General features: G+C 40.3%; 1 protein-coding gene and 1 long non-coding RNA gene across 6 annotated transcripts; both read right to left on the reverse strand.

Annotated features, from left to right (window-relative positions):
- Positions 1-8654: 8654 nt before the first annotated feature.
- SP3 (Sp3 transcription factor) lies at positions 8655-65050 on the reverse strand. Of its 5 annotated transcripts, none has more exons than XM_082631293.1 (7): positions 64928-65050; positions 64177-64299; positions 63547-63669; positions 55648-57007; positions 18422-18614; positions 12822-13018; positions 8655-10424 (listed from the first exon to the last, which is right to left on the reverse strand). In XM_082631293.1, the coding sequence occupies exons 2-7, from the start codon at positions 64279-64281 to the stop codon at positions 10108-10110; spliced, it is 2295 nt and encodes a 764-aa protein (XP_082487419.1). In that variant the 5' UTR covers positions 64282-64299; positions 64928-65050; the 3' UTR covers positions 8655-10107. The 5 variants fall into 5 exon arrangements, with proteins under 5 accessions (XP_082487419.1, XP_082487417.1, XP_082487416.1 ...); XM_082631291.1 differs by having other exon boundaries at positions 63547-63660; positions 64177-64310; positions 64928-65042; XM_082631290.1 differs by having other exon boundaries at positions 64177-64310; positions 64928-65041.
- A 5285-nt stretch (positions 65051-70335) lies between these two features.
- LOC309809917 lies at positions 70336-107909 on the reverse strand. The gene is made up of 4 exons (XR_014294919.1): positions 107314-107909; positions 103129-103240; positions 102927-103042; positions 70336-70414 (listed from the first exon to the last, which is right to left on the reverse strand). It is a non-coding gene; the product is annotated as an uncharacterized lncRNA (long non-coding RNA).
- Between the last annotated feature and the right edge of the window lie 36270 nt (positions 107910-144179).

A 144179-nucleotide genomic window follows, 5' to 3' on the forward strand; every position in this document is an offset into this window, starting at 1 on the left:
AAAAAAAAAAAAAAAAAAAAGCTAACCTTCCCCTAACTTTGAAATAGAAGGAATATGTTGCTATAATGGAAAGAGTACATGAAACTAGAGAAACCAGGTAGAATTTTTTTATTTAAGTCAGAAAGGTAATTATAGTCAGAATGTCATCAGCCTCTCTAACTATATCCTTCAGGACAGGAACTATGAATTGATCGTTTTTTTATCCCAAGTGCCGAGTATGTATCAGAAGACTCAAACAGGGTTACGTGTGGGAAAGAAAGGTAAATGGTAGTCAGAAACAGGACAGAGATGTCTGTTACCACCACTTCTAGTTAATATTAAGCTGCCAATGCAGTAAGATACTTTTTTAAAAAATAAAGGTATCAGAATTGGAAATGAAGAGACAACCCTTTTCTTATTTGAGGCCCCTTTGACTGTCTGCATAGAAAATCTTACAGAATCTATAGGCAAACTATTAGAACTAGCAAAAGAATTAAGTAGAATAGACAAAATCGATATATAAAAATCAATAGCATTTATAAAGACCAACACTGATCAATTTACACCTTAACTTAAAAAAAGCCTATTCCCCAGAAAAAAAAATTACATAGGAATAAATGTAAAAATAAGATGTGTTAAGACCTTTCAAAGAGAAAACAATAACTTATAAAAGGACATTAAAGTAGACTTAAATAAGTGGAGATAAAAAAGGTCCGTGGATAGGAGCAGTCAGAACTATTTTGAAGGACAGGTAAGGTGGGGGGCAGAGACCTGCCCTACCAGACATCAAGATGTGAAAGCCATGCTGTGGACACAGGGGGAAGGGGAGGGTGGGACGAGTTGAGAGTAGCACTGACATATATACACTACTATGTGTAAAACAGCTAGCTAGTGGGAAGCTGCTGTATAGCACAGGGAGCTCAGCTCTCTGCTCTGTGATGACCTAGAGGGCTGGGATTGGGCAGGGTGTGGGGTGGGAGGGAAGCTCAAGATGGGGGGATATATGTATACATAGAGCTGATTCACTTTGTTCTACAGCAGAAACACAACACTGTAAAGCGATTATACTCCAATTAAAAAAAAAAAGTGAAACCCATGGTATTGACTGTATGGTCTCAGCACAGGAAAGGCAGAAAGACATCAAGGAATAGACCCACACGCAAATGGAAACTTGATAAATGAGAGGTAGCCATTACAATTAGTGGGGAAAACTTGGGCCATTCAATAAGCTGTGCTGAGACAACTGGTAATCCACATGGAAAGTGTTAGGAACTTCACACCATGAACAAAAATCATTTCAAAGTGGATTAATAAGCCAAACTGAAAGACAAAATAAGAAAATTTTGAGAAAAATACTTTTATGACACCAGAGAATTTGAGACAGAAAAGCTACAATGCATAGATTCAATAAAACTTGTAGAATACTACCACACATACAAAACACCATAAACAAAGTTAAAAGATAAGCCAGACTGGGAAAAGATATTATCTGCCCACATATACCTAAAATAATATGTATCTGGAATATTATTATTAAGAATGCTTAAAAAGCAATGCAAAATAAAAATAACCATAAAAGTAAATGGGCAAAGAATTCAAATAGATAATTCCTTTCAGAGGAAACATGGGTTACCAACGTAACAAAAATATGCTCGACCTCACCAGAATACAGAGAAATCAGAATCAAAATCATGAATTATTTCATACCATTCATGTAGGGATGGAGATATATATATATATATATATATATAATATATATATAAAATATTATATATATAAAATATATATTTAAGTGGCAACACTGGAGTCTCTGCAAGAAAGGATTTACCCAGTTTGAAGTGGGTTTCTGCAGCTGATAGGTTGATCTATGACTACTTGAGCTGGAATATGGGTGGAGATGGGGGGGGAAGAATTGGGAGAAAACAGGGCAAGAGGCCACAGTGCAGACTATACTCCCAGCCCCTGGGAAAAGTGAACATCATGGAAAACAGCTAGCTAGGCCTGAGCCTTCTTTCCAATATTCAATCCAAGAGGGTTGTATACTGTGTGAAGAAACCCCTATGAGAGGCTGTGAGGAGTACTATACCAAGGCATGGGTTGAATGAGAGTTAAACGGTGGAACCAGTAAGAAAAACATGCATTGTTTCTGCTATAGTCAACATTATGTTTGGTTATGCCTACATGTATATATACATGGCTTTGTTTTTCTGATTCCTTGTTAACTTTTTACACCTGCTTCTTTTCTCCCAGATGGATTTTAAAGCACTTTGTCAGACTCCAAAATAAAATTGCATTGGTTTTTTCATTGGAAAGAAATATCTGCCAAGTCCAAGGATTTGGGGAGAGTGTGGGAAAATGTGAACTCCTATGTACTGTTACTAGCAGTGGAATTTGGCACATACACTGTGGAGATCAATTTGGCAATATCTGGTAAATTTGAAGATAAGAATATCTTATTGACCAGTGACTGAAGTTCTAGATACATACCTCAGAGAAACACTCACACACATGCACAAGGAAACATGTCAAGTATTTCATTGCAGCATTGTTTATAATAGACAAAAATTGGAAATAACTGAAATGTGCATCAACAAGAAAATGGATAAACTGTGATATACTCACAGAACTACAGCATTTAAAATGAATAGTTTAGAGGAACATGTGTTAACATGGATACATCTCAAAAACATGAGTGCAGAAACAAGTGCCCAAAGATTATGTACAGTATGATACCATTTATATAAAGTTTCAAAAACATGAAAACAACCCTATATATGCACACATATAGTAAGCATTTAAAACCATTCATGGTATCATTCTGATAAACATCAAATTCAGACCAGCAGTTACCCCTTCGTGTGAAAGGAGAGAAATGGAATGAGACAGGACTATGTAGATTTCAACTATAGCTATAATCGTTTCTGTTTAAAAGAAACAAGCAAATATGTGTAAAATGATTAAGACTGTAAAAGCTGGATGGTGGATACACAGGTATTTGTTATATTGTTTTCAATATTTTTTCTATATATTTGAAATGCTTCATCAAAAAGGCACAATACAAATACTAGCAATTTTGTTAATGTCTCCTGACAGAAAACTAGGTGGATCTAAGTGAATGAACACATTAATACAAGATGGGGATAATTATTTCCAAGTGTAGGAAGATTATTGATTTCTCTAAGGCTAACATTTACTAATACTTAACGATGTGCCAGGCACTGTGGGACGTGGTTTACATGCACTAACCTATTTAATCTCCTCCATCACCCTTATGAAGATGATGCTACTATTACCCCCCATTTTACAGTTTTAAAAACTGAGGCCCAGGGTGGAAAGGTAGAGTCCATGGTCACACAGCTAGTAAGCAGCAGAGCCAGGACATAAACCCACGTATGCCCAAGTCCAAAATCTATGCACTATGTTATACTGTGAAAGTTTTCACCTTTACTAAATGATTCAAGATGAAAAAGCCACACAAAGTTACCAACAGTAAAAATGGGAAAGATACAATTAACTAAGAATTTTTAAATGATCTGGATGGGAGGAAGCTAAGTAATTGGGTACACACAATTAAAAGTGAACCAGGGCTTCCCTGGTGGTGCAGTGGTTGAGAGTACGCCTGCCGATGCAAGGGACACGAGTTCGTGCCTCAGTCTGGGAGGATCCCACATGCCGCGGAGTGGCTGGGCCCGTGAGCCATGGCCATTGAGCCTGCGTGTCCAGAGCCTGTGCTCCGCAACGGGAGAGGCCACAACAGTGAGGCCCGCGTACCGCAAAAAAAAAAAAAAAAAAAACCAAAAAACTAAGGCTTAAAAGTGAACCAAACTGCACCTGAGTCTGAAGACATCATGAAAATATAAAGACCATGTGGTGGGAGATACTAACCATAAAGCTAATGCTGGCAAAAAGTCAGTGCTCCGTTAAGACCAGACACAAACATAGACAGCCCTCTGATTAAGTATCCTCAGACTGTAGATGGACTTCTAGGCCTTTTAATCAGTTCTCCTGGGCACATCTTATTGGCCCTTCAAAGCTCACCCTTTCTGACTCATTCAGGCTCTACGCTGAGTTATCCTTCATCTAAACCTAACTGATCTGGCACTAACCATGACTTTTCGTTGGTATTTTCTACAGCACCAAGTCATCAACCATTTCAACCAGTGTATTTTATTCAAGAAGGAATTGTATCTCAAAAGATGTTTTAGTTGGCACTATTTGGTAGCAAGTGACAGCCTCTCAAACTTAATAAAAACCTGAAGATAGAAATGGGGGAGTCTCTGGAAGGTTTTGAGGGTATCTCATGGAACCCAGGAACAGGAAATGCACAGGCACAAAACATTGGAACAAAACCCAAAGTTATCAGGAATCAAGGCAGCCGTTCTCTTCATCTTTTTCTTCTGGGATTGTATGGTCTCTCATCTTTGATTTATTCTTTCTGCTTCACACGCAGGTTCCAAATGCAACTTCCCAAGACATCAGTTTTCTGACTCCGAACTCCTGGGAGAAATCATCTAATTGGCTCATATTTGACCAGATGTCCACTCCTTGTCCAATCATCTAAACAGCTCGCCCCTGAAGGTGGCAGGAAGTAATATTCAGAAAATGGGACATACGTTGGGCAGATATCCTAAAAAGTATCTACCCTAACATTTCCTGTTATTTCACTGTTGCCTATTAATTGGAGGCTTAGACATTTTTTGGAGAAATAAGCTGCATTTCTTTGATGACCTCTTCCAATCTTAAGGTTGGGACTACTAAACTGTAAATGTTACCTTTCAATCAAAATGAACCTAAAGACTCTTTGGCTGGTTCCTAGAAATGTTAAACTAGAATTCTCTATCAGTGTGTAATTTGTTTCCTTCTTTTTTTCTTATTCCATCCTTTCTGATGAGGCAGTCACTTCAGACACATTGTCCACTATCAATTTAGATTCTATAGCTCTCTTTTCAGATTTCTGCTTTGAAAACTCCCCCTCATTCTGAAGGTGAAAATCAATGCATGAACCGTATTTAAACAATAGACACCCCAAAACACTGGTCCCTTCACTACGGAAAAGTGAAATCTCCAGAGTTAATAAACGTGTAGGGGACAGGGGAAGATATCATTTATTGAGTCCCTACTGTAAGCCAGGAACTATGCTAAATGCTTACATTTTAATCCTTGCAACAATCCTATGAGGGATACTATTGTTAGTTATCCCCTTTTTATGGATGATGAAAATTAGGTTTTAAGAAGATAAGAAACCTACCCAATATCACACCATATAGTATGTAGCTTAATATGGATTTAGGAGAGAAGCAAGGCTGTTAAAAAGCTGGGGGGTGGGGAGAGGAAGGCTAAAGGCTATAGACTCCTTTTTCAACACATCATATATCTTAAATACATAATTTAAAAAACTGATATAAATCATGTTACATGAAAGCAAATCATGCAGCTTTTTCTAAATTTCAACTCCAACTTTGATATGCATTTTCAAAGGAAATAATAGTTATCTCTGAGTAGCTCAGAGGTTAAATTCCTTCATACTCTTATTTTCTTAATATTTATCAATGTAAGTATCACTTATATAATCAGAAAAATTTCCAACAATTTTCTTAATCCTGAGCCACACATCTGCCCATCTTTCTTCTCTTCACCACTTTAGAATATCCTATGCTTCCTGTCTCCATAGCCTCTTTTCCTGTGTCCTGTTTTTGACCCATCGACTGCTAACAAAGATCAGCTGGCAACTCCTTATTGCCAAAATCTTTTCTCTTTTCATCTAACTTGACCTCTCTACTGCATTTGATGTTCATCACCATCTTGACACTCAGTTTCTATGTCAGTCTCCTTGAGGACTCCTCTTTCTCCACCAGTTCCTTTAACGTGGCTATTTTCCAAGGTTCAGGCCTTTGCTCAAATGAATCCCCATGTAGTGTCTGAACAGTTTTAACATTAGACTACAATGAAGACCTATGATCCCAAAAAGATTAGGAACCACTGGTAAAGATTAAAATCTGATCCCCTTCTCAATTTGACAGCCCCTCCTCCAAAACGTCCCCACTCCATCTCACAATTTCCCCTATCATCCATAGCAAAATCGCAGTTCCTTTGCTAGAGCCATCTCCTCTGCCTGAATTTCCCAACTTCTCCATGCAGAATTCTCCCTCTTATAAGTTTCTAGGGTGCTTTTTATCTGCCACTAGCATGTATTTACAATATGTTTGATTATACACAAATCTGCCTGAACAAGGGGCCAAGTCAGTATTATCTTTGTGTCTCCAACACTAAATAAAAAACATGATTTCACTAAAGTATCAAATCTTGTTCCCAAGATATCAACCAATTTTGTTCTGTGCTGATTATCAGACTACAAAAGACTTACTGCTCACTCATGGCAAAAAGTTTTAAAAATACTGTTTAGTAAAACAAATTGTTCTCTTACACTGAAAACAGTTCTTGTCCACCTAACATAATTAAAACTGAAAACTAAATCGTCTACTAGGGGAGCATGACCAACAATATTTTAAAACCAAATGTTATTATTAATAACCCCACATTTCAAACAATATTGAATACAATAAAAATTTTAATAGAACAAAAACTTCGGAATCATGAGTTAAGTCAGTAATAGGATCCTTACTACAATTAAGATACTTAAGGGGATGCTTGCTCTATTTAGAGTGATTCTAGCCGAGGAATGTTTATCAGAGCCACTTGAGGAGCTGTTAAAAATACATACAGTTGACCCCTGAACAACATGGGGGTTAATCCACATATAACTAGGGCCCTCACTATGCCTGATTCATCCACATCTGTGAACTCAACCAACCAGACTGTACAGCACTGCAGTATTTACCCCTAAAAAAACAGCCGCGTTTAAGCAGACACCCCACAGTTCAAACCCACCGCCATTCACGGGTCACATGTGTATATTCTCCATCTCCAGAAATGCAGATTTAGGTCAAGAACGAAACTAGGCCTGTGGACATTTTTAAATGGCCCCAGCGTTTTCTGATGAACAATACTGGCTAAGAACTATTTTCTATGAAGTATGTTTGACATGCCTTCAAATTACATGTACATGTATTTATACTATTTAAGCGTTTTCACTATTCTGAAATAAGCATCGTCATTATTTTGCCCAAAGTTACTTACAGGGCACCTGACCTTTTGCAATAGGTGTATGTCTTTAAAACTTTATTAAAGTAATTTAATAATTACTTTTAATTTAATAAAGTAATTTAATTACTTTTCAACGGCATTAAGTCTCAATCAACAGAAAATAAAATTTTCTTAAGTGTTTATTTTCTTTAAATTGAGGTATGGAGTATAGACACCTAGTCCACTAGATGAGTATGTTCTGATAATCAGGAATTATTTGTATGTAAATATACTGAATATGCACTAACTCTAGCCTTTACAAAAATAAAGCAATTGCCAAAAACACCTTATTGAAGAATATACTTACACTAAGAAATATTATACCCATACACAATACTAATAGATTTTATAACTAGAAAAAAATTACTTCAGGGTAATTCTTCAAATATTAAGTTTCTAGAGTATATTCAACATTTTTTCAATAAAAATCAAGAAGTATTTAAAATCACCTTGGTTAAGGATGAACGCTAACTTTCATTTCTTTGTTAGGTAAAGATCCAAAATTCACAGGTATATTCCAGGTGGGCACTCAAAAAAATCTAAAAACTTATTTAAATAATATTTAAGACTACTTACTAGCTTCATTGCATTCATGTTCTAAGAACTGATAAAATTTGCTTGGAAACTCATGGATCAAAAACTCTCTATAAAGCTTACTATAAATTTTCAATATTAAAAACAGCTCTACTATCACACTAAAATTTTAATCTCCTGACTTAACAGGTGTTTTTGCAATCCTCTTCACACAACCTAAATAATTTTTTAAATTCTAGAAATTATTTACAGGAGTTTGAAGATTCAAATTCTAACCATTAATTTCTATGATTCCAAGTAATACTTCCTATTTCACGTCACAAGCTTAGGTCTCACATGAGAAAAACTTTGTGTTTATATGTGTATCTAGCGTTGTCCTATGTGTTCAAAGATATTACTGACAGTATCAGATTGGGCCTGGAAAACAGACAATGGAGACCTTTAACCCCACTGTATACATGTAGAAAGTAATTGGATTTTTTATTTTAAAATATCTAAAATAGTTATATTAATATCCTGTTAATTTTTCCTTCCCTCTTACCCTGCCTTTATGATTAGACATACATAAATTCAAAAACATAACCCTTTCAAATAACTCTTGCCATGGTTACCAAAGCTTGTCTTATGCTATCATTTTCAAGAATCTTCATGTAAACTCAAGTTTTTGATAAATCAAAATATCCTGCATTGCTTTAACAGGGGAAACAAACAAAGGAAAAACAAGGTTTGCAAAATGGATTGATAAAATTCTAATGAATCAATGTGGGCTAAAAGATTTTTTTCAAAAGTTCTATTTAACAAGTTCATTTTTAGGCAAAAAAAAATAGTAATCTGCTAGAGCCTCTACTCTTCCCTTTTTAAGTAAATATACCTGTTTACAATAATCTCAGCATCTGAAATCAAGAATCTGCAAATAAAATGCTAAGAAAAATAAACCACACTGATTTTCTTACCCCATACCACTGCAATTATTTTAAATGCATAGGAATACAACAAACTCAAAAGAAAAAAAAATAGTGTTTTATTAACTACCACACTGTTATAATACACTTTAAACGTACAATAAGGTAGCCTTTAAATTTGAGGTGGTCTTAAGAATAACAAATGAACAGAATCCCAAATTTTTGAAATAAGTGAACTGCTGCAGTTATAGGCATACATTTTGGAAAATTGTATAGCTCTTACAAGACCAGCAATGAAACTTTATTTTGTACATTTTTTAATAATTGAAAATATAAACAATAATTAAAAAATAAAAAGAAAATACAGCATAATAAAAAACATACATTTCTCAATTAAATGTACTGGATACATATAAATTTTAAGGGAAAAAGCAAAAAAGGAAAATGGTTGATATTTAAGTGCAGACTGACTACCTAGACCAAAAACAAAACAAACAAAAAAGACTTAAAAAAATATCATAAAACCTCTAGTTCTCTATGACTAATATCCATATGGTTGGAGTATCGTCACTATGGAAGTGATTTTGTTATGTTTGCATATGTTATACTTTACTGGTAATTTACATGATGGCTTTTAAGGCCCTGGCAGACATGTGGTTTTTGGAAACAAGATTGGATTCAAAAAAAAAAAAAAAAAAAAAATCACTGCTAAGACGCAATAACACCTTATTTTTTTGGTCCTCCAATACTCAAGAAAAGGGATAATTCACTATAACATTTTCTTACCACCCAAATGCCTCAACCTATACATTTTAAACTTTTTTTAAACATTGGTTATATTGCCCAACTTCATTACTGAAAGAATATTAACAAGACATTATTTTGGCAAATTAAATCTTAAACATGGCTTTTCAACAGGATTTAAAAGGTGACTATCCCTAGAGTTCCATGTTAAAATGTAGTTTTCAAAATCTTACAAGAGTAATGCTTAAAATATTGTACATAGTTAACCTAATTAAAATAATTAGCTTCAAAATGACAAATTGATAAGCTAAGTAAAGCCTACACTATGTAACATTTGCTTGGAAACTTGATTTGTCAGTTATGCATAATAAAAATTCCAGTCATCAAGAAAATTACAAAAATTTTTTTTATCATAACATGATTTCTTTCACCCACCAACTTTTTTTTTTATCTTACAATAGATAAATACCAACATGTTCTCATTTTTACACTAAACCACACAGGATTGATGCATTTGGTTAGACTACCATTCGCATTGTTAAATTCAATTTTCTCTTTATATAACTTGGTAAAATTTCATTTCTTCTAGATTCCAAAAGTACCTACAAAACCCATGCAATTTTACCATTTTTAATATACTATGGAATATCATACAAAGTAAGGCATTTCAGTGTCATGTATAACCAAGTTACTGTCAATCCAAAAATTTTTGCACATCAATAAAAAGATATCTAAGAACTTAGGAACAATGTTCTTCTCACTACTGTATAAAAATAACCACGATGAATAAGTATTTGTGTAATATTTACTCCATTGTCTCATTTCCAGAAACTGTGACAAGCTGTAAAGGTATTTCAGTGTTGGTAAGGATATCTTGATTGCTGGTGGTGGAAGTATTAACAGTTCCTATCCCTGAAACAGAACCTTGTTGAATATTTGCAAGGATAAGTGTTGTTCCTCCTGCAGTAATCAAAGTATCATCTCGTGCAGCTTCCACAGATGCCAGCACTGTACTGCTAGAGTGAATACCTTTTTTATTCTGATGTGTTTTAATATGTTTGGCAAGGTGATCACTTCTCATAAACCGTTTTGAACATTCTGGACAAACAAACTTCTTCTCACCTGTTGAAGAAATTAAGTTACTTAGTCTTTTAAATTTAACATTAATAGACTCATCATTCCCTGAGAAAGAAAATAAGCCAACACTGACAGGGACAGGGAGCAGAATTCAATTAGAACTATATTAGTTTCATGAGCTGTGCCTGCAAGATTTCTCTCATAGAATATTTTTCCTCAAAATAAATCTGTCACATTTCTGGATGAAAAGCAATCTTCAAACTTATTATACACTGATATTCAGATAAGAATTTAATACCTCAACTATGCTAATAGTTTTGAAACATGTTACAAAATACCAGCTTAAAAACGACTATCTGTAGCATACTTCTCTAAAGAAAAATACACTGTTTTAAACTATATTTAAGGTATTATTAACATGTCAGATCCCTGATACTCAACCTTCAACTCTTAAATGCGAATGCAAGTAACTACACAGAGTACTTCTAGATTAAAGCCAAGACACAAGCTTGAAGTCTAATAAAGACTGAGTAGTCCCAAGAATAATGGAGATGGCCAGCTGACCTGATTTCAGCTGGAATAATCAAGAGCAAGCCTAATAAATCATGATGTTAAAAGTTAATAAGACTCTACGATGCCTAAATTTATTTCCCAGCATAAATAAAATACCTTTTTTAAACACAAAAGACAGACAGAACTTCTATTATGTTGAAGACCTACTATGTAAGACAATTAGTAGAAGATAAGGCAAAAGGCCAACCTACAAGGAATCTAAGGAGAACTCAATCAATAAACAAATCCAGTATTTTCTTAATTTATTTTCTTCAAAATGTCTTTCTTACCTATCTCTTGTTCCAGCACCTCTCCTCTCAGTAGGTCCTCATCAGACCTCATGCCTGAACTATATTACAGTGGCACACTAGTCTCTCCCTTTCCAATCCAACAAATCAATGCCAGATAAATCTTCCTTAAATACCAAATTTTATTACAGTACAAAACTTCACCACTGTACTAAGTGGTATGGGAATGCAAGAGTAACCTGCAGATAACTAAACAGTTTAGACTCTCCATTACCTAACTTCCAATGACTTCTATAACATGGTTCAATCCTATGTAACAGAAATGTGTTAAATAAAATCTCACCCTCACTCATGACAAATGATCTCTCACTTCTTCTATTCATATACACTATTCTGTTCTTCTGGGAAGGTATTTCCCAAAGCTTCTCTTGGAACATTAGTCGACATACTCCATGGCAAAATGGGACAATGAGAGGTTGCCACTACCTCCCCCAACTTGGAGATGTACAGTGCTCATTAACATTCTATTGAAGGTCCTAAGGGGCATTCCTTGAAGGTACTTGTATATAGTAACCCTCTTTAACACAGTGTTACCTACACTTATTTGATCACAGACCTTTTTTCCCTTTTACATTATTTCTTTTTATATCCTGCTGATCAAATTCCACTGAGGAAAATTCTATTACAGGGCCATCTTAAGGTCTACCCCAGCCTAATGCTCAAAAATGCCTTACTATCCCAGCAATAATGATCTCTGCCTCCAAGCACACTTTATCTACTTTCTTATATTATCCATTGCAGTTTCAAACAGGTTAAGCTCATCTGTCTACCTACCCGATGAGACAGAAAAACGAGTAGAGCATGTAACATAATACTACATACTTCATGGGTTATTTTATATATTTAGATCTAAGAGACTTCAAAATCCATATCGTCCACCATTTCACCATAGTTTTCTTCTAAGCTCTCTAAACTTTGTAAATGCATTATATATTTTTCAATTCTTCAGTATTGAGCATAGACTGATGAACACCTTGATCATTACATGGCAGTAGAAGAAAAATATCTGTATATGTTATATTAAGTTAGAGTTCAATCTGGGTCATTCCTAGGTCCATTTCATGTAACAACCACACAACGCTATGTGTTGAAAACAATTAAATCAAAGAGTCTTCACATCAACAATGCCTTGGTTATTCCTCAGTGAAATATCTTTTGCTTACCTCACACATATTAAAACAAGAGAAAGGGTGAAATGCCTGAATTTATCAGAGGAAAAGGAATTATTCTTTATTACAGTGTTAAGGAGGAAGAAGATAATGATCAAGAGTAAAAGCACACAACTAATTTAAAACATTAACGTAATTAACAATGATGAGATAAATGTGGCTTAAGACACTGAATAATGTGAAAACAAAAGCTAACCAAAGTCTGCATAAAATAAAACATTAATTTATAAGATAAGCCATACTGGCTTGTTTGGAATTAGTGTTTTTAAATTGGTGTTACTGAAGATAGAAATTTGATGTAATTGGTCGTATTTTAAAAGATTCAGTTCAGTAAGGTATGCTTAAAAAAAAATTTCAAGGTAGTAGGTAGCCTCACAATTAATTTTTGTCTGTTAAAAGTAAATATTAGTAACCTGTATGTGTTCTTCTGTGCCTCTGTAATTCATCACTTCGAGTAAATCTTTTACCACAGAACATCCAGTTACAAATAAAAGGGCGCTCCCCAGAATGCCAACGCAGATGAGCTCTCAGATGTGAGGTCTTCCCATAGACTTTACCACATCCTGGTATATGACAAATGTGTTGCTTCTTTTTCCCAAGATTGGTACCTCTAAAAAACACACACAGAATAATATATACTTATATGAAAATATTCAAATGGACATTAACACTCATATCATACCCCATGTTGAATTTCAAATAGAAGACATTATCACCGTGAGGTCAATCAGAAACCAAGACCATTTAAAATCAAATTAAAGAAAAATTAATAAGTTTTACATATTCATTTTACTCCACAACTAATGTGAGTGTTGTCCAAATGTAAATATGCTCAAGAAATATATAATTTAAAAGAACATTTCATACATAAAGAGTATATAGTAAAGTTATTTATTATTCGGTCAGAACCGTTCCCAAATTCTATGCATAGGCCCAACCAATTAAATTAGTTGTACGGGAAACTAAATGGCCTATTCAGTCATGATGTCAGCTAATTTAAAAAGTAAACAAACCAACAATAAATGCATAACTAATCATAGGTACAATTAAGGCACCTTAAGAAGACTTTAAATTAAGATGATATAAGCGTTATTTATTCACATATTTGTATGGCCGCACCCTGAATATACACTGACTTGGAGAAAATCAGAGAAAAAAAATCTAGACAAAGCTATTGTCTTAGATCCCTAGAACTACATGAAATAAATTAAAATTATCTTTACAGTTAAAATTCCCTATTAACCATGCAAAGATACTCAAAATTATAAATCAGAGAGATAATAAAATGCAGTTTCTCCACATTGCAAAATTTGACATCTGTTATATTTCAGTATTTGATACCAAGAACAGGGTTTAGAAGATATGTGCTTATTAGATGGGTGAACACAGGTATCTTAGCCTAAGCAAGAAGAAAACTTTTTTGATTCCAGAACTGATATTCAAATCATATTAAACACTACAGAAGATGTTATTACTCAACCTCAAAAAAAAAAAAAAAGAAAAAGGCTAGTTACTGAATAAAAACAAATGAGTTTATAAAAAAAACATGACATTTTAGACTCATCAACTGTCAAAATCATATTATATAAACTTTGCAGTTTCTCTGACATTACAAAAAGGTACATTTAAGACCCCCCCAACTTCCCCTCCTCCCACAATCTCACAGTCTAGGTACAGCCTGTAAACCTCCATAAGCCTGCAAATCCTCCTGTATATAATATACCTATCGTTTTTCAAATTTTACTGGAAAAATGCATATTTCCCCACATTTATATTTTAATGTACTCACACTCAGTAGCATGTGAAATTGCCATAGGACAAACAGTGCTAAACGGTGCAGTGCTGGCTGTTAGATGCCATAGGTGTTCTGAACAGGGAGACATCAATGTGGGCTCCAGTAGTTAGAGAAGGCTTCGTGGAGGAGGTGGGTAGGATTTAGATAGAAAGGAGGGAAGGCATTCCAGGCAGAGGAATAGCATAAGTAAAGACAAGGAGGAGTCACGCTGTTGTCTCAAGGGCAAGGACGTCATAACCTAACACAATTCTAGTTTCTGCTCCAGTCCACCCCCAATTTCTACAACTCTCTTCAAAGAGCTGAGTTGAGTGAAACAGGCTTTGCTGGCTCACCTGCAATGCCAAAGTCTTAACCAAAGCCAATAATATTTCCATTTAATTTAGCTTTTTAAATTTGTTTTATTCTTAAATGGCCCTAAGAAAAAGAGCAATGTCTGTGGCTATTGGTGTACAAACCGATTTTACATATTGTGATCACCATAGCAATTTCACAGAGAACCCAATTCAGTTCACTCTACACTCGTAACTTCTTGCCTCTCTTCTAATCCTAACACTCAGGTGAATCAATGTGCTTTTATAAATTCAAAAGTGCTATTTTACTAACTTAGCAAAATTTAGCTTTGAGAGCACGAACAAAGCACAAGACTATAACAAATTACAGCAACAAATATGAGTTCCCAAAGAACCAAAAATCCAGGGAAAGTTGTTTTCATCAATTGAATTATAATGAAACAAGACATACTCGTTGTCTGAAAATGGGACAAGCAACTAAGAAAAAAAAAATGGAGACGGGGCACACAAAAATATACAATATAAGGGAAAAAGTCCAATACTGAGGTCCAACTTTTTATTTAAAAAAAATTTTTTTACTCAAGATAAGATCTAGATATGCCAGATATGGATTTATGGCATGTGATGTGAAGGAAGAGAACTGAAGTGAAATTTATCAACAAACTTCAAGTAGTAAAAGATTACTGTAAGTTTTCCTCTTGATTTATATAGGTACACCACTAATACCTATTACATGATCTTAAAAAACTAACAATTTTAAGTTCATTTTCTTGACTGCTTAAACTTGCTCCCAAAATTTTAATAATGCAAAGACAGAGTGATACAATAAATAAAGCTAAATTCTGAGTAGAGGGATTAAGAAAAGTTAAGTAAATTGAGTCTTTTGTTTGGGACAGGAGAAACGGAACACAAACTGAAAGGCTAACAGGGAAGAAAACAGATTTTACAAATTAACTTAATTTTTTAAAAAATGGATTGAGGTTGTCTAAACCACACAAAACCTATATAAAAATAACACCTTTAGAATTTATTTTACTTTATAAAATTGTCTCTTCCACTAGAGTATAAAATTTCTGAAGTCTGGTTCTGCTTAATAAATATTGGCTAAATGTCCAAATGAATATAGTTTTTAAATATTTAATTATATTTTACACCTTGCTCTAAAAGGTAAAAAAATAAAATTTAGTGCTCTAAAGATGCCACTTTATACATACTATTATTTTTTTAAAAAGAATACTGTTGTGGAAAGAAAGGCTAATATTCTAAAATGTATAAAGTGCCACCTCCCTCACCTTTGCAGAACAGGATTTACTGTATGTTATGCTTCTATTAATTAGATGCAGCAACTGTCAATGATACAATTGTGCCTATCATGAGTATATTAGTTGAATTTTGTTCAAATGAGCTCTAAGAAACAACAGTTGTTTTTCTTAAGAACTTCAATTTTAATTGTTAGAATAAGTTATTAAAAAATGAACTCACAAAAGTTCTGGAAAAATATGAGTATTTTTATAATCCTCAGTTTAAGGAAGACTTTTAATAGCATGATAATAATGCATCTCAACTAAAAATGTTGTACTTAAAAGGTTTGCAAGCTTTAAGTGAGAACTTTCTTTACTTGTGTAAATAAATGCATTTTGCAAACCACTGACAAAGTTGAAAGACAATGTAAAACTGGAAAAAAATATGTGCACATATGACAGACAAATTAACAGATTCACAAAAGAAAAAGAAATAATTCACAAAAGAAATTCTGAAATGGTAAAATAACACAACCAAAAATGTTCAATCTAATAAAGTAACAAAAATATACTGAATAAAACAATAGTGTGGTATTACTTTACATCTCTCAGACTTTAAAAGGTTTTTAAAAATTATAAAATCCATTGTTGGCAAGGGTGTGGGAAAACAGATACTCTCATACACCACTGATGGAGTATAAATTGATACAACCTTTCTAGCAGACAATTCCCTTTGATAAAACAATTCCACCACTGCCAACTTATAATGATGAAATAGTCAGATGTGCAAAGATATATGTGTAAGAATTAGAATTTCAACAATAAACTCCCAAAAAAGTTGTTAAATTCTTACACATCCATACAATAGAATACTATACAGTCATAAAAAATTGATACAAACTCTATGTACACTTGGAAATATGATCACAAAAATTTTCAAAAGAAAAACAGACACGTAAAAACGGTGAGAGTAAAGTCTGGAAGGATATATACAAAAATGTTACAACAGTCATCTTGAAGTAGGGTAGAAGTTTGGTATTCTTTTAAAACTCCTCTATATTTCTGAATTTTTATGAGCATGTATTAATTTAATAAAAATAATTTTAAAAGATTTTCAATTTAAAGAAAAGAATAAGCAAAACACAGGCAAGGCCTTGACCCTCAGTTAGATTTGACTTTCATGAACAATTTATCTTGAAAGTTCCCGTAAAAATGAGAGTAAATTTCAGAAAAGTTGCCTAACCAGAATTCCACACTAACTTATTTAAATTGACCAAAACATTTCAAAGGATAAGTAAAACTTCAAACAAGTGAGTAATTACCAGTAGGAAATACAAATGCCTAAGGATCAGATGGAGAAGAAGCAAATTCACCTGGGAGGCAGTACAGTGCAGTGGTTAAGGCCTTGGTAAGACACTGGGTCCAAATCCCAGCTGTGTATGCTGTAAAGAATCATTCAACCTCTCCATGCCTCACTTATAAGACCATCTCGAACACAGTAAGCTCTCAGTATTAACAGTTACTAGTCATTACTATCATTGTGAATGGGCTGGCCAATGTACAGATCAACTTAAAGGCAGAGAGGCTCTATTAGATCAAGTTCATTAACTGCATTAACAGGGTTTTTTTTTTTTTTTTTTTTTTTTCCTGGTCTACTTAAATAGTTCATTTCTGAGAGAGTTATATTAAGGTCTTTCACTATGACTAGAGGATATGGTTATAATGTCTTCAGAGTTCTATCAGTTTTTGCTCTATATATTTCAAAGTTGTGGTGAAAAGATACCATGGCTATTAAATCTTCTTGGTGAAAACTTCATATTATTAAGAAATATATCCCTATCTATCCATTTGATATTTTCATCTTAATCTTACCATGTCCAAGTTTCCTTTTTGTTAACATTTGCCTAATAAATCGTTCCCATCCCTTTATTTTCAACATTCCTGCACCAATCTGAGATGTTCCTTATAATCAATATAAGGCTGGACTTTATGTCTTTTAAATATGATCTGAGAGTCAATCTCTTGATTATTAAGCTTAATCCATCTACATTTAATATAATTACTGATCTGTTTTGAGTTTATTCCTGTCATGTTATTATTTCTTAATGTTTATTTCTGAAAACACTGAATGGAAATATTACAGTTCCACTTTTTAAAAAATTCCATCATTAAGGCTTATTATTCATTTCTATTGAAAATGGAAAATACTTATGCTTTATTAACAATTTCTGAACTTGTTTTATATTATATAACTGCTATTCTCAAGCTAAGAATCAACTTGTTTTTATATTTATTTTTATTGGAGTACAGTTGCTTTACAATGTTGTGTTAGTTTCTACTGTACAGAAGAATCAACTTTTTAATCAGTATTTAGGCAAATCCATTGCTGGTTTGCAAACAGACTAATATCCAATATGGGCCTGTTAAATGGCACCTTACTATACTTTTTTGTTTTTTTAAGTAAACTAAGTAATTTTAGTTTTTTTTTAAAAAAAGGCATTTAGAACTGAAAATTTGATTTCACACATTTTGTTCTCTTTTTCTGCCACACTCATATAGACAAACACACAAGATGATCATGTAATGAATAATTTCCCTTAGTTAAGTGACATGGCATGCAGCATTTCAAAAATTAGGGTGATGATATTAACAGTCTAAAAAGAAAAGTATGTTTCATGTGTGCATACCTCCCACCACCTTCTTTACAGTTGGGACAGGTGCAAGCTACCCTTCGAAGTCTTTTTCCTTCTTGATGTTGTTGGTCCCCTTCTTCATCTACCACCTGTACTCTTAAATGTGTTAGATCATTGGTATTCAATGTAGAATCACCACTGAGCTGCCACTCTTCAGGATCAGGTTCTTCTTCCTTGATCCTAATATCTAAAGAAGAAAACAAATACAGATGAGAAGCAGCCCACTGGCCCAAAAAGATAGCATGAAATCTGAGCCTAAGGTAAAATGAATAAATACTATGTAAAAGTAAAAAATCATCTCTTTGTGGAGCACAATCATCGCTCCTTGTTGTGGATTATTCTTTTAAAACAACCTATTTTATTCTAAATGTCAGAGATTGAGCAAAAAAGAGAATAAAGCCACCATGAGAGCTTGCTTTTTAAAATTCATTAAGAAAGCCAATTTCTTTTGAGCAAGCTGAGTCATAAAACAATCTGAAACTTCAGTTATAATTGTTCAAATGGTCAATAAATCAATGGTCAACTCAGAATAGAACAAATTCTAATGCCTTAAACCTCTTTTTTACAGCCTGCATCAATTATGCATATTTGTAGGTACTATGGGAGTGCAAAATGTAGGTCCTATGGGAATGAAATTATGCCTATCTGTAGGTACAATGAAATTATTACTCATAAACTTAAGTTTTAAAGTCAATCCTTACTAAAAATCTATAATGGCCACAACCACAATATTTTCAATGAGTTTTATTATAAACCAGACTGGGAAACAAAATGAGCATGGAATGGTGAGGAAGAGTGGATATGGCAGGAAGTTACATCGTTCTGTCAGCATAGCCAATCATCTTTCTTTATATCAATAATGATATAACATCATTTCCTATGTGAAACTAAGAGGTTTTTTCAACTAAGAAAACTAATTAAAAAAAAAAAGAAAGAAAACAATACATGAGTGCTAGCTTTGGCAGCACATATACTAAAATTGGAAGGATAGAGAGAAAATTAGCATGGCCCCTGTGCAAAGATGACAAATTCATGAAGCATTCCACATTTTTACAATTTGTATGGCAACACAAAAGACCCCGAAGAGCCAAAACAATCTTGAGAAAGAAAAACGGAGCTGGAGGAATCAGGCTCCCTGACTTCAGACTATACTACAAAGGTACAGTAATCAAGACAGTATGGTACTGGCACAAAAACAGAAATATAGATCAATGGAACAAGACAGAAAGCCCAGAGATAAACCCACACACCTGTGGTCAACTAATCTATGACACAGAAGGCAAGAATATACAATGGAGAAAAGACAGTCTCTTCAATAAGTGGCACTGGGAAAACTGGACAGCTACCTGTAAAAGAATGAAATTAGAACACGCCCTAACACCACAGACAAAAATAAACTCAAAATGGATTAAAGACCTAAATATAAGACCAGACACTATAAAACTCTTAGAGGAAAACATAGGAAAAACACTCTTTGACACAAATCACAGCAAGATCTTCTTTGGCCCACCTCCTAGAGTACTGAAAATAAAAACAGAAATAAACAAATGGGACCTAATGAAACTTAAAAGCTTTTGCACAGCAAAGAAAACCATAAACAAGATGAAAAGACACCCTTCAGAATGGGAGAAAATGTTTTGCAAATGAAGCAACCAACAAGGGATTAGTCTCCACAATATACAAACAGCTCATGCACTCAATATCAAAAAAACAAACAGCCTAATCAAAAAATGGGCAGAAAACCTAAATAGACATTTCTCCAAAGAAGACATACAGATGGCCAAGAGACACAAGAAAGATGCTCAACATCACTAATTATTAGAGAAATGCAGATCAAAACTGGTCAGAATGGCCATCATCAAAAAATCTACGAACAATAAATGCTGGAGGGGGTGTGGAGAAAAGGGAACTCTCTTGCACTGTCTGGTGGGAATGTAAACTGATACAGCCACTATGGAGAACAGTATGGAGGTTCCTTAAAAAACTAAAAATAGAACTACCATATGACCCAGCAATCCCACTACTGGGCATATACCCAGAGAAAACCATAATTCAAAAAGACACATGCACCCCAGTGTTCACTGCAGCACTATTTACAATAGTCAGGACATGGAAGCAACCTAAATGCCCATCGACAGACAAATGGATAAAGAAGATGCAGCACATATATACAATGGAATGTTACTCAGCCATAAAAAGGAACAAAACGGGGTCATTTGTAGAGGCGTGGATGGACCTAGAGTCTGTCATACAGAATGAAGTAAGTCAGAAAGAGAAAAACAAATACTGTATATTAAAACATATATGTGGAATCTAGAAAAATGGTACAGATGAACCTACCTGCAGGTCAGGAATAGAGATGCAGACATAGAGAACAAACGTGTGGACACGGTGGGTAAGTGGTAAGGGAGGGTGGGATGAACTGGGAGATCGGAACTGACATATACATACACACTACCATGTGTAAAACAGACAGCTAGTGGGAACCGCTGTATAGCACAGGGAGCTCAGCTTGGTGCTCTGTGGTGACCTAGACGGGTGGGATTGGGGGCAAGGGGAGGGAGGTCCAAGAGGGAGGGGATATATGTATACATATAGCTGATTCACTTCATTGTACAGCAGAAACTAACACAACATTGTAAAGCAACTATTCCCCAATAAAAAAAAATAAAAATGAAAACAAAAAAACCCACAATACATGATTTAGAACACTGAATATAATCATCTTTGATAAAACCTAAATTCCTACACATTTTTATTTTGATTTATGTAAACTAAAAATCTTAATGGACATTTATTTTAGATTTATACCAGTCACTAATAATTGGAGCCAAAAATAGCCTAAAAAAATCAAATGTGCCCTAACAGCTCCTGAATTTATACTAATGAAAAGTAGAATGTACAACCAAGAAAAATGCCTCTAACAGTTTAAAATTAATTTATTTTATCAGAAAAACTACAACTAAGAATCAAGGGGGGAAATGGGAAGAGAGGGCACTCTGGCCTGGGCAACAGGGTAGATGGTGGTACCATTCACTGCAATAGGAAACACTGGAGAAGGTTCAGGTGGAGGTAAAGAAGGACAGTTAATGAATTCAAGGTTGTTGGTCACGGAGTCTGAACAGCTTGTGAGAAAAAACAGTAAAAAAGCTGGATCTACACAGATGGAGTGCATCCAAAGTAGTAGGTTAGATCATTCAAGGACTATGAGTAGAATGAGAAGAGAAAGTAGCCTATGAGGAATGCAGACATTTAAGGAACAGGCAGAAGAGGATGAACCTGTGAAGGAAAGGCGTACCCAGAAAAACGTGCTACATTAAAGAAAGGAAAAGTGGTCAACATCAAATACTGCAGAAAAATCAAGAAAGAAACTAAGAAAATGGGCAAGAAGTGAAAAAGTGTTTAATAACAAGTACAGATTTGTTTTTTAAAATGTCTGGCTTGAGAGGGAGTCAGAAACATGACACTACAGGCTAAAGGGGACCAAAAAAGAGAGTCTGGGGGAGGAAGTGTTTTGTTCTATGTTTGAAGACAGGAAAGACTTGAACATGTGTAAATGTTCATGAGAAAGATCCACTATAGAGGGAGAGACTGAAAACACAAGAATAAAGTCCCTAAGAAGTCAGGAGGGGATGATGATCCATAGCACTTACAGGCTTAACTGCTGGAGCACAGCCACCTCTTCCTCTATTACATGAGGGAAGAAAAGATACAGGCACATTCATTCATTCAATAAGTGATTAGCTACTATGTGCCATGAACTGTGCTAGACCCCAGAGGCAGAGAGAATTTGATGCCTAGAAATTAAGGGGAAATGGTTTCTATTTCCTCAGTGAAAGGATGAAGAATTAGATATGTATAAAATTCATCCAAACACACAACATAAATGAGTATTGACCTCTGTTCCTTTATAATCAGGTGTCCACCTGCATCATTATGACATTTAAATATACGCACAAATACTGCATAGTATTAGCTTTTTTACAAGTTAAATAAAAGACAGCATATGGATATCACATATCCAGAGTTGGATAAATTTTAAGTCCATAAAATGAGGAATTTTGTCAGATGTTTTTAAAGCTACTTCATCTTACATTATTTGTGACAAGACAGCAAGGAAAAAGGACAGAATAATATTAAGAGCATATAAAGGAGTCTAGAGAGAGAGAAGATTTAAAGAAATCATAGAGAACAAATAAAGCAACTGATGAGAGAGGGCAAGAATGAAATACAACCTGACTGAGGGGATAACGATGTTACAGGTCATTCCTATTCCTATTGCTAATTCTCTTACTGTAACCTACAAAATATCTTTAAAGAGTGTGTCATGGCCATGGATACTTAACTTAGTTCTCTTTCTTACTGAATTCCAATAAAACAAAGGCACATAGAACATAACATGTCCAAACTAACACATCTTGTCCACTCACCAAACCTTCTCCTGCTTCCCCCTTTATTGATAATTACAAGCCACCTAATTGCTCAAACCATCAATTTCAGGTGAGTCCTGTCAGTCCATTCCCAGCCTCTCATGTCTCTCTTCTGCCAATCCAACTTCTACAGAGCTTCCAGAATCTTCTTCCTAAATACAAAATCTAATAGCATCACTTTCCTGATTCATTACCTGCACTAATTCTCTGTTTTCTACAGTATTAAGTACTAACTTGCTAACTTGGTACTCAAGAACCTTCTCAATCTGGTCGCAACTGCTCTTCCAACTTCACTATTAAAATACTGAAATTCTCATCATTGTCAAAACCCATGTCCTTTCTCAATGTCACACCCGTAAGTATGTACCTCTCTTGCCTGGACTGTTTTCTAGCTCTTTTCCTTTTTCATGTAACTAACCTCTACTTATCCTTCAAGTTAAGTTCAAATGTCATCTCCCTTATACATGCTCATGGTAGAATTAATTCTACTTACTGGCTCATACATCCCTTTAGATAATAAATGCTTCACTCAAAAGTGCTCAGAAAATACAATCTGACTAAACAAACAAACCCTTCCTTAAGGAGGAACTTCCAGTCTAGGTAATAATCTACCTGGAAAACTCTGCCCTCTACTTCTCTATGCTCCTTCTATCTGCAAATAATACGTATAGAGAAGATTTTTAAAATTTAATTTTATCTCAAATGGATACTTAATTTTCCAGCATCACTTACTGAAAACAAAAAAAGAGTCAGTTCATATGGACAGGACCACAAAGTGCTCATTAAAGACAATAAATTATTTGCCCAAAAAGTGTTATACCCAATTTTCAATCATTTTTCTTGCTCATACACATCTGGGGTATTTTAGAATCTTAATCATAAATTTCACCCATCTAGTAAATCTTAAATAATTCCTCTTTGCCAACTTGCATTATCAATTTAATACAGACACCTTAAAAACAGGTCTTCAGTACTAGGCAGTCAAGTTTGTATCTTCCTCTATATCTTAGTGTAGATAATAGCAAAATATTTTTTATCATGCTGTATTAGTGTCCTACATGGTACCTAGTTATTCTTAGAAATCTACTGCTTATAAAGCTCAGGAGAAGGGGAAGTAATACCCATCAAAATGGCCCACAGAAGTATGAAAAGGTACTTAATATTATTAGGTATCAGGAAAATTAAAATTAAAATCATAGTGAAATATCCTACACATCCACCAAGATGGCTAAAACTTTTTAACAGGCCACCTGTTAGCAAAGTAATAGAGCAACTGAAACTCTCCCACACTGCTGGTGGGTGTGGAAATCAGTATAACAACTTTGGAAATCTTTTGACCGTATCTTGTAAAGATGAACCTATGTATACCCTATAACAGAAGCAATTTCACTCCAACGGAAAGGCATATACACATGACACCAAAAGTACAGAAATTCATCCTAAACTGGAAGTAATTCATATATCAACTAGTGTTGGAATAGAAAAATCATAATATATTCATTCATACAGTGGAATATGTTAAAACAATGAAAATTAACAACTTACATGCAACAGGAATATCACAGACATAATTTTAAACAAAAGAAGGCACACACACTCTCTCTTACATATAATACCTATATCTATAGAGAGACAGATATACCATTTAAATAAAGCTCAAAGCAACAGGAAACACTACTATACAGTGACTGCCTACCTTTACGAGGCGTAATGACTGGGTACAGGGAGATTGAGGAACTGCTGGCAATATCTTATTTCTTGATCCAGGTGGTAATTTTTCCTATGTGTTCGTTTTATAAAAATTCATCAAGTTACACACCTATGATTTGTACATTTTTCTGAGTGTATATTGTACTTTGAAAGATCATTCTAAATAAAAAATTTTAAAGTAATCTATAGGAGATTACTTAGGGAATTTGTTAAAGACAGTCAATCACTGTTTGTTGTGGTTTCATCTCTAGTTCCTGTATAACCAACTAGCCCCTTCTCCCACCACTGGAATTAAAAACAAAAACATAAATAAACAAACAAACAAAACCTTAAGATGACTGGGCTCCCAGCAAAGTATTGCACTGGATCTGAACCCAGGCATTTGGATTTCGGAGCCTGCACTCTTAAGCACTAGTCCATACAAAATTAATAAACCCCTCGTTAAGATAACACAGTAGTAAGACTAATAAATTAATCACATTTTATTTCTCATTTGAATTTCCAGTGTCTTAAACGCATGACAATACACTTCCATATTCAGTAAGTAATTATTAAGAATCTACTGGATATCAGGCACTGTGCTATGGGACAAAGAATTAAAGGGAAAAAAAAGAGAAAAGGAAAAAAATGTCTAAGGGATTTTACTGTAAAAGAATAAAGTCATAATCAAAAGAAAAAAAAAGATGACTGTGCTCCAAAAATTAAGTCAATTTGAAGTTTGGGACATAATGTTATTCTCTACAAATATGTGAGTGATTACAATATGCCAGTCACTGTTCTAGGTTCTAAGGATAAAAGTTAACAACAGTTAAGCTCATGTCTTTATCAAGTTTCCTTTTTAGTGGGCAAAGACAGAATAATCGAGTAAATATGGCTGACCCTTGAACAGTGCAGAGTTAGGAGTGCCATTGTGTAACTTGTAGTTCTCCCTCCGTATACATCTGCTGATTCAACCAACTGCAGATCGTGTAATACTGTTGTATTTACTATTGAAAAAACTCTGCGTGTAAATGGATTTGAGCAGTTCAAACCCATGTTCAAGGGTCAACTGTACACAGCATTTTGTGTGGTGGTGAACTGTTATGGGAATAAAGTGAGGTAAGGATAGATAGAAAGTGAAAGGAGAGAAGTACTTGCTGTTTTAAGTAAGTGGCCAGAAAAAGCTTTGCTAATACGGTGACATTTGACCCTAAAGGAGGCAAAGGAGCAAGAAGGTGGGGGAAAGTATTCCAGGTAGAAGGAAGAGCAAGGTGGATGTATGCTTGGTGTGTTCAGAGAAATGCAAGAAGGCCTGTGTGGCTAGAAAGAAATGAATGTGAAAGAAGAATAGTAAGTGACAAGATAACAGAGATAAAAATATAAAGGTGGGATAAGATTATATATGATGTTATACATTGTGTACTACCTTGTAGGCCACTAAAAGTTTCCATTTTATTCAGTGAGTGAAGCCACTGAGAGTAGAGGGGTGATATAGTGGCATAAAACTAGTTGTTAATGAGGAAGTGGTAAGGAATGGTCAGAATCAGGAAATACTTTATACGTAGAGTCAAAGACATTTGCTAACAGATTTGATAACAGGGTTTTATGTGAGGTGTGAGAACAAGGAGTTAAATATAACTCCAAGGTTTTAGTCCTGAGCAACTAAAAAGATGGAGTTGCCATTAACTGAAACAGAGTGGGGGTAGAAAAAATTATGGGAGAGGGGTGCCATTCAGGGGTCCATTTTTGGATATGAAAGTTTTGAAGTACCTATGAAATACCCAAATGATCATGTTGATTAGGCAGCTGACGGATCTGGAGTTCAAACAGAAGTATGGCCCACAGATATAAATTTGGGCATCGTCAACATTTATAGTTGGTTACTGAGAGTCACACCTGGAGTGGAGTATATATATATATATATATATATATATATATATATATATATATATAGAGAGAGAGAGAGAGAGAGAGAGAGAGAGAGAGAGAGAGAGAGAGAGAGAGAGAGAAACCCTAGGCACTTCAAAGCTGACAAGCAGAGATTTAATAATAATAAAAAAAAAAAGCCAGTGAGACAGGAGGAAGCTGGTACCCAAAAGCCAAGTGAAGAAATCATTGCAAGAAGAAAATAATCAAAGATGTCAAATGCTTGTCAGTCAAGTAAAATGAGGATTGAGAAATGACTTTTGGATGTAACAATGTGGTAATATCTTGACAAGAGCTGTTCCAATAGAGAAGTGAGAATACAACCCTGCCCAGAGTACATTCAAGAAAATGGAAGGAAATGAGCAAGAAACAAGTATATACAAGTCTTTCCAAGAGTTCTGCAGGGAAAGCAAGCATTATAAAAAGGGCACTGAAGGTCCTAAACTAGCCCACAAGGGTAGATTTAACACATACACTACCTGAAATAGTATAAACTAACCTTTATTTTCAGTAACACTACCTGTATGATATACACTAGTAATATAAAAATGAATATGCTTAATTAAACTTGACTTTTGGTACTTAAGGAATAACAATTTTTAAACGCAAGAAAAAATGTAAGCAATGGAAACAAATTCTCAAGGACATTTGAGTATACATTTAAGAACTTTATAAACTAACAGCACTGGTTTTTGATTATATCTATTCTCTACCTCAAAATGCTTAAATGTCCACTTCATCTGGCCTGGTATATGACTGACAGTATCTTTGTGCCATAGTTATAGTTGTTTTCAAGGCCTACCCCAATAAAACAAGTTTGTGAAAGGGATACATAAATGAAAATTTTTTCCCCAATTTCCTGCACACCTCGGTAAGAGCTAAAGGAAAAGAGAGAGAAACAGAGACTTTAAATGCTGAAAAAATACACACACAGTATGGTTACAAAGATAAGACTAATTTTCTTGTATAGCCAATGGACAAACACAAAATAATAGAAAGGTATTATTTTAACATGTCATTAATACACTTTAAGTAGAGGAATACCAAAAAAGTAGAGACTGGCGTACGGAAGTGTGGTGGTGCGGGTGTAGATGGATCCAACTTCCCACAGACACCACTATACAGCACTGATGACTTCAAAGAGTTTGGCTGTTTTTGTGGATGAGGAAGAGGATGAAGCCAGTGGTCTCCAAATCTTCTTGATTGCTCGACACTATTAGTAAAGTTGTGAACATGCACCCCGTAAATGTGTTTATTAAGTATACATAAGTAATACTATTCTAACTGATTATTAAACATTATAAAACACAAATAGTTATAGAAGATAAACAAATGTATTGTTAACTGCGATAGCTCAATATTAGATAATGTCACAACAATATTTAGGTAAGATTCAGTGTTATCAATAGCAGATGGAAAGTCTACCATTTTCAGTGATACTTGCATTTCTTTTCTATTCAATCCATGGTTTATTTACATGAATATTAAAGCCACTTGTCCACTCTGAAGAACATTCAGTTAAAACCAAAAATACAATTCCATTTAATCCAAGCATATCCAAGTACATATAAACAGCAATATGCAGCAGCGTGCTAAAAGCAACAAGAAGTGGGCAAGTGAGCAGGCTTATCATATGTAACACAAACACAAATGACATGGAATTAGTGAAGGCACCAATGGCAATCTGTATAATCAATATTAGTTAAGCATTAATAACTCTGGGCATGTTTAGATTTTCTATTAAAAATATTACCAGAAGAAAATGTTAAATGCTTCCTCCTGAGACTATTTGCTACTTATTTGTCAATAGAGCTTATTGAATATTTAAGATAAATTATTTACTGGTTTATCAAGTCTGAAACATGCATATTTAATTTAAATAACACTAGATAAATATGAATTACAGTACTATTGATAAAATGAGACATTCTCCTTTATCAATAGCGTATCATTAGGATTTTGTTGTTCTTATCAAAGGCTTTCATGTTCTCTGCCTTCAATTTTTAAAGTACTGATGAAATTACTTCATTTGATTCTGAAAGTTAATTTTACTTACTTTTCTTTAATCAGTTTCACCTGCTATAAAAATCACCTAAACAGAATTACAGGATAATCCTACAAGATCTCGTATATTATTTAATTACATTTTCACGTTCATAACTATTTAGATTCCTATGGACATTTCAGAGCTACCAAGTCTTTTATTCTAGTTTTTCTTTCAATGGGATAGTTCTAAACTATAGACATGGAATCCTAAAAATATAAGTTCACTAATCTGATCAAAAGAGGTTAACACTTTAGGGGAAGGTTTTAAAACCAAATTTTCTTTCTTTAACAAATACAAACTTTATATATATAAAATCTCTGCTCTAACATGAAGCAATCTCTTTCCCATAAACCCTATCTCTTTAGATTTGGATTACTCTTCTATCACTGCTTCCTTCCCCCTCCCCCACTTAAATTTAATCTTTTATTTCATCTCTACTAATCTTTTTCAAATCCAACCCCCTTCTATTTTTTTTTTACAGCAGTTTCCCAAATTATTTTCAAACCTTTTCTACCCAACTGGAGATTATACATTAATAGGAGTATTCTTCCTAGTAAATCTAAACAATACAAGCTTTTGTAAGATACACACAGATATAAACATAACTGGAAATGACTGCTTTTCTAATATGCCTTACAGAAGACCTCATTTTATAGACATACCACAAATATATGAGAAAGACTATGACCTGCAATTAATACACTGTGAACAGTGAAATACTAACTTCACTTTAATCTGAAGTACTAAATAAGTTACTGTTAAAGAAACAGTGTTCAATACCGTATGCTAACGCATATATATGGAATTTTTAAAAGCTGTACGCGTGAACCTAGTGGCAAGGCAGGAATAAAGACGCAGACATAGAGAACGGACTTGAGGGCACCGTGGGGGTGGGGTGGGGGAGGAAGCTGGGATGAAGTGAGAGAGCAGCACTGACATATATACACTACCAAATGTAAAATGGATGGCTAGTGGGAAGATGCTTCACAGCACAAGGAGATCAACTTGATGCTTTGTGACAACCTAGAGGGATGGGATAGGGAGGCTTAAGAGGGAGGGGATATGGGGATATATGTATACATAGAGCTGATTCACTTTGTTGTACAGCAGCAACTAACACAGCATTGTAAAGCATTTATACTCCAATAAAGATGTTAAAAAAAAAAAAGGAACAGTGTTCTACTCTATGATGACGATAACGTAAGATTTACTACTTGTTGGACACCATTACAAGCACGTAACATACACTGACTTACTTCATACTCCCAACTACCCTAAGGTTTTAGTCATACTTTTCTCCCAACTTTCTAGATGAGAAAACAAAGAGGTTAAGTCATTTGCCTGAAGTCACACAACTAAAAAGTGGTGGAGCCAGGACATAAAACAGAGAATTATGCAAAACTGTATTATAAACATTGCTAAAAATCAGTTCCCTCGCTTTTGAAAATGTCCGTACCTAGCACCACCCCTCCATCCAAATACTGGCAACCCTACGGTGGTCACTATAATAATTTGGGGAAAACTGGGATGGGAAACATTACCTGTGTGTAACTTTGCAAAGTCTGAGACCTCTGAGGTAGAGCACAATGTAGGGCAGATGTCAAGGGCCCGACAACATCTTATTCAAAGAATCCATGTCCTTAGAGAACAGACTTGTGGTGGCCAAGAGGGAGGGGGTATGGGGGAGGGATGGATTGGGAGTCTGGGGTTAGCAGATGCAAACCATTATATACAGAATGGATAAACAACAAGGTCCTACTGTATAGCACAGGGAACGGTATTCAATATCCTGTAATACACCATAATGGAAAATAATTTTTAAAAGAATGTATATATATATATATAAATGAATCACTTTGCTGTACAGCAGAAATTAACACAACACTGTGAATCAACTATACTTCAATAAAAAAACAAAACAAAACAAAAAAAAATCAGTTCCCTCCCAGGGCTAGTTCCCAGGAATAGCAGTCTAGCCTCCTTACATATGAATATGTGGTTTTAATTGTAGTTTGTTCAAATCAGTACGACCTAAAAAATCTGGGGACGATAAAGAAAATGTATATACATACAATGAAATATTGTGCAGCCTTAAAAAGGAAATCTTGTCATGTGCTACAACATGGATGAACTTTGAGAACATTACACTAAGTGAAATAAGCCAATCACAAAAGGACAAATGCTGTATGAGTCTACTAATATGAAGTATCTAAAGTAGACAAAATCATAAAACAGAATGTAGAATGGTGGTGCCAAGGGCTAGAAAGAGGAAAGAAGGGGAATGGATACAGATTTTCAGTTTTTCAATATGTAAAGTTCTACAGCCTGTTGCACAACAGTGTGAATATATTTAACACTACTGAACTATACACTTAAAATGGTTAAAATGGTAAATTTAATGTTATGTTTTTTACTATAATTTTTAAAAATCTGGGAAAATCTCCCGTTACTTCCCACTCCCAGAGATGACTTCTGTTAGGAATCTTACAGATAAAATCTTCAGTGTCACAGATAAGAAGTTCAAATTAACTATGAAGGATACACATCAATATAAGATATTACTGCAAACAGTACTCTTCTTTGCTAAGATTCATCCCTTCCTCTATTAGCTGCAGAGACTAGTTTTCCTCTCTAATTTCAGGTTTATAAAGACTACTTTAAAACTATTCCAAAGTTTTTTAAAAAGTAAAAGCTGTTTTCCTCCAACACTCCCCCAGGTTAAAATAATACCAAAAAGATAGTTCTCAAAAAGCCCTGATTGCCCTCTAAGAAACAATAAGAAAGTGATTTGTTACAGCTCTCACAACTCTCACTATTCAAATCCTAACAGTACCAAACATTCATCCTAAGAGTAGATTCAATTTTTAGAGACAAGATGATAACCAGAAGTCACATGTTATGAATAATACTAGTATTTAAACTGGAAGATATAATTTTGCTCTTCATTCAAAACAAACCGTGACCACAATATAAATTGGATCCCTACAGTACCTTACCTCCCTAGCACCTAATCATCATTGGAATAAGCAAAGCACCTCCTTAGCCTAAGCAATTCAGGACCAATTTTTTTTTTAAGTCTTCTTAGGAAGGCCAAGAGGGGAAATATACAAAAACGTAGGAAGTTATACATGATATTTTTTTTTAAACCTCACCTCTCACAATCCTATTCTCAGTTTTCATATCATCCATCCGGTAGATAAATATATCTTCTCCCATGTTCACAAATCTATGTTTATGTTACTCACCAAGGGTGCAAAATATAGCTCTACATTAATTCTACTACTAATCCATGCTAATTTCATGTTGCAAGAAAATTCTCTTCCAAACTGGTTTGCAGTCAGGAATTCCCTGGAGGGTCAGTGGTTAGGATTCGGCGCTTTCACTGCCAGGGGCCCAAGTTCAGTCCCTGGTTGGGGAAATAAGATCCTGCAAGCCTCGCAGCACAGTCAAAAAAAAAAATTGGTTTGCAGTCATCTGTTATAACACTCTCTTAAAAAATAGCTATGGAAGAACAGATAGTTGTTTGAATACTATATATTATCATAATTTGTTGAAATACAATGGCAATAGCATATAGTATGCTATATGTTCATCTTCTCAAATTTATATAACCTGGGTTTCTTTTGTAAGTTTTAATTATTAAAAACTCTTTAAAAGGGCTTCCCTGGTGGCACAGTGGTTGAGAATCAACCTGCTAATGCAGGGTTTGAGCCCTGGTCCGGGAAGATCCCACATGCCGCAGAGCAACAAAGCCCGTGCACCACAACTACTGAGCCTGCACTCTAGAGCCTGCGAGCCACAACTACTGAAGCCCGTGCGCCTAGAGCCCGTGCTCCGCAACGAGAAGCCACCACAATGAGAAGTCTGCGCACCGCAATGAAGAGTAGCCCCTGCTCACCACAACTAGAGAAAGCCCGTGCAGCAACAAAGACCCAACCCAACGCAGCCCAAACAAACAAATAAATAAATAAATTTATTTTTTTTAAATGTTAAAAAAAAAAAAGGAGATGGCCACAGTGGCTATACCTGCTCCAGCACAGGGATTTTCAAACTATAGTTCCTTAAAAGACACTACAGGTGTCAGCAGAAAAGATAACTTATGTATAAAGTCTCAGACCCTCATATAAATCAGAGTAACCCCGTAAGATCAGTGTTATACACTGGAGTTCTACCTAAGGCTTCATTTGAGGTTAGGTTCTACTCTAGCACTGAACTAAAACTGATGTTGCTGCCACTGACACTAGGGTTAGGAAAAAAATAATGGTTTGGGGGTTTTCCCCTACCCACCTCATTTAAAAAAATATTCCCTTTAAACAAAAGAGTCCTTTGATTTCCTCAATCCTGTGTTTAAAATGCATATTACTTTTTCTAAGGATTATTCACTACACTTTCTATAGATTCAACAATCTTAATTTGAGTTTCTACCACCAGAAATAGGAAACAATGCTTTAAATGATCCAGTAAACCATAATGATGCTACGTATAGCTTTGAACAATTATTTCTAGTTAAAATGTTACAAGTTTCATTGTTCTCTAATTTTTCCTGGGTCTTCTACAATCTCTCTGCCATATTACCTATACATAAAAGAGGGCACTTAGTCCATGTGTGGGCTTGGCTTTTATAAGGAATATAAGCCAAAAAGCTGTATTTTGGCAGTTTCAGAATTTGTACATTTTCTTCTGCCCTCAAATTTCAATGTATTCAATTCAAACATTTATTGAGCACCTACTGTGACTAAAATTATAACCTAACACCACATCAATCGGAACTAGTGAGGTGGTGGTACAGCAACAGACAATCCCAAAATCTCAGTGGCTTGACATAACAGAAGTTTATTTCTCATTAATTTTACATGTCCAACTCTGGTTGGCAGGAGAGATCTGCTTATCACAGTCCCTCCACTTGACACATGCTTCCAAGACTGTTTTGCCAAGAAAGGTAAAAGATAATGTGGTAAATCACATCCTGCTCTTAAACTTTCATTCACATTTTATTGGTCACAGTAAGTCAGACAGCCATGCCTGATTTCAATAATGACATGAAAGGGCAATCCTATCACGTGCTTAGAAGAGAAGTGGTCTATTTATGAAGAAGCATGATTGCCAAGTCCCTGTGCTGATCAAATATTCAATTTACTTTTCCTCCCACATTTGGATACACCTGTCCCCTTTCATGCAGAAGATAACCCCAAAATCCCACCTAGTTATAGCACCAAGCTCAAAGCTCTCAGGTCCAGACATGGCCCTTGTTCACAAAGACCTGTTTACTAAATCAAGTTACCTACCTTCCTTCACAGACACAATACACAATGACAGAAAAAGCTAAGTATAACCATAAAAAACACTCCTGTTCAAGAGGAGGAACAGGAGATAAAATAGTCAATAGTTCATAGCAATTCACATACCCCGCTGAAAAGACAGTGTAAGTGCTCTCTGCTCCGGGGGAGAGAATTCTCTGACTGATCACTGGGAGGAGTTTCTCAGTCTAGTATTCTCTGAGCCTTTTGGCTCTACCTTCCAGGAGATGTCTTTTTCTTGCCTGCTATCCTCCTCCACCACAAGTGAAGTGAACACAGGGAGTGTGCACCCTTAGCTAAGAGGAATTTTCAGCCTGCTGGTAGAAGGTTAGGGGGCGGTGACCAACTCATGCAATTACACTTTCTTCACACTTCCCATGCTGGTTTCTTGGGCTGTACAACTCCCTGAAAAACTTAGAGGCTTCTTATCTGTTCTAGCCATTTCCAAGTGCCAATGTCTAGAACCATAGCTTTTTTTCTAGATATGTCTTTTAGACTTTCTACATTTTTTTGCTTTCTTGCCCCATGAGACTGTGTGCTATCTATTTCTACTTAATTGTGGGTGCCTTGGAACTACCTGGCTTTAGTAGGGAATCCATACCTTTTAAAAAAGTCTCTTTTCCCTAACCCAATAGAAAGGCACCACCCCCTTAAGTAGACCTTTACTCTGAATCACCTTAATCCATTCAGACTTTTTAACAATGAGAGTGATGGTCATAACCCTGATTGCCAGAAAAGTTTTAATTATCTGCTCAAAAGGCTTCTTAGTTTCATCTCTCACTGACAGTGAGAAACAATTGCTTCTTCCAATCCTACAATTCCCCAAATTTCTGGACTCTCTTTATTGCTCTTCATTCCCACTTGCAAACTAGCCAATCATGTTCTAGCTCATTTTTTTCTTCCATCTTGTCAAATGGAGCCAACAGCAGCTAAAATACAATTTGTTTTCCAGTCTCGTCCCCTAAAGCTATAAATGCATTAGGTACATTACTGGCCTTCCAAGTTATTGCAGGCAAGTTTTACCAAATGCTTCTCCGCATTGCATCTTCCCAGCCTCTAATGTCAGTTTCCTTGCTGCCTGACCCTTGACCAATACAACATTTGAGGGGTTCTGTTAGAGCACCCTACTGCTTGTACCAACTTTGATTTTAGTCAGGATAGGTTACATAAATGCTGCCCAATAGAAATATAATTCAAGTCACATATGCAATTGTAAAGTTTCTAGTAGCCACATGTAAAAGGTAAAAAGAAACAGTGAAATTAATTTTAATATATTTCATTTAACCCAATATACCCAAAATAATTACATTTCAACCTGCAAGCAATGTAGAAATTGAGCTATTTTACTTTTTTTTCCAAATCTTTAAAATCCAGTTTATATTTTTACACTTAATCACATCTCAATTCAGTCTAGCCACATTTCAAGTGCTTATTAACAGCATCATGGAGCTAGTGGCTACCATATTAGACCATGCAGGGCAAAATAAAACTGCAGTAGCTAACAGCCCCTGAAATCTCAGTGGCTTAAAACAAAAGCTTATTTTTTATTCATGTCGACAGTAGCCAAGAATGTTCTGCATGCTTTCCTCACTTACAGATCAGACTGGTAGAACAGTCAGTAGAGCATACATAGTTCATTGGCCAAAGCAAGCTACATAGCTGCATCCAACTTGGTTGTGCCCAGAAAGAAATCCGGAAATATTAGGTAGATAGCTCTAATGACTATCACATCCAATTTTTAAATTGCAATTAAAAACTTCCAAATTATGTCTTCAAAGAACTGTACCTTTGAAATTTTCCTTTTTTCCCAATAGACACCTACTTCAAAAAGCAAATAAAGAAATGAAATAGTAAGCTACTACTAGCTAGTTAGAACTCTAGGACAAATGCAGTTTCTTTGCTATGAAACATAACTTTTTCAATAAAAGTTTCTGAAGAGTCAGTAAAAGCAATTGAAAAGGTGTGACTAGAGCTCAAATACTATTCCTTTTACTTCATTTTGGCAAACAAATACTTCAAATCCTCTTTAACTTCTCTTATCAAGCCTTTCCAAGGGACTACTACCACTGAGACAAGGCTGAAGAAAAATTAAATGGCAGAGGAAAAGCCACGTTTATCCCTCAAAAGTGGACAAAAGAGAGGAAAATAACATTAATCAAAACTAAAGATACTTCTACTACTTTTTTTGAAAAGATTTCCTTATCTCCTTTAGAAGTTAACATTCTGCCATTTAACACTGTAACATAAAAACCAATTGCCTGGGCTTCCCTGGTGGCGCAGTGGTTGAGAGTCCGCCTGCTGATGCAAGGGACACGGGTTTGTGCCCCGGTCTGGGAAGATCCCATATGCCGCGGAGCGGCTAGGCCCGTGAGCCATGGCCGCTGCCTGCGCGTCCGGAGCCTGTGCTCCGCAACGGGAGAGGCCACAACAGTGAGAGGCCTGTGTACCAAAAAAAAAAAAAAAAAAAAAAAAAAAATTGCCTATTTATTCATCCAAAATAAAGGTATTACTTCAAAGCCTAAAGTTCTACTTTCACAGGTCTAAGGCTGAAACCCCTTTCTTCTAAAAAATAAACTCTTACACTCTATTCCACCTTCACTTAAGCATCCAAAGAATTTTAGCCTATTAGAGGACCCAAGATACTGGCTGGATTACATGAAGTTTTAGGAATTAAAGGGTAACCCAGTGAGGTATAAGTGGTAGGCAATAAAAGAGCATCATGGACTTTCCTGACGGCACAGTGGTTAAGAATCCACCTGCCAATGCAGGGGACATGGGTTCAAGCCCTGGTCCGGGAAGATCCCACATGCCACGGAGCAACTAAGCCCGTGTGCCACAACTACTGAGCCTGCACTCTAGAGCCCACGGGCCACAACTACTGAAGCCTGCATGCCTAGAGCCCATGCTCCGCAACAAGAGTAGCCCCTGCTCGCCACAACTAGAGAAAGCCTGCGCACAGCAACGAAGACCCAACACAGCCAAAATTAATTAAAAAAAAAAAAAAAGAGCATCACAATGAGGGACTAATGTAAATAAAACAGCAAATTTTGCTTAGGGAATACATGTGTGCTGGTATATATGGGGATTGGTTTCATATAACCATTAATACCTCCCTTTAAAATCCTTGTTTTGAAGCCGGGTATTCTCACTTAATTATGAATCAGGGTAAAATAAACTCTTAAATAAAGAATAAGTGATAATATCTCCAACTGATAAGCAATCAACGTAGACGACTTTTTGAGAGAAAATAATAAGACAAAGACAAACCCCAAACAAAACCAAAACTATACTGAATCCAAACTAAACTTTCAGATGCCAGACATCAGAAGAGAAATACCTGTTTTCCTGCTACCCAAAGAAATCTACTACCCACTAAAACTTTATAATCCTAAAATAATATCTTAGAAATGGTGCCAAATATACACATTTTCGTGCATTTTTATTAATGCTAACAGAGTACCTAATTAATTTATAGTCCCCATCCCCAAAAATCTCCCCCAAATCTTCTTTTTTATAACTTTCTCATTCAGTTTACCTACTCATGACTTCATGTTATCACCTCTCTTCTACAGAATTCCAGTCCTCTGTCCTGAGCTCAGTCCTCTATCTCTACTACCAATAGTCACTGCAACCTAGCACCACAAATTCAATCCATTAAAACTGGTATCCCTTTGCTTCCCCCAGATCAGTTTCCCTTCCGAACTCTGCCCATGGTATGATCTTTTTAAAATAAAGGACTCGGGCTTCCCTGGTGGCGCAGTGGTAGAGAGTCTGCCTGCCGATGCAGGGGACACGGGTTCGTGCCCCAGTCCGGGAAGGTCCCGCATGCCGCGGAGCGGCTGGGCCTGTGAGCCATGGCCGCTGAGCCTGCGCGTCCGGAGCCTGTGCTCCGCAACGGGAGAGGCCACAACAGTGAGAGGCCCGCGTACCGCAAAAAAAAAAAATTAAAATCCTCACCAATAGTACTTAGCGCTGTCTACTCCTACCCAAACATGTCCTATCAGTCTCTGGTCCCCAGACAACATCAAAGCCTTCTATTTATGCTGTTACCACATTTCCCAAAGTGTTTCTCACAATTAACCCAATGAAATACTTATCTCCAGAGATGTATAATCTAAAAAAGAAAAAGGATGCTGCTTCCTTTCCTTAAACAGTCAGGTTTATTTTCCACAAGATTTCTAAAACTTTAATAAGCTAATGAGAATTTTTCATAACCTATTTAATAATACCCATTAATATCTTACAAGCCATTTTTTGGGAAATGCTGGGCTATTAAACTGTCTTCTGGATAGACTGTCTCTATTCCCACTTATATGGCTTTTTACCTTGTTAGAACATATCTTTCTACCTATACAAATCTATATTCCTCTACTGAAGTTCTCTCTTTTCCATAAAATCTTCTCTGACAGCTGGAACTCTCTTTGATCTAAAACTTCTCTGAACTTTAATTCTTCTAAATTTCCTCATATGCAGACAAGACTAAATCTAAATTCCTTTTGCTTCTCTTGTTTTTTTCCCCCCACAGATTTATAAATTGCTTTCTGAAACATAATTCTCAACGCCATTGAGTCTTTAAAGAGCTACACATTTAACACAATTACACAATTGGAAGCAGTATAAAATAAACAAGTACCAGGCATCTCACACAACTGAACAAAGTTAATCATTTCAGAAGCAAGCAGGTAAAATTTACATCATATGTTACCACACAAACCTATGTTTATCCTGTACCTATTACTGATATTTCATTCATTCACTCTCAAAAAACGCAGAGCTCAAAAGATGAATAAGAAATAATGGCTGAATTTCAAAAGAAGACAAACCTGTTAACTGTAACACACAAACATGCTATGAAAAATAAAGGAGGCAGGAGGCAGGAACGGCTACGGATGAGGCAGTGTCTGAGCTAAGCCTTGGAAGACGTCAACTCAAAGGCTGCTCCTCTACCCCTCCCTGTTCCCAACGGTGGTGCAAGGCTAGTGTACCATGTACCACATGACATTAGAATCTTCTACCTGACTCCCTAACCCAATGGTTCTCAAAGAAAAGGGGGGAAATTTTGCCCTCCAGTGGACATTTGGCAATGTCTAAAGCCATTTTTTATTGTCACGAATGAAGGGTTAGGGGGTGCGACTGGCATCTAGTGAGGGATGCTGCTAACATCCTACAATGGAAAGGACCGCCCCCACAACAAAGAATTATCAGGTCAAAAAAATCAATAACGTGGAGACTGAGAATACCCAGTCTAATCTTTAGATTATGAACAATTTTGGTGCAAGAAGTATCTTATTCATCTTTGTATGCCCAGCACTGGACATAGCAGGAACTTTATACATACTGGTAAATAAACCTCAATTTAAAGGCAATGGAATACAATTTTACATGTCAATTATACCTCAATACAAATGAAATAAAAAATAAATAAAGGCAATGGAAGAGCCAGTGAAGATTTTAAAGAATGCAACAACATGACCTGTGTTTACTGATGTAAAGGATATACTGCAACAACTTCCAGTATCTTCCAAAATTAAAGATGTATATAATCTCTAGATATATAGCTATTCTTCAGATACACACATTTTCCGTAAGTGAAAAAAATATGTGTATAAGGATATTCACTGCAGTATAATTTGAAGTAAGATACAAAATAAATACCCACCAATAAGGATCTTACTAAATGACAAGATACTTGTTCAATAGAAGACTATTACAAGAGACAAAGAAGGACACTACCTAATGATCAAAGGATGAATCCAAGAAGAAGATAAAAAAATTGTAAATATTTATGCACCCAACATAGGAGCACCTCAGTACCTAAGGCAAATGCTAACAGCCATAAAAGGGGAAATCGACAGTAACACATTCATAGTAGGGGACTTTAACACCCCACTTTCACCAATGGACAGATCATCCAAAATGAAAATAAATAAGGAAACACAAGCTTTAAATGACACAACAGACCAGATAGATTTAATTGACATTTATAGGACATTACATCCAAAAACAGCAGATTACACTTCTCAAGTGTGCACAGAACATTCTCCAGGATAGATCACATCTTGAGTCACAAATCAAGCCTCAGTAAATTTAAGAAAACTGAAATCATATCAAGCATCTTTTCTGACCACAACTCTGTGAGATTAGAAATGAATTACAGGGAAAAAAATGTAAAAACCACAAACACATGGAGGCTAAACAATATGTTACTAAATAACCAAGAAATCACTGAAGAAATCAAAGAGGAGATCAAAAAATACCTAGAGACAGGGCTTCCCTGGTGGCCCAGTGGTTGAGAGTCCGCCTGCCGATGCAGGGGACACAGGTTTGTGCCCCGGTCCGGGAAGATCCCACATGCCGTGGAGCGGCTGGGCCCGTGAGCCATGGCCGCTGAGCCTGCGCATCCGGAGCCTGTGCTCCGCAACAGGAGAGGCCCCAACAGTGAGAGGCCCACACACCACAAAAAAAACAAAAACAAACAAACAAACAAAAAACCTAGAGACAAATGACAATGAAAATACGATGATCCAAAACCTATGGGATGCAGCAAAAGCAGTTCTAAGAGGGAAGTTTATAGCTATACAAGCGTACCTCAAGAACAAGAAAAATCTCAGATAAACAATCTAACCTTACACCTAAAGGAACTAGAGAAAGAAGAACAAAAAAATCCCAAAGTTAGCAGAAGGAAAGAAATCATAAAGATCAGAGCACAAATAAATGAATTCGAAACAAAGAAAATAACAAAGATCACTAAAACTAAAATCTGGTTCTTTGAGAAGATAAACAAAATTGATAAACCATTAGCCAGACTTATCAAGAAAAAGAGAGGACTCAAATCAATAAAATTAGAAGTGAAAAAGGAGGAGTTACAACAGACACAGCAGAAATACAAAGCATCCTAAGAGACTACTACAAGCAACTCTATGCCAATAAAATGGAAAACCTGGCAGAAATGGACAAATTTGTAGAAAGGTATAACCTTCCAAGACTGAACCAGGAAGAAATAGAAAATATAAACAGACCAATCACAAGTAATGAAATTGAAACAGTGATTAAAAATCTTCCAACAAACTAAAGTCCAGGACCAGATGGCTTCACAGGTGAATTCTATCAAACATTTAAAGAAGAGCTAACACCCATCCTTCTCAAACTCTTCCAAAAAATTGCAGAGGAAGGAACATTCCCAAACTCATTCTATGAGGCCACCATCAAATCACCCTGATACCAAAACCAGAGGAAGATACTACAAAGAAAGAAAATTACAGACCAATATCACTGATGAATATAGATGCAAAAATCCTCAACAAAATACTAGCAAACAGAATCCAACAACACAGTAAAAGGATCATACACCATGATCAAGTGGGATTTATCCCAGGGATGCAAGGATTCTTCAATATACGCAAATCAATCAATGTGATACACCATATTAACAAATTGAAGAAGAAAAACCATATGATCATCTCAATAGATGCAGAAAAAGCTTTTGACAAAATTCAACATCCATTTATGATAAAAACTCTACAGAAAGTCGGCATAAAGGCAACCTACCTCAACATAATAGAGGCCATATATGACAAACCCACAGCAAACATCATTCTCAATGGTGAAAAACTGAAAGCATTTCCTCTAAGATCAGGAACAAGACAAGGATGTCCACTCTCACCACTATTATTCAACACAGTTTTGGAAGTCCTAGCCACGGCAATCGGAGAAGAAAAAGAAAAGGAATACAAATTGGAAAAGAAGAAGAAAAACTGTCACTGTTTGCAGACGACATGATGCTATACATAGAGAATCCTAAAGATACCACCAGAAAACTACTAGAGCTAATCAATAAATTTGGTAAAGTTGCAGGATACAAAATTAATGCACAGAAATCTCTTGCATTTATACACGAATGATGAAAAATCTGAAAGAGAAATTAAGGAAACACTCCCATTTACCATTGCAAAGAAAAGAATAAAATACCTAGGAATAAACCTACCTAGGGAGACAAAAGACCTGTATGCAGAAAACTATAAGACACCGATGAAAGAAATTAAAGATGACACCAACAGATGGAGAGATATACCATGTTCTTGGATTGGAAGAATATTGTGAAAATGACTATACTACCCAAAGCAATCTACAGATTCAATGCAATCCCTATCAAATTACCAATGGCATTTTTTACCGAAGTAGAACAGAAAATCTTAAAATTTGTATGGAGACACAAAAGACCCCAAATAGCCAAAGCAGTCTTGAGGGAAAAAAACGGAGCTGGAGGAATCACTCCCTGACTTCAGACTGTACTACAAAGCTATAGTAATCAAGACAATATGGTACTGGCACAAAAACAGAAACACAGATCAATGGAACAAGATAGAAAGCCCAGAGATAAACCCACGCACCTATGGTCAACTAATCTATGACAAAGGAGGCAAGGATATACAATGGAGAAAAGACAGTCTCCTCAATAAGCAGTGCTGGAAAACTGGACAGCTACATGTAAAAGAATGAAATTAGAACACTCCCTAACATCAGACACAAAAATAAACTCAAAATGGATTCAAGACCTAAATGTAAGACTGGACACTATAAAACTCTTAGAGGAAAACATAGGAAGAACACTCTTTGACATAAATCACAGCAAGATATTTTTTGATCCACCTCCTAGAGTAATGGAAATAAAAACAAAAAAAAAAGGGGGGACCTAATGAAATTTCAAAGCCTTTACACAACAAAGGAAACCATAAACAAGACGAAAAGACAACCCTCAAAATGGGAGAAAATATTTGCAAACGAATCAATGGACAAAGGATTAATCTCCAAAATACATAAACAGCTCATGCAGCTCAATATTAAAAAAAAAAAAAAAACCCAATCCAAAAATGGGCAGAACACCTAAATAGACATTTCTCCAAAGAAGACATACAGATGGCCCAGAAGCACATGAAAAGCTACTCAACATCACTAATTATTAGAGAAATGCAAATCAAAACTACAATGAGGTATCAGCTCACACCAGTTAGAATGGGCATCATCAGAAAATCTACAAACAACAAATGCTGGAGAGGGTGTGCAGAAAAGGGAACCCTCTTGCACTGTTGGTGGGAATGTAAATTGATACAACCACTATGGAGAACAGCATGGAAGTTCCTTAAAAAACTAAAAATAGAACTACCATATGATCCAGCAATCCCACTACTGGGCATATACCCAGAGAAAACCATAATTCAAAAAGACACATGCACCCCCAATGTTCATTGCAGCACTATTTACAACAGCCAGGTCATGGAAGCAACCTAAATGCCCATCGACAGACGAATGGATAAAGAAGATGTGGGGGCTTCCGTGGTGGCGCAGTGGTTGAGAGTCCGCCTGCCGAGGCAGGGGACACAGGTTCGTGCCCTGGTCCGGGAAGATCCCACATGCCGCGGAGAGGCTAGGCCCGTGAGCCATAGCCGCTGAGCCTGCGCGTCCGGAGCCTGTGCTCCGCAACGGGAGAGGCCACAACAGTGAGAGGCTCGCGTACCGCAGAAAAAGAAAAAAAAAGAAAAGAAGAAAATGTGGTACATATATACAATGGAATATTACTCAGCCATAAAAAAGGATGAAATTGGGTCATTTGTAGAGACGTGGATGGATCTAGAGACTGTCATACAGAGTGAAATAAATCAGAAAAACGAACATCATATATTAATACATACACGTGGAACCTAGAAAAATGGTACAGATGAACTGGTTTGCAAGGCAAAATAGATACTGATGTAGACAACAAACGTATGGACACCAAGGGGGGAAAGTGATGGGGGTTGGTGGTGGTGGTGGTAGTCATATGAATTGGGAGGCTGGGATTGACATATATATACTAATACGTATAAAACAGATAACTAGTAAGAACCTGCTATATAAAAAACTGAATACAATTCAAAAACTAAATCAAAAGAAACAAAAAAGTTCCCTGTGAGATTCTACCATACAGCCAAAAAAGCTATGACCCCAATTTTTTCATCTGGTCACTTGTATCTACATTAAAGCCTCCCAAAATTTTATCTCTTGCTCGACCTGAGCTCCAGATTCTGATATACAACTGTTTACGTGAACCATCCACTTGGCTATCTAATAGACATTTCAAATTTAACAAGGCCACAACAGAAGTCTTACTTCTCCCTTCACCCCTCCCTTCTCCAGGCTTTCCTTACTACTAGGCCTAGCCAGACTCACTACCTCCTTTTGCCTGTATTACTGCACTACTAGCCTTGTCCTTACTCTTGCCATTCCAACCCCCAACCCCAACACCACCTGCCACAGGGATCTGCCAGACTGATCTTCTTAAAACATAAAAACCTCCAATGTTTTCGTATTAAAAAAAAAAAAAAAACCCCAAGTTCCTTACCATGGCTTTTATTATCCCTGCCTACTTCCAATCTCATATTCTGACTCCACCCATTCACTAAATCCCAGCCACCTTTGCTCATTACTTTTCCTCCAGATGTCAATAAGACAGGCTCCTCAATGTTCAGATCTGAACTTCTTTTTCACCTCATTATAAGGAGGTTATTTCCTAACCACCCTACCTAAAATAACAATCAAGCTCCATGGTTTTCCATATTTCCTACTATTCCATAACCCCTAACTTTATTTTCTTCAAACACTAGTCATGTAAAATTACCATGTTTGCTTATTTGTCTTCATCCACTAAAACACAAAATTTATGAGAGTGGGGACTTTTTCTCTTTTACTGTTGCAAAGAACCTAAAAAGCATTACCTGGAAAACTGTAGTACAGACTCAAATATTTGTGGACTGAATGAATGATGACTGACTTCCCTAGTCTTAGTTGCCAGCAAGATGATGGTACCGTTCATCAGAGGAGAATTTATGAGACTTATGAAGTGTCACATGTCAAGTACCCTCATATAAAATAAAGTTGGGTACAAAATCTGTCCCCAAGAACCACTAAAATGACAAAGTAGTTTAAAGACTAGCTTTAATAAAGTTATTCTAATTAAAAATAATATGGAACTACATAACAATGTATCAAAGGCGGCATACTAATGAAAACCACACATTAATTATGTGCTTTCCATTCTGTTGTGTCCATCAAGAATTCTAATTTGCATTATTACTATTAAATTATGAGGTAAATTTGTTTAATCATAAATTAAATATACTATTTCAGAAAACAAAGAGAAATGTATTTAAAAACAGACACCAAGCAGCCATTTGTTGAAGATGCATCTGATGAGTTAAACTAGTTGACCTCTCTAAGATTCCATGGTTTAAGTAACAGAGATACATAATTCTGTTATTATATATTCCAATGTTACTATATATACCATATAATAATGATACTACTACTGAATATTATACCTAAGATATTTGAGGCCTCTAGAAGTATCATTGTCAAGTGATTGATTACTCATGGATCTGTGAACACTAATTTCCCATAGGATACTAAGAAAATAACAAGTGTGACCAAAAACATACATTAAAATGATTTATTTTAAAAGGCACATAGTGTATTCTAGGTATTTTCTAGGCATAGGTATTATAATTTGAAATTCTCAACTTCTTGCACAAATTGCTGAATTGCATCAGATGACTTGTAAATCAATACAAACTGAGCTCAAAAACTATGGTTCAAAGTTTCTAAATTATTTTACTCAAAAAAAAAGTCTAGTAAGAACTTACATGTACTGAAGCTCACCACTAAACAAACTGAATGGCAAACAAATGGAGAAAATATCTGTGGTGTGTAACAAAAGACTAATGTCCTTAACATAAAGATGTCTTTTAAAAATGTCTTACAAATCAGTAGTGAGGGAAAAACAAGCAATAAACATGAAAAGGTAATGACCAAACACAAATAGACAATAAACATGCAAAAATGTTCAAGTTCCCCAACAATAAATGAATGTATTAGAGTCTATTTTTACCACCCCAAAACTCTGCCATTTAATAAAATGATATCCCAGTACAAAAAACCCCATCCTCGCATACAATGGGGGTGAAAGAGCATTTCTGCAGTATATATTAAAGCCTTAAATTCTTCTGCATAAGGAAATAATCAGAAGTGTGAGCCAAGATTTCTATGTAACGGGAAAAAAATGAAAAATAACCTAAACACTTAACAAGAGAGGATTAGTTAAATCATGAAATATCTGCACCAAAATACTTATTAATGAAACTAAATAATCATGTTGTGGAAAACTAATGATCTGGGAAGTGCACACACTATATTATTTGGGAAAAAAAAAGTTATAAAGTTGTGTATATGACCCCAATTTTAAAGTGACCCCGAAGTGTAAAGACACAGTATGCAATATGCACCAAAAAAAGACCAGAAGATTATAAAGGCAATTTAACAACTTTACTGGTTGTAGGATTACTAATTTTTTTTCTTTTCAGGACTGTCCTGAATTTCTACATCTGATATCTTTGCTATACTTCTTCTCCTTTCCTATTTTCTGTTGGATTGATAATTTTCTACCTCCTGCCCCAGTTTAGAAGTTAAAAATTGCATTTTTGGAATAGACAGAACACAGAGCGTCTCCAGGGCAGTAAAAATACTCTTACAATACCATAATGATGGATATGTTATTATACATTTGTCCAAACTCAAAGAATGTACAACACCAAGAGTGAACCATTATGTAAACTATGGACTTTGTGTCATTATGATGTATTAACGTAGGTTCATCAGTTTTAACAAATGTATCACTATGGTGAAAGACGTCATGATGGGGGACACTATGCATGTGTAGGGGCAGACGGTAGATGGAAAATCTCTGTACCTTCTCTTCAATGTTGCTGTGAACCTAAAACTGCTCTAAAAAAAGGTCTTAATTTAAAAATATATATATATAAAATTGTACTTTTGTTCTCTTAATTACTTATATCCAAATTATAAATTGATGTAAAATGGCTAAAACTATTTTCTATAAAGCTGATCCTCCTAAAAATTACAAGAACCTCTACCCAGGAACCAATCCCCATGAGTCCCACACCGCTATTTCTTTTTTAGGCTTAGTATTCCATTTCTTAACAATATAAATATTAATTTCCAAGGATAACGAATACCATGTATTAAAATACAACTGATAAAAATGAGTTCACAATGATACACCAAAGGAAAAAAAAAAGAGAGAGAGAACCTCTGATGGCAGCTAAGACACCAACTTATTCTGAAAACAGATAAATAAAAGGAATGCATTTAATAGTTTATCCTGCCTTTATTGTACAAACTGTGCTTCGGGGGTAACCAAATAGCTAACAAGGTAAGGATCTTTTCAGAAAAAAATCACAGCTTAACACAAAAGGACTGAGAAAATTAGAAAAATCACCATTTTGCAAATCTTAATGAAATAATGAATCCAAGTGACAACAATGAAAAGCTGCTAAAACCATTATTTGAAAAGCTGAGACTTGGAGGCACATGAACCAGTAAGACACAGTGCTTGTCTGAATCCTAACTTGATCAATTCTAAAAAGGTATTTTTTAATCATTTGTGGAAAACTAAACATTACAAGGTTATTAAATAATATTAAAGGATAACTATAAATTTAGGGTATTGTAAATTATGGTACTATGGTTATGTTTCTTAAAATCCTTTTTCATTAGCGCAGCAGTTTTCATGAGTAACACCTATTTGCCAGAGAACAAGGGTAAAGGAGAATGGCTGACTATGAAGTGGCATATGGGAATGGAGAGAAGTGATAAAATGTTACTATATCTTAATTATGGTGGTGATTATACAACTGTGTTCAGTTACTGAAAGTGCAGAATTGTGCACTAAAATTTTAGAAGGAATTTTACTGTATGTAAATTATGTTGTTAAAAAAACGGGAAAAAATCCATTTTTAAAGAATTTGAAGATTTCAATTGTCCTCTGCTTATATATCAATATTTTCCATATTAGGAATCAAAACTGGGAACATTTTAAAGGTTGATTTATTAATTTCAAAGTAACAAACTCATAAATGCTAACATAAGTAACATCTTCTTATGAAAAATATATATTTTTAAAAATTAGAATAGTTTGACATTTTTGCAAATATCTTTAATATCTGGCTTCTTAGAAAATAGCTAAATCATACTAAGTAAAATAAGTCAGACAAAGACAAATATATGCTATCACTGATACGAATGAACTTATTTACAAAACAAATATAATCACAGACATAGAAAACAAACTTATGGTTACAAAATGGGAAAGGAGAGGGAAGGAATAAATTAGGAGTTTGGAATTAACAGATACACACTACTCTGTATAAAACAGATAACAAGGACCTACTGTATAGCACAGGGAACTATATTCAATATCTTATAATAACCTATAATGGAAAAAAATCTGAAAAAGGATATATACATATATATACCTTTACTGCTTTGCTGTACACCTGAAACTAACATAACACTGTAAATCAACAATACTTCAATTTAAAAAAACCCCAAAAAACAGCTAGATCTTTATATCTGCTTCTGTGTTCAATCTGCTGTGTTATCACATATCATATAGCCTCTGAAAAACTCCACTGTACACCACTTGTGAGGCAAAAATGAAAATAAGCAAATAGCATCTTGGTATTATTATGAAAATAACTTGGACCTCACAGACTCCTATGAAAAGGGTCTGGGACTCCTAGACCACACCGTGCAAATCACCCCATTAGTATTACTGGGTAAAGTTATACACTCTCTGGAATTTACTTTAAAATACTCCAGCAAGAGTAAAATTTTAAACAGTGGGAATAGAGGAAAGAAGAACGGCAGAATGTTGATAACTGTTGAAGCTGCGAGGTGGTTACTTTAAGGTTCATCATACATTTATCTGCTTTGGTGTATCCCTGAAATTTTCTGTAACTTAGTTACTAGTGTTTTACAGTCAGCTAAATTATTAATTTTTTTACCCACTGTAATCACTACTATGTCCTCATTTCCTCTGGATCCATTTTTCTACTTAACACTTCAGTAGTTAGTTTCATAAGGGTCTTTGAATAATAAACTTTCAGTCCTTGATTATTTTAAATATCTTCATTATATTCTAACTCTTAAGTAGGATTTTTAATTGCATACAGAATTCTTGCCTGCTGGTTATTTTCTCTCAGTGCTATAAAGATACTACTACATGATCTTCTGGTATGTGTGTGTGGCTGATGAGAAGTTTGCACGTCTGTAATTTCTTTGTTAGCAATCTGACTTTTCTGTTAAAATTTAAGATTATCTTTCTACAAAATTTTAGTTTAAGACAGGGGTGGACTTATTTTTGTTTATCTTTCTTAATACTTGAAGCAAAATTTTCATCTGTAAACTATATATCTCCAACACCAGAAAATTCTCAGCCATTATCTCATCCAATACTGCTTCTCTTGCCATTCACTCTATTCTCTTTTTCTGAAAATCTTATGTTGGTGACTCTCAATCTTTCAAGTCTCTACTTGTTCATTATCTCTGAATTATATTCTGGGTGAATTTCTGAGTATATTACTATTCACTCATTTTTTTCTATGTCCAGCCTAAAGGTTCTCCTGTTTGTCTCGCCAAATTTTTCTATTTCATCTAGACAATGCTATCAAGACATACCACTACCAGTAAAAAAGAAAAAGCACTGTAAATTAAACACTGACATGCCATGGTTGGTATGGTAGATATACTCAGATCTCAGAAGAAATGTTAAAATGTTAAACAATGCGTGTCTTTGAATCAATGAAATATGCTTCTCCTTTCTAGGATTTCTGGTTGTTTCTTTTACATATCTACCTTTTTTGTTTCACAACTTCTTTTCTAAAGATGCTACAGCTTCCTTTTATCTCACTGACAGGTATAAACATACTGATTTTAAAGTCTTTCACAGATTTTTAAATTATCTTTCTTTAACTGGACATGAATTCATCTCTTGATTGTTGATTTTACTGGCTATCTTTCATAGATTTTCCCTTCATCATGTATTTTGCAATTTTGGTTTTCAGGCTTATACTGAGTATAATTTTTCTCTCTGCATTATACCTCCATGCCTGGCATTTTTCCAAGTGTTTTCACCAAGTCTCTCTGGCCCTAATGTAGACCTAGGTCTTTTATTGGCTTCAGAGCTAATACTGGAGATGTCACAAATCTAGACACCAAGTTAATAGCTCAATGGTTCAGATTGGTTCAGAATCTGATCACAAGATTGTTGATGTCCTCCTATTTCCCCATGTCCTCTTCTCATTTCTGTAAGTGTACAGCCTCATTTAAGCTGTACCTTAGAGTAACAGACAGCAACAAACTTTTTTTTTTTTTTTAAGCTGGCCTCTACAAAAAGGAATTCTACTCCAGGCCCTAGTTTTAGGCAGTGAATTTGACTCTTAGCTCTTTCTCATGTGGGGTCTTTTTAACTATATTAATAGATAATTAAATAGAATATAATTCGTGACCTAAATACTTAACAGGTATGGTCACCCTACCAAAAAAAGTAACTAAAAATTAAGCAGGATAAAAAAACTGTACAAACAGTATAGTTATGACAATATTTTAAAATGTGCATGACACCAAGCTTTAAATATACCCCATCTTAGAGGATAAGCCAAAATCGGGTAGAGAACTAAAATTTGAGAAACTGGGTAAGTCTTGGCTTGAATTTGGGAGAAATTTTCTGACTCGAAAAGATGTTAGAAAGATCGCCTAGCTTCAAATACACAGCAAATGGTAGACAGAGTAAAAATTAAATTTCAAAAACAGCATGCATTTCTCAGTGGGCAAGGAAAAGAAATAAAGGGAGTGAGTGGGGTTGCAGCTTGGAGCCCAATGAGCTCTATGTTCCAAGGAAGATGGGGGTTTCTAAAGGATAAGAGGCACTAAACATACCCCTCATGAGGAGAGGCCCTGAGTCAGATTCACTTCTTAAAACAGGTTGGAATAGAAGTCATTTTTGTGAAAGGGGAGCTTAGAAAAAAGGTCAAAGAAATTGCAGAGTCCTGGTTAAAAAAACGGTGTGGTCTCATTTATTTGGGAAATGTGTTACATTGTTTCCATACTCACCAAAAAGCAAAATGCAAACCAATGGTGTCAAAATTTTAAGCAGTTCATCTGTGCATACTATGGTCTAACACCAATGAAAGTTTTTTTTACTGAATTTTCATGTAAGAAAACACATCCTAAAATAATTTCTTCCTTCTTGCCAATTAAAAAGACAGTACAGGGCTTCCCTGGTGGCGCAGTGGTTGAGAGTCCGCCTGCTGATGCAGGGGATGCGGGTTCGTGCCCCGGTCCCACATGCCGCGGAGCGGCTGGGCCCGTGAGCCATGGCCGCTGAGCCTGCGCATCCAGAGCCTGTGCTCCGCAAAGGGAGACGCCACAACAGTGAGAGGCCCGCGTACCGCAAAAAAAAAAGACAGTACACCAAGGGATAGTTTTCCTATTACCAAATTATCTCCAAATTACAACTTCCTGGTTTTTATTTCTAAATATGCCGTTACGTACTATGCAGCATTTTTATTCTGATTCTCTTTGACTTTTATTTTCTCAAGTTCTTTACCCATTCCTTTAAAATTCGGGGGCTTCCCTGGTGGCGCAGTGGTTGAGAGTCCGCCTGCCGATGCAGGGGACACGGGTTCGTGCCCTGGTCCGGGAAGACCCCACATGCCGTGGAGCGGCTGGGCCCGTGAGCCATGGCCGCTGGGCCTGCGCGTCCTGAGCCTGCGCTCCGCAACGGGAGAGACCACGACAGTGGGAGGCCCGCATACCGCAAAAAATAAAATAAAATAAAATAAAATAAAATAAAATTCGGAAAAAAAATTCAAATTTAATGGCCTTCTGGAGTGCTTATTTTACCCTTCCTTGCCAACATATAATAAACTAAATTATCCTAAAAATTCGATTTTGTATTTAATTCAAACACTGTTGCTATTTTGAGAGTATTTTGGAAATAAATTATTGTACTGAGCACTTAGTGCTTTATATCAATCTAATTTCATGACCAACATATATCCACAAAATCACAAATAAATTCTCTAGAGGTGTTTTTCTAACACGTATAGATCTCCATAACTTTAACTTTGTGGAAGCTTTAAAAACTGGTTTCTAGGGCTTCCCTGGTGGCGCAGTGGTCGAGAATATGCCTGCTAATGCAGGGGACACGGGTTCGAGACCTGGTCTGGGAAGATCCCACATGCTGTGGAGCAACTAGGCCCGTGAGCCACAACTACTGAGCCTGCGCGTCTGGAGCCTGTGCTCTGCAACAACAGAGGCTGCAATAGTGAGAGGCCCGCGCACTGCGATGAAGAGTGGCCCCTGCTTGCCACAATTAGAGAAAGCCCTCACACAGAAACGAAGACCCAACACAGCCAAAAATAAATAAATTAATTAATTAATTAATTTAAAAAAAAAAACTGGTTTCTAAAAACTATCTCCTATGTCTTCAGAAGTCTGTCATTCTACCAGTATTCTCAAACTTTTTGGTCTCAGGACTCCTAAACTCTTAAATATTACTGAGGTCCCCAAAAAGCTTTTGTTAATGTAGGGTATTTATTTTGATATTCACTGTATTAGGAATTAGAAGAGAAATGTTTAATGTTTTAATTCATTTGAAAACAATAAATCCATTAAATGTTAACACAAATTAAGATTTTATGAAAAACAACTATTTTCCAAACACATACATAAAAGTTTAATGAGGAGAGAGATCATGTTTCACATTTTTTCAAATCTCTTTAACATCTAGGTTAAAAGAAGACAACTGGAGTTTCATATTTGCTTTTGCAATGTGTTGCAATACATGGTTTGGGCTGAAGCATATGAAGAATATCTAGTTTCACAAAGATATGTGGCTGGAAAAAGAAGTAATCTGATAGTCTTTTTTTTTTTTTCTTTTTTTTTTTTTGCGGTACGCGGGCCTCTCACTGTTGTGGCCTCTCCCGTTGCGGAGCACAGGCTCCGGATGCGCAGGCCCAGCGGCCATGGCTCACGGGCCCAGCCGCTCCACGGCATGTGGGATCTTCCTGGACCGGGGCACGAACCAGCGTCCCCTGCATCGGCAGGCGGACTCTCAACCACTGCGCCACCAGGGAAGCCCCGATAGTCTTTCAGCCAATTGTGGTTATTCTTCTTGGATACTATACCAAATCTGACAAGTGCTAAATTTCTTAAAGGTCAGTTGTAATGTAGAATCTGAAACTATATTGGTAAACTTTCCACATGCTTATTGTTGGTCTATCTTGAACTCTGAACGGATGGATCTTTTACCCATGCAGGATTTTGTAACATGAGTTGGTCATCTGAAAACTAGTGGTTCACTGAGTTATCATAAAGATCTTCCAAATGATGGCATATTTCATTATAATACAGTATCCCAAAAAATCCTATTTATTAATATTAATATCACTGTCCATTTCATCATAAAAGTGTATAATTATTAACAAGTTACCAAGTTCACAGTAGTAGATTCAAGTTTTCCAAAATTCTAATTTTTACTGGAAAGCCCAAATTTTATCATTGGTAGCAAACAGTCAAGTTTTTTTCCTTTAAGGGACAGGCTCACTTAATTCATTATATTTTTTTAGAAAATATCTGTCACTTAAGTACGAGTCTCACAATAACCATAGTTTGTCAGTCTTTCAAGTAAAACGTGTTTCCAAAAAATAGCACCTAGTTCAGCTTGCAACTCATACAATTGCTCAATTGAAAACAATATATATTTTTTCAAAGATAATCATCTTATTTTGGTATGTAGCAGAAGTGCTTTATTAAAGTATACTTCCCATTTTGTCACAAAGAATATTACAAAGACATGCAGCAGGAACTACAAATCAGAAACACGAGATACCACTTCACACCCATTCTTAGTATATCTAAAATCAAAAAGGAGGACAATGATAAATGTTGGTGGGGATGTAGAAAAACCAGAACCCTTTTGCTGGTGAGAATGTAAAATGGTACAGTCACTTTGGAAAAACAGTTTGGCAGTTCCTCAAAATGTTAAACATACAACCCAGCAATTCCACTGCTAAGTATATACCCAAAAGAAACAAAAACATGTCCACACCAAAAAACTGTACACAAACGTTCATAGCAGCATTTTTCTTAATAGCTAAAAAATGGAAATGTTGTCCATCAATGGATAAATGAATAAAATGTGGTATATCCATACAATGGAATATTATTCAACCACAAAAAAAGAACAAAGTACGGTTAAAGGCTACAAGACAGATGAACCCTAAAAATATTATGGTAAATGAAAAGTCAGACACAGAGAGCCACATACTGTTTGATTCCACTGATAAGATATAATAGGCAAATCTAAAGAGACAGAAAGTAGATTAGTGGTTGCTGGGGGCTCAGGGGACAGGGAAGGGAATGTGGAGTGACTGCTGATGGGTATGGGGTTTGGGGGAGGTGCTGAAAATGCTCTAAAATTAGAGAGTAGTGACGGGTGCACCAGTCTGTGCCTATATTAAAAACCACTAAATTGTATACTTTAAAGGGCGAGTTTTATAGTATGTGAATTATATTTCAATAAAGCTATTACTTTAAAAAGAACATGCAGCATTCAAGGGTCAAGGTTTAGTAAAAATACCTCTTTTGACTTGTTCATCAAGGCCATTGCTCAGTGAAGCTAGCTAGCATTTTTCTTTAACTGCAAGTGGATGGTCATAAAGAATACAACTACTAATACAGTTTAGCATCACAGCTTTGATTTGTGCTAAGACAGTTTTAGCCACCATCAGTGAAAATGTCTATATGAGAAAAAAGGCAGATAAATTATACTACTATTATGAAAAGTAGTTTGATATCAAGGACCTCTGACAGGGTCTCAGGGATCCTCAGAGATCCACGGACCACACTTTGAGAATGCTGCTCTAAACCATAGCTTCAGAAGGCTCAAATGCAATTAAAGGCTTTCTAAGTACAGACAATTCCTATTTTCTAAGTATATATCACAAATTTCTCAAAAGAAAAAATACCATTACTTCAAAAAATTAAATCCAAGTGTCCCAATTTAAGAGTTTAGAATCACTGACTCAGTGGAAGGTTATAACAGCACAATCTTCATAAAAACCCAAATAATGAAGTAAAAGAGTAAAAGTAAGAATTTAGTGTACAACAAAGCATTCAATAAAACACCATCTAAATAAATAACATCACTAAGGTAATGATGATACTATCTTTTAAAAGAGATTTATATATTTTTATTATTAAATAATTATGTATTACTTAATTCTTATACAACGAAGAGTAGACTTCCGAAATTTCTACCCATACTATCAATAATAACATATCTAACACAGCTAGGTTTAAGGCCTACTTCACACTTGTAAGAATAAACTATCACAGAACTGAAGAATTTTAGGTCTAGAAGGTAGCCTAGATATAGTTACCTAGGCCAACAGCCGCATTTTACATGCTGAGAAAACTGAGTTTGCAAGAGAAAAAGTAACTTAGCCAAAACCACACAGGCTAGCTAATGAGTGAGACAGCCTAACAGTACCTACTCCCAGTACCATGTTTTCACTATACCAACCTGATTGCCCAACCAAATAAAATGCATAAAACATTTAATTTACATCACACCAAGGACAGCCAAGACATCCTACATGACAAATAAAAATTTTGTGATGCTTGAGAGTACCAATCAGATGTGAAAAAATGTACAAAACTAAGTGATGAAAAACAACAAATGTAATTGGCATAACAGAGAAATGAATCCTTGACTTCAAAAACTACAATCTTTCAATGAAGAACAATTTGGAACACATTTTGGTGTTGACTTTTCACACAGACACAGGGAAATTATCATCACCTTAAAAGACAGCCAGATATTGATAAACACCTCACTGAACTTATCTATAGCATGACATGACTTCGAAAACTCACCTGCAGGACTGTCAGCATTCTCTCCGGGGTGTAGTTGTATACCAGTAGAATCTATAGAGTTTACTGTAACTGTCTGTAGATTTGGCAACTGACCAGTGCTTAGACTAACTGGAGTTGAAGTCAAGGCTCCACCTGCTGCAACTTGACCAAGCGTGAGTGTCTGAACAGGCGTCAAAGTTATTTGTTGGGCAGCAGTATTCTGTATTTGCAAATTCTGCAAGTTCTGAACCCCTTGTACTTGAAATGTTTGCCAAGTTATCTGTCCAGAAGGGGTCACTGTCTGTGCCTGAATTAAAAAGGTTCCAGGATTCAGCTGCAACTGAAGATTTTGCAAAGCCTGTTGTGATATATTCTGACCACTGGCTTGCACACCATGGATTGTCTGTGGTGTAATACCTTGCACAATTTGGGCTTGACTGGTTGGCTGCTGAGACTCTTGAAGTTGTAGATGTTGTACAACAGGCTGTGCTGTAGAAACCTGAATATTCTGAGCCTGTGTCTCTTCAGAAACAGGCGACTGGATATAATTTCCCTGAAGATCTGAAGAATGGACTTGCCCACTAGTAGTAGTCAAGCTATTTGTATTTTGTTGTAATATACCTGTACTATCTATAGTAACAGGCAACTGTGATGAAGAGGATGTTGGCACAAATAAATCTGTATCAGTATTAGTTTCACTAATATCAGGAGAAACCCGCTCACCAGTCCTTTCTGAATTGTCTGAACTATCCATAGCTTGTCCTGTGTTTATCAAATGTCCATCAGCATTAATGCCTGCGGTCATTGTCTGAGAACTGCCCGAGAGTCCCAAAGAATCTAGATCGACACTATTGATTGGTACAAAGGTAATATTTCCTGGAAGACCAAGAGGCACATTAGCAACTACTTGGGTTTGGCCAGGAAAGGATGAACCACCAATTGCAACTCCCTGAACCTGGACTTGACCAGTCTGTGGTATGAGATTCTGGATATTAGCAGGAGGTGTTCCAGAGGCAAGCAAGGTTTGATTAGAGCCAGGAATGATCTGAATTTGACCACTTTCTTGACTTATACCCCCATTATCTGAAGAGCCTGTGAAACCAATCTGAACCTGCTGACCATCTGATGACTGAATCTGTGGTATTACTTGATACTGAACATTGGACACTGTACCATTTGATGAATCTGATCCTGGTGCAACTGAAAATATTTGCTGATTCTGCAAATTCTGAAGGGGAAGGACATACTGCCCACTGGAAGTAGCAGCACTTGGAATCTGTACTAGATTACCAGCTTCATCTTTTATAGTTGTAGGTGTGGCTGACAAAACCTCCCATCGGTTTGGTGCTCCTCCTAACTGTGCAGAAGCCAAATCACCTGTCTGGATAAAGAAAACAAAAAATGTTATGTGATATGTTATTTGTGGTACATTTAATCCAATCCTCAAAAAACTCTAAAAACTGATATAAACCCTACCACCTGAAAATAAAAGTTCTCTTAGTAACACAACACAGCTCAAATACAGAAGTACTATATAAACTACAATAAACATCACTTCCAATTTTGTTATATTGCAAAGATAACCCATGCTATAAGCCCATGAGATATACAAGCTCATCTTCAAGTGGTTCACAATCTATCCAAGCAGACATACACATACAAGCTACTACTATGTGAATAGTGGTGTACACTAGGCATATTATCAGAACACTTTGGGGGAACATAGAAAAATGAAAAAAAAAAGATTTCACGTAAGAGATTTTTAAGTAATTGTGGATAAAATTTAAGATTTCACTGTGGGTGGTTAGGAAGCAGAAATACAGGCATTAACAAGGTATAGAAATAAAGTCACAGACTTTTAAGAGACTCTAAAAAAATAATGTGTAGTTTGGAGTTCAAGAGAGGATCCAGAAAACATTCATATTCATAGAAAAGAGTAATGGGGAACAGGACTAGACATTTTTATCAGGGCCTGTAGTAAATGGTTTCACAGGTTCTACTGAGGAGTTTGGACTTTATCCTACAGATAGTGAATGAAAGCTATAAAAGGTTTTGAGGCAAGTGAGTGGCACAATCAGATCTGTGCTTTATAAAGATAAACTAAGACCTAGTGAAGGAGACTGAAAGGCTGAAGACAATAAAGGCAGAGAAACCGTAGGACCCAGTACAAATGTCCAGGCCTGAATTAAAATAGTGATCTATCTTTTAAACACAAACATTTAAACTTATCAAACTTAAATTGTTAAAATGAAGCACCAGACTTTAAAAGTAACCTACATTCTTCAAATTCTACCTGGTATAAAAATTACAAGCTTAAGTCATCTTTCCCTATATTAGAGTAACAATTCATGTTTCACTTCAGTCTCTTGGCATTTTAAATAAACTAAAGATATTTAAATCTATCCTTTATACTGAAATCTACACTAAAGTATAGTGCTTCAAATCCAATTCTTATCTTCTTAAGGTTATTGTTCACCTTTGGAGAATCAACCTTGAATTTTTTCTCACCAGCATTAAATATACAATTTTTCAACTTATATCAAAGAATATAGTATCTTACATACAAATTAATTTTACAATGCAGTCATTCGTAGGTATCCCCAGGGGATTGGTTCCAGGACCCTGCCGATACCAAAATCCCCCACACTCAATTCCCTTACATAAAATGTATACTACAGGCAGACCTCCAAGGATGCAGAACCCAGATATAGAGAGATAACTGTACTGGCATTTTGTCTCTTCTTCATCCTTAAAATAAGAAGTCAAATTTATGGCATCTGAGTATTTTTTTTTAACAAAATCTTAATAAGAACAGATATCCAACCATAAGTGAACAGCTTTCTAGTTCAAGAAATTCCTTGAAAATAAATACAACTACTCAAATGACAAGTCTGAATAAATACTACCCAAGAACCCCCTTCTCCAGAAGCTAAATAAAAATAAACTACAGTACCACTTTTCCCAACAATGCAGGCCATTAATTGAAGGGAAATCCCCAAACCTAGGACAAAATGATGTACTTGAACTTTTTTGAGTAAACCTAAGGTTAAAAGCATATATAAAAACTATTTATGAACACTGAAACAAGAATACTAGACTTTCATAATATAAGCTAAGACTATAAATGCTTAGAAGAAGGAAGTACGTTGCACTAGAAAGGAAAAGATTCATAACTGGGTTCTAGCCTAGCTAGAACTGTGGAATTATGTGTGATTTAGAGCAGGACCTTACGGGAAAAATATTACCTTGCAGGGTCATAAGATCCTAAAGAAAGTGTTAAGCTTCATAAACTGTAAAGCACTATAAAATCCTAAAGTATCCTTATGATAACTAAGATTATGAAGACAGATTTGAAAAACATCCAACTGCACCTAGCACAATGATCAATAAATACTTATTGAATGAATAAAAGTATTTTACTTTAAAATTATTGCAAAGGAAATGATAGGAAAAATGAATAAAACCGACCTTGAGATATTACAGTCTTCAATGAAAAACTCTACACCAATTTTAAACCAATTCCACAATGAATAACTCCCCAATATTTCAAAACTACAAAGCCTACTAAAACCATTCATTTGTAAGAAATTTCATCAGCAGCATACCAAAAAAACAGGTAAATTAGAATCTGAGACCAAAAAAAGTTGTAAGAATGTGCGATGGGGCTTCCCCGGTGGCGCAGTGGTTAAGAATCCGCCTGCCAATGCAGGGGACACAGGTTCAAGCCCTGGTCCAGGAAGATCCCACATGACATGGAGCAACTAAGCTCGTGCGCCACAACTACTGAGCCTGCGCTCTAGAGCCCATAAGCCACAACTACTGAAGCCCGCGTGCCTAGAGCCCTTGCTCCAAAACAAGAGAAGTCACCGCAATGAGAAGCCCACGCACCACAACGAACAGTAGCCCCTGCTCACCGCAATGAGAGAAAGCCCACACACAGCAACGAACACCCAACACAGCCATAAATTAATTAATTTTTTAAAAATGTGTGATGTTAGGCTACTGGAAACACTACAAAGGGAGGGAGACATAAAAACACATAACCCAGGCAAGAATTAGTATTTGGTTTGGATTCAAGATAACCCTCTTCATTAAGCCTAGACATCGAAAGAAAAATCCACCAGTGTTTCTCTCAATAATTCTAATATTCTTATTGACAAACAAAACACCAATTAACATGGACACTGGCATTACTGTAAAAGGTTGTAATTGAAGGTAATCCGAGTTTCCCTCTGTATACAAACACATAATCACATGGTAAAAAAGACCACATCCAAGAGTAGCCCTGGGACACTGCTATGGCAAATTCATTACAAGGGCATTCTCCACTACAACCAGGCATAAAATGGGGACACACACACACACACAACACCCAAGGATATCTTCTCCATAACACCTGTGTAAAGGAAAAAAATAAACTTCATACCAACTTATTACATCACATTTAGAAAGGATTATTAACCTCTCAGTTAATGGCTTTATGAAAGCCAGAAATGGGCAAGGAAAGAATATAACTGGAAACAAGTGTGAAGCTAAGGTGAAAACAAACTTAAGAACCACTCTTAGGCAAGTACTAAAGTTTCTTAAAATCTTCAAACGAACAGTAAAGAACACAGACTGCAGATACAAAAACAATTACCTAATGAATTCCTTACAATGACAGAGTAAGTTTTATTTGAAATAACAGCCAAAATAACCTTTTTTTGAAATAAGCTATTATTCACTTTGTAGTTCACCAACATTTACGTAATAAATGAACACTGAATTTACAAGTTAAACTGAAATTCAGGCAATGCCTTTCATAATATTTACTTGTTCAATTTATTACCCTGAATTACAAATGAAATAAACAAATTAGTAATTCACAGGTTCACACAAATGTATATTGGACAAGTTAATGTCTCATAAAGGTCTACTTTTCCTATACCTTGATCTATTACTAAAACTACACAACTCTTAATAATAAGTATAAAAGAGTCTTGCCATCAAACTAATTTTGAGAGTCCACGCTTTGGGACATTACAGGTGAGACTGCTTTGTGATTAGACCTATTCAGCTCTGTACTGAGGGTAACCAAACACTCTTGGCCAGGATCCAGGATGAACACATATCATACTCCAACAAATTCTAAATTGAAAATATGTAAAGCAAATCTGCAGTACAGCTATTGGCTTTTCAATGCCCTTTTAATCTTAAAATGCCAAACTAGGGCTTCCCTGGTGGTGCAGTGGTTGGGAATCCGCCTGCCAATGCAGGGGACACGAGTTCGAGCCCTGGTCCGGGAAGATCCCACATGCCACGGAGCTCCTAAGCCTGTGCGCCACAACTACTAAGCCTGCACTCTGGAGCCCGCGAGCCACAACTACTGAGCCCACGCATCACAACTACTGAAGCCCGCGCGCCTAGAGCCCATGCTCCGCAACAAGAGAAGCCACCGCAATGAGAAGGCCTCGCACCACAACGAAGACTGGCCCCCGCTCGCTGCAACTAGAGAAAGCCTGCGCACAGCAACAAAGACCCAACGCAGCCAAAAATAAATTTAAAAAAAAAAGCCAAACTAAACTAGTATAAAGTTGCATTTTATGTGTATATTTCCCTTTCGTTTTAAACACAACAATACTATATGCAATGTGGTATCCTGAACTGGATCCTGGAACAGAAAATGGGCATTAGTGAAAAAATGGTGATATCAGAATAAAGTCTATAGTTTAGCTAATAACACTGTATCATTGTTGATCTCCTAGTTTTGACAAATGTACCATGGTTATATTAACATTAGAAGAAGCTGGGTGAAAGGTAAAAGGTACCTCTCAGTTCTATCTTTGCAACTTTTGTGTAAATATGAAATAAACCCAAAATAAAATTTTTAAAAAGCACAACTCCAAAAAATCTCTCCCTAAACCTCTCATAATTCCCAGCAATTTGAATACAGTAACATTATCCAAGCACATTTTTAAGTGGGGAAAACTACTATGAAATCACTTAAATTCTTTCATTTTCTGAGATGTCCATGTCTAAAATTCATCTTTGAACTGGAAAAATAATTTTCCCATTCGCTAAGGCAAACATACTCAAGCAGTCTTACTAATTTTTACTCAGTGAAAACTGTTATGCACAGGTACCAAACATACAAAGAAAAAATGCTCAGACTGATTCTGGTTCATGTTCATCTGGTGGGGAATGTGATGTCAGTAGAGATTTGGCAGTTCAGAGGAGCTGAAGAGGCATGGAAACAACTTCCCTACAAGTATATGGCCACAGTAGGGTAAGGTTGGAGACAGTATTCTATTCTTTGGGTGAGACTCACGTACATATACATATTCTTTACCTGTAACTTCCTCCTTCGCTTCTCTCCTCCCCCAATCACTGAACTGATATCTAAAAACTTGGTAAGTTGCAGTTACAAAAAGTTTTGTTCTATTTGAAAGATTAAAAAAGATAAGTAGAAGCAATCTGCTTTGCAATTTTACTCATGCAATGGTTTTTAAGATAAACATTTTTTGTGTGTGTGGCACTATGGGCCTAACGGGATATAGTTCTTAAAAGAGGTTTACCAGTCCATAAATTTGTTTAAAAAGTAACAATGACTCCCACATACATGATTTTAAGCCTTTACATTTTAACCTGCTTACAAAAGGACAAAACCTAAAGTCATACTTTTAAGTCATTAAATCTACTCACATCCCTCTACAGTATAATTTCAAACACGAAAATTACAAATACAATATTTAATATAGCTTAACATTAGCTTCACTTTTAATGCCTTGGAATACTAAGAATTTCCTGAAGACTATACCATATATCAAACTTTTCTGTCCACAGTGACAATTCAAAATATCACGACACAAACCGATTCCCATAATCCACATTAAAAAAACACACACACACAAAAATGATGGGAGAAGTTTCAATTATTTTAATAAGTGAACACATCTACATGTTAAACTAACGCAACAACAAAGATTCAAACGAATATAAAATTCACAATAGTCCTAGAAACAGTTTCTAGCTAATTGGTATGAAGCCCTCCTGTAACACTGGCCAGCTCCTCCCCCTGCCCCCGACAAACTAAAAACCCTATAAAGAGAATCCCACATCTTATCAGACTGGCAATCACAATAAAATGAAAATATAGCTTTGCCAACCAGATTCAACTAAGTATGATATGCATTAGCATTCATGTAAATATTGATATAACTCCACACACGTACTTTTGTTTCTAACACTAGTACACCTATTCAATTTCAAGAGCCAAAGTACTAAGTAACTTCGCCGATTTCAACGGTCACTTAAACTCCATTTATGAAAAATTACTGTAAATGTAAGTAATCTGCAAAAACGAAAATTCGACAATTTAGAATGGCCATCAAAAAAGCACTCAAAAAGTATTCAAGTGTTCATTCTTGTAAACAAAAAAGTAATTCAAAGAGTAAACCTTCGTTCCTTTTTTTAAAACAACGATTTAACACTTAAATCAGTAAGATCTAGTAACTTCCAGCAGGAAAATCCCCGAGTTCAAAAACTACTAGAAACTGAAGACACTGCCTCCGTAGCTGATACTACCTATGGCCGATAGGCTGTGCCTGAAATTTCCGCGGCGCTCGGCGGAGGAGTTCTCAGCACTGCTATGAATTTGCTCTAACATCCATTTTGGAGTCCTCCACCCCCACCCTCTCAGACTTCATTTTGTAGTGAATTTGGATGGAGGTGCCGCAGTGACAATGTAGAGAAAGCCTGGTCTGGCTTCTAATCCGAACAAGCATGCGAAAGAGCAGGAAAGGGCGCCCCGGCCGCGCGACCGTCCCTCTCCGGGAAGGCGAGGGCGCCGGGGAGGCCTTTCGGGCGGGATGGCGGGCGCGCCGCGGGCCCGGGATGGCGGGCGCAGGGCCTCGGCGGGGGCGGGCCGCGCGCGAGACTTACCGCTCCGGCGGCGGCGGGGGCCCCGGCTGCGGCGGCCGCCTCCTCCTCGTCGTCGCCTGGCGATGGTGGCCCTATCTTGCTGCAGGTAGCGGCCAGCAGAGCAAGCGGTGACGGCTGAGTGTCCTACCCCCGATGGGCGGGTTCAGAGAAGGAGACAGGGGGAGGGGGTGGCGGTTAGGGCCGGGCCGCGCTCGCACAGGAAGTGCGACTCGGGCCTCGCAGGCTGCACCCGGGCGAGCGCCAGCCCGCGCTCTCCTCCTCCTCCTCCTCCTCCTCGCCTCCGGCTCGCGCCCTCCGGCTCGCACGCACACGGGCTCCACCGTCCGCGGGAAGGCGGGCGGCGGGCCGCGCGCCGGGCCTCCACCTTCCGTCCGGAACCCACCCCCGGGAGGGCGCAAGCTCACACACACTCACACTCTCTCTCACTCACTCACACACACACACACTCACACACACACACAAAAAGACGGCGGGCGGGGGAGCGCGGGCGGGGTCGGAGCGTTGGCGCCTCGGGCGGGCAGCTCCCGGGGCGGGGGGAGGGGAGGAGAGAAGCGCGGAGGGAGGGGAGAGGCGAGGGGAGGAGAAAGCGGCGCGAGGGGGGAGCCGGGCCGGGGCTAAGCCGCTCCTCACCTGGGCCGCCGCCGCCGCCACCGCGCCGTTTCCGTGCTGCTGCTGCTGCAGATACTCGCCGTGGCCGCCGCCGCCGCCGCCGCTGTCCACGTCCAAGGCAGCCATTTCCTCTTGTTTCACGGGCTTTTCGGGAGCTGCAGGCACAGCGCGGGGGGGTGGGGGTGGGGAGGAAGGCGGGTGGAGGAGAGGGAGGGGGCCCGCGGGCCGAGGCGAAATTACTCCGAAAGCCCGGACCGAGTCCCCTTCCCCTCCCCCACCCGCCCCCCGGCGGCGGCGGCGGCTGCTCCCTCCTCCCCTCCTGCTGCTGCCCCCGCCCGCCGCTGCCTGTAACCCTCCTCCTCCTCTTTCCCTCCTCCTCCTCCTCCCCGCGCTGCCCCTGCCCCCTCTCCTCTCCTCTCCTCCCCTTTCCCTTCGCGCCGCTCGCTCTCACTCGCGCTCGCTCCTCTCGCACCGTCAGTCACTCACACGCTCGCCCGCTGCCCGCGCCCGCACACAGGGGGATGCGCTCCCGGCGGCCCGGGCCGCCAGCCCCAGGCCCGGCGGGGACACTGCGTTGCTGGGGCTTGAGGGGTGGACGGTAGCTGGCGGGGAGGGGAGGGAGGCGGAGGGCATTGCGGCTTTCTGCCTCTCACAGACACTCGGTCGCACACAGGGGGCCGGGAGCCGGCGGCGGTGGCCCCCGGCTGGCTGTGGTCGGCGGTAGCGGCGGCGGCGGCAGCAGCAAGGGTTGCTCTCTCTCGGCTTTACGTACCGGTCATAGTGTGTTTAGGGCACCTCAGGCGGGGCTCCCCGCCGCCTTACACATGGTGAGGAGCGAAGGCGGCGGCGGCGGGAGAGGATGCGGGAAGCGGCGGCGGACACGGCCGGAGCGGTCCGGGGATTTTTTTTCCTATTTTGATTGACTGTGCGGGAAACACAAAAGGTGGAGCCTCCAGCCCAAAAGGGGGGAAGAGGGTGACAGCCCGCCCGGAAGTTCCGCCCCTCTTCTCCGCGCTCATTCGCCACCACGCTCTTCGTAGGCAGTGCTCATTGGCCCGGATGCCCGTCCGTCACTCGGCCAGGCGGCGCGCTTCCTGTTTGCCCCCCGGGTGGAAGGGGAGAGACAATGAGCGGTCGTGGCGGCGAAGATTCCCGAGAGCGGATACGGCTCGCCTGTTACCCCGCTGTGGCCGCCTAGTTCGCCGGCTGCCGCTGCCAGGCCGAGGCGAAGGCCTCTTCCACCTTGCAGGCGCTCGGAGCAGGCCCCAGCAAGCTGTAGGGGGGCTGAGCTGGGGAGGAAATCCGTCCCCGGAGGATCCGGCTCCACTCGACGCTTCCTCCATCCCGGCGGCAGCCGGATCTCCCCAGGGCGCTCTCGGAGCCTCTGCTTCCCTGCGCTGCCAGGAGGCCGCCGCCGCTCAGCCCCGGGGCTGCTGCTGCGACCGCTGCTGCTACTGAGCAAACCGGGCCCGCCCCGCGAGCCCGGGAGGAGGGAGCTGGTATTGGGGGAGACACCCCCTCCGAGGCTGGAGGAGGATTTTCTCTCACACACGTTCAGCTCTTAGATTCAGTCTGAGCCATCTCGTTCCCATCCCCCTTAGCCCCTGGCTTCCCAACCAGTCTCCCGCTTTTACGTACCCTGGAAGCAGGCATTTTAAACAGAAAAGAAATCTCAATTCACCTCACAGATAGGGGAGCTTTCATTCTGGCCAGTGGCACCAAAGCAGACATATATTTCATTTAATACGTAGTGCGTATATTCAAAGGGACACAATCCTTTAAAAAAAATTCTTTTTCGGCCACATAATCATTTTGTTGCACAAACAAATTATTCCTTGCTTCTTAATCGTCTTGGTAACAAGTGAAATAATCTGAAAAAGCCCATCAATAATTGCCAGCATTTTAAAAACAGTGAATCTCAGCGAAGTATTTTTCTTTTCTTGGAACATTTTAGTTACACTTTTATTAAAAATCCCGTTTCGCTTACTGGATTAGGGTAACACTCCTTTGCTCTTTGGCATCCTTGACATCTTGATGTCATCCTGGGTGGGAGAAATACTCAAGTTTTGTGTGTGTGTGTGTTGCCAGCTAAGGTGCCAACTAAGACATCTCTGCCTATTACCTTTAGATCTAATTGCCAAGAGAGAGGTTAAGCTCAAGAGGTAGAAATGCTGTCCACCATACGCTTTTTGTTAGAAATCTGACTCCAAGAATTAGTGTTCCAACTGTGATTATTATATTTGTTTCGTAAATAAAGTTGTGCTGGGGGCTGGAGTTGTAAAGCCCAAGCACTTGAACTAGATTTTGTGTGCCCTAACTGAAAAGAATTTAAGAATTCTTTTATGACAGCTTGCATCTCAGTTTTTATATTTTCATCTTCTCATAGGATCAGAAACATTGCATGGTTAATGGGCACTTAATTGTACAAAAGATGGAATTTCCAGGGAAATGACCTAAAAACCACAAACATGCAAAAACAAGACTTGAAATTCTAAATCTAAGAATGAAGTTGATGTCTTCTAACAGTGAGAACTTTTGTCCCATAAGTAGAAGAATCACTTTTTAAAGTAAATTGTATAAACCCTCCCTGTACCATTTTACACTTAAATTCTAAATGAAAATTAAAGTGTTATAGAATAAGCTGATTTTTGAAGAAGAAAAAGGATGGGAGGCTTCAGGGGAGGACAAGTGAAAACAAGTGGAATGGGAGAGAGGGAGGGAAGTCACAGTATTGTCACTCTTTCTATTTACATGGATGTAGTGGATAGAGAATAGCTCTTTCCCTAGAAGAGATACTTCAGACATTTTCAGGTGTTTTTCTAGGAGTGGGGATGTGTTTTATGAGTGTAAGCATACTACCTCCATGCCCCTTTCACAAAGTCTTAGTCTAGCCACCAATAGAAAGCAAAGTACTTGGCCACAGAAATTCAGTTCATTTCCTCACTGATACCAATTGACAAATGGAAATGAAAAAATCATTTTCAAACATTTTTGGTCCATAGACCATTCTGACAAGATGCAAAAACACTTCATCTAACTGAAGAAATAATAACCTACCAGAGCTAACTATTCTGCTTTTAATGCAATGCTTTTAAGAGACACATATACCAAAAGTATCACTACTACATAATCAGATTCAGAGGACATGCTCAGACCACACTGAAAAGAGTTATTGTCATGGAATATCTTAAGAAGACTGGAAATGAAGGTAGTCTCTGGAAAGAACATCTTTTCTTAGCTATTCCAGTACTGTAGTCAAATCTTGAAATACAATTTGTGTTAATTAAAAGATATTTGTTTTTCAGTAGAAGACGGCCTCTCAATGGCACTTACTGCTACATTACATAGGAACTCAGAAATTGCAGTTGCTTATCAAGAAGGGAAGCGCTGTGCTGGATATTATTTATACTTTCTCCTTTCCAAAGATGATTTGAGGAAGCTCTATGCTGGTCACTGTTTACATCACAGCAGGAGATCTGAATGTCACTTTATTTTCCCTTTTTCTCAATTTCCTCACTTATTTTTTTTAAATCTTATTTGTGTTTTTGTAAGTTAAATGCTTTGGAAACCGTGATGAATGTCAAAGGGCCTCAAAGACTTCTATAGACCCACTGGCATGACATCTTCATGCATCTTCAATCCCCTTTTTCTCTACAAAGAGAAGGGGGGTGGGGGGGCTTCCCTGGTGGCGCAGTGGCTGAAAGTCCGCCTGCCGATGCAGGGGACACGGGTTCGTGCCCCGGTCCGGGAAGATCCCACATGCTGCAGAGCGGCTTGGCCCGTGAGCCATGGCCGCTGAACCTGCTCGTCCAGAGCCTGTGCTCCACAACGGGAGAGGCCACAACAGTGAGAGGCCCGCGTACTGCAAAAAAAAAAAGAGAAGAGGGCACTAAATAATACTTGATTCATATCTGCAGGAGCCTAGCCATTCTGTATTAAAAACAGCGACAGCCCTGGTTAACTGCACCACAGCTAAAGGGCTCTGCCCTTTCCTTCACAGCCCCTACTGCCTTTCTTCCCTTCTGAACATCTATTAAGTGAACAATATTAAATTGCCAATATTCGCCCATTTTTTGTCTAAAAAGGTGGCAATTTTGTATAGTTCCACCTAAGTCAATGTCTATTTAACATAAAATTTGTTGCTATGATTGTGACCCTCCTTTTACCCACCTCTGAATCTCTTTAGCTTGTGTACACTGGATTTCAAGAATCTTCAAGTTTGTTCTACTTATGTAATCACTATCATATTTCAGAAACATTCTAGTTGACATTGACTAGGTGTACTTAACCCCCTTCATATTTCATATCTTCCCTACTTTCTCAAAAATATACCTCAAAAGCCGTGTCTCCTGTCTTATTTTTACTTAGTCTACCAAAAAGGAGAGCTTTTTGAGCTTTTGCTTTGTGCCAACTCCTTTGCATCTTTAATCCTCACAGCCCTAAAAGGTAAGTATCATAGGTTCATCATTGTATAGATAAGGAAACTGAGGCTAGCAAGGTTTTCAGACTTGCTCAGTGTCATTTTCAAATAAATGGCAGAGTCAGGCTTCAAACCCACGCGTCAGTCTCACCAATCAACATATCAAGTCTTAAATGATCAACTGAAAAGACTCACTTACCCATTATGTAAAAAATAAAGAAAAGAGAAAAGATAAAGGAAACACTATAAAGTAGATCAAACATACATATTTATAAGGAAGATCATTTTTAAAGCAAGTCTTCTTAGAATGTGAACTCCTTGTGTTAGGGTTCTTATATTTTGAATGCTCTAACTAATACTGAACACGTTGTGGATGTTTAATTAACACTAAGCAGAAAGACTGTCAAGACAATTATCTTGTGGGAAAATGAATGATGAATTAAAAAATTACAATTAACCAATACATACTGTATGATACAAATTCTTTGACCTTATAATAGTTCATCTCTTTCAAGATCAACTTTCCCAAGTGAGTTAGACCCTCATTTTCATTCAAGCTCCACACCAATGATATCACCATGGTACAAAAGGACTGATATTTTTACAATTCAATAAATCCCATTCTTTTCATTCAAGCTGTTGACATCCCTGGGTATTCTAAATTTTCTAAGTATCCGTAACACTTCTGAAGTCATCTTCATGTCAGTCCAGGAAGCTTAGTCTACTGCCATCTTTCTGAGTTGTTGCAATTTTCTAAGAAAAGGTGGATTATTCATTTCTACCTTGTTAATAATCTGTCTTAGAAGAATATAAAGTGCTAGAAAGTATCTTGTGAATTATCTTTCTTAGAATAATATAAAAATGCTAGAAATTCTCTTGGTTGTAAGTTAGCAAACTTATGAGGTAGCTTTACTTAAAAATATTAACACTTAAAAATATACTTAAGGGACTTCCCTGGTGGTGCAGTGGTTAAGAATCCGCCTGCCAATGCAAGAGACCCGGGTTTGATCCCTGGTCTGGGAAGATTCCACATGCCGCAGAGCAGCTAAGCCCGTGCGCCACAACTACTGAGCCTGTGCTTTAGAGCCCGTGAATCACAACTACTGAGCCCATGTGTGGCAACTACTGAAGCCCGCGTGCCTAGAGCCCGTGCTCTACGACAAGAGAAGCCACCGCAATAAGAAGCCCGCGCACCGCAATGAAGAGTAGCCCCTGCTCACCGCAACTAGAGAAAGCCCGTGCGCAGCAACGAAGACCCAACACAGCCAAAAATAAATAAATAAATTTATTTTTTTAAGATTATTATAAAAAAGTATATATATATACTTTAATAATACTTAAAAATAAATAAACCTGATGCCATTAAGTTGTGGTGTCCCTCAATGATGAACAATAACCTTCAACATGAAGTGTACTCATAATTTATTTCATGATTAAATCTCTATCTTATAATGGAATTTTTTGTTTGTTTGTTTGTTTTTGGCCGCACGGTGTGGTTTGTGGGATCTTAGTTCCCTGACCAGGGATCAAACCCCAGGGCACGGCTGAGGTGCCGAGTCCTAACCACTGGACTGCCAGGGAATTCCATTTTTCTATCCTTTAATCCTATAAGCCAGACAGATCTACCAACTATTCTCAAAAAGAGCCAACAATGCCCAAGGCCTAGTTAGAGGAGGTAAGAGAAAGAGGAAAAAATAAAGAATGAAGTGGCAGAGAGCAAGTTGGATAGAACTGTAGAAAATATTGAAAACAGTTTTTACCTGCCTTGAGCAATAGAATTTTTCCAATTACCCAAAAAATGGCTGAAATGCTGCACCATGTCATCACTCCATTTCAACTCTAGAGTCGAGTAAAAAAATAAAAGCAATTATACACACACATATGTTTATTATATATACAAATGTGTGTGTATATATATGTACACATTATATACAGTAAAATGCACAATGGTTAATAAATTATGGTATATTCATTAAATAACATTTAAAATAAATGAAAGATGATTCATCATGGATAAATCTCAAAAATAATAGTGAGTAAAAAAAAGTTACAGTAGGATAAACAGTATACCACCATTTATATAAAGTTTAAAAACATACCGACTTATATTCTATACTATATATGGATACATGTGGAGTAAAACTATAAATCTTGCATGGGAATGATAAATACTAAATTTTAAATGTTGATTACCCTTGGTATGGAGAGAAGGATGGGATCTGAATGGATTTCATATTTCAAGTTTTTCTTAAGCTAGGCTGAGTATACTATCATTATGATATAGTTCTCTATTACTACCCTGTTTGCCTGAAATATTTCATAACCATTATTTTAAACAAACAAACAAAAAGAATAAATTAATACATGAGTCTATGGCAGAGGTATTAAAATAAGCATGCCCAGGCAGCTGACTGACTGAAGGAGTGGAGGGGAGGGAGAGAATGATTCACATATGACTAAGTTTTCCAGCTTTAGTAACTGGAAAGATGAGCTGGGAATAAAGAATATAAAAAATGGAATGGGTATGGGACAGACAACCATGAGTTTGATTTTAGATGTGTTGAGTTGGAGGTGCTAGCAGGATATTCATGAGATATCCAAGTTTACAGACTATTGTAAACTTGAACTCATAGCTAAAAAGAGAAGCAAATGCCGGGCACGGATTTGGGTGCCCGTGAAATAACAGAAAATACATGTATTGCTCTCTGCCCCCACCCCACGCCCCCAGCCCTGTTCCTGGCACAGAGCTCCTATCACTCTTGTGATTTCCTAAGTGATAGGAGCACTAGGAGAATCTTTTGTTCAAATATTTGGCCTTTGACCCTGGATCTTGACACAGAGCTCCTAAATCCCTTGGAATTTCCTGGATGATAGGAGTATCTTTTGTTCTAATGAGCTGACTTCAAGTGGGCTCCTGGATGGGGGCCAATCACTATAAAGACCAAGCCACGATTAGAAACTTGGAACTTTCAGCCCCACCCCCTATCCTCTGGAGAGGGGCTGGAAAATGAGTCAATAATAGGCCGTGCCTATGTGATGACACCTCCATAAAAATCCCTAAAGTATGGAGTTCAGAGAGCTTCCAGATTGCTAGATGCTAGGAAGGTGGCATGCCAGGAGAGGGCATGGAAGCTCCTAACCCCTTCCCCAAACCTCAACATACGTATCTTGCATCTGGATGCTCATCTATATCCCTTACGGTAAATGTGTCTTACTGAGTTCTGTGGGACATTCAAGCAAATCATCAAACCCAAGGATGATGTTGTAGGGACCCCAACTTATCGCTGGTCGGTCAGAAGTACTGGAAACAATCTAAGACTTGCAACTGGTGTCTGAAGTGGGGACAGGCTTGTGGGGCTGAGCCTTTAACCTGTGAGATCTGACCCTAATTCCAGACAGTGTCAGAACTGAATTGTAGGACATCCAGCTGATGTTGGAGAACTGGTTAGTGTGGGATTAAAAACACACATCTGGGGACTTCCCTGGTGGTCCAGTGGTAAAGAATCTGCCTTCCAATGCAGGGGATGCAGGTTCGATCCCTGGTCAGGGAACCAAGATCCCACATGCCAAGGGGCAACTAAGCCCGCGCGCCACAACTACTGAGCTCGGGCACCTCAGCTAGAGAGGCTGTGTGCCGCAAACTACAGAGCCCACGTGCTCTGGAACCCACGCGCCACAACTACAGAGCCCACGCACCCTGGAGCCCGTGCACCACAACTAGAGAAGAGAAAAACCCGCAGGCCACAACTAGAGAGAAGCCCAAGTGCTGCAACGAGGAGCCACGCACTGCGATGAAAGATCCCGCGTGCCTCAACGAAGATCCTGCGTGCTGCAACTAAGACCCGACACAGCCAATAAATAAATAAATAAATAAATAAATTTTAAGAAAACACACATTTGGTGACTAGAAGTGAAGTGTTCTGAGGATTATGACTGTGACAGTAAAAAGAGAAACCAGGAGTTTTTCCCAGACAAAGCCCTTAACATCTTCATAGGCCTCTGTCCGTTCTCCAAACATGAACAAGTCTCCCATCTTTAAAATCCCTCCATGTGACTCTGCAGTTTTCTTTAATTATTGTCTTCTTTCTTTCCTTTCCTCGCCCAAGGTCTCAATAACTTGCTCTCTACCTACTGCTTTCCTAATGCAATGCTACATCAGTTTCTGTCCCTACCATGCTACCTGAAATTGCTCTTAAAGGTCTCCAATGACTTCCTTATTGCCAAATCCATGGATTGTCCCTACCCAGATTTTCATTCTTTTTTGGCATTTGACACTGTAAACGTTTCGTCCTTAAACTTTCTCCTCCCTTGAAAGGTCATCGGCTTTCTGGTTTTCTCTCAAATGAGTATTTCTCTATATCTTTGCAATGCTGTCCAATAAAACTATGATGAGGGGAACATTTTGTTTGCACTGTCCATTACAGTAGCCACTAATCACACGTGGCTAGTGAGCATTTGAAATGTGGCTATTGTGACCCAGGAACTGAGTTTTTAATTGTATTTAATTTTAATTAATTTAAATTTAGATGGCCACATGTGGCTAGTGACTACCATACTGGACAGTGCAGGTTTAGGGTTTCTTTCCCTCCTTCCAGCTCCTAAATGATGAACATTACTCCAGACTCAGGTTTTGATTCCCTGAGCTTTTCTTTACAAGCTCATCCCGTGGAAGCTCGACCATTCCTGCAACTTTAGCCATCTCTAAATTCAATCCCAAATCTCTGTAATTGTCTCCTGTCACCTGAGTTCCAGTTCCATAACCTCAAGCACTGTAAATTCCTCTGGAATGTCTCACTTTCACCTCAGACTCAGAATGTTCAAAGCTAAACCGATAACTTTCTACAGAACCAGCTCCCCTCTCCCTTGTGACATTCCTATCTCTGACAGCAAGGTTCTCGTTTTCTCAGATGCCCATACATGAAATTGCCTTTGACACATTTCTCTCTTTCTTCTCTCACTGGCAGCCAGTTATGAGGTGCTAACAAGTTTTCCTGCAGAATCTCTCTCAGCTACCCTCTGAAACCACAAAATTTATTGAACCCTATTCCATACGATACTGCTTGGTCTCTACTGCCAAGAAGCAGATAATCCATTTAAGAGACAAAAGATAAACATACACAAATCCAAATAAAACCAAAGAGAAATAACAAAGTCTAAAGTCCACTACATACATTGCTAAAGGAGTATCTTCCAAATTCAGAAATCACTGAGGGTTAGACAGCTCCTTCTGAAAGAGATCAAAGGGTGCTTTGCCCTGTCTGGACTTCTGTAGCTCTAGATGGTACTCCAGACTTTCCTGCGCCCTTCTTTTCTGCATCTGCCACCAAATTAACCTTCCATTGCCTCTAAAATGTTAGTGATTCTCATAATCTAACGCATACAAACCCCTCACTGCCCTGTGTGTGTAATCACTCCTACCCCTGAACCTTCACTCACTCTACACCAGGTTTGTCCTGCCCTCTCCCCTGTGCTCTTGCAAAGTCAAACAAGATTTTAAGCCTCAGTTCAAATCTGAACCTCTTCCATAAAGCTATTACTTCCAGCGATCAGTAATTCCCTTGTTTTTTATTTTCCAAGACACATTGAGTATGTACCCTTAATATTACGCTTAATTCATGACCACTTTGTCACCACTGTTTCAATCCTACATGTTTTGTGCCCCAGCATGATGTCTCACCCTTTTTCTGTGACTTGTAAGCAGTGATTCTCAAGGAAGGAGAGGAGTATGATTTGAAAAGGAAACAACTCTTCATTTGTCCCACTGGGACTTTTTTTTTTTAAAGCTATGACATAAATTTATTTGAATTTCAAATATTAAAAGAAAATGTTAGATTTTTATGCTTTATCAAAAGAGACATGTTTGATATAAGTTCAAGAAACAATTCTATTTGTTGAGCAAAGAGAAAATAATCAACAAACATCTATTAAATGATTCATTGATTTCAATACAACACGAATTTGGATTCTGTTAAGATGAAAGTCTCAGACATCTTATTTTCATGGAGAAACTGCTAGTGATATGACCTGCTGATTGTAAAGGGGCCACAAAACTAGCATTCACTAGCTGAACAAATCATCACAAACTTGTAAGGAAACCTTTAAATGTCTTTATTATATACCATTTGATATATATAAAATATGTGCAATATATATGTAAATTATAAAGCATAATAAATAATAAATTAGGTGACTCTACCACCTAATAAGATATTTCTGGTATTGATAGACTACCCAGAATACTAGTGTTCTCTCATCCCTGACAGCAAATGTCACCCTTTTCTTTTTTTGGGCCACACCACATGTCTTGTAGGATCTTAGTTCCCTGACCAGGGATTGAACCTGGGTCCTTGGCAGTGAAAGCTCAGAGTCCTAACCACTGGACCTCCAGGGAATTCCCAAAGCATGATTATTTGCTCTAATTATATATATTCCAGTGAGTTATTATTTTAGTCTACTACATTAAAAATACACTTAATGTTTTTACTTAGAATATTAATATTTAAATTCTATAGTCTATATTCCTTTCTTACTCATAGCATTTGAATTATTTTATTTCTAGCATTATTTACTCACCTAATGAGTTTTCATTCTTTTACTCTATTTTGAACATTGTGATTTCATATTACTGTGAGATAATCTTTCTACTTTATATTTCCTCCACCTTGAATTGAATAAGCCACTTATCTGCTTCTGTTCCTAGTCTACTCAAGTCTTTTCATTCCTTCTTTGTATTGACTGTCCCTCCCTCTCGTTTTGTATAACAAGCTTACTGCATGTTCCTTCTTCTAAGTCATTGGCATATAAAATGAATAAAATTGGTCCTAATGTTGATCCCTATAGCTTTGTAATCCATCCATTCCAAACTATTCCACACTTTGATATCAAAGTCAATGTTTAATCTACTTAAGTAGTTCATCCTTACACCTTACTTCTCTAACTTCCAGATTAGTTGTTTGTATAGTATTCTTTTCATGGTGCTTTATCCCAAGTAATTGGTTCATGGCTTCCCTCAGCTGATATCTGTTGTTAGACCCAGAGGTTATTTCACATAACTGAGGCAGATAAGATGTGAATTCATGCTGACTTTTTAAATTAAATCATAACTTTCTGATACTTTCAATCATTGATTTCCTACGGAATTTACCAATGTCTTGTCCTCCATGAAATTTAAACTTAATAATTCTGAATCTTGTACTCAGGAGAAAAGGAATATTTAGGAAATGAACAATAATTTAATGACGTTTTTAGTTATTATAACTGGTATAGACATAGTCCGTAAGTATTTCAAGTCACCTTTATCTTGATTGATGAATTCAAACATCTATTAAGAATCAAGAAGAGAATATTTGAATTACAATTGTAAAAAATCTAGTATAGTCCAAAATCCATAGAATTGTGCCTGAAAAGGATGTTTTACTGTATGTAAATTTTACCTTGATTTTTTAAATGGGAAGAAAAATAGTAAATAGAATCTTCACTTTTAAAAATCTAGTAGAATACTTGAGTGAAAGACTCTATAAGAACAGTATAGGGACCTGTGCATAAAGGGGTTCAACCAATCATGGAAACTTTTTTGAGAGGAGATGAGAGCATATGAACAGAGGCTTAGAAATGAATATTTCAAAAGTAAGTAAAATCCATGGATAAAGCAATGGAATGAAAGAAGTACAAACTTTTTAAAGTTTATTTAATGTATACTAAAAGTGAATACATTAAAAAGCCACCTGCAGGGCTTCCCTGGTGGCGCAGTGGTTGAGAGTCCGCCTGCCGATGCAGGGGACACGGGTTCGTGCCCCGATCCGGGAAGATCCCACATGCCGCGGAGAGGCTAGGCCCGTGAGCCACGGCCACTGAGCCTGCGCGTCCGGAGCCTGTGCTCCGCAACGGGAGAGGCCACAACAGTGAGAGGCCCGCATACCGCAAAAAAATAAAAAAATAAAAAAGCCGCCTGCAAACAAATATTTCTGAAAACACAAACAGCAAGGTAATAAAAAGATAAGTAGTGTATATATCATATATAGAAAGGCCCTCTCCCAGGCAAACCAGGATGGTTAGTCACCCTACAATGTTAACATCTTATATTACCCTGGTACATTCGTCAAAACTAAGAAACCAGCATTGGTGAGTTACTACCAACTAAACTCCAGACTTATTTGGATTTCACCTGTTTTTCCACTAATGTTCTTCTGTTCCTGGATCTAACTCAGGATACCACATTGTGTTTAGTTGTCCTGTCTTCATGTCCTCTGACCTGTGACAGTTTCTCAGTCTTTCCTTGCTTCTCACAACCTGGACTCTTTTGAGGAGCAATTGTATTTTGTAGAATGCCACTCTCAGTTTGGGTTTGTCTGATGTTTTTCTCATGTTTAGACTGGTGTAATGGGCTTTGGGGCCCTAATTTATTTATTTATTTATTTATTTTTTTTTTTTTTTTTTTTTTTTTTTGCGGTACGCAGTCCTCTCACTGTTGTGGCCTCTCCCCTTGCGGAGCGACGCGCAGGCTCTGCGGCCATGGCTCACGGGCCCAGCCGCTCCGCGGCATGTGGGATCTTCCTGGACCGGGGCACGAACCCGTGTCCCCTGCATCGGCAGGCGGACTCTCAACCACTGTGCCACCAGGTAAACCCCCTAATTTACTTTTTAAACTCTGCAAATGTCAGTGCTTATTTTCATGGTTACGTTAGTGCTTGTGGACTTTAATTTCCTCAGAACATCATTTTAATTTTAAAAGGGGATTAAATCACTTGTCTAAGAGTCAGAGTGAATTTTTAATTCTAGAGAGAGTTCTCACATTACTATTCCACAAAGAGCGAAATCAAATTGCTTCAAATTCAAAAAATTCTTATTTAAAATTTGAAAATGATAGAGCTCATTGCCCAAGTTACCTTTGAAGCCATAAGGCTTCTTCTACTGGCACCATCCTCAGGGGATAAAAATATACCACCATTTGGCTAAATATATAATGCTATGAAGGTTTATTTTTCTATTTATGAAAAGAAAATATATTCTCTGTAGAAAATTTATAAAACAGAGATGATGAAAATGAAGAAAAATTAAATGCAATTCCACTCCCTAGAAAAACCACTGGTTATAACTGTTAACTTTCTTTTAGATCCTTTTAGTCATTTTCTCTATCCATCAGATTTTCTTCTGTAAAAATTGGATTATACTGTTATATGCTAACTGTTTAAAAATTATTTATTTATTTATTTTTCGCTGTGTTGGGTCTTCGTTGCTTCACGCAGGCTCTCTCTAGTTGCAGCGAGCAGGGGCTACTCTTCATTGTGGTGCACGGACTTGTCATTGCAGTGACTTCTCTTGTTGCGTAGCACAGGCTCTAGGCGCATGTGCTTCAGTAGTTGTGGCATGTGGGCTCAGTAGTTGTGGTGCACAGGCTTAGTTGCTCTGCGGCATGTGGATCTTCCTGGACCAGGGCTCGAACCCGTGTCCCCTGCATTGGCAGGTGGATTCTTAACCACTGCACCATTAGGGAAGTCCCGTTATATGCTAATTTTAATTAACTTTTAAAATTTGACATATTATGAATATCCTTTTATATAATTAAATACCTATGACATCATTTTTAATACCTGCGTATTTCATAGTATAGGTATATTATTTAACATCCTTGTAGCTAAATAGTTACACAGATCCATGATAATTCCTTAAAGTTAAATTCCTTTTCCTTTTTGGCCGTGCTGTGCAGCTTGTGGGATCTTAGTTCCCTGACCCGGGATCTAACTCATGGAAGCACGGTGTCCTAATCACTGGACTGACAGGGAGTTCCCTAAAGTTAAATTCCTTTAATTGGACTTGCTGTATCAAAGGGTATACACAATTTTAAGGTTTCTGATATGCACTGCCAAACTGCCCTCCAATTTATACACTCACTAGCTACTTATAAAAGTACCCATTTTTCACATACTCACCAACTCAGTTTCTATTTTTATTTTTAATCTTCGCCAATTTGATAATCAAAAACATGGCTTTTTGTTTCAGTTGAAATTCTTTGATTACTAGCAAGCGTGAGCACTTTTATATAGTTAGTACCATTTGTATTTCTTATACTGTGCATTATTATATTATTATACTCTTTATCGAGGTATTCGCCATTTTCTTCTTGATTTGAAAGTGCACTTTTTGGGGGGTGGGGGCCACACTATGCAGCATGCAGGATCTTAGCTCCCCGACCAGGGATCAAATCCGTGCCCCCTCCAGTGGAAGCGCAGAGTCCTAACCACTGGACCACCAGCGAAGTCCTGAAGGTGCACTTTCAAATGACATTAAACTTCTCTCATATATGTTTCAAACACACTTTTCCCAGTCTTTAACTTGGCTTTTAATTTTGAAATTCAGAGGTGTGAAATGTTCTCATTTGTTTTCTGCCTTTGATAGCTGTTTTTGGTTTTGGGTTTGGTTTTGGTTTGTTTTTAATATTGAGCTCAGTCCTGAATCCTGCCTGTCCCTATTCAGGGCACATCATGCGAGTCTAGGCATCCTGTAGCACAGCAGTTTCGGCACAGGTTGACATGTTCCCTTTCCTAATGAAGCAATGCCCTGAGTCCTCACAACCCCAAGCTTTAGGAGAGGAAAAAAAGAAACAAAAAATAAATGAAAGCAAATTCAAAAGCACACTGCCCTGAACACTGCCAAATTCAGGCTGACACCAACCTCCAAGGAAATAAATTCCAAAGACAGTAGTAACTCTCAGTTAAAATTAAAAACAGGGCCTCCCTGGTGGCGCAGTGGTTGAGAGTCCGCCTGCCGATGCAGGGGATACGGGTTCGTGCCCCGGTCTGGGAGGATCCCATATGCCGCGGAGCGGCTGGGCCCGTAAGCCATGGCCGCTGGGCCTGCGCATCCGGAGCCTGTGCTCCGCAACGGGAGAGGCCACAACAGTGAGAGGCCCGCATACCGCAAAAAAAATAAATAAATAAAATAAAATAAAATTAAAAACAACCAAAAAAAGCCCACCTCTTAAGACTAATCAGCTCCCAAACCTCAAAATCATCTGTTTTAGAAGCTTTAGTGTTGTGCAGGGTAAGGCTCCCTAGCCCACTGTTTGTGAGCACCCCTGCCTTCAAGTCCTTCCCTGGGGCTCCTGGCTCCTTCTGCAAAGGGAGGAGAGCCTGGGCTCCGAAGTCAGGCTCAGGGAGGCCAGGAGTTCTCCTCCTGCTTCCCCTTCCTCTTGCCTAAAGTCATGGCAATTTCAAGGCAAATGTCAGAACTGAAAGTTATTAGAAAGAACCAGAAAGATTTAAAAGTCTTCTTCTTCCCCTCCCTTTTTTTTAAATGAAAACATTTAAGACAGCAAAAGTTTTACATTAAATTTCAGCCAAGAAAAAAACAAATAGAAAAGAAAAACATAAGGCAAGAAGAAGGCCTGGTTCACAAGACAGTAGACATAGTCACTTTCGTGTTGGGAATCAAGGGGTCTCAGGAAGGCCTCCTCCTCACACATTCCCCAGAATATCTCCCTACCCCAAACTCACCATAAATGGTTCCTTTCTGAAGTGCCTGACCCAATACCCAGATAGAGTGGGTGTTTGTAACTGTTAGAAACGTAGAAATTCCTGGGAAGTACTGGGGTATGTGAACTAGGTGTTTGTCCTCAAGTCTTCAGAGGTACAGATTGCCCTCCAGAATAAAGAGGTACCGTTATACCCCCAGAGTAAAGTTCTGCTTGCTTTGCCCTTTCCAGTTGAGAAGGGGATCCTGATGGGGACAAGAGCCCATGTAGCTTTGATTAAAGTGGGAGTAGGAACTGGGACAGGGCGCTGCTGGTGCCTGAAGCACATGCTTACTCTGCCCATCAGGTAATCCAGCCTTGGTCCTGAGGGAGATACCACACTGATGTTCCGTGGTATTAAAAATAGGAAAGGGGATGTGGTTTTCACCCCAACCTACTCACTACTCCCAGAAGCCAGTCTAATTCTGAAGCTGCAGATCAGAACAACTCAACATTCAGCCAACAACCCCAGGTCACATCCCTGATTCTAAAAGGTTCCAGCCCAGCTCCTGCTCAAGGAAGTTGTGATAAATATTTTAACACTTGTAAACTGCCTGCTTTCTAGAGTTTCCTTGTTGGTGACCTTATTTTGCCATCCAGCTGCAATATTAATTCAGCATGGAAAGGGAGTGGAGGGATGTCCCAGCTTGAGCCTAAGCTGGGCACAGAGCCAGGATTCAGATCTGTCTAGGCATGTCTGATGCACTTGCCAGGCAGGAGTTTCTCAGCACAAGGGATGGAGGAGGCTCACAGATAACAGCATCCTAAGGCAGTGAGCGTGGAGGGACACATCACAGGTATCAGAATCACCAGGGAAACTTTTTAAAATATGTACACCCTGGGCTTCCCTGGTGGCGCAGTGGTTGAGAGTCCACCTGCCGATGCAGGGGACACGGGTTCGTGCCCCGGTCTGGGAAGATCCCACATGCCGCGGAGCGGCTGGGCCCCTGAGCCGTGGCCGCTGAGCCTGCGCGTCCGGAGCCTGTGCTCCGCAACGGGAGAGGCCACAACAGTGAGAGGCCTGCGTACCGCAAAAAAAAAAAAAGTACACCCTGCACAAATGCATTCCCCATTCTGATAGTGTGTGTGTGTGCATGTGTGTGTGTACACATGGGTGCACACTAGCAAGGGGCACTGCTTTGGAACCAAAATTGGCCCTCGGAGTTACACAGGTCAGCCTGCACCAGGAGCACTGAGGACCCCAGAGAATACAGCATGGCTTCCATATGTGACAGCTCCTGATGCATTGACAGCAGGACCCTGCTGTGTAGCTCTGAACACTGATGACTTCCACACTTCAGGGACTGTCTGCATCAGGAATTCTTAAACTGGAGATCATGGACTCCTGGGAGTCCAAGAATAGGCTGCAAGGGTCCATGAACTCTTGAAAACTGCATGCAACTAACTGCGTATATACGTTTATTTCTCTGGAAATAGGTTCTATAAGTTTCTCAGATGCTCAAAAGAGGATATGATTCTCAAATGGTTAAGAACTGGCAAGTACCAAAAGAAATACTGGGGCAGGCAGACTGGGTAAGGTTTAGAATGCCACTATAGTAGATTTTGGACCAAAGCCAGAAAAATACTGTTTTTTTCTGTTACCGTGACTTATTTTTACCTTGAGGCATCAGTGACCTGGTGAAACATTGAAAATATGAAATCCCACCTCAAATACCCGCACCTCCTCCCCAGCCAAAAAGTATTGCTCCCTTGCCTGAGCCCTGTTGGTGTACCTCTCGAAACACTGAACACTTTCCCCCTGGTATTTTAGATAGACATGTGCACACATCATGTCTCTTCTACGAACTATAACCTTTGAGAGTAGGTATCATGTCTTACCCGTCTTCTTTCTGTTACCGTGTCCAACAGAGCATATTTACTTAGTTATTACTGGATGAGGGAATGAACAGATCACAAATCCATCCTATCTGCCAGACTTTTTTACTCTCTCTACTAAAAGCAACTAACCCTATTTTCTTGTAAATTATGCATTTTGAATGTATTCCTTGTCATTTATATTGTCATAGTTAATTGATCTACTTCTTTACACCTTATCCAATATTTACCTGCTTTATCTGTTTACTTGACTGTAAATTGCTTAGAGGGCAAGGATCATGTATAACTCAAACTAGGTAAACCCACATGCCTCTTGGGAGGAACACACGGGGCTAACCAATGAGTTCAGTGCCTTGGCCAACACACCCAAGAGGAAATCTTTCATGAGAAGACACAGACTCAGATGGAACAGAGGTTGGTAAAAGAGAAAAAGGCAACTCTTAACAGGAACTAAGCAGAAGAGCGAAATCATCAGGTTGTGGAACTGAATTATAAAGAGGAGATAAACCGAAGAGAACAGCCTGAACCTGCCTGAGGAAAAAGAGTGTGAACCAGAAACAGACCTGCCTCAGAGGAGGTGTGGCTGCACAGCGGTTCAGAGCTTTGGCCCTGGCTCCATGCAGGTTTTGCAAGAGCTGCCAGGTTTTTCCTAGCCCTGTTGCCCTATTTGGATTGTTCCCTATTTGTGTCAGGCTTTTCTTGGGTTCAGAAAACCCTGACTGCCATTATTATATGTGCAATGATGTTAATGAAATTGTTTTACGAAGTTAAATCTGTTTTCAGAGTGGAACACAAGCCAAGCAGAGAATTTTTCAACTGCTCTGAGCACATCCCTGAGTATCAGAGAGAGGCACGTGCAAAGACAGGGCAGCTCTCTCCTCTTTTTCTCCTCTTGGTCTCAGTTTAATATTTACTGACTTACAAGTCAGAAAGAGAAAGACAAATACCGTATGCTAACACATATATATGGAATTTAAGAAAAAAAAATGTCATGAAGAACCTAGGGGTAAAACAAGAATAAAGACACAGACCTACTGAGAATGGACTTGAGGAAATGGGGAGGGAGAAGGGTAAGCTGTGACAAAGCGAAAGAGAGGCATGGACATATATACACTACCAAACGTAAGGTAGATAGATAGTGGGAAGCAGCCGCATAGCACAGGGAGATCAGCTCGGTGCTTTGTGACCACCTGGAGGGGTGGGATAGGGAGGGTGGGAGGGAGGGAGACGCAAGAGGGAAGGGATGTGGGATCAGATGTATATGTATGACTGTGTCACTTTGTTATAAAGCAGAAACTAATAAAAAAAAATATATATATATATAAAAATATTTACTTACTTACATATCCACCCACACGTTACCATACCCTTAGTTCTCCACAATCAAAGTCTGGAGGATTGTGTGATCTTGCTAACCATTTCAGCTTAATGACTGAATTGATACAGTATGATTACTCTGGGGAAGTTTATTAACTGCTGATGGGCAGAGCCATAAATGTCAGACCAACCATTCCACAGACAAGGGTAACACCAGAGAAAGTGCAAGTAGAAGGAGGAAAGGCCAAGCCAATTAGTGGCTACATGAATAGTAGCTTAGCTAGTGATTCAGAATTATCCAGAGATTGGCCCTAGGGCACAGGGGGCATTTTGGGGTGAATGCAGTTAGATAAATTAGATACTCTCACATTGCTTATTTAGCTTATCACAAGTTTAAAGTATTCATTTGTCATTCCATAGCATATATTGAGTGCCTAGGTATGAGATCCATCATTAAACAGAATGAAAGTCCCTGCCCTTGTGAAGTTTACATCCCAGCGACAGAGAGTCCTATCTGGGCATCATCTGTCAATCCTTGTGGTAGTTTCGCATCTTCTCTAGGTCTAAACTCTTAGGGGTCATTATCTTACTTGTCTCTGTCATTTGCATCTCTGGGCCCCAAATGAGTTTGTATTCAGCTCCCTAAGTCTTTACAGAAGCAGGGTCTCTACATTTCTGGGTCCCAGGTGCAACTTGACCCTCTCCCATATGCACATTTAAACATGGCATTTTCCTCACCACCTCAGCCTGACCAGTGGAAATCTGTGATTACTGAGAGAGACTTCCAGGACAAAGGTTGGGGAAAATACGACAGATATCCAGTCTAACCCACATACTTCTCAGATGTGGAAACTGAGACCCAGAAAGGCAAAGTGACTTGCCAGTGTCACACACGGGGACCTGGTCTTATCCCTTGGCCCCTTCCTCCCAGTCTAGTGCTTTTCTATCATATGATACATAACATAATTCTTGGGATCAAACAGGCCAAAAGAGCCAAAAGTGACTGTAGAACAGAGGTGGATCAGGATAGACTCAGAGACAGCTCACACTTGAAGAATAATACTAGGGAGGACTGACTATTTTGTTAGACCTGAAATCCACCCTAGCTTATGTGTTTGAGTACCTTGGCATCACATCCTCTCCAGCACCCCAGACAGGATGAAAGCAAGGCCTAGGACCTGGAGTTGGGTGTCTGTCCTGAAAGCTAATGCAGCTATTGGCCAGACTGTAGTTAAGTTAGAATTTTAAAATCTGTGTTCCATAAACTAATCCATGTATGTGTTTTTACAATTGTTTTCTCAGTTTACTAGGGTGAGCCAATTTTGAAAGGGTCCAATGTTGTCACAGCTGGGCTGGACTCCGCTAAGAGGAAAGAGAATATTTCTAGATCTCATTCAATATTGGGATGAGGAAAAACATTTGCTTGAGCCAACAAACCTGACTATGGGACAGAGGGAGCTGAAGCCATAGGAAGCTTGAGCTTGCCTACCCGCTGAGATTTTCTTTTAAAGAACTCTCACAAAATTTAAAACTTTAATAAGAAACCATATGATTCAAGGCACATATACATAATTCATTCGTTTTTAACAGTCCTTACCAGACTAATCAGTTAGCAGTTAAAGAAGAGCATGGGGTTGGGATCAGAAGGCTTACATTCCTCATGTGCCAGCTTTATGACAAGATCCTTAACTTCCCTGAGACTTGACCTCTCCAGCCATAAAGTAGAGAGGGTAAAACCTACCTCATCTTCCTCCCTATGTTGTGAAAATTAAATGAGCAAGCATATGAATGCTTTTTATAAACTGTAAAGAACTATAAGATTTTAATTATCATTGTCAATTAACGTTCAACTTGAAAATTTTCCTAATTAAACTCAATCTTAAATTTAGCAACAATATGAACTTGACACTCTGTTTGGGGGTGGGGGCAGGGGCGATGGTTGCATGTTACCAACGTCAAAATTTTAAAATTCAAAGAAACAAAACAAATTCCTACAGGTATAATCATACGAATAAAAATAACTTTTCTTTCTTTTTTAAATGAAAAATACAATTTCTTTCCCTTGTCAAGGAAAAGTTTTTTAAAAAAAGAGCCACTGGGGTGAATTTTCTAATATACACTTCATGGAGCAGCTAAGATATTATTTACTCAATTGCTGAGTGCTGGAGCAGAGTGAGAATCAGTATTAGCCGCCCATCCTTCAAAAGGGCTCACACGGGACTTCCCTGGTGGCGCAGCGTATAAGACTCTGCGTTCCCAGCACAGGGGGCCCAGGTTCGATCCCTGGTCGGGGAACTAGATCCCACATGCATGCCGCAACTAAGAGTTTGCATGCCGCAAGTAAGGAGCCCACCTGCCACAACTAAGGGGCCCATGTGCTTGCAACTAAGGAGCCCTGGAGCTGCAACTAAGTAGCCCGCCTGCCGCAACTAAGGAGCCCACATGCCGCAACTAAGGAGCCAGCAAGGCGCAACTAAGGAGCCTGCCTGCTGCAACTAACACCCCATGCAATCAAATAAATAAATAAATAAATATTTTAAAAAACAAAAACAAGATTTTCCTGACTGCAGGAAAATCTTGTCTCATCAGATCCTCCACTTTCATTTTACACCATAGAAACATTTGTTACTTGGTCCCAAATTGCATGAAGACCTTCTTTGCCGAGATAAACAAAGCTTTGCCATTTTTAGTACTTTTGATCGCAAACTGATTCTACAGATCTGGCTGCCCAGACAAGCCGACTGATGGGCAGATATTTATGAGTCTGCACATAACTGAGGGATGCCCTTACAATGCAATAATTCTTAAGCCCAAATCTGATAACCTCCAGGGCATAATTATTTTATTTTTAAAATTGCACCCTGTGCAACACAGCCCTTGGGTACTTGTACAGAAAATCAGCACATTATAAGAAATAAAATACTGCAGAACAACTAATAGCTTAAATCCATTAAAAATAAGAACCCACAAAATAGCCTTACTGCTGGGCCACTGGGAAGGAACAAAATCCTTTAACCACTAACACCGGGATGCACTGGAAAGAAGTGACTTTGCTTAGGCAATGCAGGAGAAGCAGGAATAGGTGGAGGGAAGAGGGCTGGAGGAGGAAAACATCAAGCTTTATTTGGAGCACATTACTTCCCAGCAGGCCCACCAAAGGTCCCCACATACGGCCCAGGCAGCACTGGCCCACATCTGCCCTGAGGACCATAGGTAGGTAGGTCATATTTGGTTTCTTGAGATGTGTAGTCCAACTTTACATCACTAACTGAAGCCTTCCCTATTTCATTTTCCTGCCAGACTTAGAACCTGATGTCATCTCCCTCACTTTTCCAAATAGGAAAAGTTCTTTTATATGTTATTTTAAAACTTAAATAGAACTTATCTATTTCATAGACACAAATCATAACAGTAAAAATGTAAAAATAGGTGTACACAGGCATATGGCATACACACGTTTACACACACACTCCCACATGTGTATCTGTGAACTTGCCCTTCCCCAGATGACAACATAGGATAACATAATTAATCTACTAGCCAAAATACAAAGCCAGTAGGCATTCTTGAAATGAGTGTACTCTAACTTTTCTTTAAGCCTCCACAAAGTTTTGCATTGCTATCAAAATATTTTTGGAAATTCTGTAATGTTTCTCCTTTTGCCTTGGCTTCTTATTTCTGGCAAGGACTAAACCCCAAAATATCTTTCCTCTGGGACACTGAAATAACTGTCCCAAAGCAGCTGTCAGAGCTAAAGCTATTCAGAATTTTAGGACAGATTTCAAGGAAGGCCATTTGCAATTTTAATTATTAGAGTCAAAAGCCCCACCTTCTCAGATTCTCTAAGAACAGGTATGGGGGGTGGGGATGAGGGGTAGGAGTGGTAATCTTCCTGGATTCTCTCATTTTCGTTCATGACTCTATCTGCTGTTTCACTTCTGCTTCTTCCCTCCCTCTGTCTTTGCCCACCCCTCCTCTGGGTTTTATTTTAGAGGTAAAGAAAAAATCAGCAAACCACTCCCTCTCCCCTCAGTACTCTGAAGTTGTATTCCTCCTCTGCTAACTTTCCGGAAGCTCCCTTACTATAATGGTGCCACAGAACTGGGTTCTTTTTACCCAGGACCACCTCCCTCAAGCTTTAGAACAAGTTAGAGGAGGTATCTGGTAGATAAAGAGAGAAAGGAAGAGGTCTTCACCAGCAAGTACAGCTGCCTGACTGGCCCAAACTGAGGGACTTCCTGCAGACAAATAAGGTTTGGACCCATTATGTAGCACACAGGAACCTTGACTGTGTTCGTGCCCAGGCTATTCACCTTTACATCAGTGGTTCTCAACCCTGGTTGCATCTCAGAATCACCTGGGAATGGTTACAAAAAGTACCTCTGTCAAACAAAAAACACAACAGGAAACAAACAAACAAAAACTTTGTGCAAGTCTGATGCACTGAATCTGGGCCTGGGCCTGAGAGTCTCAATTTTTTAACAGCTCCCAGATGATTCCATTGTGCAGCAGGGTTAAGATTTAGCTCGTGGAAGCGATCCAACGCTGAGCTTACTCCCTTCCTTCCAAATACACCCCAGGAGATTCCTCTGCCTGTTCTCACACCAAAGATTTCTGGGAGCCAGGAAATAGAGTACCACAGCCTAGGGAATGCAGTTTAGTTTTCGAAGGGAAAGGGGTTGAAAAGAGAGGAGGTGCCAGGGCATGGGGGAGGCTGGCCTTGGTGGTCCTCCGGGCCCCCCTGGATGTGACGGCACACAGCTGGTGTACATGAGGCCACCTCCTCTCCCCAGGGTCTGATTCTCTTAGGGCTTGGAGGATGAGATACTTTAGGAGTCATAATTCTCAGTCTCTTCCTTGCCTGGGTAGGAGAGGGGGAAAACTAAGTTATGGAGGACACTGGAGGCTCAGGAACTGTGAGGCAGAGACTTGGGAAAAGAATACAGTCCCCAGCCAGCAAAAGGGCAATTTAAAAATTAAGTCACATCTATGCTGAAAAGGTTAGGATACAATAACGAGTATGATTTTACATGCAGATCATAGCTGGAGAGACACACAGCTGCTGCCGTGACTCAGTCCACTCCTGGTCACAGGACTCAGCTGGCCTGGGGAAAGTGGCTCCAGAAGCCCCCAAACATGACGGCCACTTCAGACCCTCCAGCTGCTCACCACACAGTTTGGAAAGAATAAGAAGGCCCCTCCTTGGAGCCCAGAGTTCTAACAAACCCCCGGGGCTTCCAACCACCACCACCACCCCGGTTGCTGAGGCAACTAGTGGGCACCATCTGATTCTCCTGGGCGGGACCAGGGCTGGGAGAGGGGCCTGCTCTGATGCTCAGCTCTTGCTCAGCTCTCGCTCAGAGATTCTTGGCTCTCTGCCAGCCTCCCTCTGGCACGTTGACGGCTGCTGTTGTGCTCTTGGCTTCTTCTATACAGGCAAGGTCTCCCTGCCTCTCCCTGTCTTTCTTCCAATCTCTCTCTCCCCAGCTGTCTCAGGGTTTATGTGGGAAAGCATGAGCTTACCGCCCATGAAAGAGACTTTCAAAGCCATGCCTTCCCCTGCAGCCTCTGGAGTCAACCGTGTCCAGGCTGTGTGAAGGGGACTGAACCGGAGCGGGTGACTATTTGCATTCTCTGGGTAGAGTTGCTAAACGTTTCTGGGTTTCCCCTGGCACGGTTCTGATTAGTGAGCATCCAAAACTCAGGTCCTTGCCCTCAGAAACGATCGTGAAAATCACGGGCAGCAGGACTAATGCAACACGGATGGGTTCCAGCTAGGAAGGAGCAGGGGTTTACATTTTCTTGTTCAATTAAAACCCTCCCCATTCACATGAGCTTGGTGCTTCCAACTTAATGAAGTTCCATTACTTCAAATTCTGGGTGTGTTTCTTTCTTTTTTTTTTTTCCTCCAAAAGAAGTTCAAGCAATGACCAACTGAGAGTGAATGATCTCTCTTTCAGATAATGAACTTCCAGAGGCCAGGCTGAGCTGTGCCTCACCAAACCAGCATGTGTCAGCCTGTGCTGGTCACCACCACTCCTTCCAGACTCAAGCCGTCCAGCTGACTCCTCTGGGGCTGGGGGATGGTCCCTTCTTAGAGCTTCAGCATAATATTAGTAAACATGTGTACCTCCCAACTTCAAGAATAGTGTTTTTTTTAATGAAATGAAACCACGTAACCTACTGTATTTGCATTCTAATCTAACAGTCAGCCCTGGACACTGAATGTGATGTATCTTTAAAACTTATCAGAGTGATCACATACCAAGGAAAGGGAATAGAAATGCCCAAAGGCAGGTCCTCCTACAGGAGGAGACTGGCGGGAACGCCCTGCCTGGAACAAGCACTCCTGCTGGAGGGGTTTCTTACCCTGTTTTGTTTTTAGAAACCAGAAAAACATGACATGTAAAAAGGGCTCCAGTTCTAACCATCCCACTCTGGCCTGGCCCCAGGCAAAATGAGAAACCCAGCCAGCCGGGCCAGCCCAGGCTTCCAGCCCCATCTGCCCCTGTAAAAGCCAAGAACCCAGTCAGGGACACCCTACTCCCCAGCCCAGAGGAGATAGAGCAGCTCAGGGGCACGTGCATTCCAGAAATCTCTGTGTATACTGAAGAGAGAAGAAAAGACAGAGAAGTATATCAGGGAGTCAATATAATAACCAGCATGATAATAATAACAAAAATAATAATGGCTATGAGGAGTCTTATCCTAGTTCTGCTACTTAGAGGCTTTGTAACCTTGGACAATCATTTAACCTCTCTCTTTCTTCACCTGTAAAATGGTTATAATTATCTACGCTGCCCTTGTCCCAAAGCTGTCATAAGAACCAGTTGAGATCATATGAAAGTTATTCTGAAAACTGCAGAGTTGATTTGTAACCTGTTTAGAACATTTATTCTTTTTAAGACTACTTAACCACACCTAAATATTATACCTAGTAGACAGTATCTTAGTTATCAGTTGATGGCTAAATATGCAGAATTTAGTGGGCACATCTGCTATATTGTATTTTTCTTATACTAGTCCAAACTGTTACTGAGGATATGTAAATAGCCTCATTGCGTAAAACCAGTTATCATGGCATTTGCTAAAGTGGGCTTCCGCCAGTGATGTGGTCTGGTTTCAAGGGTCCTTAAGGGGTGCTCCGCACAACTCTGAATGGGTGGTGCACATCTTTAACTAGACCACATAAAAATTCTCTCTATTCTCGTTGAGCGCAGCTATCTCTGTGATTTGTGAGTAGGCTGCTCAATGAGTTCAAAAAACATTTCCCTCTAGCTCCAGCTGGCAAGATGTCAAGATTGAAAAACACACTTCCTGGTTCTCTTTCTTGCCCCAATTGGGATGCATGACCCTAATTCTCACCACCCCATTTCCTTAAGGTACCAGCAGTGATTGAATCTCTGCCCATCCCAATGAGCCTCACACAGACAATTTTAATGCACAGCGGCACCCATAATAGAGAGAACTATATGGTGAAACTTCAAATTTACCTTTAATTCCATCTTTGACAGAGCAAATTGTAGCCATGGGTTATACTTTGCTATGGTCACTTAACACTAGTTGGAAATTCAGGCACCCTTCAGTTTGTAAAAGTTTCCCTCTCCCATTAGCCCCAGATCGAATAGAGGCATCTCCATTTCTATCTCGATGGCTTTCAGTCTACAGAAAGGGTTCATCTTGACAAGGAGGTGGTATAGGAAGGACAGCCAGAAGCCAGTGTCCCTGAGGAATTGGGGACGTAACAGGAGAGAGACAATGAGACAGCCAAGTGTCCTCTTACTGTACCTCCATTCACTGTGCACTTGTTAAGTGCTGCTGAATGAGGAAGGAGTTTCATGAAACACAGAAACACTACAAGTAATATTCACTCATTCTTAATTGACCAAGCATCATTTATCTGCTATAAAGTTTCAGAGGAGAGAAAGATAACAGCAACATCACCATTGACTACTATCTCTCTTTACTCTCACAACAAACCCGTGAGGTACTATGATTCCCATTTTATAGATGAGGTAATAGGAGGCTTAGAAAGGTTGAGTAACTTGCCTAACAGTCAATAGATATTGGGTGGCAGACAAAAAATTCCAGTCCAGATTTATCTGATTCCCAAGCCCTTTCTCTTTACCATTATACTCAGCTGCCTACCATTGTCCAGAGGGGTGAATCAGGAAACCTTTAGGAAGGTGAGGCTTGAATTGGCGCTTGAGGGCAGTGTATGGTTTGGATTGCCTTGGATTAAGGAAGAAGGGAAGATGGCATAATCCAAATCGCTGAGTTTGTATCCCCAGGACACAAAACACTGCTTCGTATATGGTATATGCTCAATATCTATTTAAAGAATGAATGAATGAGAAACAGTACAAATAAAGACAAAGAGACGGGTCCAAGGATGGAGAGCAAGGGCTGGGAAAGGGAAACTGAGAAAGTGGAAGGGGAAAGAAGAGCAAAGAGACCAGATTGGAGCACAGTATTCACTGTGGCAGGCAGCTGAGGTCATCTAAGCCAGGTGGAACTATCTGATGGGAGAAAACTGTAGCGTGAGGAGTTTGGATTTAGTCCTATGCATGTTGTAAAATTAATTCCTAAAGAGGGACCCGATAAGGTGAAAGCCATGATTTAGAAGGATTCATCTGGCTCTAGTGAGCAGGAGGGACTGGAGGTGGAGGGACCAGAGACAGTGAGACCAGCAGACGATGAACACTGGGGGACTCACTCAGGAGCACCTGGGGGCTCTGATTGGTGAGCTAGGGTAAGAGGCAAGCACAGACTTGTGTCTTAGTTAGACAAGAGACGGAGGTGTTTACAGCAAGCAGAGGACAGCAGGGAAACATACAACCTCTCTTCATCTCCAGGGCACTCTGATATGGAGATACTTTGAAAATATTCAGCTAAGCCTCACTGTACAAACAATTACCTTTAAAAATCTTTGGATACCAGGTCAAAGGAATTGGCTACTGGTCTAAGCAAATGGTTACATGTACTTTTTTTTTTTTTTTTTTTTGCAGTACGCGGGCCTCTCACCGTTGTGGCCTCCCCCGCTGCGGAGCACAGGCTCCGGACGCGCAGGCTCAGCGGCCATGGCTCACGGGCCCAGCCGCTCCGCGGCATGAGATCTTCCCGGACCGGGGCACGAACCCGCGCCCCCTGCATCGGCAGGCGGACTCCCAACCACTGCGCCACCAGGGAAGCCCTACATGTACTTTTAATGATCTTCATTGACTTGAGTTTTTAAGTCCTCAAATTGAAGCAGTTCTTTGGTTTAAATTAGGTGGATCCTCTTGCTAATAAGAGTTAGGAACTATAGGTGGCCATTTCTACAGAAAATTCCCCAGCCAGATGGCCAGCTTGTTGAGAACAAGGATGGGGCCTTCTCCTTTCGGGAGAACCTCACAGTGGATTCAGCACTGGGTACATAGAAATGAACACTTCACAAATACATACTGTCTTGACTTTCTAGTCACTGAGAGAGATTTGTCCTTATGGCCTATACAGACTTGGCACTCAGCTGCTTCTGGTAAATGCTCAAAGAGCAACTGGAGCATCAAATACTTGTGTCCAACATCAGTTCTCTGACTATACATCAGTTCTCTGACTACACTTTGATCACATGTGCCCACAGGGGTTGTGCCTTTAAGAAATGCACCTTAGGATTCTTAGATATTAGTAGTATTCTCTGAACAGAAGATGTTTTGAAAGTACAGATATATAGATGTCCATCAATCATTCAACAAACATTTGCTGTGTGCATGCTATATATTTATACACACACACACACACACACACACATATATACACACACACACACACATATGCCAGGCACTGTTTATGGCACTAAAAATATATCAGTATACAACATGGGTAATCCTGCCTTCATGAAGGTTACCTTCTAGTAGAAGGAGAAAAATGATAAGCAATAAATATAATAAAAAAGTAAATAAGTAGATTGGAAAGTGATAAGTACCATGGAGAAAAGAAAGAGTATGATGGTTGCGGGTGGTATCACAATTTTAAATAAGGTGGTCAAAGTCGGCTTCACTGAGAAGGTGATATTGATAAGCGACCTGAAAGTGATAACTGTCCGTGTTGCCCGTTAGTTATAATACTTAAATTTAAACTCTTTCTTCAAACTTAAGGTAAAAATAAAACAGCTTATATCTGGTATAAGGAGAATTGGGGACTGGCCTTTTATTATGAAACTAATCAGACACATATTTTATACACTTGCATTTTAACAACAAACGCCATTAGAAAACTTAATCTTCCAAGGGAAACTGTGTTAAAATACCATCTCCAAAATCTTTCTGTGTAACAAAACCCCCCTCGTTAAAACACTGGCCCCACCTGTCAGTGCCGCTCTCTCTCAGGTACCAGTCTTCCTCTGAAGACTACAATAACAACTGCTCTCGTACCAAGATTAAAAACAGAAACCAAATTTTTGTAGGGAATAATTAGTAGCCGACAGCAAGTTTTAGCATTAATGCAGCAGCATATGAACAAATTACAAAAATTTCCTTTGCTAGAGAAACCATCAGCTGTCTTACCGATCACCCAGCAGCCTTTATTTCCCACTTGGTATTATATTTATGGCTTTTATGGGGGAAAAAAGAAGTTAAGAATTATGGGTTGAATAAATTTGATATCTGTCTAACCAATGATAACAGTTCACGTTTAAGTGCATATTGTTAAATTTGTAATCTCTCTTCCAGATTCTAAGCTATTGTAATATGCTTCTTTTCAAGACTTTCAGATTTCAAATGGCTCCCAAGTCTAGAAAATTATCTTACTGGTCAGCTAGCCAAGGCGTTGACCTTGAATGAAACCAGTTTAGAGAGAGCTCCCCTGGGGTACTTTCAAGAATTCTGAAACATAATGTGTGTCCGAGGAATTAGCAAATTCACAACATGTGTTTCTGTTACATGATTATAACTGGGTTTGTGAGTGGTGTTCACGGCTACTAAGTGGTTCTGCTCAAAGATTCACCCCCAATACCTCCACATGCCTGCCTCCTGCCCACATTCCTCTGCTGGTGTATAAATCTTCACTCTGACCTTGCTCAACACAGCTCAGGTCTTCCCCGATTCTGGGCTGCCAAGACCAGAGTGCGTGGCTGAAACATTTTTGAATACTCATGTGAGAGGAGCTCAACTTCTGCTTTTGGGTCATTTAGTAACAGTTGCTCTATTTCCTTTTCTTCTGTTAAGCAATTCTGTTTGCACAGGAAAATATAACCAACAAGTGACTTTTTTTTTTTTACCAAGTAATAAAAACAATGATAATAAACTAAACTATGCCAGACATTTACATAACCTACTCCATGCTCACTGGTCACATCTGGCAATGTGTTGTGAGCCCTTTCAGAGGAGAAATAACAAAGAACTTAAGAGAACTTTGCAGAGAAAAGAAAGCATGGTTTAATTGTGATTTGACCTGATGAGAAACACTTCCTGCTTCAAGCAAAAAAACTTCAGACTATTAGGCACATTATCAGACTGATGTTTGAATACCCCTGTTTATTTTCTCCATCTTTTGCCAGATGCTCAATTCCAAGACTTGGTCTAGAACCAATAAATACTTCCTGTTAAAGCACAGGCAGGAAACAGATTCTTCCACAGGAAGGCTCAACAGGAAAGCTCAAGCACTATCCCCTTGACCTATCCATTCTTGAGGCTCCATTCATGACTTTCCACATGCATCGAGCAAACCTGTATCTCACTATAACCTCAACCATCCCCCTATTGTGTAGATGAATTGACCCTGACAAGGTCAAGTGATCTGCCCAAGATCCAAGCACAGGTGTCAGCACCAGAACTCAGGTCTCCAGACTGCAGAGGTGCTCTATTGCCCAAGGTTACACAAGTAATTAACAAAAAGTACAATTATTCCCTGCTTTCCAGCTTCTAGCAACACCCAACTCCCCTACCCTCTAGTACCTCCCTCAACACACCTAGCCTGCGCCTCACACACAATGGGAATGTCTTACTGCTATAACATGCACATGAATACACTCTCTCTTCTACGTCATTTGGTTGAGTGCTGCCTGTCTTAGATGCAGCACTGATATTCAAAATATTTTACAACTGGTATGGCCTAGGCACTGACCAGTCAGAAGGGATGCTGGCTTACTGCTGGATCAAGGACCTGGAGGCTACCCTCCCCCTGCAATAGGCCCCTGTAGCTGCAGGTGTGGGGGGAGATTAGAGGGGACTCCAGGAAAGCCCTGCTTAGGGCCAGCTTCTGAAGGGAAACTTGTAAAGGATCCCGTCTTCTGTAATTTGTGCACCATGTGCACAATGCTTCCGATTTATTATTCATTCAACAAATATTAAGTAACTACAATGTGAAGAACCTTATGAGAAAAGCAAAGGCAGTCACACATGCCCCCATGTCCTACCTTATTTCCTGGTAGAATAGATAAGAAATGTATCTCAGTAGCTACAGTAGAAACCAGAACTTTGTCTATGTTTTAGGATAGGTCCAGGAAAATGGGTATGGCTGTTGACAAAAACAGAAGAGATCCCTTCTGGTTGTAGATCATAGAAGGCCTTCTGGAGGGCTCATTTCAGCTGTGGCTTTTAAAGGGTGGGGAGGAGTGATGATCATTTTTGTAATATATAGAAATATTAAATCGCTATGTTGTGCACCAGGAACGAACACTGTAGGTCAATATACTTCAAAAACAAACAAACAAACTCATAGAAAAAGAGATCAGATCTGTGGTTACCAGAGGCAGGGGGTAGAGTGAGGGAGAACTGGATGAAGGTGGTCAAAAGGTACACACTGCCAGTTATAAGTACTAGGGATATAACGTACAACATGATAAATATAATTAACATACATGAAAGTTGGCAAGAGAGTAAATCCTGAGTTCTCAGCACAAGGAAAAACATTTTTGCTTTATTTTGTATCTATATGAGATGGTGGATGTTCACTAAACTTATTGTGGCGATCATTTCATGATGTATATAAGTCAAATCAGTATGCTATACACCTTAACCTTACACTGTATGTCAATTATACCTCAATAAAACCGGAAGGGAAAAGAAATGAATGAATGAATGAATGAATGGTGGGGAGGATTTGGCGGGGAGGAGCTAAAAGGGATGAACATTCCAGACTGCGGGAAGAAGATGAACGGCACACACTCCTGAGAACTGGTAGGGTAGAGAAGGGCAGCACTGGCTGGACTGAAAGGCGCTGGAGGGCACTGGCGGCACCTGTGTTGGCATCTGCTCCGAGTGGGCGGCAGACCAGGCAAGGGGGCTCAGCAAGGACCACATGCTCGGATCAAGGCTCCCTGGGGTTCAGCGTGCGTTCCCTAAGGGCCCTTTCATTTCCAAACTGGTCAGGAGCTCCCTCCACACCCCTCTCCCCGTTCTGAAAATTCTAGAGAACAAATAGGCGTTTGCCAAGTAGCCTAAGGGATTACATGCCCTTGCCTGGCTCCGACGATACAATGTTGCCCCTGGAATCGCTGCCCAGGAACAGCATGCATTCTCTCAGCCTGCTTGGAGGCAGCCCAGCGCTGAACCTGGCTCCAGTCCAATCCAGTGCGGGAGCCAGGAGAGAGTACGTGGCAATGGGGGGTGGGTGCTCCCTACTTCCTAGCACTGACTCAGTTGAGGCTGGAGGTGGGAAAGGGGAGGGTTGGTCAAAGGCAGATTTAAAATAGGAGTAGGCAGACAACACGGGGAGAAGTCATTTGAGAAGAATGATGGATTTCTCAGAGTCTGCTGTAGACAAAATTGGAAGAGAGTTAAAAGTCGTTTTTACCGTCTCCTATAGAATATAAGCGACCCTCATAATTTTAGTTGAATGACAAAAACTAGCTACGTGCTAATTGGAAAGAGCGCGGTCTCTGGAGTTCCCTAATCTGGTCCGAGTCCCTCCCTTGTCAGGAGAAGAGCACAATTCCTATTTACCTAGAAATGATGCACTGGTAGGGAGGGTTCATGGAGTCATGAAGAAGTCTAGGAAAAGGAAAGTTAGTGAACAGTAATTTGTTCTTGCCTCCTCTATCGTAAGGCAAGAAAGATGGAGCTCTGTTCTCCATGACCGGTAGAGTCTTAAACAAAAACATTTGTAGAGCAAATGCAGGTTAGGATAACCAGCTACCGTTGTCTGAGGACTGTGTTCCCTGAGAACAGCCAACTCCCTCTGTTCTTATTCTACACCCACCCATCTGCCTTCTGATCTGCAATCTGGTTTCCTGAGTGGACTTGCTTTAGAGCATCCTGTATACATAACTAGCTCCCGTTTTCAAACAAAGCCTTTCTTCTATTGCATTATTTTTCATATTGGAGTCTTCAATCATATTCTTAGAGGTCCAGGAATTCTTTAGAATGATTTAAAATTTTTGTGTTTTCATTTTAAAGATAATACAAAAATTTTAACACAAGCATCCCCTGGATCGCCACCTTTTCATAGAGTAATGCCAATGTTCAGACTAGACTTGCGTTTCTGACTGTTTTGATCAAGTGATCACATAAAGTCTCATGATGTAAGTACGAATACAATGTTTCTTAAAGTGGGATATATTCAAGAGTCTACAAGTTCTCAAGTTTGAGAAATATTTCCTATTTTAAATAATCTGACCAGCTGGTCTATACGTCAATTTCTTATACGTTGGGCTATATGAATTAATCCTTTCCAGCCTAATCACCCTGAGTGAAGGGGTCCGGTAGTTATTTGATATGTAAGGCTGAGGATCACATCTGTTCTGTACCAGCATACTGCCAGTCAGTGAAGCAATCAGCCAGATGATCTCCTCCTGGAAAGCTCTTCTCTCTTCCGTGTGATAGATGGATTGTAATTGGTTCATCAGACACACCCATCTTAGATTCGAAATAGAAGACTTTCTGATCCTGGGTAAACCCCTTAATCTCTGCTCTCAATTTTGTAAAATACGGGTGATACCAGCTGGCACCACCACTGCTACCAACAAGAGGGATCTCGTGCTAATAAGTTCACACTTTCTGCCGTGCCGGGTCTGTCTGGCCCTGCTCCTGACACAGTGCACTACGGGGCTTACAGTTTGCCAAGAGACCAATGAGATAGGGAGGCATGAGAAGGAGTATTTTGGGAGTCGTCCCTGAGGTCTGAAGACTAGCTCTGGGGGAACTGTGGTAAGTGTCTTTAGGCAAACAGCACATCTCAGAGACATCTTAGAGTCTGGGTGGGAGTAGCAATAAGCCTATTTTGGAGGCAAGTAACAAAGGACTCATTGGCTCTTGTAACTGGAAGTGCAGAGGTGGATCAGGCTTCAGTCTCAGCACTGCCCTCAGGACCATTTCTTTCGGCCACTCTGCCCTGCCACCCACAGTTTGACTCTCCTCATGGGCATAGGATGCCTGCCATGTGCTTCCTCATTTGGAGATGCTTCTGTTCAGCATTCCAAGCAAGAATTGTAAGGTTCACCCTGATTAGAGTCCTCCTTGACATCTGTCTTCTCCAACGTTCACATCCAATCTGTCAGAAAATGGCTCTACCTTCAAATTTTATCCAACATCTAACACCTCTCACCGTCTCTGCTGCTACTACCCTATTGCCAATCATCAACATTTCATCTGCATTACTGGAGTCATCTCCTAACTGGTCCTCCCTGCTTCTGCTCCTGTCCCTCCTACCGCAGCCTGAACGATACTTTAAAAATATAAGTCAGGGCTTCCCTGGTGGCGCAGTGGTTGAGAGTCCGCCTGCCGATGCAGGGGACATGGGTTCGTGCCCCGGTCCGAAAAGATCCCACATGCCACAGAGCGGCTGGGCCCGTGAGCCATGGCCACTGAGCCTGCGCATCCGGAACCTGTGCTCCACAACGGGAGAGACCACAACAGTGAGAGGCCCACGTACCGCAAAAAAAAAAAAAAAAAAAAAAAAAAAAAAAATATATATATATATATATATATGTATATATAAGTCAGATCATGTCACTGCTCAGAATCTTCCAATTGATTCCCATCTCACTGGAGTAAAAGCTGATGGCCTTGCAATGCCCTGTAAGGACATGATCTGACTCCCCTGTAACCTCTGACCTCAGCCTCTACCACCTCCCTCCCTTTCGTACTCCACTCCAGCCACACTGGCCTCCTGTTTCTGTTAACAGGACAGGTGTGCTCAGCTTCTGACCAGGGACTTTGTACTGGCTGTCCCCTCTGCTTGGGACAGTCTTCTTCTGGAGAACCACATGGCCCACCTAAGTCATGTTGTCAGTGAGGCCTACCCAGGACACCCCTTTGAAAATTGTAATGCCCGCAGACCCTCTGCATTCACAGTCCTTCTACACTGCTTGTATTTGTCTATAGCAGTGCTCACCTAGTGTATTTATTGATTTGTTGACTGTTTACTCCCAGCTAGCATGTAAGGGATTTGTGTCTATTTGTATTATTGATGTATCTCCAGACCCTAGAACAGTATTTAGTTCATATCAGATGCTCAAAAATGTGTTGAATGAATGAATGAACAAATTGGACTGGCTTGGATACCCACTCTTCTTCTGAACTCTTAGGTGGGGAATGCCTAAGTCCTTAAAGCTAAGAGTACAACTTACCAAGGTTGGACCAAACTGGGTGTCTCCAGAACCTGGAATTTAGATTATGCTCTAAGAAAGAATCTAGCACAAATCAACAGATAATCAGTGAGGTTAACAGCACCTACGATGCTTATTTAACATGATTATCCTTGGGTCCCACCATAAACTTACAAATCAAAATTTCGAGAGGCAGGGGTCACAAATCTGCTTTTTTTTTTGGTGTGTTCATTTGTCTCTTTTAATCAGCAGCCTGCAGCTGATTCTTCCCTTAACTAAAACCGAATAGTCTGGGTAGTACGTGTAAATGCTTGGCAGGAGCAACCCAGGTGTACTGTAAGACATAACTGGAGTATGGCAAAGAAAATTGAGATATGATACATGGCATTGACCTATCAGAAAAAAGAACATATAAACAGAAGAAGGTAGATGTAATATCATGTCATCTGCAAATAGTGACATTTTTATTTCTTCCTTTCCAATTTGGGTTTTGTTTTGTTTTGTTTGCCTAATTGCTCTGGCTAGGACTTCCAGTACTATGTTGACTAAAAAGTGGCAAGAGTGGACACACTTGTCTTGTTCCTGATCTTAGAGGAGAAGCTTTCAGCTTTTCACCATGAAGTATGATGTTAGCTGTGGGCCTGTCATATATGGCCTTTACTATGTTGAGGTACATTCCCTCTATACCCACTTTGTTGAGAGTTTTTATCATAAACGGATGTTGAATTTGTCAAATGCTTTCCTTCAATGGGATGATCATATGATTTCTATCCTTCATTGTGTTAATGTGGTGTATCACATTGACTGATTTGTGGATCCCTGGAATAAATCCCCCTTTATCATGGCGTATGATCCTTTTAATGTATTATTGAATTCAGTTTGCTAATATTTTGTTGAGGATTTTTGCATCTATGTTCATCAAGTATATTGGCCTGTAATTTTCCTTTCTTGTGGCATCCTTAATCCTGGTTTTGGTATCAGGGTAATGCTGGCCTCGTAAAATGAGCTTGGAAGAGTTCCTCCTCTTCTATTTTTGAAAGAATTTGAGAAGGATTGGTATTAATTCTTTGAATCCTTGGTAGAATTCACCAATGAAGCTGTCCAGTCTTAGACTTCTGTTTGTTGGGAGAATTTTGATTACTCCTTACCAGTAATTGGTCTGTTCAGACTTTTTATTTCATCAAGGTTCAGTCTTAGTAGGTTGTATGTTTCTGGGAATTTACCCATTTCTTCTAGGCTGTCCAATTTGTTAGTGTATAATTGTTCATAGTAGTCTCTTATGATCCTTTGCATTTCTGTGGCACCAGTTTAACATCTCCTCTTTCATTTATGATTTATTTATTTGAGTCCTCTCTCTTTTTTTCTTGGTGAGTCTAGCTAAAGGTTTGTCAACATTGTTTATCTTTTCAAAGAACCAGGTCTTAGTTTCATTGATTTTTTCTACTTTTTTTTTTCCTTTTTTTTAGTCTCTTATTTATTTTCACTCTAATCTTATTTTCTTCCTACTACTAGCTTTGGGCTTCATTTGTTCTTCTTATTCTAGTTCCTTGAGGTGTAAAATTAGGATGTTTATTTAAGACTTTTATTTTTTCTTGAGGTAGGTATTAATTGCTATGAACTTCCCTCTTAGAACTATTTTTGCTGCATCCTATAAATTTTGATATGTTACATTCCTAATTTTCATCTGTCTCAGGGATTTTAAAATTATTCTTTAGATTTCTTCTTTGCTCCATTTGTTGTTCAGCAGCATGTTGCTTAATCTCCACATATTTGTGAATTATCCAGTTTTCTTCATAAAATCAATTTCTAGTTTTATATCATTGTGGTCAGAAAAGATGCTTGATATGATTTCAATCCTCTTAAATTTATTGACTTATTCTGTGACCTAACATATTATCTATCTTGAAAAATAGAGAAGAATGTATACGCACATGAGAAGAATATATTCTGTTGCTTTTGGATGGAATGTTCTATAAATATCTGTTAAGTCCATTTGGTCTAACATGTCATTTAAGACCAATGTTGCCTTATTGATTTTTTGTCTGGATGATCTATCCATTGATTTAAGTGGGTTATTAAAGACCCCTACTATTATTGTATTGCTATCTATTTCTCCTTTTAGATTTGTTAATATTTGCTATATATATTTAGGTTCTCCTATGCTGGTGCATAAACATTTACAAGTGTTATAAATTCTTGTTGGATTTACTCCTTTATCATTATGTAATGCCCTTCTTTGTCTTTTAGTCTTTGTTTTAAAGTCTATTTTGTCTGATATAAGTATAGCGACTCCAGCTTTCTTTTGGTTTCCATTTGCACAGACTATTCCATCCCTTCACTTTCAGTCTGTGTGTCCTTACATTTAAAGTGAATCTTTTGTAGACAGCATATAGGTTGGTCTTTTTTTTTAATCCATTCAGCCACTCTATGTCTTTTGATTGGAGAATATAGTCCAGTTATATAGATATTTAAAGTAATTACTGATAGGTATGTGCTTATTGCCATTTTGTTAATTGTTTTCTGGCTGTTTTTGTAGTCCCTGTCTGTTCCTTTCTTCTCTTGCTCTCTTCCTTTGTCGTTTGATGACTTGCTTTAGTGGTATGCTTATATTCCATTCTCCTTCTCTTTTGTGTATTTACTATAGGTTTTTTGTTTTGTGGTTACCATGAGGCTTACATATAACAACTTACATCTATAACAGTATATTTTATGTTGATAACAACTTAAGTTTTCTGCCATCCCTATTTATAAGAATGCCAGTTATAGTGGATTATGGGCCACCCTACTCTTAATCTTAATCAATTACATCTGCAATGAATGACTATTTCCAAATAAGATCACATTCCAAGGTACAAGGAGCTAGAACTTCAACATCTGGATTTGGAGGGGACACAATTCAACCCATAAGACCATCCACTTCTCTCAAGTGATTCTGAGATCACCAAACAACTTTCTGGTTACTAGCATGGTTCCCCAGGTACACAGGATTTAGCAGTGAGGGTCCTGGAGAACAAACAGGAGTCTCCTGATCACTGGAGATGAATATCCCTTACAAGCCCTATTTCCAAGCAATCTCCACACCAAACCTAAGGTTCCAGGCCTAGCAACCTCAAAAATGAAGAACATCACACTGTGTGCCCTCATTTAAAAGGGGATAGAGGTACCTGAGTTGCAGGCAGGTATTCCCAGATATTTTGCCAAAGATGGTCCATCTTTCCCTGGCCACATCTTCCGTGAACAACAGGCATTTTGAAAAGGGGTAAACTTCTGAGAGCTAGTCCTGCAGATCAGGGTAAATACATTTATTGACCCAGGAAAATACCCATCTGTCTTTACTATGCTCTCTGGCAGGATAGCCCCCAATACCTTTTTTATCTGGGAAGCTCCACCAAGAAGGAAGGTCTTGACTTCAACTTAAATATTCTTGCTTGCCATATCCTTTTCTGGTACCATCAAATATCTTTCAAGTGCTGTGTCCCTGGAAAGAATACAGGACTTAAATGGAGGTTCTTAGAAGCACTGATATTGTCACAAACTAGGAAAACTGTTTTCTTATATTAGCTTAGACATTTTATCAATTAACTTCCTTGTTCTATCCGTAGAAAACGATATAATAAAAATGGCCTTAAAATGGCTCAGTTATGGTTGGTTAACTATATAACATGAACTCTGTAGGCCATTAGCACTAACTCTAAGCTTGAGAGTTTTAGATCAAGGCCAGGTTTCTTTAAAACTCAAGCTACACATCCAAAACTTGAGTGCAAGGAGATTTCCAAACCCTGGTGGTTGACCCAGAAATTTAATCCAACAAAATTTTAATATAGTAGAAGCCCTCTTAATGAAACACTGCTTAACTAACTGGATTAACCTTCACTCTCTATCCCTCTCTAACCCCCACTGATGCCAGGTGCACTGAATGCTAGGTGACTACTCTTTAAAACAGTATTTTTCAAACTGTAGGTCTTCATATCAATTTACTGGGTTGAAATAAATTCACTGGGTCATGACTAATATATATATATTTTTTGCGGTACACGGGCCTCTCACTGTTGCGGCTTCTTCCGTTGCGGAGCACAGGCTCAGCCTGAACGGACGCGCAGGCTCAGCAGCCATGGCTCACGGGCCCAGCCGCTCCGCGGCACGTGGGATCTTCCCAGACAGGGGTATGAACCCGTGTCCCCTGCATCGGCAGGCGGACTCTCAACCACTGCGCCACCAGGGAAGCCCCATGACTAACATTTTTAAAATGAAACATTACAGAACAGTTGAATTGCATCCTTAGAATCAGTTATTTATTCTAAAATGTGTTGATGTCTATTACATAAAATAATGAATGACTGCAAAAGAAAAAACTCAAAACAAATAAATAAACCGGACATGAAAAATGATATAAAAATGAAGTTGAATGATTTCCGTAAAGACTCTATAAAGGCAGGTCACTAAAAAACAAATAATAAAAATTGATGTCAAATTAGTTGTGAGCTAGAAAATGGTAAAAGATGAGGAAAAAAATTGTAAAGCCTAAAAAACTCCCCACTTGTAATTGTTTTACAAGTGTCTTTATGTTCTCTCTCCACTACAGAAAAACAGAGGCTGGAAATCCTAAACACAATGAATCAACAGTGGGACTAGGGCTTCCCTGGTGGCACAGTGGTTAAGAATCTGCCTGCCAATTCAGGGGACATGGGTTCGAGCCCTTGCCGGGAAAGACCCACATGCTGCAGAGCAACTAAGCCCGTGGGCCACAACTACTGAGCCTGCACTCTAGAGTCCGTGAGCCACAACTACTCAGCCTGTGCTCCAGAGCCTGTGAGCCACAACTACTGAAGCCCGTGCGTCTAGAGCCCATGTTCCACAAGAGAAGCCACTGCAACGAAAAGCCTGCGCACTGCAATAAAGATTAGCCCCCGCTCACCGCAACTAGAGAAAGCCCACGCACAGCAGCAAGGACCCAATGCAGCCAAAAATAAATAAATAAATAAATAAATAAATTTATTTTTTAAAAAAGTGGGACTAACGCAAGAAAAAACTATGAGTAAGTTTAATCAGAGGACCCACAGTGAGCCCAACACCTAAAGACTGGGGAATGAATGTATACACTTTAAGTAAAAATAAAAAGTTTAAGGTTTAAGGTGTTTTCTAAGCCTCAATCATATCTAATAAAAGGACTTATATATTTTTAAATTTTGGCCAGTCCTTGGAATATGGTGGAATAGGACTTGACCATTATAAACTCACTGCCCCTATCAAGCAAGGAATCACAAAGCATACCCTTAATGTATCAGAGAATATAATAATATAATTAGGGCAAAGTATGCAAAAAATAATAGTTTCACATCAGGAAGGACTACCCACTTATAAGCTAAAGATTTGTAATCAGCCCAGATAACTAGTTTTCTATGAAGCTTTTCCTGTCTCCTTCTCACTGTGCTCTTGCCCCACTACAACGGGCTACTCCTTCGTGTCCCACTGGCTGCTGTAAGTTTGCCTACTCATGGACGTATCAAAGCTCCTGTGATAATTCTCTATAACATCATTATTTATATATGCATGTCCATCAATGAGACCCTAACCTCCTGGAAGATAAGGACAAGGTCTTGACTGGTATTCCCAGCATCAGCACAGGGTGTGGCATTTGGTAGGTGCTTAGTAAATTTTTGTTGAATGAAAGAATAACTGTGCAAATAAATCAAGCTGTTGTCCTCATTTTCAATAAAAACAGAAGGTAACTCTGTTTGAAATAAATTGCAAATTTGAAATTTAAAAAAAAAAGTGTTTTCCAACAGCATTTGCTCACTCACTTCATGTCTCTGGGTGCCATTTTGGTAGTTCTCACAATATTTCAAAGTTTTCCATTTTTATTATATTTGTCATGGTGATCTGTGATCAGTGATTTTTGATGTTACTACCGCAAAAGACTATGATCACTGAAGGCTCAGATGATGGTTAGCATTTTTTAGCAATAAAGCATTTTTAATTAAAAAAAAATGTTACAGTAATACAAGCAGAACGGCACTGGTGCATCTCTAAGCCAAAAAAGAAAATCACTGGAAAGGTCAAAATTCACTAGACTGCTACAGCTTGGTTGAAATAACCATTAAGACCATTTTGCCTTGACTCTGGATTTAATATGAACCCTTCTATGATTTTCATTGCCTGCCTTGGATCTTGATCCTTCAGAGGAAGTGCCTAAACAAGCAAGACAAGTATTCTGGTCACTGAAAAGGAGATGTCTTTATACTTCAAACTAATAAGTTGATTTTCTAGCATGAATCAGAAAAGATTCACTAGTCTGAAAAAGAAGAAAAGAAAACTATTGCTTTATTCTCAGGATTTTTTTTCCCTCCATCTCTAAGTATCCAAAATATGATCATTTTTATAACCTAAATTATATAAAGTACTTTTCCTAAGTAACACAGTAATACATACTTTGAAAAGTATGGAAAGGACTAAAAAGTATAAAGCAGGAGAAAAAAACCACTCATAATTCTACTCCAGCAGGGCATCAACTCTATACTTTGTCATGTTCACTTCCAATTGTCTTTTTTACAGTTTTCTTTATATAATTGAAATTACTATAATGATACCTTTTTATGGTCCTAACCTAACAAGATAACTTCATCTATTAAGTTTTTTCTATTTACCCTGCCCCATGAAGAGTTTTCCTTTTTCATAACTTCAAATTTTCTAGAAAAATCTCTCTCTAGGTATCAGAGAAATTTTATTAATTATTCAATACACATTTATTGAACACAAGCTATGTGAAATGTATCAAATTGGTGTCAGAGTATACATAGAAATGACAGTATGTTTAAAGAAGTTAAAAAGCAGGTTGAGGAAACAATCCACCTATATGTACACAAAGAGAACATGTCAAGCAACCCCCTGCTTAATGGATTAGGTGGCAAAATAATGGGGTGCATAAGAGGGGATACCCAGGGTGGCTGAGGAGAAAGGGGGCTCATGGCTCTGACAGATAAGACTAGATAAACTCTACATGAATCATTTCATTGAATCCTCCAGTCAACCTTGTAAGGTATTATTATTATCTCCATTTCACAGTGGTGGAAACTGCAGTGCAGGGAGATTAAGTAATTTGCCTCAAAGCATAGAGCTAGTTAGTGGTGGAGGTGAGATTCAATCAAAGTCTTTCTCCAGAGTTGGACTCAGCACTGCCTTCTATGAGGTGTCCAAAAGCCCAGGGGAGTCAAAGAATAAGGGGAGACATCCAATCAAGTGTTAGCAGAAACGAAAGTATGACCTTGTTACCTGGGGGGAAAACAAATGCAATAAACATGACTATTCAATGATAGGATTCCCAGGAGATCACCACGGGCAGGACAGGAAGGAAGACAAGGTGTCTGGACCATTCTTCAAAGATGCCCAGCACTTCGGTCCTACTGGAAGACAGGGCTTGCCAGGGGACCTCCTGGCTTTTTTATTTCGGATACACTGCCTCTCTTTCACCCCACCACTCGGTGTAAGTTTGGGGAGAGGGGTTCCTGGAACAAAGACATTCTTCTTCATGGATGCACACTCCGGCTCACATACCTCAGTACATGCTCGCATTCACACACCTTAACCTGGAAGTTTCCCCCGCACTTCTTCTGACAGTTTCCCACTTGAGGACCACAGAGATGCAGACCTCATTCTCACATATGGGAGCCCCTTGGAGAGGTTGGTTGGGGAATCGGAGGAGTCACACTGAACCCCGGGCCATCAGGCTCTCGCCATTCAGACGAGCACCAGAAGCTAAGTACGCTCTTGGCCAATGCCTTCTACAGAAAGCACCGCGCGGCCACACTCCAGCCTCACACCCGCGTTCGGGCACTAGTGCAGCTGAACCGGCCTCAAGGGCTGCGGGGCCTCCGCCAGCCGCCCCTCCTTCCGCGGCTTCGACGCTGACTTCCGCTCCCTTCCCCGGGCCGCGACGCCCCAGCTGTCCCCCAGGCCGCCCGGGGACATGCGGGAAACAGGAGTCGGCGCTCCCCTCGACGTAGCCAAGCGATCACCAGCCTCCTTGTACGACTTCCTTGGGCCCGGCCAGAATTCCGGGGGCGCAGGCGGGGGGCGTGGCCAGAAACCCCCGCCCCGAGCCCCGAGTCCCGCCCCCCCGTGGCTCGCGTTCCCTCCCCCACCTCCGCTCCGCCTCCACCTCTCCCCTCCCCTTCCGGCTCTCCCTCTTTCCCAGCCCCCACTCTCTTCCCACTCTTCCTCCCTCCCTCTCCCTTCTTACCCTCCCCTCCCTCTCTCTTTGCCATGTCCCCTCCCCCTCCTTCTCTTCCCTCCTTCCTTCTTCCCTCCCCCGCGCCCTGCGGGGAACGGGGCACCCGGTGAAGACCCCCTTCCCTCCCCAGGGAGCTAGAAGCCGTGACACTTGAGGCCCTGGCCGCGCTGGCCGCCTGTGTCTCGGCGCTTCTGGACCCGGAATTGGCAAACACTGAGCCGGTGACACCCGCCAAACGGGTTAAAGGCGAGCAAAGGTGTTTCGAGGAGGCTCTTTCGGTTAATCAAGTTTTCACACGAATGGCTCCTCCCTTAGGGTCAGGGAAGTAAGAGGCAACATTGCAGCTCCTTAGAGAAAATGTCTGGACCCTCTCGGCCCTGAGGCATGGTGGAGAGTGGGAAAGATTTTAGGTGAAGGAGCAAAAGGCCCAGGTCAGGCCCAGCTCGCCTGTGTCCTGGGCCTCTTCAAGGGGATTTGAGCCCCTTGACGCCCCTGCAGGTGCCCTCCAGGCCCTCAAGGTGCTAGAACCATCGTCAGTACCTTCCCCTGGTGATCCTCAAGGCTTCACTAGAAAACAGTATTTCAGATTGGGGGAGGGGATTACAATCCCAAATCCTAGGAGTTTAGAGCCAACAGTCTGATGTGACCAAAAAACAAAGTGATGTGCTCAAGGGGGAAAAAAAAAAAATTAGAAATACAGGAAGTTCGCCAGATCTGAAGTAAAAAGATTGACTTAAGCCCTGGCATTGTCTCAGGCTAGTTTTAGGCCTTGAATGAGTCACTGAAGCTCTTTGAGACCATTTCTTCATCTATAAAATGGAATAATAATCCCTACCCTCAGGGTTGTTGTGAGGAGAAACAGGTAATGCATGATGATGTAAACTATAAAATTCCATACAAATGTAAGCTATTATATCTTCTGAGATTTATGGCCCAATCTAAGGAGAAAAGAAAACAGGATAGCTTAACCCCAACTTCCAGCAAGACCACAGTGAAAGCTATATTTCCCAACACTGTTTTAGCAATACCCTGAAGGAGACTCCAGGGACCTGTGGGACTGTCACAAAATTCTTGCAAAATTGTCTTTAACTGGGATACTTGTATTTCACCATCATTTTTTAAAAGCTTACCATCTGAGAAGAGGGATTTGTTATGAATCAAAGATTGGGTGTCAAGATAGTGAAAATATAGTTGAGGATTAGGAAACATTCAGTTAAGCCAAATAAACCCCGTTGTTTCTTTGTTGTTTTACTACAGAATTCCTCAGAGCCTTTGGTATGTTATGCTCCAGAAAAAAAAAAAAAAACACTATTACTAATAGTTGTGCTAATGTTGATGGGATCCAAGTGTTTGCAGCTTGGCATCTTTGTCAGCCTTAAGCCTTTACCCAGAAAGACCCCCATCTTCCTGACAGTTGGGCAATAACCAAAGCAGAGAGTCGTGCAGTGCAGAATCACGGGAACAGACTCTAGGGGCCACCACCTCATATAGTGAGCCCCTACCACAGTGCCCCTGAGATGGCTTTATAGGCCCGACGTGCCTGCCTCCACCCTGCAGACCCCTGATGCATTCAACAACCTTCACCCTCACTCTTCTCAGTCACCTCGCCTTTCACCCTCTTGGACCTCAGGAACCCTAATGTTTGTCAATGGTGAACAGACATGTGCCCCTTCGTGTTAGAAGGGCTTGCTGCCAGTGTCTTCTTATTTAGAGAAAACTGCCTCCATGAAGAGAGCCCAGTTTCTCCTCTAGGCCCTTGTCCATTCCGCTCCTGTTCCCAGCCAGGCCACGGTGGATTTTTCCTCATTGAGAGGGGAGACCCCACCTAGCCATTGGCTGAGGTCACTGACCTCATTGTCATGAGAGACTTGTGGCTCCGTAGATATTGTTGGTCAGGATGAGGCTAACTTGGGCATTATGTTTTTCTAAAAGAAAAATATTAAATAAATCATAATCCATATGGTTTGTGGATAAAGCAAAATCATGAGGGTTGTTCACAAATGGCTGTAGTTGAGGGAACATTCATCCAGTGAATAACTCACGTGGCATCAAGGAGTGCCCCGAGGGTATGAGGGAGGCTGGGCTCGGGAGTGGGGGACTGAGACGGGTGAGAGAAAGGGGAGGGAATCCTGTGTGTCCAGCCTGAGCCAGTGGGCCTTCCCTCACAGCATCACACCTCCACACTCTTCCTTGAGCAGAGCTTCAGCTGCACTGTAACACTAATAGAAAATCCTAACAGTTCTTGACAAGAAAACTCACTGGGGTTTCCAGCAGGAGGGCAGGAGTTTTCATGACACTGTATCCCACAGACAGAGCAGGAATTAACTTTGGATATTTGACTTCATGTGCTCAGAGGAGAGGGCCACAACTGTCACTCTGCAGTAATAAATTGCCAAATTAATTACCTACTAATGTCCCCTAAAAACTATCACTCTATTTCACTGTAACCTATTTATCAATAAAGACCTCCCCCCCGCAAAAAAAAGTCACTCGATATTTTCTCCAAGAAAATATCTCCAAATTGTCAGCAGTCTCCCGTGGGCCCTAATTACTGTGTCGCTAACTGTGTTGGTTCCATTTCTTTTTTCCACAAAATGGGTCCCTCAGCATTGGCTGATCATAGTTATCATTTTTTTTTTTTTTTTTTTTTTTTTTTTTAGTTATCATTTTTTAATGTTCAACTCTGATGGATTCACAAAGAGTTTCCCCAAAGCCGCTGGCCATTTGGGCCAAATGCATCATCGCGAGATGAGTGTGAATTGAGTAATTCCGTCTCAGCCATTTGTGAACACCTCAGAGGAGAAAATGTCAACAGCGCATGACTGTGATTGAAATAGTTATGAATTCGAATTCAGCTATACTCCTTCTAAGGATTATAACTGCATGATGTTAACCACCTATTACCTTTACATTTCATAGTTTGTACACAGTTTAATTTTTCTACCATAATTCTTGGCCTACCACCTATGGGTAAGATAACACCAAAGGAGCCAGAGATTTACTCTATAATAATACTAATTACAAAAACAATAATAGCTAACAGTTAACAAGTACTTACTATAGGCTAGGCCCAGTTCTGAGTGCTTTGTGTGTATTATTTAATCCAACAAAGACTCTGTGAGATGGTTATTGTTATCCCCATTTTACAGATGAGAAACTGAGGCACAGAGAATTTTATTAAGGTTACATAGCTGGGCATCTGCCATGAGTCCATGCCCTTAAAACCGATTGCCCCTACCAGAAGCAGCAGCATCTTCATTATCATAAAAAATATTTATTGAATACTTATGACGGGCAAGTGAACAGCTTCACATGCATCCTCTCGTTTAATTCTCACCCAAACCCCATAAGGAAGTGCGATTATTCCCCATTTTATGGAAGAGAACACTGAGGATTACGTAGTTGTGTGCCCAACTACTACGTGCTAGGGTAGGGACAATGACCCTGTCAGACTCTTTACCATTGTGAGAGTTGCCTGTAAGGAAAGGATTCTGATCCCGGCAAAGCAGCAGGCCCTAAATAAAGCCACTAGCATATCAGCAGGGAAATTTAAAATGCCCTGGAACACCCTCTGGAAAAATGGCAGATTCTATGGCTGGAGTAGCTGGGGCTGAAAATACAAAGAGACTGTGGGGCACAGAAAGTAAAGTACCACTTAAAACAAAGCAAAACACAAAAAAGGATGAGGGCATGCCAAAAGGCCACAAGAGCAAATCTGAAAGAGCTCCTAACGTCCAAAAGTGGAACAATTTGAGCAACAAAATTAATAATAATATTATTAGATTATAACTCAAAGAAAAAATAAAGACCCATGAGTCCATAGTGGTATAAATGATTGAATTCATTAATAAATGAGTAGAAGAGACGAACTGTCCTTACAGAAGGATTCCAAATTATAAATGTGGAAGGAAGGAGGGAAATCAGAAATCACCTTTAAAGCCCCATAGTAGTAACTGCTGTAGGCAGGATCCACTGAGGAATGTGAAAAGTAGTGGGTGAAACTTTAAGGAGAGACAGGATCTTTGTATAGCCTCAACGCATGCACCCAAAGATATTAATTAATTACTGTGGTGTGTTTAACATATACCCACAAAGGTTTGCTACTCCTTCCTCCAGAGAAGGAGCTTAATTTCTTTCCCCTTGAGTGTGGGCTGGATATAGTGACATACTGGTAACAAGGTTATGGAAAAGAAAATTAGTAACTTTATAGTGGCAAAATCTGGCAGATACCACCTTAACCAAGTGACCAAGGATCATATCGTCTGTAATATGTCATGCTCATATCATGAGCCCCCTGATACGACGTCATGAGAAAGGCACTTCCCCTTTGGGGTCTTCTTCCCAAATATTCATAACCCCAGTCTAGTCATGAGAAAACATCAAACCCAAGCCCAAATTGAAAGACAGTCTACAAAACTCCTGACCAATGCTCTTCCAAAGTGTCAAGGTCGTGAAAGACAAGGGAAGCCTGAGAAGCTGTCACAGATTGGAGAAAATTAAGGAGACAGGACAAGTAAATCCTACGTGGTATCCTGGATTGGATTCTAGACCAGAAAAAGTCGGATGTTAGCAGGAAAACTGGTGGAATCTGAACAAAGTCTAGTTAATAGTCCCCTGTCACTGCTAGTTTCTCAGTTTTGATAAGTGTATCAGGATACGTAAGGTATTAACAGTAGGGGAAGTTGGATGAAGGGCTGAAGGGCCCCCTATGTGATGGCTTCAGGGAGGGGAGTGCCCAGAGGTTGAGGACTGGGTCGAGGCTGTCGATAATCCCTTGCACCTGTAGGTTGCTTTGTGACTGTTAGTGCTTCCAGATGTTCTCTCCTCAGACTGGAACAACTCACCCAGTTTCAGGATTTTCTCTATTAGCTTTTGAAAACTTGGAGGAAGATGTGTGGAAACAGGTAGCCAGATTAGGGAGTACAGAGTGGGCATGGAGACATCTTGGGTTGATGGCAAAAACTAAGAAAATCAGAATACAGTATGGACTTTAATTAATAATATATCATGGGCTTCCCTGGTGGCACAGTGGTTGAGAGTCCGCCTGCCGATGCAGGGGACACGGGTTCGTGCCCCGGTCCGGGAGGATCCCACATGCCGCGGAGCTGCTGGGCCCGTGAGCCATGGCCGCTGAGCCTGCACATCCGGAGCCTGTGCTCCGCAACGGGAGAGGCCACAACAGTGAGAGGCCCGCGTACAGCAAAAAAAAAAAAAAAAAAAAAAAATCATTATTGGTTCATTAATTGTAACAAATTGCCATGCTAACAGAAGAGAGTAATAATAGGGGTAGTTGTTGGGGGGGCGGGTGAGGATAATATGGGAACTCTCTGAGCTATTTTCTCAATTTTTCTGGAAAATGAAAACTATTCTCAAAAAATAGAGCCTATTTAAAATGAGAACTTAAAAATTGCCCTGCCTGTGCTCCTAAGATAAACAGAGCATGGAGATTCACCAAAGGTTCAGCAGAGCTGCCCTGGTTTGGCTCCAAGGACTTGTGACGGTGCCACAGAGAGGATGGGACAAGTGGCAGAAGAATCACAGAGAGGATAGATGGACGTGGAGGAGGGGACACAATTAGTCATAAGAAAACAGGAAATGGAGGGCTGGTGGGAGAGCAAATGAAGGACACCCTGTGCTTCAGGCGATCTGTTTTAGTGGCTGCCCTGACCCATAATTCATCCCTCTTACCTGCTCTTCTTCCTCTTGCACCTGTTGCCTTTACTAGATACTCTGTTTGCCCCTTCAGATTCCCTCTCCACCCTTTTCTGCCCTGCTCTGTGCCCCAGGGGACTCCCCGCCTGTGGCCTCTCTGGGCCAGGTCACAGCCCCTCCCCACAGCTCTCACTGGGTTCTGGTGATCGCCTCTCCTCTCGGCCTGTCCAGCCTAGGTGTGGGTGTGCTTCCCCACAGTGGGTAATTCTGGGGTCCTGCACCATTCCTTGCTGGTTTCCTTGAAGTCAGCCCACATCTTGGTAAGTCCTCCCTTTATTAAACTCTTCTCAGTTACTCAATTGAATGCATCATCTATTTCCTGCTGAGACCACAACTGATATGTTTATTGTCTATTGTTTATCCTGCCCTTTAGAAAAGAAACTCCACGAGGGCAGAGATTTTGTATGCTTCCTTCACTGCTGTGAAGAAAATATTTGTTGAGTAAATGAGTGTGTTCATTTTATCCTTACTGTAATTACTAAGCTGCATGTGGCTACAGAGCCCTTGAAATGCGGCTGGTGCGAGTGAAAAACAATTTTAAATTTTATTTAATTCTAAGGGCCACACATGGCTAGTGGCTACAGTGCTGGTCTAAGGAGACTTCCTGAGCTCAAGGCAATTCTCTAACTACTGAGGTCCACTCTGCCCCAACAGGGGTTGAACAAGAGTAACTCAAGGGCCTTGGCTGTTTCCTTTGCCCTGGGTAACTGCAGCGCTGGGCTTTCTGGCGTTCTCTCTAGGCTGGCAAACTTGGGAACGTAGGTCGTGCTTTTATACGTTTACATTTTTACATTTTTATTTCCTTGCAAATTTTCTGTTCCTTGGATAATAGAGTTATAGTGTGCTCAACAAGCCCTTGCAAACTTGCAGCTTACAAAAGAGCTCTGGCCCCTAGCCAAGGGAGTCTCCAGCTGCTGACTGACCCTGCCTGGAAAGTCAACTTGGAAGAGATGCAAATGTCCTAATCCTCTTCCAAACCACTCTAAGTAGGTTTTATCCAGTGACCTGTAAAACCAAATTAGTAAAGGGACACTTTAATTCCAGCTCATTAGAGAGCTTCTAAAATCTTTGAGAAAGCCAACACAGCAAATTTCTGTGCTGGGGGGCTGAGAAACCCATCCCGTTTTCAAAAGCAAAATGTCCTTGCTTTCCCATAGTTTCTCTTACATTACTCAGCATACAGAAAATATTTTCCGAGGCTTTCACAAGATCCCCGGTGAAGGTGGGAAGCAGTTCTCCAAAAGGAGACAAATATGGTGGCCCAGCGAGGTCAAGTGATTTTCCCCAAGTTCTGCCAAGTTTGATCCCAATTCTGGTCTCCTTACTCTCGTACAGGGAACATTTGCACTGTTCTGATTACTACCCAGGAGCTGGCTTATTGCACAATATCAGGAAATAGTCCATATGAAATCCTGGCCCACAGAGCGTACATGTTCTGCTTTTTATTCTGCAGCTTTTTTATAAAGTGTGTTTTCCTTTCCCATAATGTCATCTGGAAGCAATTCCTCCCAACAGCTGGATTTGCTTTCACAATTGGTAAACATGTAAAATGGAAGGCAGGGGAAGATGCTGAGTGTCACTAGAGAGCCTTTTCCCCACCCGCTTGGCTCACGTTCTGAGGCTTATCTTGGGTCTCTGCACAAGCCTCATCAAAACCGAGAATGTCTTCAAACAAGCGACCCACCCTGCACTCCCTCCTTCAGAGAGTCAGCATGTTCTTTGGGGGAGAAATTTTCTGAATACTTCGCAGATAAAATGGATCAGATGCAGACCAGATTCCAGCTGCCAGGATCTCTGTGCTACATGTGGGGGCCGGCAGAGCAGCATCCCCCCAAAGTTCCCACCGTCCTGGTTACAGTCAGAATGTCTGGGGTCCCCCGGGGAGCCCGTCTGAGAGCAGAGTGCTCCCAGCGCCGTGGTCACCAAAGCCAATAAAGGGAAGACAAGAGCGCTAAGTGGGTCATCAAAGAAGATATGAATGTCCCCCAAATGCACTCGGCAGGAACATTTCCACGCAGACACAAGCAGAAAGGCAGCCCAGTGCTCTGGAATGGCCTAGGCCCGGGACACAGCTGTCATCTGGGTGTTGGCTCACACCTCTCCACTCTGTTCACCAGCATGTCTAGCTCTGGCCCAAGAGGTCCAGAGGCACACTTAATGCTGCAGTACCGCACTAGAGGACAAAGCTCAGGCTCCAGGCACTTTTTGCTCTCATGTAAGAAATGCTATTCTTTGGATCAAAGTTTCACATCTAGGGGAAATCAGCCTAGCATAAGGCTGAACTCTCAGAGGGAGCACGAGAGTATGCCAGTGACAAGGCAGCCGTACGAAGATGTAGGAGAGGGCCTGTGTGATCCGGCCCAGCTGCATGGATGACCTCAACTCGGTGCTGGCCAGTTTTGGGGTGGGTGAGGGGCTTCCTTCCAAGCACCACTAACCCTCTAGGTAGCCAGGGCCCCAAACCCCATGAAGGAGCTTCCCTGTGTTGTGGGCCTTTGACTGCAAAGTTCTCCCAGCAGCGATGGGCGTCCCTTCCACTGAACACACAGGAGGAGAGACAGGGGCAGTGCTCACCAGAGGACCCCGAGGAGGGCGGCTGCCTAGCCACTCAGCACAAGCCGCAGAGAGAGCCCCTCTGCCTGGACCCTCAGTGTGTGGAGCGCTCCCCCCTCATTTCTGCTTCTATCCTGGGGTCCCTCTTCTCTCTCTCTCCTCCAGCTTCCTCCTCTTCCTCCTCTAGGTGGAAGCTGTATCTTGTCTGGAGCCAGGGACAGAAACTGCATCATACATTTCCCCAAATCTCATGGTCTCATACCTGGAATTTTGAAAATCTGAGATTCTGGTTCCATGACAGGCCTGATACCTTCAAATCGTGGTCACTCTGGTCTGGTCAACTGAACTGCTCCAGAGGGGTCTCAGAGTACACTTGGAAAGAGTCACAGAAACCTAGGACAGAGGGATGGGTGGTAAGAACAACCCACTGGTTAGTGCCGCAGAATGATCCTCTAGATTAAAGCAACAGAAGAGACATAACGACCAAATGCAAGTGTGCACCTGGTTTGGATCCCGATTCAAACAAACCAATTATAAGAAGACATTTGGGGATAATCAGGAAGATTTGCATTTGGACTGGGTATGTCTACCGCCATACCACATTGAATGTGCCTGATCTTGAATTTGGACTGGGTATTAGAAAATATTTAAGAATTTATTGTTAATTTTGATATGTGTGATAATGGTGCTATGGTTATTCTATAAGTAAATGTCCTCATCTCTTCAAAAGCATATACTGCATATTCAGGGGTGAAATACAATGTCTGGGATTTATTTTAAAATACTTAAGGAAAGAAAAAACTGATGAAGCAAATTGGCATTTTAGTCCATTTGGACTGCTGTAGCAAATACCATAGACTGAGTGGATTATGAACATTTATATCTCATATAAATGTGTTTTTTTTTTCTTTTTTGCGGTATGTGGGCCTCTCACTGTTGTGGCCTCTCCCGTTGCGGAGCACAGGCTCCGGATGCGCAGGCTCAACGGCCATGGCTCATGGGCCCAGCCACTCCACGCATGTGGGATCTTCCCAGACTGGGGCATGAACCCATGTCGCCTGCATTGGCAGGCATACTCTTAACCACTGCACCACCAGGGAAGCCCTCATATAAATGTTTTTATCTCATAGTTCTGGAGGCTGAAATTGGATTATAAGCATTTATAAGATATAAATGGGTTATAAGCATTTATGTCTCATAGTTCTGGAGGCTGAAAGTCTAAGATCAAGGTGCTGGCAGATTTGGTGTCTGGTGGGAGCCCTCTTCCTGCTTTATAAATGACTGTCCTCTCACTTAACCTCACATTGTGGAAGAGGTGAGGGAGTTCCCTGGGTTCTCTTTTATAAGGGCACTAATCCCATTCATGAGGGCTCCACCCTCATGACCTAATCACCTCCCAAAGGCCCCACCTCCTAATATCATCACAGTGAGGATTAGGTTTCAACACATGGCTTGGGATGGGACACAAACATTCAGTCTATAGCATATAGCAAGGTGTTAATGTTTAAATTTAGATGATGGGTATATGGGAGTCTTTTTTTTTTTTTTTTAGTAAAATGGTTTTTAAATTTTTAATGGCTGCATAGTAGTCTATCATATGGTGGAAGAGCAGTTTCTTTAAATTGTATTTTTTAAATTAATTTTTAGAATTGAGATGTAATTGAAATATTACATTGTGTAAGTTTAAGGTGTACAACTTGAGATTCTTTGTACTTTTATGTATGTTGAAAATTTTCTTATAATAAAAAGTTTAAAATAGAGACTATTTTATCGCAACAACTCACAGAACCAAACACCTGTTTACCAACCTTGATGGTGGCTGAATTCTGCACTAAGTTTCTTAATCTGATGGTCAAACCAGGAGTCAGGTCTCAGGTATAATGGGGAGATGACAGAGAGGAGCCAGTGGAAGATGACCCTTATAAGCTTTGACCAGGGGTTGTAGCATACCTCCCAGCTCGTCTGCCTGGTCAGAAGTGGAGGGAGCTTGTCTCCCAGGACAAATGCAGCCTCCTTCACTCCAGCTCCTGCTGGCTTTTAGGGCTGAGGTTTCCTTCCGTGTGTGCTGCATTGCTACATGAGCAGTCTGGGGCCTGCAGGAGGGAAAGTAGGACACAGATCATAAGCCACTGGAACCACAAAGTGAAGTTCTGGTTGTTCCAGCTTCAGATAGCTCTTGCTGCCCTCACTCCCAACATTCCACACTGTCCCATCAGTGTGCTGACGTCATCCTGCGCCGACTCCCTCACAGACTTGTATTCAGGAATAATCTTCTGCCCGTCTCCTCTCCTCCAGGGGCAAGGGGGGTGAGGGCTCTACTTAGAAGAGTCAAAGCAGGCGTGACACTTATTCTCCTCCTAGCTCTGGCCCTTGCCACCTTCCCAGCTTCTACCTTCCCATTCCAGGTTAGTCTACAATCTTTAGCCTTAATCTGGTCTTGGGAAGGAGATGATTTTTTGCTAGTTTCTGATCTCCTCTTTCTTGCTGAAATGCAGTCCTTTCTAGAAAACCATCTTTTTCCTCCTGCTCTGAAATATACTGGATATTCTATTTTCCTTTAAGTCCTGAGTAAAAGGTAATTGCATTTTCCTGGTGCCGGGCCACGCCTGGTCCTTTCTCGGTCCCCGCCCCAGACCCAGCCCTCCTGAGTAGAAAAAGTCCTGTCCGTGTAGAGAACCTGCCCAAGCTGTTGCTAACACATGTTATAAGGAAGACTACTCTCACAGAAACAAAAAATACATTTGAAAAACCCTAATTCTACTTTGTGAGACTCAATATGTGATACTCCTACAATATTTTAAATAGGTTCTCTCATTTTCCTTTTTTCCTTTCTAGTGGTTTCCATCTTTGTCTCAATTATAATAAGTTCACGAGAACTTACACACTTTGTTTTTCAAATTTCTGCTCATTTTTAGTGAATAATAAGGGTACTGACAGTACACAAACGGTACACAAGCTATTGCATGACATCATGCAATAGCTCAGACATTTCACTTGTCGGTGGGTACATGGAAGTCCAAATTCAGTCTACAAAAGGTGATTGGGGAAGGTCAATGGATAAAGTTGTAAGCCATTCAAAGCCAAATATACAAAAGTTGAAAATGTTGCCCCATTTTCAGCCCAGCCCCAACTAGAATGTAAGCACCTTGCAGGCAGGAATGTTGTCCATTTTGTACAGAGCAGTATCCCAGTGTCTGGAACAGGGTCTGCCCCATGGTAGATGCTTAATACTTACTGGGTGCATGAACGACCTGTGCTTTGGAATTCTTGTAGCCACCTGTCACATGCTACCATTACTATTACCATTATGTCACCATAACTCAAGATGGAAGGTTTGTCAGAAGCAGAAGTAAATCTTTCTGTTTCATAACACCTACATCACCCATAATTAGGATTCAATAACTGTCTATTGAACAGATGGAAATATGTTCTATTGGGAACTAGCTAGTGATTAAATAATTTAAAAACAAAATCCCACATAGGTCATGAGAAAAGCCATGGGCCATGCTATAGAAATGAACGGTTGCTGGAGCCCCAGAAGTTTCTAACGTACTGAGTGGCAGGGAAGTAAATTTCCTGCCCCAGAAATCTGGCGAAAGAATTCACTCGAGGATTTAAGTCTCAGAAAAAAAGACCGAGGGAAGGAAGCAGAGAAGGGGAGGTCTTTTCCAAGGCCAATAGATTAAGGGTATTTAGATACCACTTAAGAAAGGAACCAGATGCCAGCCAGGTTTGCGCTTCAGTTTAACCACATTCCCTGCAAAACTTGCTTATGGGAGGATCAGAAGCTCTGGCGATCATTACTGAAGAGGATTCAGAGAAATTATCGCCTACTCCCAATTGAAGAGAGAACAAGTCGTGGTCTTTTTTTGGTGTCAACCTCTACTGAAATGTGCTGTTGTCAAATCAAAAAGGGGACAGATCTGGAATTTTACAACTCTGATGAAAGTGAAATAAAAGGAAATCTGTATCATCTTGATCAAAGCGTGTGCTACCTGAGTCGGCTCCCTGTCTCGTCCCTTGGCCTTGGTGACTCTCCTGTGCTGGACGTTAAGGATTTGTTAAAGAAGATGGGTTTTGATTAAGTGTCACATTTAGTGTGATGTGACATGCTCTTTATCATTGCAAGGGAAGGCTGGGGGCCAGGAGGAGCTTTATAGCTAGCTCCCAATATAAATTAGGAGTCTTGGGGAATGGGTGCTTTGCCGTTGGCCTTGATCTTTCTATGGCCCGGTAGATGTGTGTATGTGAGAGCATGCACACATGTGTGTGCATGCATGCGTGTGTGTGTGTGTTTGGAGAGATGGCAGAAAAGTCAGTTTCCAGGTGCCTGCGCTAATAGGCTGGTTACCCCTCTTGGAGTTTGACTTGCAATTGTAACACAAGTCTCCAGCTCTAAATTTGTCCATGTTCTTGATGTACCAGGCAAAGGTCTTCCATGCCTTTCCTCCTTTGGAATTTCAGTGTTGCTTAGGGAAATCTCAAAGCCTTCACTCATCCCTCTTGGGGACCATGGCATGAATTTGAAGGTGGAGAAGCAGGAGGAAGGATTCCAAGTGCTGCATGCCATTTCTAACCAGAGGCCATGGGTAATGGCTCCCCCAGTTTCATCTAGAGAAAGGAGAGTAGGCAGAGCTGAAGCTGCCTCTCTCCAAATCTAAGATTGTGCACCACACCTTCAGATTCTGATTCTGCTTAGTATGGAGCAGTGAGAACACAAAGAAAATGGGGGCACAGAAAATCCTCAGACTGATGGAGAGTGCTCATGAGGTGGGGCACACAGGGGGTGGGGATCTAGGAAAATCTCCCGGAAGGGGCCACTCCCACCCAAAGGCACTCCACCTCCAGATTCATCTTCCTAAAATATTACTGGCAACAAGTACCTTCCCTGCTCAGAACCCGTTCCATAGTCCTTCACTTCCCTCCCATTGTCTATGAAAGAAAATCCACACTTCTTATCCTGGTATTTGATGTCACACACCCTGGGTACCACCAAATCGGTCTACTCACTGCTTCCCAAATGACTTCCTTGCTCCTATCTTCCAGCATTTTTGCTCATGTTGCTCCCCTCCCTGGTTGTCTTCCCTGTTTCTCCTATGGAAAGCCTGCCCATCTTCCAGGGCTTGGCAAAAGCCCTTCCTGTTTTATGAAGGAGTCACAGCCACCTGGGAGAACTCCCTTGTTTTTATTCCAAAAATATGAATGGAGGGCCTGCTAGATGCCCACAAGTGCTCTAGGCACCTGGAATAAGTCAGAGAACAAAACAAAGATGCCTGCCTTCGAGGAGCTTGCCATAGAGTACTCAGGGGGGAAATGTGCAGCAAGCACTAAAGATAATGCATAAGTAGTATTACTTGCTTAGTGGCTATGACAGTTGCTATGGACAGTTGCTAGTGACAGTTGCTATGGAAAAAAAAGAACAAAATAGAGCAGGGAAAGGGAGATAGGAGCCCCTGCACTTTGGGGGCAGGGGGCCAGCTGCAGTATTACAGGATGGTCACAGTAGGTCTTACTGCGATGGTGGAAGACTCGAGGGAGGAGAGAAGTTAGCTAGGGAGACACCACAAGGGAGGGTTCTAGGCAATGGGCACATCTAGCGCGAAGGCCCCCAGGCAGGGCCACCCAGTCTCCAGGAGGGATGGAGGGCCCCTGCTTCCTCTTCACTTTCTAGGTGGTTCTGCAGGCCATATGGCTCTGGAAGAGTGTCTGTAGACAAAGGAAATGTAGGAAAATCCATAATGTCGAATATTGAACAGAAAGGCCCGCAGTGTTCGTTGTGGCCAATTCTGCATTAAGGAAGGAGACAGCAAAGCGATGGAGAGGTGCTTCAGTTTTCATTGATATGTTCAGAGGTAATTTTTTTTTTTAATTCGAAAAAAATTATTTCTGCTCCTTTCTTACTGTTGAGGAAACAGTCTTAAATACACGTCTGACGTCATGTACTACCACACAGTTTAAAGGCAAAGCACCATAGGTAAAGTTGATCAGCCATCCAGGGTTCTCAGCATATGGGATCTTGCTTCCTGATTTTACCTTAATTTCTGAAAATCAGAAATGGCATCTCCAAAAAACGTTAAGGGCGTTGTAAGAAAGATCATTGTATTTAGTAGCATAGTTGTAGAAATGGAGCATATTTTCTTTAAGAAACAAAAAACTAAGAAGAACATGCCAGTTAACATCGTCAGTACGTCACCATAGGTCAGCAGGACAAAAATACTGTGATAAGCTTATCTCTTCCATACGCAGAAAGCATACTAGTCCAAGCTTTAATGCTTCCTGTCTTTTCACAGATGCTTCTTTTTCTGCTGCTTTTCATTCTTTCCCACATTTCATGTTAGAGGATTGATACAGCCTTTAAAACTTCATTAACAGGAGCAAATCCATTATCCACTGATTTCTTCTCAAAAGGCAGGCTAACATTCAGATAGCCCGGCAGTTTCATTCTCATGAATACTCTAGCCAGGGAAAACTCAATAGGACACAAATCCAACGAACAGAACAAGAAATCTATTGAGTTTTGGAATGTCTGTTGCATTGGATCAGCCCAGGATTATGAAACCTAAACCTCCCATTGTAAACAGGAAGCTGTCTGCGGTCCTTCACAGTATATTGTCCATTTGCTCTGTAGGCCAAGAAAGCTGCAGGCCTCCGAGGCCCACATTCATCAGTCACGGAGCCAACACTGGGAGGTTCCACAGTGATGTCATCAATTAATCCTCTGGTGATGAGACGTCAAATACCACGCACAGGCCACCGTGGCCAGGAACCCAGGGTGGCTTCTTTAGCTCAAGTTGGGACATCGGAGTACTTAGCATGGGACTCAGGACAAAGTCTCCATGTTTTTGGCAGCTCTCAAACCCTACACACCACCCAAAACCAGCTAAGATAATTTTTAAAAGACATTAAAATTATAAACATATTAACTGGCAATTGCTTCTTCTTTTTTTTTTTTTTTTTTGCGGTACGCGGGCCCCTCACTGTTGTGGCCTCTCCCATTGCGGAGCACAGGCCCTGGACGCGCAGGCTCAGTGGCTATGGCTCACGGGCCCAGCCGCTCCGCGGCATGTGGGATCTTCCCAGACCAGTGCATGAACCCGTGTCCCCTGCATCGGCAGGCAGACTCTCAACCACTGTGCCACCAGGGAAGCCTGGCAATTGCTTCTTGATAACAAATACATTCGTGAAATTGCAGGCGACCCTTCATTATACAGTCTCTTGCTGTCTCCTTGATCCATCGCTGACTCACCAGTTCCCCTGCAGTTTGGCTGGGGCCCTCATCACAGACACTGCTCTGAGCCTTTCTAATACCATCTCCTAGGGACACTCTTCCAGCCCCACTTGCACTTGGAGGTAATCCAGCGTTGTGATGGAGTCTGGAGTGGAGTCCCTGAGTCTTCACTTCCTTCCTCTACGTCTTTGGGCAACTCAGCCTATCTGTGCCTCAGTTCACACATCTATAAAAAGGGGTTTATCCTAACATTGTCCTGCAGCTCACTTGAGATAATCCACACAAAGCACAGGGCTGGGGCCTGGCGCACAGTCAACCCACATGAGTGCTCAGCGCTGTAACTGGCCTTCCGCCTGGGCTTCATGCCTCCTGCTACAGCTTTCTTCCTCTTTCTGCTGGAACCACTCAGACTTCACAGCCCCTGCTCTCTTTATCACGTTCCTGCCCACCCCATGAGTGCTGAGGTTTCCCAGGCTCTCTCTGCCCAAACTTCCTACGTGGCCTCTTCGCAACCATAGCAGTGGCTTCAATTCCCTCCCTCCCCATATATGTTGGTGGCCACCACCTGATTTCTCTATCCCAGCCCCTCGCCCGCCCTCCAGACTGGAGTATTCCTGTGGACTAAGCACCTGTCTCGCAGTCCACTCAATCCAAACCTGTTTCAGACTGCCCTCGCCTCCAGCTCCACACCACCAACCCCCCACCTTCTCCAATCCTTGTCTGTCTTTTCCACTCCCTCTCTCCCATCCTGTCATTCACTCATTTAATCCTCAACGCTCTGGAGCATTCACAAGGTTAACAAAGATCTTTACAAAGTGGTCCCTACTCTCAGGGAGAGTAGCCACTGCAATAAAAATCTGTAAATTTTAATTTTGCACTTTTCTTCTTATCTTTTTGAGTCCATGCTTTCCCCACCCCCGCTCCTCCAGATTTCAAGGGTTTTAGTAAGACCTTGGCACATTTGTAGCCCTGGTGATAAACTTAGGGAATACATGGGTCATCAGAGACAAGCCCTCAACAGCCAGGACAGAAAGGACAGTTGGCTTTATGCTCTCCCCAGAGGTGACAGTTTTCAGTGCTGGTTCCATTCCACCCAGAATGGTGACATTAGGCACCTAAACACAGACTGGCAGGGGTGTAGGGGACCCGGGGGAAACAGAGGGCAGCACCTTCTGAAACTGAGTGGAAGGCACAAGGCTGACTTTTAAACCATTCCCTCCTTTACCAAAGTAATATAGCCTCATTAAATAAAATTTGGATAACATGGGAAAGTACATTAGAGAAATTTTACCCACCTGGACCTGTTAGCCAAACACAAGCATTGCTCACTTTTTTATCTTCTGGTGATTTTCTCTGCAAAGTGTTGTTCCTTTTTTTTTTTAAATGTAGTTGTAATTGTGCCTACTATTTCATATCCTGCTTTTCCTACTTACTATATTGTGTTTCCTTCTGTCATTACTCACTTCAGTTTACTGTAAGGGTACATAAAATGTCATCATGGGATTTAGCAAAGTTTTCTTAACCATTGCCCTATAGTCAAACATTTAAATTGCTTTCAATGTTTTGCTATTATACATGGTTTTTTGTTATTTTCAGTGGTATTGCAATTTAAACCTTTTTTGACACTTAGGATTGTTTCTTAAGATAGATCTCAGAAGTGGAATTATTGAGTTAACAAATATGAGTATTTCTAAGAGTTCAAATCCATATTGCTGAATTGTCCCCCAGAGAGGACTGTATTAATGTACACTGCCTCTAGCAATACATGAAAATTCCAGCTACCTGATGGCTTCAACTGCATGGCTATTATCACTAATTTTTTTTCTTCTGCTAACTTAATGGGTAGAAAGTGAGCTTATTTCTTATGTAAACTTTATAACGTGGTTTATCATACATTCAGAGAAGTATACAAATCAGGAGTGAATGTTCACAAAGTGAACACCCCCTAAGTAACCAGCACCCCGATCACAAAACTGAACATTACCAGAAGCCCAGAAGCCCCTGCTGTGCCCCGTTCACCCTCCTCTACCCCACCTAAGGGTAACTGCTATCCTGACTTCTCACACCGTAAGTTAGTGTTGGAAAGTGGCATTATTAAGAATTTTCATTTCCTTTTTGACTAGAGGAGTTAACCATTTTTCCATGTGTTAGTTGATGAACTGTAGTTCCTCTTTTGTAAATTGTCTTTTCAAGTTCTTTGTCCAGTAAATGGTTGACTCTTAAGCAATCTCCTAATGTGAGTTTGGCTAAGGTTGGACTGTACTCATCATTACATTGTTCAAAAATGGAGAAGTGTGTGTATGTGTGTGTGTTTACGCTCCCATGATCTCACTCTGACAATACTCTCTTATTTAGTTATGCTTCTTTACTGCAAAGCAAGATGGTGCCTCTGTAGGCAACACCTGGCAGGGGTAACTTTTTGATGACAGAGCTGAGCCTAAATAGACTCTGCTGTTCTTTCGGTGTCTGTGAGAATAACAGAAATAGGTCACTGAACCTTTTTAAAAATAGAACTGACACATTTGGGGAAAGCATTTTTTCTGCTGAGATAGCTCACAGTACAAGATGAAATGATCTCTAGAGGGTACATGAATTTAGACACTTGATATTAAAAATAAATATTCTTTATGGCAGTAACTCACAGGAAATAGAGTGTCTTTCATAAGAAAGGTCTCTAAACATTGCTACCTTATGTAAAGTTTTCCCACCTCAGTTCCGGTGTGGGCTCTTCTGAGGGGCAAGCAATAGCTGTAGATGGAGAGAAGGGCCACATCATCAACTGTGGTCAGTGTTTGTTCCGTCACCAAAGCCAAGATCTCCTGTCTCACTGGGTTTGCTATCTCCCCTCTTAAGTATTATACAACCGCCTGCCCACCCTTGGATGGCTCTCTATAGCTGCAAAACAGGCAGGGACAAGGCCATCTCATCACCTGGGTGCAGCTCCATTCCAGGCCTTCCAAGGGCTTGACTGATTTGTGGAAGGCCAGCTCCAGCATCTCTGCCCACAGGCTCCCCAAGAGCTGTCTAGGAGTCCCAGGCCTGCCCTGTGGGGGGCCCTTTTCTGTCTGCTTCTGAGACATCCTCAGAAATCTCTCTCTGGCTATTGCCCCAGCTCCCGCCCCTTCTCACACACCCACCCATCCTGCTACCTTCAGAAGCCCTGTGCACCTCAGAGGCAGACACTTATGTCTTCTCCAGGGATTACCAAGGTGCTGCCTACACCACCATGCTTGGGCTCCACTAATGAGAAAGGCAAGATCTGTTGGCTAGAAAAGCAGGGCCTGGAGTTACTGTGGGAAAGACACTTTAGTACAGCCCCCAAAATGTCAAGGAGGATACCTGAGGAGGTTGGCTATTGCAGGAGTTGGGGGGTGAATAGTAGCATGGAAGGAGGATGAAGAGCTGGGACAGGGACACCTGTGTTTCAGGAAAGTCTGGCCAAAGGGAGAGAGAGACAGGGTAAGCAAGCAGTGGCTACGGGGGGTTGGGGAGTAGGAGAGGACAGACAGACAGCTGTGAGGCATTTCTCAGAAGGAGAACACACAGGCAGGACCTGACGACTTTGGCATTGGCACCAAGGAAAGAGGAAGAGCCAAAGATGCTGATGCAGCCCTTTCTAATGAGAACACGGTTCTTTTCTACAGCACGTGTCCACTTATCCACTCACGTATCAAGTGTGTGTTGAGTGCTTCCCTATGTCAGATACTGTTGCAGACTCTGGGAATAACATGTTTCTGCCCAAATCACATTTTCACTCTGTTGGGTGGGGGGCCGGCAGTGCAGACAACAAACAAGTAAGCAAATAAAAAAGATGACTCCACATGGTGATGGTTGCTCTTGGAAGATAATTTGGGCTGGGGGAATTGTGTGATTGGGTAGGAATCACCTACCCAATTGGGGGGAATTGTGATTCCTTTTCTGAGGAAGTGATATTCCAGCTGAGACCTGGATGATATGAAGCAGCCAGTCAGGAGAAGACCCAGGGCAAGAACATTCTAGGTAATCAAAAATGCCTCTGCAAAAGGCCCCAAGATGGGCATGACCTTGACTCATTTCAGGAACAGAGGGAAGACCGTTGTGGCATGACAAGTTTTGCAAGACAAAATTGTTTTCTGACCTATTTGCTGAGCTGTCCCTGGACCCACACTGCCTTAGGGTTTCATCCTTGCTTTCTAGACACTTCAGACCTCTTTTAGACCCTTCCTACATCTCTTTTCTCCTTCTCTCCAGACCAGCTCCACTAGGAAGTGAGACCAGTAGCTACAAGATCCAATCTAGGGCTGAGGAAGGAGCTAGAACCAGTTCAGCCCTTCCAGAGCCAAATGAGGAGAGGGCCCTGGGGCCAGTGTGGCTCTTTTTTTTCAGGTGGTTCTTAACCATTTTTCAACTAAGAACTCCTTTATCAATCTGATACAAGCTGTGAAAAATACACAGGTATGCAATTCTGTACACAATTTCAGGGGGTTTAGGGACCCTTAGGAAAGCTCATCGTGGACCTCTTCTAGGGTTTCTACTTCGGCAGTTCTTTTTAAGCTAACCTTGTCCATTTTCTCATTAAGGCTGTGTCACTTCCATGAGAGGATACGTGGAAAAGTCACCGTATATAGCAAAGTAGCTTATCACTCAAATTCTTTTGACCATAATTTCTTCCAGAGGGATAAATCCATATATGATAAGATATAACCATAATGATAGTAAAAATGCATTTGTACAGTGTTTTTTACTTTGCACACCCATTTCCACTTATATCATTTTATCCCACTGACATCCTTGGCACACAGGTAGGGAAGGCATTGTTACCCCATTTTACTGATGAGGACACTGAGGAATAGGAGGCTAAGCGGCATGCTTGTGATAATAGTGCCAGTTGGCAGTGGCTTTGGGCAGGAACCAAGGTCTTGTCACTCCCAGGCCCAGGCTCCCAGAGAAGTACAGGGCAGGGCAGGGGCCATCGTGACCTCTCTGCCCACTGCCTCACCCCAGGGCCTGAAGATACCGAGAAGGCAATCTTTATGCACACACACTCTTGGCCCACATAGTCTTCCTGCTGGGAAACAGGGACTTGGAGGAAATGATACTTTTTAACATGAGGAAAGAAGCACGGAGCTGCCTATAGAAGTCAAGGTTGTGTGGATGGAGCGGAACTTCCCACTAGAGGCTTCCTCTTGGCCAATGAAACCTAACCAGTCATTTCTTGTTTCTTCTGAAGACTTACATCCTTTCCTCCTACAGTCCCGCAGAAATGGGTCTAGCGGAGCGCCACCTAGTGGCCAAGACCATAAGGATGGCCGCTTATTCCCCACACCGCCACCGCCACCCTCTCCCGCAGCTCTCCAGGGGCACCTTCTCTATCAGAAAATTGGACCCATACCTCTTACCATCCACCAGGATAAACGCCAAATGGACCAGAAATATAAATGTAAAAGATGAAACCACACAAGTATTAGAAGAAAATACGGTGGACTTATTTATACCCTGGGTGTGGGAAAAGTCTTTCTCTGATTCAGACCCCACGCAATCCAAGGGCAGCTATGGGTACCTGCTCCTCCAGTTGAGAGAGAAAATGTGAGGCAGCTTTCTCTCCCACGTAGCATCCACCCCTCCCAATGAGAGCTAAGCGACTATCCCCAACCCAGGTTCCTCGGGTAAAGGAGGGATGTGGAACTCCTGAGAGAGAAACAGATGAAAAACTAATCAGACTGTCTAGGCTCACAGACCCCATCTTCTCGACAAAAGGGGAAAGAGGTCTCACCATGGTGACTCACAAAAGGGAGACACAATACTGACATGTACGGAAACCTAGTCCAAGCCCAGCGGAACTCCCAAATAAACGCTTTCTAATGAAAAGTAAAATATCCAGATACAAAAAAGAAAATATTAATAAATTCAACATTTAAAAAAAACCTGCTGCATGGCAAAAACAAAAAAAAAAGCAAACTGAGAGAAAAGCTCTGTAACATTTATCATAGATACAGGCTAGTCTGCAATATTAGGAATATAAGGAACATTTAAATATTGGGAAAAAAAGGCTAAGACTTGATAGAAAATTGGGCAAAAATGTGGATAGACAGTTTACACACATAAAAAATATGTAAATGGACCTTAAAAATATGAAAAGATGTTCAGTTTCACTCGTAATGATACAGATGCATATCTGAACTACAGTAAGATACTAGCCTTTATCAAATTGTCAAAAATTCAAAAGTTTGGTAATACACTCTGTTGTCGAGGCTGTAAGAAAAAGGGGATTCTCATAACGGTTGGTGGGACTGCAAAATGGTACAACCCCTAAGGAGGTAATCTGGAATATCTAGAAGACTACATATGCGTTCACCCTTTGACCCAGCAATCCTAATTCCAGAAATTCACCCTGAAAGTACACTTCCCCAAACATAAAACAATATATTTATAAATTCACTGAGACATTATTTATAATAACAAAATATTAGAAACAACTTAAATGCTTATCTGTTAGGTAAATACTAACTGAATAAACTATGATGAATTCACACAGTGGAGTACTATAAAGCTGAAAAAGAGAAATATTTCGATGAATTAACATGTGGTGACTTCTAAGATATATTAAGTAAAAATATCAAGGTGCGGGCTTTCCTGGTGGCGCAGTTGAGAGTCTGCCTGCCGATGCAGGGGACACGGGTTCGTGCCCCAGTCCGGGAGGATCCCACATGCTGTGGTGCGGCTGGGCCCGTGAGCCATGGCCGCTGGGCCTGCACGTCTGGAGCCTGTGCTCCGCAACGGGAGAGGCCACGGTGGTGAGAGGCCCACGTACCGCAAAAAAAGAAAACAAAATCAAGGTGCTAGAGAGTGGATTTAGTAGGTTACTTTTTGTATAAGAAAAAGAAACACAGGAAAAGTAAATCAGAAACTAATAAAAAATGGTTGCTTACAGTGGATGGATAGGAATGGAGTGGAAGGATAAAAAAGGAAGGAAGACTTCTGAGTATACTTATAGAGAGTTTTGACTTTTGAACCATGTAAAAGTTTTATAAACTTTTATAAAAAATATAAAATTTTAAAAGATTTGAAGGGCTTCCCTGGTGGCGCAGCAGTTAAGAATCCGCCTGCCAGTGCAGGGGACATGGGTCCAAGCCCTGTTCCAGGAAGATCCCACATGTTGCGGAGCAACTAAGCCCGTGCACCACAACTACTGAGCCTGCGTTCCAGAGCCCGTGAGCCACAACTCCTGAAGCCCGGGCACCTAGAGCCCATGCTCTGCAACAAGAGAAGCCACTGCAACGGAAACCCGCGCACCGCAACGAAGAGTAGCCCCTGCTCACCGCAACTAGAGAAAGCCCGTGTGCAGCAACAAAGACCCAACGCAGCCAAAAATAAATAAATAAAACAAATAAATTAAAAAAAAAAAAGATTTGAAGAAGCAAATCCTGAAACTAAATGCAAATAGAAACAAAGAAACCTAACTGCCTATCAGATCAGTATGGAGCCCCACCCATACACAGAGTCAATTTCAATGATTTGTGAATACTGTCCTCTGTACACCTTTAGTGGGAGACATTCTAAGAACAAATAGAACTGCAACGTCTTGAATTCTTCTTAAAAGTCTTCTTGTTGGAAATGGTATTGGGATAGTAATTCTGAAACTATTTTGAGTATGTTGTAAGACAGAGTAAATGACTAAATATACTGCTGTTGAACCAGGGTTCTCACTGTGGAGGAAGAGAGACACAAATTTGGAATGGGAAGGTGAGGAAGAACCCTACAGAGCTGGATTTGAATTGGAGGACATTTATTTTAGAAGAAATGCATTTCCTACCTCTGTCCACTAAAAGGTCTATAAGCAATGATATCCTAGTAACAATGAGCAAACCTAGGGACCAGAGTCCAGTTTCTGAATGCCATTCTCCACTAAAAGAAACCTTGGAGAGATGGCTGATTCCAGGTCTGGGGCAGGGAAAATAAAAAGTGAGCCAGAAAGTAAGAAAGTGCTCAAAGACTGATGGAAACCTGTCAAAAGGATACAGACCTCAGCTTGAAGGAACTTCTACCAATTTGGGACAGTGTGGCTATCAGAAAGAAATTATGATAGCCGATTATATCACTCAGGTGGCAGGCCTCTGAAGATTCACTTCCAAGATCACTCCTGTGGGCCTCTCCATATGGCCACCTCAAAACACACACACACACACACACACACAGTAGCTAACTTCCTGCAGGGCAAGTGATGCAAACAGAGAGAGCTCCCCAAATGAAAACCACAGTCTTTCTATAACCTAATTTCAGAAGGGACATTCCATATCTCCTGCCATAGTCTCGTCTTTAGAAGTGAGCCACTAAATCCAGATCACAGTCAAGGTGAGGGGGACACACAGGGTGAATACCAAGAGGTAGGAACCATTGGGAACCATCTTTGAGGCTGCCCAACACACCAAGTAATCAAACATAATAATATCACCAATAATGGGACAAACTGACATTCTATGCCTCCTGATACAATACAGCAGGAGATACACAATGACACCTATGTACTACTCTTGGTGAAAAAATACAAGCGAAAAACAGAGAGATCCAGAATGTGGGACACCCTACAAGAAAATTTTCGGAACTCCAAAATGTCAGTATCATGAAAAAGAAAAAAAAGTCAAACTGTTTTAGGTTACAGAAGAGCAAAGAGAAAAGATAACTCAGTTAGATCCTGGAGCAAAAAACAAAAATAGCTATAAAAGGACATTCCTGAACCAATTAGAGAATTTGAGTATAGACTATATATTAACCGTTAAGTATATGTTAATTGATTGGGTGTGATAATGGTGTTGTGACTATGGAAGAGAATCTTTCTCCTTAACAGAAGCATGCCAAAATATTTAGGAGTCTGCAAATTATTTTCAAATAGGTTAGCAAAACAAGCAAAACACAGAAAAACCTTAAACCCCTAATGTGTGAATACATATATGAGTGTATATATATACATTTGCTAGTATGAAGGGTATACTCATGTTCATTGTCCTACACTTTCAACTTTTCTCCAGGTTTAAAGTTTTCCAAATAAAAGGTTATGGGGGTGGGAGACAGGGTGGGGAAGAGGAGTGGTTACAAGGAACTCAGTGCAAATCTCCATGAAGAAGACCCTTGGTATTTGCTAGGCTGTTATGAAGATTCCAAGGAACCGATAAGCACTACAAAGGTCTCTTGGTGGTGCCCAGTGTATGTGTTGGGGGCTCTTTGAGAGAATCCTCACTCCATCATGTGGGTGAAAAGGTGGATTGAGGAGTCAGACAGACTTGCTCTAATCCTTGCTCCGTCCCTTCCTGGCTGTGTTAACTGGGGGCAAGTTACTAAGCATTTCTGACCCTCCGTTTTCTTATTTGTAAAAAGAGAGATCATGCCTACCCTGCAGGAGTACTCAATACATAATACTTCCTAGTCACACCCCCCAACCTGTCAAATCATTCATTCATTCATTCATGCATTCAATAACCATTTATCACCATGCCCTGTAATGAGCAAGGGATACCAATAGGACTCCAGTTACTTTAGGGAACTCATGGTCAAAGGCAGATGGGGGCACATAAATACTAAAAGGTCAGTGCTGGCTGTGACAGGAGCACGTGGGTACGTAGTGGGGGGTGAGGGGCTGCCCCAGAAGACTTCACAGAGGCAGTGCACTCTGGAACGGTGAGCTTGGTGGCCTGCATGGATGACGGGGAAGGAGAGTGACCTGCACGGAGGGCTCTCAGGGACAAAGGGTCAAGAGAGTTGGGCAGAGTGGGAAGGGCCAGGTCAGGAAATGGGTGGTGGGGGCTTGTGAGCTGTGTGGGCCCTGGTCTAGGATGATGGGGTGCCCCTAAAGGATGCGTTTCCCAAGATCTTTTATTGTCACTGACCACAGGGGGCCTAGATATTTGGTTCAGAAAATAGAACCAGCAGAGCTCAGCTGTATTATACGAGTTTAAAAAACACTTGCAGGAGGACAGTTCCCCAATACAGAAAAGAAATAAGATAAAATAAAAATGAAAAATACTTGAATTGGAAGTCCCTGGCGGTTCAGTGGTTAGGACTTGGCGCTTTAATGCCAGAGCCCAGGTTCAATCCCTGGCTGGGGACCTAAGATCCCACAACCCATGGTGGCGGGGAACACAACACTTGAATTGGCAAACAGAAGGAAGTTATGGACGCTAACCTTTTCCCTGTCGCCCTTCTCCCAGCCCTCTTCTCCGAAGAGGAAGAGGGAAAGTGACTGCCGAGGAGTAAAGCTCATCTGTCACCTCGTCTGCCACCAACCCCTTATCCAGCCTCTGTCCCCAAGCACCTAAGACTGTTAGGTCCACGCACCACCCACCACCCAAGACAGCAGGGATTTCTACATTCTAAATCCCACGTTTCTGTAATGCATTAATATTCCCCCTCGCTGGGGGAAGCACAGAGAACCCCACCTGTGCCAGCGCTCCGGGGGCTAAGAACTCCTGGTCTCCTGTCCCAGCGGGTGGGCGCCTGGGCCCTGCTGCGGGGCCAGGCAGGGGTGGGGGCCAGGGAGCACTCGGCCGACCGAGGGCACACATGGGGAAGGAAGCTTCTTGCCTAATTCCAAATCATTTTTCTAAGAACAAAAACTATGTAGAAATGAATATTTCCATCTTTATTTCAAATTCTAGGTTTCAACTGCAATATTAATGCTATTCCACAGTGTAATTTACTTGTAATACTATATCATTATTTCCATTTTACAGTTCTCTTCTTAAAGTAGTAAAGCAAATGTTTAAAACAGCACCAATCCACAGCCCCACAATTCTCCATTCAGGCTCAGAATTTGTGCTCTCCTTTCAGAATTGCACATAATTGAAAACAATGAAAACCCCCGATGTGCTAAATGCTCTAGTCATTAAAGCATTTTTTAACTCTGGAATAAAAGACCATTCTTGTGGTTGTGGTTATTATTTATTTATTTATTTTGAGAAGCCCCAAACAAGCTGCTTCCTGTTCCCAGACTGACATCTGCTGGGGATGTCAGGCTGACCGGCTTCCCAGGCAGGCCCGCAGCCGGCTGCCAGTCAGCCCACCCTGGGAGGGCAGGGGGCTGACCCCAGGGGGCCAGGGCTGTCGGGGCAGTCCAGGGTCAGGGGGCCTCTGCTCAGGACTGCTCTCCCCTTAGCTGAGATCCAAGCTCAGCAACTGGCCCCGGGGCCCCCAGTTTCTCTCCTGCTTCCAGCAGCGGGGTTAAGCCCCAGAATGGCACTGGCTTGGCACAGGGTCCCTGGAGTCGGTAGCTCAGACAAGGGGCTGATCGGCAGGAGAGAGTTTGGGGGCAAAAATAGGCAGGCGGGCAGGATGGGTGTCCTCTGTGTGCAAACAGGCCCCCAGAATCTGTAGAGGCAAGCCCTGTTTCCTTGCTTTCTCCAGGATGTCTTCATGTGCATCTTTCATTTTTTTTGGTATTGTTTCTTTTGCCTTTGGTAAAACAGCTCCCTGCTTTGGCAGCCCTGGGCATCGTGTCCTCTAGGGTAAGGTCTCCATCTTTCTCCAATTAGATACCGATTCCACTGGCATCACGATTAACAACCAAGGACCAAGCTTCCTTTTCTACCTACAGTGAGGGCCCCTCTGCCTATTTCCTAATTTGTAAGAAGCCTGGGTCTCCTCCCCAGTTTAAATTGCAGTTGGGGGGTGGAGGTGGGGGATGTAAGGGGTTGGGGGAGTGGACTGTTCTTTTCTCTTTCCTGGAGATGTCCTCCAGCTCCAGGGCCCCATGATGCAGAAGGACGGCATCCATACTAGCATCTCTGGCTCTACACTCTGACTTCCAGTCCCATGAGGGACATTTTCTGTAAGGTGTCCTTCGTCCCCTCAAAGTCAGCATCCTGCCTCAACCAGCCCTCTGACACACTCTTCTACATACCCTGGCCCTGGCCCAGTACCTCTAGTGGGCCTGGATCCCTACCCCTTTGAACCCTCCTGTCCTCCCATAGCTGTCCCACATCTGGCCCTTCATGACCACCAACCTTTCCCTCCCCCTGCCCAGCTTCTCCCGCTTCAGCCAAACTGTCCACCCCATTCCCAGGTGCAACTCTCAAAGGCACCCCCAAACCTACTTAAACACCATTAATGAAACCTCATCATCCACAGAAAAAGCCCAAGCCCTTGGCCTGATCTTCAGAGAGCATGGCCCAGCCCAGAGTCAGCCAGGGTTTCCCAAGGCTGGGAGCCTGCCCTGGGGATTGGCAAATCCATGGGTTGATTTTAGGTGGAATGAGGAGGGAGCATTAAAAAATGAAATGATGGGGACTTCCCTGGTGGTCCAGTGGTTAAGACTTCACCTTCCAATGCAGGGGGTGCCTGTTCGATCCCTGGTCAGGGAGATAAGATCCCACATGCCTCCCGGCCAAAAAACCAAAACATAAAACGGAAGCAATATTGTAACAAATTCAATAAAGACCTTAAAAATGGTCCACATCAAAAGAAAAATAAATAAATAAAAAACCTGAAATGACTGAATGAGAAGGTGATTCTGCTTTTTATTCTCTTTCAGTTATCAATGTCAAGAGAAAGTTGACTTTTAAAAAATTAATTTTAGACTAGTCTCAACTTTCTAGAAAAGTTGAAAGAATATCACTTAGAGTTTCTGTCTACCCTACACCCAGTTCCCAGCACTGTTAACGCTGCTGGGGGAGGCTATGAACACCTACAGCAGGGAGGGTGAGCTGAACTTGAATCACACGGTTGCCTTTGCAATGAATATATTTTCTGTTACCTTCCATTTCCAGCAAGTGATACTACTCAGCCACATTCTAAAATGCAAAAAACTCTGAAAAATGAAAGGTTTTTTTTTTTTGTAAGTCTGGAGCCAAAGTTGATTCAAGGCAAGCTATATATAGTCTTCATCTTAGTGTAAATATTCATACATTTCCCTGCAGAAATATTCATTGATTCTTTTGCCCCCTGGGGTGTGTTAACTAACGTTGAGTATATGCATTATATCACCTTTCTGAATCAGAAAAAAAATCTGAATTTCAAAACACATCTGGCATTTTGAGCTTTCCACTTATGGCTGTGATATAAAGTTTCTTTGAAAAATAAATTGAAGTTAAAAGAGCAAGTCATTTAAAGAAAAACAGTAAGTAAATTGTAAGTACAGATGACCTATATTTTAAAGTTTCTCTTTCACTCTTTCCCACTCTTCATATAAGCACATAACTAACACCAAAAATGAGACAAAGAATCTGCAAGGCCTCAAGATCCAGACCGAACTCCTCAGCTGGTATTCATGTGTGCTTTGCCCACTCCCTGCCCCCCATACCTCAGATACTTCAGTTCCCCCAACATACCAGTCATGCTTTCACACAATCAGGGGGACTTCACACAATCAGCTCCATCTCCCTGAAATGCCTTCCACCACTGGCAAACTCTTGGCCCTTCTTTCAAACTCAGGTTGGATTCCACTTCTACAGAAAGCCTTCCTTGGTTGCACCCAGGCTTGACCTATGCGGTCCCATGGTACACTATGCTGTGTTGTGGGTAAGGAAGTGGTTTGACCCCTAGCTCCACCCCTTTTTAGCTGGCTGATTTTTGTCACTTAATTATACTCACTAAATTGAATCAGTGAGATTAGTAATGATAGCTATTATTTATTGAACTTATGCACTGTTCTCAGTGCTTTACATGTATAAATTCATTTCAGCCTCACAAGCCTGAGAGGTAGAAACTGTTTTGATCCCCATTTAACACACGAAGAAACGGAGGCCCAGTGAGGTTAAGTTCCTTTTTCCAAGGTCACGGTAAGCAGGGGCAGCTGGAATTTCTTCCTCAATCCCTCTTGCTCCCCACTATGGAGCAGCTGGGGCAGTACCCGAATCACAGGGTTACTGGGAGAATAAAATGGAAGAATCTTGGTAAACTCTGTGTTTCATCCTTGCAGGGTCCTCCTGGCCCAGCCTGCACTCGTACCCCAGACACAGTGGGCTCTTATATGCTACTGAGGGGAGCTCAGCGAGGGGCTTACAAGTCCCTGCTCCTGCTCTCTGCTGCTCCTCTTTGCTTTATCATCTCCTCATTGGAATCTTCTGGCCTAAGCCCAAACTGGGTGGGGCCTGCCCACAGCTTTATACTGTAGTCAGAATTTACAATTTCGGCCTCTCCCTCTGAGCTCAGCAGAAAGACATGTGCCGGACCCACATTTGTCTTTCATCTAGCGCCCCGCACAGGGTCTGAAACAAAAGAGTTTGGTAAACATGCAAATAAATGATGAAGTAAATGTATGGACAAATGGATGGATGAAATAACAAGAAGTGGACAAATTTTTGTCTTTAGAATATCCAACACATTTGACATACCATGACTAACGCAGAGTGAAAAGTAACATTATCCAGGTAACACTGTTCCAACCAGATGTTCAGAGGCTGAAGAAGAAAGGAAAAAAACAAAAACAACCTTTCAGGGCTTCTCTTGTGGTGCAGGGGTTAAGAATCCGCCTGCCAATGCAGGGGACACGAGTTTGATCCCTGGTCCGGGAAGATTCCACATGTCGCGGAGCAACTAAGCCGATGCACCACAACTACCGAAGCCCGTGCACCTAGAGCCCGTGCTCTGCAACAAGAGAAGCCACCGCAATGAGAAGCCTGCGCACCACAAGGAAGAGTAGCCCCCGCTCGCAGTAACTAGAGAAAGCCCGCGTGCAGCAGCCAAAAATAAATAAATAAATATATTAAAAAAAACAAAACTGCACACTGTGTCTGCACTCTGTCTGCATTTCTAGTAAAATGGTGTGGTAGTGATATTCAACCCATATGATTCTCACTTGAGATGGGAAGCTGGGAAGGGAACAACTGCATTCGTGATAAAGTTAAGACACATTGTGGGATAGGGAGGGTGGGAGGGAGGGAGACGCAAGAGGGAGGAGATATGGGAACATATGTATATGTATAACTGATTCACTTTGTTATAAAGCAGAAACTAACACACTATTGTAAAGCAATTATACTCCAATAAAGATGTAAATAAATAAATAAATAAATAAATAAAGTTAACTTCATGGAGCCAATACAGCCCCTTGGAAAAACTGACCTGGTACCTTGCTTACAAGGTGTCAGCAAAGCAGTCTTAAAAAAAAAAAAAAAGTTAAGACACATTAACTAGCATTGAATAAGTGTGATGGTATAATAACACATGTAAGTGAATGTGAGGCAGAACCATAAATGGCAGCAAACAGCTGCAGTGGGCCAGCAGGCACTGAAATGTGCCCAGCCACGGAGGACCAGAAGTGATGATCACCACACTTCAGCACTGGAAAAGTAGCTCCTTATGGAAAAACTACACAGATGACCAGATATGATCCAAGATAGTCTGTATTTCAATGATGACAAAAGGAAGAAATGTCATTGACATTTATTAGACTACTTTCCCCCCTTATCTTTTTTCTTCTCTTCTAAATTTGGCAGAGGAAGGATAACATATTCACTAATGAGTGCAGTTTTTAAAGGTAAAAGTGTCTAATTATGGGATAAGCGGACATTATTTTGCCAGGGTGCGGAAGAGCCTGGAGTCCGGGAATGGTACCCTCGGGCACTGCTGTTCAATCCATAAGCTGTTTATCTCCTCACTTACACCTGGCAGAAACAATTAGCGCTTGGTAACTTGTTGATCTTATCAAGGCCCTAAGACCTGCTATCATAGTTGCCACCAATATAAATGCTATGTGAAATAAACAGTGTAGAAGTGGCCTGCTATTAAATCATGCCCGTTTAACCAGGTTCGAGTTTATTTTAGTCTGGTGGAGTCTTTGCATTTTGGCGTCACTTCTAAATCAATATGTTAATTTTCCAAGGGATATTAAGATGCTTTCAGAGCTCTGCGGGGATCAGCATCCTTTTCAAAAGTGCCATCGGCGCCTCAGAAAGCGGTACCGGTGTAAACACAAGTGCAAACGTGGCGAAGATGCAATCTTGTAAGAAAGTTTTCAAAAAGCCACCAAGAACAGCAACCTCCCCTAACTTGCCCTCTGCAGTCCTGGGACTCAGTACCTCCAGGTCAACTGGGACTCCCTCGGCTCCACCCTCCCTCCTCTTTTGCACCTACGCTCCAGAACGGCCAACAGAGTCCGGAGAAGAAAGCTTTCCCTACTGTCTGTGTCCGTCTGCAGACTGTGAGCCCTGAGGCCATCCCGTGGCACTTGCTGGGCACCCGGCAGGGTACTCAATAGGCCATGTGGGAAGATGCTTGGCAGACTTTGCCTGAAATGTTCCGAAGTTCAAACAGGTGTGATGGAGAGAAAGGTATTTTCAGACATGAACTTCTTCATCCCACCTCCCCCAATTTTATACTTTCTTACCCATTTAAACAGATAGGGGGTACAGTGCTCAGTGCCTTAAAAGAAGCTTCTGTTAGGACAGAAAACAAAACAGCCAGCCTTTATGGCTTTTGTTACTTAAAACCTAAATCCTTAGGAGAATTCAGCCGATTTTTAAGCAGACTGGTTGACTAGAGAAGGATTTCCCCAGCCGGGAAAGTATTTGAGTTGGGGAGGAGAGAAGGACGGGAGGAGGGAAGGAACGAGGAGAGGGGAGAGCGGTGGGGGGCCGGGTGGTGGTGGTGGTGGAGGCGTGGGGCACTGGAAGGGGGAGTCAGGAAGAGAAGGAGGTAGGGAGGGATCCTGTGTCTGCGGTGTGGTGCAACAGAGCCCAGGGAGGTGGCGAAGGAAAAGGTCAGCACAGCCCGGAGACCAGGGTTTGCAGCACAGAGGCTTTCAGGAGCCTGGAGAATGGGGGAGACCAGCCCGAGGCGACGGGAGTGGTGCTGACAGGTGAGCTGGAGCAAGCGTCTCCCGCCTACAGGACAGGATATTCCTTTACTTTGTCACAGAAGGACTAGCTCAGACCTCAGACCTGGCCGGGGCCGTGTGGGCAGGGATGTGGGGCATCTGAGCAGTGCCTGGGTGGACCAGTGAGTGAGAACCAGAACCACTCAAGGGCACCCCTCCTGCCACTTGGAACCAGTGTACAACCCCAGGGGGTAGGGGTGGTGAGGGAATTTCAGGAAGGAGGGAGGTTATGTTTTGTTTTCTCATCAATCTGAAAGAAAGGGATTCAGAATCAGAAATTAAATAGCTTCTTGTATACTTGAGCCTGTGCCTAAGATTTGTATCCCTGTCATATGTTTGGGAAATGCTCATTTCATAAAGTTGAACACTTTTCCTTTTTGTAGGACTTCCCAGAATTTTAATTTTCTAAAATAATACATTCTGGACCTCAGAGAAAGGGATCCAGTAGATCACTTGTGTGCTGGTAAATGGTCAATAACCGACTCAAGGGTCAGATCGGGGATTAAAAACTCTGACTTGTAGCTTTTGCCCATTTCCATGGTGTAAATACTCTGAAGGGCCATCCTAGCTCCAGAGTTCCCCTGGGCATTTGCTGAGGCCTTTGTTGTAGTTCAACAACTCCCTGATCCCAATCCTTCAGCTGGCACTCCCCACAGTGTGGGGATCCAGAGGGCTTTCCACAATAATATTCTTGCATGCAAATCTCTGCCTTGCAGACCTGACCTGGGATTTGTCCTTTTATACATGTGTCATCAGTTTTGATTAAAGGAAACAGTTTCCTGATTCATTACAGTATTTGTGCATAAATGGGTTAAGTGATTATACCAATGCCAAGATCTATGACCTATGAGGCACAACATAAAGAATGAATAAAGGACAGGGTCCCCATGGTAGCCAGGCTTCAGGATGGCCACAAATGATTCTTGCCTCCTTGTATTCACATCCCTAAAAAGGGCTGATCTGTGTAACCAGTAGGATATTTTGCAAATGAATGTGTGACTTATGAGTCTAGGTCATAAAAGCTTCTGTGGCTTTTGCCTTGTCCTTTCTTAAATCACTCATACTGGCGGAAACCAAATGCCATGTCATGAAGACTCTTGAGTAGCCCTATGGAGGAGTCCACGTGGTGAGAAACTCTGTAGCATCAATTTGCCAGTCTGAGAGTGCACCATCTTAGAAACAGATGCTCCAGCTCCAGTCAAGCCTTTGCTAATGGGACTGCAGCCCAGCTCCTGAATTTCTGACCTGCAGAAACTATGCTAGAAAATAAATGTTTATTGTTGTTTTAAGCTGCTAAATTTGGAGGTAATTTGTTATTCTAACTTATAACTAACAGAGTACTTAATCTATAGGAGCTTTATAATTAGCAGGGGAGAAAAGATAGACATGGGTATATACAAATATGTGAAGCAAGTATGCATATAATCATATACTGACTGTTACAAGTTCTGAAAAATGGAGGGCGGGAAGGGGAATGAGATTGTACAGTTGAAAAATAAGGAGCCCCATTTGGGAAGCTTTCAAGAGGTCAGTTTTGGAAGAAAAGGAGGTTTGACAAAAGGCAGGACCATATTTGGGGTTTCTCCTTTTTGGAGAAAGCAAATTCCTGAGGAGTTGATGCAAATGTTCTTTGCAAAATGTGGAATTCACTTGAAAATCAAGAATATATCTTTTGGGACTTCCCTGGCGGTCCAGTGGTTAAGACTCCATGCTTTCACTGCAGGGGGCCCTGATTCCATCCCTGGTTGGGGAACTAAGATCCCACATGCTACGTGTGGCCAAAATATATATATATATTTATAAGTATAAATATATATTAAAAATATATTTTAGAACAACATACAAGTCAACCTGTTTTTATTTTTATTTTTTTAACTTTTTATTTTATATTGGAGTATAGGCAATTAACAATGTAGTGATAGTTTCAGGTGCACAGCAAAGGGACTCAGCCATACATATACATGTATATATTCTCCCCCAAACTCCCCTCCCATCCAGGCTACCACATGACATTGAGCAGAGCTCCCTGTGCTATACAGTAGGTCCTTGTTGGTTATCCATTTTAAATGCAGCAATGTGTACATGTCAATCCCAAACTCCCTAACTATCCCTTTCCCCAATCCTTCCCCCCTGGTAACCAGAGTTTGTTCTCTAAGTCTTGAGTCTGTTTCTGTTTTGTAAATAAGTTCATTTGTATCATTTCTTTTTAGATTCTGCATATAAGGGATATCAAAGGATATTTCTCTTTCTCTGACTTACTTCACTCAGTATGACAATCTCTAGGTCCATCCATGCTGCTGCAAATGGCATTATTTCATTCTTTTTTATGGCTGAGTAATATTCCATTGTATATACGTACCACATCTTCTTTATTCATTCCTCTGTAGATGGACATTTAGGGTGCTTCCACGTCTTGGCTATTGTAGACAGTGCTGCAATGAACATTGGGGTACATGTATCCTTTCAGACCATGTTTTTCTCTGGATATATGCCCAGGAGTGGGATTGCAGGGTCATATGGTAGCTCTATTTTTAGCTCTTAAAGGAACCTCCATACTGTTCTCCATAGTGGCTGTACCAATTTACATTTCCACCAACAGTGTAGGAGGGTTCCCTCCTCTCCACACCCTCTCCAGCATTTACTATTTGTGGATTTTTTGATAATAGCCATTTTGACTGGGGTGAGGTGATATCTCATTGTAGTTTTGATTTGCATTTCTCTAATAATTAGCAAAGTTGAACATCTTTTCATGTCCCTCTTGGCCATTTGTATGTCTTCTTTGGAGAAATGTCTATTTAGGTCTTCTGCCCATTTTTTGATTGGGTTGTTTGTTTTGATGGTATGAAGCCTCATGAGGTGTTTGCAAATTCTGGAGACTAATCCTTTGTCAGTCACATAATTTGCAAATATTTTCTCCCAATCTGTGGGTTATCTTTTCGTTTTATTTACAGTTTCCTTTGCTGTGCAAAAGCTTTTGAGTTTAATTAGTCCCATTTGTTTATTTTTGTTTCTATTTCCATTATTCTGGGAGAAAGATCAAAAAAATATATTGCTGCGATTTATGTCAGGAAGTGTTCTGCTTATGTTTTCCTCTAGGAGTTTTATAGTGTCTGGTCTCACATTTAGGTCTTTAATCCATTTTGAGCTTATTTTTGTGTATGGTGTTAAAGAATGATGTAATTCCATTTTTTTTTACATGTAGCTGTCCAGTTTTCCCAGCACCATTTGTTGAAGAGGCCATCTTTCTACCATTGAGTGGTCTGGCCTCTTTCGTTGTAGATTAATTGACAATAGGTGTGTGGGTTTATTTCTGGGATATCTATCCTGTTCCACTGATCTACATTTCTAGTTTTGTGCCAGTACCATACTGTTTTGATGACTATAGCTTTGTAGTATAGTCTGAAGTCAGGGAGCCCAATTCATCCAGCTCTGTTTTTTTTCTCAAGATTGCTTTGGCTATTTGGGGTCTTTTGTATCTCCATACAAATTTTAAGATTTTTTTGTTCCAGTTCTGTGAAAAATGCCATTGGTAATTTGATAGGGATTGCATTGAATCTGTAGATTACCTTGGGTAGTATAGTCATTTTCACAATGTTGATTCTTCTAATCCGCGAACATGGTATATCTTTCCATCTGTTTGTGTCTTCTTCAATTTCTTTCATCAGCGTCTTATAGTTTTCAGAGTACACTTCTTTTGTCTCCTTAGATAGATTTGTTCCTAGGTATTTTATTCTTTTTGATGTGATGGTAAATGGGATTGGTTCTTGAATTTCTCTTTCTGATCTTTGTTAGTGTATAGAAATGCAACAGGTTTTTGTGTATTAATTTTGTAACCTGCAACTTTACCAAATTCATTGATGAAGCTCTAGTAGTTTTCTGGTAGTGTCATCAGGATCTTCTATGTATAGTATCAT

The sequence above is a fragment of the Mesoplodon mirus genome (assembly GCF_964341445.2).
Source record: "Mesoplodon mirus genome assembly, chromosome: 8".
In the NCBI taxonomy this organism is placed as follows: domain Eukaryota; kingdom Metazoa; phylum Chordata; class Mammalia; order Artiodactyla; family Ziphiidae; genus Mesoplodon; species Mesoplodon mirus.

Excerpts from the sequence above, each read along its gene's own strand:
- SP3 (XM_082631294.1), bottom strand. The coding sequence starts at position 64,788 with ATGCCCTCCGCCTCCCTCCCCTCCCCGCCAGCTACCGTCCACCCCTCA. Across the intron at positions 64,300-64,641 it reads CGCGGGCAGCGGGCGAGCGT|CCCGTGAAACAAGAGGAAAT; the intron begins GTGAGTGACTGA and ends GCTCCCGAAAAG. Across the intron at positions 18,615-55,647 it reads GAATGCTGACAGTCCTGCAG|ATATTAGGATCAAGGAAGAA; the intron begins GTGAGTTTTCGA and ends TTTCTTCTTTAG.